Genomic DNA, 134,327 nt, shown 5'->3' on the forward strand with positions numbered 1-134,327 from the left:
GGCAGCATCAACTTGTTTATGGATTTGAGCTGTAACAAATCTCACTTCTACATCATTTTCCCATATATTACACAGAGTTGATTCAAATCAATACCTGAAGGAGGGACAAAACCCAAGGAGATGCTGAAGGGAACTGATCACACCCCTCATTATCCACATCAGTGTGAATCCACTTCCTGACAAAATGCACTCTCCATCACTGCTCCCATTAATCACTTTACTTTCACATGAGATAGCAATCCCAGATCTTCAAGCCTTCTCCTCATGAACCATCCAAAGGCAGGATTTCCCCTTTGAACAAATTCCAGTGCCAGATTTTATTTTCTGGTGCCTGGTTTCCTCTTGCTACTCCACACACAGAGGATTTTCTGCTTCTCCCCCCAAAACTGAGGCTTCCGTGCCCTGCCCTAGAGCCAGGGTTTCCACAGAAGGAAATCATTCAGCAGGCAGAGGAGAAGAAAGTCTTCAAATAGCAGGAAAGAATAAAAACTTAATCCAGGGATTACAGTATAAAATTAGGAAAACAGCATAACAAACTTCAGATAACATTTGTGGGACTGTGGAATACCTCCAAGGTGCAAATCTAACTCTCTGAGAGCTAAAAAAATGAACACAGAAAAACCAAATCACCTGTTTAAAACAAAATCAGGGCAACAAATAAATTTACATTAATTAACAGCACCTTTCCACCACATTTCTGCATGTTTTCATCCTGTTATTTTAAAAAGGTACCAAAGTAGAAGAGATGCACTTAAATCCATTTCAATACAAGCAGAGCAAGTTTCAGGATGCTCTGAGAGCCTTTAAAAAAATCTTGAAACCAGACATGTGTCATTACAACCACTGTGGTTTCTGTCACAGTAGCCACCACTGCTGCTGATTGGAACAGAGATTGTGGGGAAAGGGAATTATGGTTTCCAGTGAAGTCAGTGGGAATCTCCCAATCAGATAATTCTTAATTGGAAACCACCAGTTTTTAACAGAAACTTTTTTAAGGAGTTTCTTAGGGTTGGCATGGGGTTTTCAGTCAGTCAGAGCAGAAAGAGGCAGAAATGAAGCAAAGAACATTTTGGCATCTGGAGCACTTCCAGAGCACGTGGTGAAGAGCACATCCAACATCCCTCTCCAGGATAACCTGCAGCAATGTGACCAGAAAGTTCTGCCTCAAGCACAGGCTGTTTTGGGGTGTCTTCCTTCTGCTTCCAAGTTTAAAAAAAAACCAGAAAAAATACAACAGAAAACTTTTAAACACTTGCCATGACACCAAACTTTTTCCCTCTTTCCATCTGTTATGATTTTTTTTAAAATCTCCCATGCAAATGGTCCTCCAGCCTCCCCTGAATGAATCAGAAACCTCACTAATTAAAGAATACAGCCTAAATAAAAAGAGAACATACTTTGGGTCTACATTATGAACACTTCAAGTCATTTTCCACCAAAGATGTACATATGTTTACTCAAATAACCCATGATATTCATGAGTGGACTTTTAAAACACAGAGGCAAAAGCATTATTCCTGAAAGGATTGCTTTGTAATGTAGGATCTATGATAAGGTCCAAAGGAAGATTTTCTGGACATGTTCCATCGCTTCATGTTCAGGAAACCATTTTGTATGACACAAAGGATTAGGAAAAATAAGCTGCATGACATTTATTTTGTAATTTTAACATTAATATCTGTAGAAACATTTTATTGTCAGTACAAAAGTTAACAGATTTTAATACTTATTTTACCCAATTAAAAATTATTTAAAAAAAAACCAAAACCAAAACAAACACACCACCACATTAAACAGTGAAATTTGCATTCATATTCCATGGCCATATCAAAGTGAATGTTCTGAAAGTAAAAATACAAGATTCTGTAAAAAAGATGCAAACAACAGTGATATTCTAGCAGAGGCCAGTGCTACACCTACTGTTATGGAATGGTTCAGAAGGAAATACTGGAGTCAGCATGAATTAATCCCCTAAAAAGATGCTGATATTCCTATGGCAAGCTGTCATTATAAACAACTTCTCTCTTTTTAACTTAAGTTACAATAGAGGGATAAAGGCAAAAGATCCAGGCCAAAAGGTCTGGAACCTATTATGCAACAGAGGCAAGAGAATTGTGGATAATTTGATGCATGTGCAACTCAGGGTAGAAGCTCAGCTCCTTTTAGAGCAGTCTGTTCTGCTGTGGTTATAGATCAATTCATGTCTCTCCTAACTTTAAGAACCTTCTTCAAAATGTCCTTTATTTTCTTTCTTTTTTTTGGGGGGGGAGTGGAACGACTCTGCTTTTTGGACCTTAAAGGAAAAATACTTTCTTGTTAAAGGATTTGGTTGTGATAAGAATAATCATCTGACATTGCAGTTTTTAAACACAAATAAATCAAAAGTTTAATTTCCCCAAATTAGTTATATACTGTAAATATTTCTTTTCTTAAAGATCTGAAAACTAGTAAAGTCTGAGCAATATATCTACTAGTCCTCTGTGCTGCCTGCATAGAAATGCCATTTAAATTACAAAAACACAACAACCCTATAAACGATTAACTGTTTTGTACATTACCAATTAGTTAATAAATTAATGATATACCATTTTCCCTGAAAGCAAAGTATTTTCCACCTTTGGATGGTGAAAATTAAGAAATTCTGTGTAAGAACAGCATTTAGCAAATAGCTGTTAAAAAAGAGACTAATTTGCTAAGTGGATTGGGACATCCATTTTTTAAATCAATACAAAAAATAATTCATTGTAAATATATATAATATATATTTATACATATTTTTGAATATATTTACATACATCCAGCACCTATATACTGCATTTGTGCTCTGTAAGTGTGTGCCAACATATATTTTCTCCAAATATTACAAAATAAACAAGAAAGGCAGACCCACAGTTTGCCTCAAGTCCGACTGGTCCATTGTACAAACAAAGTCTGTTGCAGCTCACAGGAAGCCAGAAAATTGATAGCAATGGGTATCTCGACACAGCTCATAAACATTCTTCTTTCTTGGGAACATCTGAAAGCCGCAAGTGATGAGAATCTTTATGTAGGTTCCGACCGCTTTCCTCCAAATTATTTTTTTTTTTCCTTTTTTCTTCTCTCTCTCTCTTTTTTTTTTTTTTCTGCTGCATTTCCTATGTACAAGCAGAAACGTGAAGGTCCTGGAGGAAAGCTTTAGCTTTGCACACGGTAGGTAGCTTTGATGTCCTCGCCTCTTTGCTCCTCCTTTCATGTTTTCACGCTCCCGTTCATGTGCTGGTACTTGGGGAGACAAGGTTCGTAAGGCATCGGGTCGGGCGAGAACACCGAGTCGTCCCCCGAGGAACACGAGCTCCTCGTGTCGGGGTAGCTGGGGGAATACTGTTCCAGAGGCCCACTGAGGTCCAGATACTCCTGTGGCAAGAGGAATGAAAGCAGTTTTTAGCCGGCGAAGAGAGCTGACAATAAAATGTCACCACCGCGCGGGTTTTGGGAGGGAGCGGTTTGGGAATGACGCTCGCTCGCTGTGAATCAGCTGCCTTCAAAACTGCCTCGTTGCCTAAATACCTCATAAAACAAGGAGCTCGGCTAGGGGAAGAAAAAACAAGCCAATAACACGGTATTTTCTGAAGCCCAACATCACCAGCATTAGCTGTGTCAGTGGGAATAAACATGGCAACCACATCAAAAGAGGGCTTTTCACTCGCAATGATAAAAACGAAATTTCATCCTAAATAGAACCATTTTTCTTTAGCACATGGTAGTGATTTGGAGAGGGAAAGACGCTTCCAACTCTGTATGCCTTTGGTCACTTTGAATCTCTGTTTTATATTCTGTGATATTAAATTTGTGTTTCAACATGCAGTGGCATACGTGCAAAAAAGATCTGAAGGAAAAACAAAATCAAATTCACACGATTTGGGTTTTTGACACCACATATTTGTGTCTTGTGTGTCCCAGAGTAGCCATGACCAAAGCAGTCATTAAAAAAGGAAATATCATCTGCTGAATCCAAGTTTTGGGTTAAGGCTCTTTTGCTAGAAACAACAGTTTTGGCAAGAGAATAAAGTTATTTTTCCCCTTGAAATGTTCCTTCTCTTTCAACTTCTAAAGGCAGCTGCATTCATTTAAATGCAATCTCTTCATTTGCTAAACCACAAGTCATGATCGTACTGACGAGTTGAGTCTTCCACCTCAGTCAGTATTTTATGCTGCTGTGCTTAGGTTTGGGGTAATTTAGTCCTTTGGCTAACATTCCTTTTTTTAAGTCAGAGGTTCAGTCATTACCATCTTAGAGTTTAAAAATGGTCACCATTTTAAAAGGAGGGTGTGGTATGTTTTAAAATGCTGGAAAATTTAATAGGGACCAAAAGGAGGGAGTTTGGATCTATTGATTACTGACTATGTGGCTGCCCAGGCTCTTGAAAAATCCACGAGGGCAATCTTGTTACATACTTGTGGATTAGAAAATCAGCCCTATGTGAGCAGAAATAATCAGACATTTTCTAAATAGACAGAAGAAGAAAAGATCCCAGTCTTTGAAGAACCAGGGCTTTCCCAGGGGCTATCAGACATGGCTCATCATATCAGAAGACTCGATGTAACTCAGACATGAATTCAGTATTGAAGGTAGGGTCCTTATCCAGTGCCAATAGCCAGAGTCACACCAAGGGACACAAGAACCAGCACCAGGTTGGTTTTTGGTGCTGACAAAGCACCACAGCCACCAGGCTGACTCCTGGTGACTTCTGCTCACTTGGGTCACAGAAACATGGGAATGAGACCCTTTTGGGGAAAAAAACCCAGCAATAAAACACATTAAAAACCCAACAAGCAAAGATTCAACATGGAAAAGAGTGTTACTATTTAAGCAGAAATCATTACTTGCACAAAAGCAGAAGAAATTATTGGCTGCCCCAGCAAAATGAGTTGTTGGGCAAACCAGATTGAGCCAGGGCTACTCTGGGGGGCAAGGGAGAGTGGGGAGAGGATAAGCAGTGAGCCTGGAGGACCTGCACTTCAGGAAGACCATGCAGTTTACACAGAATCAGAGATCTGCAAAGCTGTGGAGGAAAGTGGGACACTTTGGAGCTCTCAGGAGACACCGAGATGACGACAAGCGCTCGGGAACATGAAACGCGCTGCGAAGACAAGTGGAACGATTTGCTTTCTATGTCCAGGGTAAATAGGACAAAAGCAATATCTGATGTTGAAAGATTAGAGATTAGGAAAACAAAGCAACAGGCTGTCCAGAGGCGATGCCGAAATACAGCAGTGGAGATCTGTGAGGACAAGTTACATAAACATCTGTCAGGAATGACAAACGTATAGTGGGCCCTGCCATAGGCCCATCAGATGGACTGGATGTGTTCCTAAGCTTTTTCCAGACGTTTTTTCCTATGATTCTAGTCTAAAGTAATTTACATAACCCTAAAGGCCTTTTCAGGTTAACTTTGAGATCATTCCAGGTCTGTGAGCAGTACGGGGTTGGGAAGGCTCGATGGTTAAACGCACGCAAGAAAGAAAGCAATATCCTTTCCCAGGCTTGGAATTGCAGCCCAGAACCTCCCTCTTGAATTTGCAAACACGAATCCAGTCCAAGCCACCCAGCACTCTGCAGTGGCAGCCAGCCCACCTCCAACTGGTCTTGTGAAATCATGTATGAATTAGGCAGGAAAAGATGCAGGGAGTAACGGATGAGGTGAAAATGGTAACAGGACACAGGGCTACATCCATGGCTCCAGAGAGAGAGCATATTCCTTCATATCTCACCCTGAAGGTGACACTTTTTAGAGAAAGCCTTAAAAACAGAACCCAGATAAATTCACAGCTGCTACTGAAGCCAAAGAATCTTTTTCGACCAGATCTGGGCAAATGATCATAAAAAATGCCACCTCTTTATTCAGGTTCTCCTGTCATCTCCATTGTGAAAAGGCTTTCCCAAAGCTGCTCCACAATCCATTTTTTATTTCTCAAACAATTAAAAAAAATTAGAACATAATAATGTTGAGGAGCCACATAGAGTGATTCAAATCATCTTTTCTACAAAGGAGCAATAACAAATACCAAAATCTTGTTTTGAAATGGTCAAATCCAGTTGTTGCAACTTTCCGGTGTAACTGCTTTGTTCTTTTTTTGCTCACATTAAGTATTTCATTTCTCAGAAATAATAGGAGTTTGTAGAATATTTCTGGGACACCAAGTATTGTCTCTCAAAAGAAATTTCCACCAAAAGAATCAACATTTCCATCACTTGTGACTTTCCTCAAAGGTGCACGTGGTTCAGCGATAAGAGGACCGATTCCTGTGTGAATACCCTAATCAGTGTGTTCCTTGCTAAAACTAATAATATCTCAGACCTCTGAAAGAAAGCTCTTCAAACAAAGCCTTCCTGCGTTCACACAGCCCAACCTGCAGCAGTGCTAGGCAGGACCTTTGGATAATTGGATGGCTGTTTGCACATCCCCCGTGGGTCCTCATTCCCTCCACAGAGAGCTGTTGCAGTGAACCTAATTCACTCTCAGACACATCATCTGAAATCTGCCACTGACGGTTTCTCCTCTCCTGACCTACATAGCAAGGCTGGGAATCAAAGTGAGCCAGCGAATGAGAGCCACCAGGAACTCCACACCCCTCCCTGACGTGCAGTTCCTGCTGAAACACAAACACTGCCCCTCAACCTGCCACGTGCCCGTCCCTCAACACCAAAACCATCCAGAGGTGCAGTGAGAAACAAACAAAAACTCCTCAAAGATGTGTTTCTTTTGAGTTACATAATCCCAGGCATAATGGCAGGAGAGCCAGGATTTCATAGGATACATAGCTTAGCTGCGTGTAACCTCAGAGGACAATGACAAACAGAATAAGGAGTGAACCTGGGCAGGATTTCATAATTGAATAAATTCCATCTGTCCCCTGAACCATTTTTCCTGATCAGCAGCTTGTGGGGGGGGGAGACACTTTACCCACCTCATTAGTTGTGAGAGTGAGGATCCGATCCAAGTCCTCCACCAACTGTTTGAAAGTGGGTCTGTGAGAAGGCACAGCATGCCAGCAATCTCTCATCATCATATAGCTGGAAGAAACACACATTTGCCTGGCTTAATTAAAATCACACATCCTCCTCACAAACCTTTCCATGCACAGTCAGGGCTGCCCTTCACAAGGAAAGCAGCGAGCACACACGGCTCTGCTCAATGGAACACTGAAAATCCCCAAATCTGGACAACACCCCCTGTCTCAGAGGGGCTTCCTACTCCTGTCTCTCCCTTGCTCAGTGTCTAAATTACCTTTTTGTGGGCCCAATTCTGTGGCCCAGCAACTTCAAAAGTATTGAATTACAATATTTTTAACATGTCAGGGATTGCAGTCTTTGTGAAGAAATTAAAATGCAAAAAAAATTAAATATAGTTAAGGTCTGTATTGGAATACCTGAAATCACGCTCCCCACACCACCAGGAGATAATGCTGTGCTAAAACAGGACTTCCCAGATGTATTTTGTTATGCATAAAAGCAGCCTGATGTACCTCACCTTTGATTAGTGGTGTGTGCAACATTTATGAATTTCCACGTTGGTAACATTAAAATCAAACAAATATGGGCGTAAAAACACTGACAGAGACTGGCTTGCAGATGATTTCTTCTTTCTGCAATAGGATCACAGCAGGGTGTGCAAAGAAGCATCCTGTGCCAAACATTCCCTGAAACCCTTCCCATACCTTTCCCTTACACATCTATACCCTCACAAACATCCTGAATTTTAGAGTCCAGCAGTTCTGGAAGTGTTTGATTCTTCCGGGGGTGGCACTAAACACATGAACTCAGCACAGCTGTGCCCCTCAGCCCTGGCACAGCAAAATCAATGTCCTTACAGCTCGTTGGTGCAGTTGGCAGGTTTGTCCATCCGGTGCCCCTCTTTAAGCAGCTTAAAAAGTTCCTCCACGGGGATTCCTGGGTAGGGTGACCCTCCTAAGGTGAAGATCTCCCACATTAACACACCAAATGACCAACTGCAAATCAAAGGGAAAACTGCATTAATACACCTGCCTGGAAACAGAGAATCCCATCCCTCCTAGAGGTGTTTAAGCCAGGTCCGCCTGCCCAGAGCAGGACAGGGATCTGGGAAGTGCATCAGAGGGAAGGACAGCATTTGGGATGGGGACTGACCCCAGCATGTTCCCAAATCCCCTCTTCTCCTCTGTCTGGTGTGCTCTGAGCACTGCCCAGCACTGCATCTTCACAGCTTAATGACTTATAGAGCCCTCCCAGCCCAGCTGGGGTGCAATTATGTGGCAGGATATTTTGGAAAAAGCAGACTGCTCAAAACAAAAATATTTTGCGTCACCCTGCCTTTCTTTTGTTTTGTTTTTTTTCTCTCTTTTGTTGCTAACTTCTGCTAGGAAATGAAGTGGGATAATTTTTAAGCCAGCTTTCCTGCCTCATCCTGCCTGGCTGGCAAGCTGGGGCTCTGTGGCAGGCAGCTCTGCCAGGTGAGCACCAGCACAGAGCCTGCACTGGCTCCCCAGCTCCTCTGCAGCTCCCCCAGCTCTGTATTTTAGTAAACTGTTTGCACAAACTTACAATAATATTATCTTTAGCCATCTTCAAAGCCACCACGGGGCCAAGAGTCTCCAAGGCCCAGCACTGAAATCCTCGTGTTCCCTGGCTGCTGAGGAGCTCAGGCTGACTCTCAGTCCCCAGCCAGTGAAGTGGTTTACTCCACGTTCACTTAAATATTTTGCCAAGATGTTATTTTAAAACATAGTTTGATCCACCCTTAACCTGTGTATATAGTTTCCTTTGTAAATGATGTGGAGATTGCAGGAAACGCCTCAGCAAATGATTTTCTTAAAGAGAGAGAGAAGCTTGGAAACTGCTCCAGGTTAAAGAAAGAAGAGATACTTCTTATTTTCTCCATCCTGCCTTTTTCCTTTTTAACCCTGCACTGACTTGCATAACCTTTTGCTCCTCTGCTGGGAAGCATCCAGCCCTTTACAGTTAATAGTTTTTCTTGGAGAAATAAAAAACAGAATCTTCATCTGTATTGCATAAGAAATAAATGTCTACTTCAAGCACATAGAACTGTAATAGGAAGCAGAATAAACCCTGAGCAGTTGCATCAGCCAGTGGCTCTGTGCACACATTAAAAGAGTTTTGAACTGTCAGAGTCCAGTGATTTCCTATTACATGTGAAGTACTGCTGGGAAGCAACTCCACTTCTGAAAATCAGAGAAAACTTTTCCAGCGTACCCAGCCTACGTTTTACTGCACCGAATCTCAGCACAGATTTTTATAAGAAGTTTTCAGGAACTTTCTCCTTTTTTTTTTTTTTTTGTCGTTCTTTTCTCTCTCTCCTTTTATTTTTTTAAACCTGAAGGAAGTCCAGAGCATGTCAAAAGGCAAGCAAATTAGATAGACTCTTTGTAGCTGCACATCCGTAAATAAGTTCAAGGGGGGAAACTTCCGCAGTGACAGAAGGAGGTTAGCATTTTCCACCTTTCATGTGCTTTGAAGCTGGGCAGATTAGTAACAGAGCACTGGTTAGCAGTCTACCATAAAATCCTCACTTTCTAAGGGCAAGTCCTGTTCCATCTATTAATATGTGAAACAGAATGAAAAGTCTTAAAGGTAAAGGACAACAGCAAAATATACATGAAATATCCCAAATTTTAACAAACTCAAAGCAAAACAAGCCTCCCTTCCCATGCCCAAAACCCCAGTGAGATCAGGCCACTTACACATCACTTTGATGTGTGTAAACTCTGTCAAACAGAGCTTCTGGAGCCATCCACTTTACTGGAAGCCGTCCCTGTGAGTTTGGAGAGGAAGAGGAATTAAAATGGCAGCAATTGGCAGGATGATTTCTCTAAGAGCTGTCTGCTAAAGCAACCAGCACATAATTTACCTTGAGCATTTTCAGTGAGAGAACACTAAGATGGGCTAAAGTACAGAGACTGTTATAAAAATGGATACAAGCATTGAACATAAAATTAAAAGCAATTAAGAGTTCCCAACGATTTTCCAGAGTGCTTGCTAGGAGAATGGTAGGATAAGTAGATCAAAATCAATAGTATCATTCTGCAATGGCTCTTTAAAGATAAAAACCCCCACAATTATTAAACTTCTGAAAAACAAGCCTGCCTGCAAAAATAAATTGATTACTAAATCCAAGACTTTTGTTTTCCTGTCCCAAAGCTCACAGTCAGAGCTGCCTGTTGCTTTGCACTGAGCCTGAAATGAAGAAGGTTCAATCCCCTCTAATGCTGCTGTACATGGTGGTTCTGGCTTTTGGAAGAAGGCAGATGTTAAATTAAAATGCCACTAATCACTTAGTGATTTTCATAAATAAGCCACTTAACATGATTGTTAATACGAAGCCATATTTATACAAATAAAATCTGTGGAACTCAATGAGTTCTGCAGAGTTCCCATCACATCCCAAGTGCAGCTCAGCAGGACCTTAAGAGATCCCCTGAGGAGGTGTCAGGAGCTCAAACCAGGTATCACTGCTACATCCCAAATGTTTTATCTTCCTGATTTGGTACAGGCTAAGCAGCAAAACAGTGACAGTGTGGGGAGTAAAATAAATTTTCTCTATCTCTAGCCCCACTTTGAGATCACCATCACAATCTGCAACAAGCTAAGTACAGGCACGGGCTGAAGGCTGAATGTGACATCACCACAAGTAAACAGGATTTTTATTGTGATTGTTGCTGGCATTGTTTGTATTGCAAGATCCTAGGCTGGGTGCTAAACCAGCTGGGATCAGCAGGAATATTTCCAATTATTACGACTGACTGGAGTCAGGGACACAATAAAAAAAAAAAGTTATTGTATTTCAGCATTTCTAATCCTCCAATATGCAGCCTCTTTGCTTATCTTTTTAACCAACTGTCCCTGTAAGAGGAGACAGAAATGCTCATGTCCTTGATCCCTGCTTTTTTGTCTGGGATGAAAAGTGAGTCTGCTGTACAAGGAGCCCATTAACTTTACAACCATAGTTCTGAAATGAATCACTGAAAGAAACACTTGTTTCCACAGATTAGAAAACCATCCACTTACATTAGTAGTCTTTTTATAATAATCTATATTGTTGATGTCTCTGGCTAAACCAAAGTCTGCAATTTTCATGACATTGTTTTCCGTTACCAAAACATTTCTTGCGGCCAAGTCTCGATGGATGCACTGGAAACAAAAAAGAAGAAAAAAACAGCCCACTGAAATAAACTGCAGCAAAAGTGGAAGAGTTTCAACACCACAACTAAATCTCCTTTATAGATTTTAACCTAAATGACCAGGTGGGAAATCCACACATTCACTACAAGCCTGTGAAATATGATTTTTCTTAATTATTGCAATCCATACCCTCAGCTGCTGTTTCCATGGCCCTAAGAAGTGTCTTAGAAAAGTCCTGATCCTGCTTAAATCTTATATTTTTGCTAAGGTTAAAAGCTGTGTGGCGACCCAGGTTGTGCCAAGCATTTGGTGATGCACTCTCCTTTACATGTGCCCAGGTACAGGTATAGCAGTTTCATCAGAAATAATGTTAATGAACATTTTTATTGTGTGGCTTCTCTTAAATTATATTGTCTCACCAGAGATAAAAGCTGGCATCCAGTCTGAATCAGTGCAACTGTTTTTAATAGTAAAGATATTAATATAATTGTGAGCAGGATGCCTAGGGTGTGTTTAATTATTTCGACCACAAGATTATAAAAACGCAATTATGAAAAGGAAAATTAAAAAAAACCCAAAACAATCAGGGTTTGACTGTTTGTTTTTAAGACAATTCTGTACTGAAACGAAACCTATTATATCCTGGGAGATGTTCCCTTCATGTCAGCATCATCCTGGCACTGAGGGGACTCTGTGATTGCTCTGGGTACTATTCCTGTGTTCAAGTAGCTTTATTAGGGTTGATACTAAGTGGCAGTGAGGGCATGGTAAGAAACACTGCACTTTGAATCCCAGCAGGATATTTTATTTATTTTCAACTTTAATATATTTTTTCCCCTCCTCAGTTTTGGATAACTCTTGACATTGTATGTTTAATTTCAGTATGTGCATAGACACACTACAAAAAGCAATATAACAACCAGCATTTTCTCTTGCTCTTTTCTTGCCCCAGCAAACTGCTGAGACCTCTCATCCCACATGGGTAAAATGAAGTCTCTGCTCCTCACTGGGTTAGCCATGGGGAACTGCCAGGAAAAACCTGCTCCAGCAATGCCTTCAGGAGCACAGGACCAGCCAAGAGTGCACGATTTCAGCATCCCATCAGTCCTCTAACTCTGCATCAGCAATGCTGTGGTGGCAGAAACAACATGGGCCAAGCTTCCCACTTTTAAAATCATCCATCCAACCTTGGAAATGGGATACTGGTTCTAAGTACAACTGCCTGTAAGGCAAAAACTTCTTGTGAGGCAATGGGTAGGTGAACAAACATCACCTTCACCATTTTCTTTATTGAAGTCTCAGTGAGCCCCTTTATTGGGCTGAAATAACAAGAATCCTGCCCTTCTCACAGCGCAGGCATGATGGCCATACCATGAGAAGAGCAGCTCTCTTATTATTCCAGCTCAGAAAATGGATCCCTAAGGGGAGAGGAAGGGGTGAAATACAAACAGAAGTGGTGGGATACCTGGAGCACAGGAATGCACAGCTCTGCTCTCCCTCTGCCTTGGGCAATGCCTCTCCATCTGCCCAGCTCAGCACAGCACCAACCAAGTGCTTTTGCAAACAGAAAAGGCTGCACTGGCTCTTGGGAGTGTCCTACAGCAGCACTTGAGAGCTCCTCAGGAGGACACTTGCTCTCAAGAATGGCTGATGAAAAGATTTATGTTTTCCTTTCATATCAGCTCTGCTTTCTTGGGCCTGGCTCGCTGCCAGGCAGGAGCTGCAATAATTTCCAAGAGAGATATCCTGAGGTGTGTCACCTAATCAATACCCCTGCTTTACTGCATTAGAAGAGCTGTGCCTTGCTGTCACGCACATCACCCTGCTGAGCTAAGATTTACTGTTTCAAAACAAAAAGAATAAAAGCAAAATTAAACCTGGATTCCCTCTCTTCCCCAACCTCTACAAGGGCAGAAAAAACAATAACAAAATCATGACTCCACACAACAGGAATGGAGGGTTACACTCAGCCCTGGTCTTTGGTTAAAAACAGCTCCATACTTGGGAGTGGACATGACTGGAAATCTGGATAAATCCCACTAACCACCCCACACCCTGCAGGAAGTACTTATCATTTCTATCTGCTGCTCTGGTTTAGCCTTTGGGTCCAAACATCACCCTGGCTATCCAGGATGGCTCGTCCACTAAGCCACAGCATGTTTACAGAGTTAGTTATACAGGGCTATTTAAGGTTTTATAACTATGATTTAATCAAAATGCTGGTTAAAAAGAAATGCTTGAAGACAAGCTTTAGAAATAAGTATCTGGGGACAGGGATAAATAAATTCTTTCAACCAGCTCACTTTCCTGAAACACCAGTTTACAGTAAAGTGTATAATTCAAGTGACTAATACCCTTCACTTATTTTTGCCTCTTCTGCCCACTCTTTTTGCCCTGCTGACTTGGATCTTCTCAGCCCTGCCTGTTGTTATTCTGTACAGCCACCGAAATTATCTGTTTTACACCACAATGTGAAAGGATTTGGTTGGTTTGACTGGAAAGAGGAGGCAAACAGAGGCTGCTGCTCATGGGTGGAGTGATGTGAGTTGTGTAACCAAGTGACCACCTGTGCTCCTACACTCAAACTGCAGATACATGCACAGTATTTACTTTAAATGATCCACTCTGGGCCTCATTTCAGCAATACTGCTAAACAAAGATGAAAAACCTTTTAAGTTCATGAATTTTCCCACTGATCTGCTGGTCTGTGGGTTACACAACCTCCCTGAGGCAGCTCCTCCTCCCCAGCAAACTCCTGAACGCGAATGAGACAAGGAGAAAATCAAACCGAGATAAAAGCTCTGTGTTTGCTGATTTTCCACCTACTTTTTGGGAAGCCAGGTACTCCATGCCTCGTGCCAGCTGGTAGGTGCAGGACACCAGGTCCTTGAATGTCATCTGCTCCTCGGGCACCCTGTTGATGTCGAAGGAGTACTCCATGCCGGGCGGGCGGCGCGCTCGCAGGTACTCCCGCAGGTTCCCCTTGGAGGCATATTCCACTATCACGTACAGAGGACCTTGGCAAGAAAAGAACCGTGGCAAAAGCAGGGTCAGGTACCAGGGTAAAGTGTTTTTTTATGTAAAAAAAGCTTTCAGTGCACTATGATTACTTAAATGAATCAATGAAATGGGAAAATGGCGAGCATCGCCTTAAAAAATAGGAATAAAAGGTTTGGATATGGGGAAGTGATTGCTCAAAGCTCCACAGCAGGAGTGGCAAAGCCACAATTAATGCCTTAAAGTCCCTAAACCCTGCCCCAGTGCCTGTTCCTTTCAGACCTCGCCATGTACGGAAAAACAAATATTTTCAATCACAAAATAACCTGAGATCTCTAACAAAGGGAAAGCGCGTCTTAATTTTTTTTAATTCCCAGAGCATTATGCCATTCTGCATCACTTTATGTAGAGTAATTAGCTTTTCCAGGAGTGAAAGTACTCATTTCAAATTTGTGGGGTGCAAGTTCTCCTAAAGCAGGGCTAACAATTCAGAACAGCAGACTTGGGTAAAGGCCCCGCAAAAGGTCATTTGTTCCTTACAGCAAGGGATTAGAGAGTTTTCATATGATACAGGACCCTTTCTCATATTAAGGCTGCAACTATAATGAGAAACAGAAGTTAAAATATTGCTGTTAAGCTAAAGAAATACCTAAAAATCCTATCACGGCATGACTGCTTCCTTAAAACCTCTTGAAAAATTATGATTAATGAGACTTTCACAGACCTGTTGGAAAGTCCTGGTTTACTTTTTCTTTTCTCTACTCACCATCCTGGGTACAGGCTCCAAGAAGATTGATGATATTTTTATGCTTCCCAATCATTTTCATCATCTCCATCTCTGACACCAGGTCAGACAGGTCTTTTTCTGTGGCATCATCTGCAGAAGACACAGGTTCAGTTCATAAATTTTAGTGTGCCAGCCTCAGCTTCAGTGAGGCTCATCTGCTGGTGTAAAATAAGTGTGGCTCAAAATGCAAAATATGGGATTTGTTTTCCAGTTTACACTGCACATCATATATTATGGCCAAAAAATAATCTCAGCCTCTTTGGTGGACTCTTAAGTGTTATTATGTAAAGTGGCAGCACAGCAAGATCAGAGATAAAAAAGCACAGCAAGACCAGACATAAAAAAGCTGTCCTTAGCTATCAAACCTCCAATAACACTGCCTTTCCTGAAAACTACCCTTACAATTAAATTCAAAATAAATTGGTACCAAATTGAATGGGCTCAGATCTACACAAGGATAGCCTGTGACATGAAATAAACTGAAAGCAGAGAGACCCACACGATGCTAATACATCTCCTGGCTCCCAAATAGTCAGTGCTCAAGATAAACAGGCTGTCAAGGGTGCAGATTTACACCCCAGACCGCTGAAGGCTGAGGTCAGCTATGTGCTCTTTGACCCACCCCGCAACGATGACAGAGTTCAGATGCCACAGAAGAAAATTCTCTGGCTGAGAGCCGCCACACTGCCCGTTCTGATCCCTAATCACCCAATTTTCTTACCTTTCAACATCTTCACTGCCACGGTCACTGCTTCTTTTGGCCTGTCTTTGTCAATCCCCACCGCCTCGGCCATGACCACTTGGCCAAAGCAACCTTCTCCCAAGGGCTTGCCCAGCGTCAGCCTGGAGGTGCAAACAGCAGATTAACACACAGCATCTGCTGCAGGGGTGCAGCCAGTGAAATTCCAGGGCTAAATATAAAAACCTTTCAACTAAAAACCTTTCAGCAACTTGCTGCAGCGCGAGGGAGGGGTTTATCATATGGAAGCAATAAGGGCTGGGGGCGCGTCGGTTTCCGCGCGCGCCGGGGTGTGTTTGCTTAGGGGTGGTGGAGTGAGCAGCTCAGAAAGGCACAGCAGTCACTAAACCCAGATTTTGAGAGAGCTTTTTGAGCTCTCCTCAAGGCTGCACTTGATGGCTCGTGAGGAGATGCAGTGTGGAGCGGCAGAGCTTTGAAAGAGCACCAGAGCATGGCTGGAGTTGGGGAGCAGCTAGCAGCAGGCCAGCGTCTCCTGTCACTGTGTCAGCGCTGCTCATCTCTGTGTCCACACTGACTGCAAGGAGGTGGGAGTCAAGTTTCAGCCACAGAGGGTCCAGCACAGTGGCTCTTTCTTGGCTGCAGGCTCTTTGCAGCCATAAAAGTCTTGGCTGAGGGGACCAGAAGGTGCCTCCCGCCTGCAGAGCCCAGGCTCTGCTCAGAGAGGGGAGGCAGAGACTGGGAAAAACAAACTCGGTTGTGATCACAGCACCAACACCAAACCCTCCTAAAAGGAGCAGTCACTAAGTGGGCTGTGCAGAATGCATTTTGTGGAGCATATTCCTGGTTGCAAAACCTGCTTAGATCTAACAGACAGACATAGGGATGTCGATCTCAGCTCCATGAGGAGAAAGAGATGAAATAAAAAAGAAACTTGAAAGCCTATGGGCAAAATCTTTTTGATTCCAGCCTGAGTGCTTAAGGGCTAGTGCCTTAACTTGCAGAGAATACCTTGTGACACCCAGCAGCAGTGCTGTGGCAGGAATCAGGGAGGATGCTCAGTGAGTGTGATGCTGATAACGTTATCCAACATAGAGGCCAGATTCAAGCATTTTTGTAAACAAATTCTCAAGGACTTGACTTTCCATGGTCAACAGGAGGATTTCACAGACATCACAGATGTAGGGATTCAGTCTTAAAAGCCTGGACACCTGTCTTCCACGATGAAGCACAGGGAGAGGCTGTCATGCCATCACCAGGGATGTTAGATGAGGGATAAGTGATTTGAAACCCTGCTTATCTGCTCGGGCAGGGGACAGAAGTGAGGTGGCTCCTCCTGAGGGCAGCCAGCTCACTCTGTCACATGGGCTCTGGCTTCGTGAGAATGCCTCGAGCTGTTTTGGGCTGGTTTCTAAAGCAAATGCAAGTTTTAAAAAGGTGCAAAGACTGAAGGGCAGCATATGCTATGCTGAGGTCACCCTGCCTTTTCTCCAGAGCTAAAACTGAATTTAGGGTCTTGGCAGAGAACAAACATTTGCATTGGAAATTGGTTAATTTATGTGCTATTGCCCTGCTAGGACCAAAGTTACAAACCCCTCATTGTGTGCCTGCTGCCCCCCAGCCTAATAAACTGCCTCTAAATAGCCTCCTTTCATTGCAAATCTGCTCCCCCTACATTTGCGCTCAGCACTGGGTTTAAATGTTTAGCAACTCTAAAATTTTCCGCATTTGGTGGATCCCCCCAGGGCAGGGGCTGACAGGAGCACATATACAGACCCCCACTGTTGACCAGAGTGCTGCAGGTGGCAATTACAGCCTTTTGCTCTTGTTTTCAGCTAAACCAATCAAATGATTTCCAGAAGAGTTATCAGAAAGCTCAAAATTACAGTTTGTCTATTCAAAAGTTACAGCCCTGAACTTCCAGAGAGAACTGTCCATGATAAAAGGTGTTGTTTTCTCAAAAGACCCTAAAGACTTCTTAAAGCTAGCACTAATTCTGACAAATAATCATGTTCATAAAGGTTCTACCTTTGTTAACATTATCTCTCTTCTGCATGTTTTTTTCTTATATTGAGCAATATGGTTAAAGTTTTAATTAATTATGCAAAAGCTCATTTTGTATGTTAGTCAACAGACTTTGAAGAAAATATTATGCAGCCACGTGAATTTGAATATATCAAAATTCAGCATGCTCTGCTTGAAACCCATCACTTTTAAGCCTCAGAAATTGCACATGCACCCAATGTGCAAAATGTTCCCCTACGTTAAAAATAATCATCTCTATTAATACATGTCAATACAAACTCAACACCAAATCCTACCCAGAGATATGACAGAAAGAAAAGATTGTACAATAGTATCATTTAGACTTTCTCTATCTCATACATGTTGTATTACCTGTTTTTTTAAATATTAGCCAATTAAGTAGTCAACTAAGAAACATGGGGAAATCACCATTGCCTTTCAACAGCGCTTGCATGCGGATATTTTTCCCAGTCTGGATCACACCAAATTTTCCTAACTTATTTCCTAACAGAGGAGCTACATTTCAGCAGAGCATCTCAAAACCTGCAATAAATCTGAAAACATAATCGGGGCTGCAGGCAGAAGAAATTCCATTTCTATTTAACCAAACTGATCTCAGACAATTGAATTGAATCTTCAGAGCAGCTTCAGGTAACTGAGATTTTCCTTCAAACCAGAAGAACCCTGGCAGGCATGAGGAGCGATGCTTCCCCCTTGCCACGTGTTTGGGGTTACTCAGACACACAGGGGAAGCAATCCACGTACTTATCCCTCGGGAACTCCCACTTTGGGTCTTCTGGCAGCTCATACTCCGAGACTCCAGCCAGCATGGGGGCATCAGCAGTGGAGGAGAGGCGGGTGGTGATCCTCACCAGGGGCGTGTTGGAGTTCATGGAGGAGCTCGAGTCGGCCGACACCTGTGGTTGCAATGCAAGATGCAACAAGGGGGAAAAAAAAGATGGAGATGTAATCTTGGCCCAAAAGCTGAAAAACACCAGCACCTGACACCAAGCCAGCTCAGAACCCTGGTGTTAGGAAGTGGCTGAATCTAAAGTCTTGGTTCTAGTGCTCTGTTCTCACATTTAGCCTCCTCTGTATGCACAATACTGGCTCTAATGGCTGCCAATGCTGTCAGTCTGTCCCCTAAATCAAAAACCACATAAGTTTTAAATTTATTCCCTCAGAAGGCATTTTTGCTTATCATATTAATTTTTTTTAAAATAAACTGGCAGTATTCACATTACTTCCCTCAGATATCCAAGTGGGCTGCTTATACCATGAGCAGAGGTGACCAATAAGTTCTCTTTTTCCACTCCTAGTTGTCCATGTCACCACATCTTTTCCCAAATCAGCACACCCATGTGGGGCTCCATCTCTTCTCCCAAGGAAAAGCAACAGCACAAGAGTAAATGGCCTCCAGGGAAGGTTTGGATTGGATGTTAGGAACAGCTCCTTCAATGGATGGACTGTCAGGCTGCCCAGGGCAGTGGTGGAGTCACCAACCTCAGAGGGATTTGAAATATGAGCAGATGTGGCACGTGGGACATGGTTTAGTGGTGGTCTTGGCAGGGTTAACATTTGGACTCAAGGATCTTAAAGGTCTTTTCCAGCCTATATGATTCTACTACTTTGTACTTTCCAAGTACTCAATACTGAAAGCATCAAAAAGTAATCACAACACTTCAGTTTTCAATTAACTACATTCTTACTCTACAGGAAATGTGGGGAAGAGGTCCTAAAAATAACTCAGTTTTGAACCTCTGGAGTGTGATTTCTCATCAGCTCCAATATCATCCTTAGAGTACCAAAGGTACTTATTGATAAATATTCTGAAAAAAGAGGCTGCTGCTCCATCCATGCAATTTGTTTTGTTGTGAATCATCTGTAAGGCTGTTTCCTCAAGCCTGCAAGCAGCAGCCTGACATCTGCTGCCCTCAGAGCTTCAAGTGAATACTAACACAAAATAGAAATGCTTGTATTATCAGTCTTCCCCTCCTGAGAGTGAATCCTCCTTCTCTCTCCACGCCACGATCGCGTCTTGGCCAAGCCCAAATCCAACAGCCAGGCTGGGACGAAGGAGTCACAAAGCCATCACTGGCACCCATCCTCACACCACAGAGCAGCAGGTTCTTCTCTTGGACCCAGCTGGAAGCCTGGAGCACCAGAGCACCCACACCTTTATCACCTGGATGAGGATCAGCTTTGCCACCAGGTTTGCTTATGTAAAATGTCACCAGGTTGCAGCTTTGTTCCACAAAATTAGATTTAAAAAGGGCATCTTTCTAAAACCAGAGGTTAAGAGTAGAAAGAGGTTTCATAAGGAAGAAAATGTTAAGGGTTGCTATCAAAAAATGAATGTTGGTAAGCAGATTTGCAGCTGACAGACCTTTCCTGATATCAGAAACAGCTCCTGGACACAAGATGAGGCCATGGAAAGAGAGAGTGAAACTGCACAAACACAAGGCCACCATTCAAAAAAGAAAGGTGACTGCTTCGGCCCCACTCATCCCACCATCATGAATGTTAATAATATTTACTTTCAGCAAATACAAGTACCTGGCACATTCCTCTAGGAAAATAAACCCACTGACCACTTGGGACACAAACAGAAAAGCAGTATTAAGGCAGACTATGGAGCTGTAAATAAATCAGTGAGTGAATATTGAATGGAGTCCTGAGAGAGAGAGATGCTGCCATGCCCAGCCTGCAGAGTGGAACTCACCTGCTGCACCAGGCAGCAGGACAACCAGGACTGGAATCTGAACTGCCTTTCCCCCCCCCCCCCCCCCCCCCTTCTCATTTTCATTATTTCACAACAGTTTGAAAATCATGCTTCAAGAAATGAACCAGCTCAGCACCAAGAAATGTGCAAAATGTGCAAATCTCCAGTGTGGCAGCTCCTCTGCCCCCAACCCTCCTTTCCTGAATTCCACTTTTCTGCTATTTCTGGCCTCCATTTTTCTACCTCTCACCACAAACCTATCAATACTCTCTGACCACTTCCTCCATATTTCCAAAATCTACTTACTCTTCTCCAGTCATTCTACCAAGATCTTTATTCAAGTCTTGATTCTTATATCCTTTACTAATTAACATTCCTTTTTCTTCTGCACCTGTCTTTGCCATTACAGCCATTGTTTTCAAGGGACAGAAGCAAAGCTACAAAATTTAGATACTTTAGGTATCAAAAATGGTCCAGAGTTCTGGATTCTGGGATCTTCGTTTTTTGGGGTTTTCTTTGGGTTTGTTTGGGGGTTTTTGTTGTGTTTTTTTTTTTTGGTTGGTTGGTTGGTTTTTGTTTTCATTTTTTGGGTTTTGTTTTTGTTGTTCTTTTTCTTTTTTTATGAATACTACCATTGTACTAGACACTGTCTGGATCTCTTCCAGAGTTTCACTTTTTCACTACTTTTCACACTCACCATTCAGCAGCTTTAGCCTGGTTAAAGCCTATAAATACAAACTTGCAATAAACTGAAATACTCCAGTGATGCATTTTAAACACAGAGCTTAAACAGCAATAATGTATAGAAAAGAGCAGATTAAAGGCTCTGCCAGTTTCCCTTTTAACACTACCCCACGTGTTTACCTCACAGCAGAACTGTGTGATGGGCCAGAGATACTGGAGGTAACCAAAGTGCATTAATGATGAGAAATCCAGAGGAACTGCTCCACGCCTGGGAGAAGACAAATGCACTGCACTCCTAGGGAATATTCTCCTGATTGATTAACTGGAGCAGTACAGGGAGTTACAGCAGCTCAAGGGCTATAAAAATCTGCTCCAGAAAAGATGAAGCCAACCCAGCCTGGCCTGTGGTTGGGGGAGATTTTCTGGTTTGAAATGGCCTCTCACCTTTCCTGCAATAAGAAAGAATTAACCTTTGATCTCCTCCCTTGAGCATTTTTTTTTTCACTGCCTCAGAGCACACTATAAAAGACTGAGGAAAACCCTACCTATTCCAAGGTCAGGAGACATGGTCAGCTTTAATCTACATTTAAGTGGCAGCTTTCTATATTTTTCTTTTTTTTTGTATTTTTCTTTTTTCCAGCTTGCCACGTGCAGCTCTGCTCTCCAACCCCTCACCATGCAGGTTCACCTGTCACAGGTGAATTAAACATTGTGGGGGCCCACTCGGTGTGCTGACACCCTGTTTTAGGTGATGACACTGCTCTAGGGAGGTGTTTCATTCCTAAATTAAAGAAAGAAAGGTGAAAGTCAGCTTGAGTTGGGCAGAGCACTGGAAGAACCATTGTGGTAGATGTTAACCTCAACAGGAAGGCAGAGCTCCACCAGAAAATATTCCTTTGTGCTTTTAGCAGGCCAGGAGTGAGAACAGCACCAGCCTCAGGCAGACCTTCAGCTCCAAATCTGCACTGGAGAAGGAGAAAAGCCCAATGCACTCAAACCTCACCAACAATGCCTGATTATATCCCAATTTTCACTACATCCTCCTCCCCTGACCAACACACTGTGCCTTAATCAGCTCTCAGTTAACGCTCTACAAGCATTTCTAAGCAGCAGAGCATTTAAAACAAACAAATCTTTGCTGGAATCTCTGAATGCCATGTGGCAAAATCAGCTGCAGAGCAGTGTGTAATTGTCTGTAATTGATTATGAAGGGTGTTTTCCTGCACTGATAATTCATACCATGTCCTGGAGCCTAGATCTGTCAGTTCTGGCACTCATGCTGGGACATTTTAGCAGGCATGCAGTGATTTCCTATAACTGTCAGCCTTTTTGAAGGCTCTGCGGTAAAAGTTTATTTGAAATCATACGCATATTTGTGTATTATAATTAGTAAATAATGCTGTTAGCTGCTGGTAGGAGCAGCACATCTGAGTGACCAGATGCAGGAAAATACAAGGTTAAATGCACTACACAAAATTGGGTAATCCTAATGTTAAGTACTGACATTTAAAACACATGCACCACCCCTCCATGAAAAGCACTCATTTGGAAACACTTACACACAAAATAATATCCAGTAAGTACCACTAGAAGAACTGGTAGTTTCCATAAAAAATCCAAGCATAAAGAAAAAAATAAGATAAATATTTAAGGTAATTTCAATTCAACAATATCTTACTGACAGTTGTGTATTAATCTTTGCACTTCACAGTCTATTCCTCTAAAAAATTATTATTTTATTGCTCAATATTACATGAAATACTACATTACTTTCCTTTTTCCTGATCACTTTTCTTTTTTTTTACATTTCTGCTGCCATCATCATTTTGAATTATTGAAGTACACCATTTTGAACTATTCTGCTGGGTGAGCTCAAGCCTTGCTTTAAATTGATCAGTCTTTGTTCATCACAAATACACCCATTATATCTTTATGAAGGATTAGACTCCACAACAACAACAGGCATAAATTAATAGAGTGTATTTTAAATAAAAAGCATAAAAAAGATCACTGCTTCCTGTTTAAGACACGTGCATGTTGAGGGGGTCCAAATTTGACAGATTGGCTGTGACAGCCCTAACAAAAACCTTTAGTGATGACAAACATTTGTACTTGACTTTGAGCAAGTCACAAGAGATGGGATTGTCTTTTTGTCTGCTTCAATTATACTTTATCTGTTAAAACAAAGGTTCTACAAAATGGATGCACATCCTATTGAAGGCTAATCTGTATTCTTTTGGTTCAGTGGCCCTGCCACTTAAAGCCTGTCCTGCAAATCAGCTTGTGAGGCTCAATCCCAAAAATCCTTCATCCCCTTCCTCTCAAGCTGGTACCTCCATGCAGGTAATATTTAACTGCTTTGAGGAAAAGAGGAGCTGCCTGCCGGATTTACCTGGAAAAACCTGAAAATTGAGTACCAGATCCTGGTGAGGATGAGGATTGCAGGGGACGGGAGCTGATAATTCCTGACTTCATGCGAATAGAACTGAATTTTGGCAGGGAAAAAACGCCTGCATGTGGGGAATGATAAAATCCTGTGGTAGCTCAGGCTAAACAGAGCAGGAGGAGCCAAACCAAACCATATGTTACTCAGCAAGACTCTTCTCCTGCTCAGACAAGATGGCATCAGAGCCGCGCAAACGTCTCTCTGTGAACCAGGATTATTTTCCAGCCCAGATCCTCAGGGACCCTGACCCAGCAGCACAAGAGCTTTGAAAACAATATCAAGAATTTCCCAATCTGTGGCCTCATTTCTCTGGAATTCCAACAAATCCCTGGATCCAGCCCCATTCACAAGCCTACCTGCCACGAGCATCTCACTCCTTCTCATCCTCCCACCTCATCCTTCACACACAGCACAAAGGGAAACCTTCTCTGATCCACAGATAAATAAAGGTTTAGTGGCAAAACCCCACCAAGTTTAAATACAGTCCTCTGAAATACAAATAAACTGGAACAAAGTGAGCTTGGTGGCACAATAAAATGGGGTTGAATGATCCAGAAACACACACCCTTTAAATAAAACATCTGGATTATTTTTCAATTCTTCGCTTGTGACAACAGCCCTGAAACCCAAAACCAGATTTAAAAGACGCAGAAACTGAAGAGCTGCTGCAGCCTCAGCACCAAGGAGAAATTAGGGAATATTCACAAGCAAATCTTCAGGGACTGCTTGTCTGATCCTGCCTTTGCAAACTGACCAGTGAAATCATCAAACCACAAATACAGATTGCACACAATGCTTACAGTAGTTACATTTTCCTCCATGCAGACACAAAAGCACAGAGACCTTCAATGAGCAACTGCTGCTAACAAAACAGTACCAGGAACAATTGGGAGCAGTGGGATTTTTGCTTAGGGGTTGAAACAGCATTTGCACTTTCAAATATAAATATTTTTTTTAAAGTATTCCCAGTTTTAAAAGCAAAATGCCATTTCGGCTAAAAAAAAGCAAAAACACTGAAATAAACTGATAAACCCCAACGTGACAAACATGCTGTAAGACAGTTTCTTTCCCCTGTGAAAACAATAGCTTTGGAGAAGGTCCACATTGCATCATTTAAGGATAAATAGCTAAACTGAGGGCAGTGGTTGGCACTGCTGTCACATGAAATGAAATAACACTCTGCTCCCCGAGGAACCATTTCCAGCTGACACAACTGAGCTCACACCAAACCCTAGGTATTTTTTATACCATCAACTTGTCTCTGAGTCATTAGGCTTTTATATTCAGGCAGAAATCTAATAAATGTCTCCTATCTAAGCAGTTGATGTGTATCTCCCTCTCTCTCTGGCTAAGCACACATCATCTGAAAGGGCTCCTTTGTCCAGAAATCTACACAGATCTTTCTAGCCAAGAGATGTGTGAATATTGAGCTGAGGGCTTCTCATCACTCTTTCTGACACATTCAGAGTGAAAAGTCCCTCTTTGTCCCAGTGATACTCAAGCAAATGAGTAAAATCATAAAATTTAAAAAAAAAAAAAAAAAAAAAGGGAAAAAACCCAACCCGAAGTGGCAAACAAAGTCAGAAAAAAAAAGAATTAACATTTTTTGCTCATAAGACAAACCAAATGTCTTTCAGACTGGAGAACATTCTGGTGCCCCACCTCAGGATTCTGTAAAATACCGAATTCAGAGGATGGTAGCTAAAGCCTTCCACTCCCTGGTATTTTTAACCACGGAAATTCAGACACCATGAAACAAGGGTCCAGAAAAATGTAATGCTGTTCAGAATCTCCCACTCTGTGGGCTCATGCACCTCATTTCAAACACTTACCCACACCGAAGAGCTCTTTTTAAGGTACATGTATTACTCTGACAGTGACAATATTCTGGACAGTCTGCAGAAATCCTGCACCACTTCCTCATGGTGCAGATGGACACAAAGTGAATCCTCACACCCCAATGCCCTGGCCACAGCCTGGATCCAGCCCCCTCAGAGTTATTTTGGCTGCTGAGGTGAACCCCAGCCTCAGATTCCAACATCCCCCATTGTGCAGGGCTGAAACCTGGGGGTGCAGAGCTCTGGCCTCAAGACCTATTGCAAGAAAATCAAAATCTATTAAACTCCAGCTCCTAAAAACTCCTAAAAACCACAAATCCTTCAGGAGAGGACAGTGTGGGGGAATGGAGGCTGTTTTGGCAGGTGGTGGCCTGTGATAAAGCCAAAGTCCTGTTACTTGTTCAACTGGTGTGTTGCTCGTGGCATCAACCTCTCCAGAATTGTTCATTGCCAGCCACAAACAATTGTAAAATGTATTACATGTGATGCTGTTGTGTGCATTTTAAATCTGGCACTTGCTTTTGTTTTTTGCTCAAAAGCATCATTATCTTAATCAAGCTGTCCAAGATCTGATATAGTATCTCCCCTATTTTTACTTTATTACAGTCTTTTTCTATTTTGAGGTGTTTTCTGGATGCCTAGCTGTAAAATTCCCTCCCTCCAGTCTTCAAAAGTCTTCCTGAGAAATACCTCTCTGTATCTGGTACCTAGTTACCACAATAATAATCACCTTAGAAACATCATAAATATACAATTAAATAGGATTCTGTTCCAAAGCCCATTAAGGCAGTAACATTTTTTCCATTGACAAGCTGTGGGATCAGGCCCCAAAATACTTGAAATACATTTTTTTTTCCCCTCATCTCCAGACTGCTAATACAGAACATATTTCAGTTTTTACATTTCTCCTACCCTGATTTCCTTGAGACACCCATTGTTATGCTAAGACCTCTTCTCCATCCCACCCGCCATCCGCTATAATTTATTAACTCCCTTCTTCTCTTCCCTTTCCTCAGCAGGAGGGATGTGCTGGCTCAGTTGTTGGGGTAAAAAATAAGTTTTTTGTAACTCTTTATCTACTTTCTGTTACCTGTCTGCGCAGGGGGATTCTCTTTGTGAGCTTGTGCACGGCGGGCTGGCTGCTGAAGTCGGGCTTCTTGGTGGTGTTCTTCATGCGGCACATGATCACTGTCAGCACCATGCAGGCTATCAGGAACACCCCTATGCAGTAAATTGCTATTTCCAGGTAGTCTGGAGAGGTTGGGTATTCCTTTTCTTTCTCAGGAGCTGGATGGGAAGGTTTTGGGAGGGAACAATCAGGCCACAGGGTTAGAGAACAGTGCAGTGTTTGGCACAGCGCTTGGAGCAAAGTAATGGTAAAATATAAAATATAATAACCAATTCTTGTGTGGTATTCAGAGCACTGGATGTTTAGGCCATCTTGTAATCTGAGAGTAATTTTCTTCTCCAGATTATTGCTTTGATTTTTATCTGAGAGTAATTCTTTTTTCCAGATCACAGCTTTGATTTTTCAGTTTGCACTGAGTGTGAGCTTGTGCATCTATGTATGCATAGACAAACATACACATGTGTCTACCTAGGTAGGTACGTAGGTATACATTGAAATATTGCCTTAATCATATCCTTATCATATGAGTAATATCCTTAATCATGTGAATAATGATTAAGGATAATTTTAGAGAGAAGCAAAAACTGTTCAAATTAGGCTCAGATTCATTTTGTTACTTGAGTCAAAATGTGTAAGTACAGCAATTCGTGTGAACCACACAAAAGCACATCCAAAGATAAAACTGTGAATTAGCTAGCCTGAATGAAAAGTGTCTAAATTTTAAAATAAATATTTGGGCTTGAGCCTGCTTGAGTCTGCCTGTTTATTCAAAATTTGTAGTACGATCTCAAAATACAGAGGGAAGGGAGGATGAATCAGTCCCCCATCACCTATAAACTCAGCTTAGGGGTTTCAAAAGGGTTTCAAGGAGCTGGCTGTCCAGCTGCTCAACCAGCTGTGCTTTATGCTGGGTGCCCAACTCCCCTGAGGTCCTTTGAGGAGCCCAGTGCTGGATTAAAAAGCATAATTGAAGTGAAAAACGAATTGGCAGCGACACGTTAATTAACGAGCCCTCTTGTGCGAGGACTGCGCTCTTTCAAGTAACCTCACCAGTGGTTACCGGCCTATGAGATTAGATTTGGGAGGGAGTGGTTCTCCAGAGCTGTTACTCTGATTGAAACCATTTTGAAGCTATCTTCAAGACAGTTATATGTGCAAACAGTGTCCCTAATCCCTTATCTGGGATTCAACCCCCGGATAAACAGCATTCCACAGCCATCAGCGGTCACTCCGCAAGCAATGCACGTTTCATGCTGAAATTTTCTTGTGCCTTTCCAGGCTTAGAAAAATACTTTTTTCAAGAAAATTGGTTTAAAAAAAATGCTGTTTAAGCACTTGCAAAATGCAAACACTGCCAGCAGAAGCAAGCTCTACACAAGCACTGCTCTGCCTGCTTGGTGACACCTCACAGGCTCGGGGTTCAGTTCAGAGTGAGATGGAATAAAGCTGCCTTGTTCAATATATTTCAATAAAAGGTAAGAAATTATCTGCAGACAGTGGGAATGTTTAACTCCCACACTGTGAGGCTCAGCAACACACACATGCAGGTTTTGTACCTCTTCCTTAGGATTAACAATTAATAAATGTTAAGCACAAGATGACCCAGCAAACCTCAGGTGGTTCATGTTTTTTTCCAAAGGAACTCCTGAGGCAGCTGCCAACAGTTATAAATGAGAAAATTTGACTAATGTCAAAACCAACTACAGTTACATCTTCTAACAGCTGATAATAATTTTCAGGCAATAAAGCACATTGATGTTTGTTTCTTCTAAGGACAGAAACATCATCAACCCCAGAACAGCAAGACATGCTTTGCAGTAAAAGCAAATGACTACTTGTTTCCTTAGAGCATGCAATGTTTAAAGATGCACGGAGCCGATTCCCAAGATATGGAAGGCACTGCTTCTGTACATGATCCTCTGGCACTGAAATTGGAATTTCCATGAGAGATTTGCATGATAGGTAAAAGTGAATTGAAGTACACTGAACAGCTCAGGCATTTTAATGAGCCAGTACATAACCATGGCCAAATTAGTTCCAAACTTTGTAACGAACTGAATTTCATCTTCTTGACAAAGTTTACAATGATTTACAGGCTGATTATCAGTTGTCTCATTGAAGTGCTAAGGAAATGCAGCTCCTTAGCATTTCTGATGATGTAAAAACATTTCAATTAAGTGCAATAGCCACACATCCCACACCATTTTTTGTTGTTGTTGCTGTTTGATTTTTGGAGTTGCAAACTTGTGACAGAACAACTCACTGGCTTGAGACAACTGTGCTTAAAAAAACCAAAATCATTGTAAAAGTCCTTTTTTTTTTTTTTTTTGAAGACAGAAGCCGTGCTAATTCTGCAGCAATCAACAAAGGGGAGGGGGGAAAAAAAAGAGGAAAAACCACAGAAAGAGAGCAGTGTATACCTGGCAGAACTGTCAACCATGCAGTGTGAAAGGATATCCCAATAGAATTACCCGCCAAGCATGTATACTCCCCAGCATCCTCAAAAGTTACATTCCGTATATAGAGAACCTCAATCTCTTTGTCCGTGGTGTTAACACCGGCAGCCTAAAAAAAAAACAAGAGGGAAGCAAGAGAAAAAGCTAGACACTGAGAGAATTTTTGTGGATAGGGAGGTGGAGCCACGGGGCTTTGCACTTGGTAAAGGCAGAGGTGCAGAGATGCAAAGCTCCTTCCCCATCCACAATCCCTCATCCAAAAGGCGTTTACCAACAGGTCCCAGCTCACCTCAGAAAGTAATCAACACCCTTCACCAGACCTAAACTCACCACCTAAACATGCATGCAATCAAAAGACATGGAAAAATTCACCCACAAATCTTTTTTTTTTTTCTCCTTCTTCTTTTATGACAAGAGAAAGTTGAAAGAAAAACAAAGAGAAAAAAAAGTAGGACAGAATGTGGGATCCTTCACGTGTAGAGACCTGTTTCAGAGGAAAGAATTTACCATAAAAGCATACTCTAAAATGATAAAAAAGGGGTGAATTCTGCTCCAAAAGACAACTTAGTAGCTGTCTTAGATTGTATGATCCTTGCATCACCCACTGCACTGCAGTTTTGAGTAGTAACTACTACTGTACATTGTGAAGAGTTGCTAAATCTCATTTAAATCTCATATCTGGAAATATTTGATGGTTTGCCTAGAAGCACAGTGGAAAGTATCCCAATCCTTGCTCAAAAATCAGAGATCTTGTTCAGTTGTGGCTCTCACAGATAGGACAGAAAATACTTCAAAGGTTTGAGAAGTATTTTCTCAGGAGATGAAAATAAAACATATTTTTCTACATCTTAAAGATTGAGAGGAGAAAAAACTCTGCACATTTTGTGGTTTTTACTGGTCATCTTCCAGACTTGTTGCTTGACATTGTACACCAATCCAAGTAGCAGTGATTATCCAAACTCATACAAATGGAGTAAATCTTAGGTCTGGAACTTCCCAGCTGCCCCAAGATGGGCACGTCAGGGCATCAACATCAAGATCTCAGTGATGGAGGATTAGAGAAATTAATGTTTGATACTTTTGATCTCTGTTCCGTTCAAAAATGTTACTTTGAAATACACAATCAGGGAATAAATACCTTTTTATTGGACAATTTGGAGGTAAAATTAGTTGTGGGCTGCAGTCACACAGTTAGCTGTCTTTATTGTTACTCACCCAGTTAGTAATGGGTGAGTAAGACCTGAAAAACCCTCCCACCTGCACAGTCACAGTGACTAAACTGACCTGACTTGTGCTCCAGGGGGTTTTTATGTGAACAGGTCACACACATACACACCTATGTGTATATATAAATACACACTGCTAGGCTGTAATTACATTATTCAAGAGAGTACCCTCTGTGTGAACTGCAGAGTATGCAGAATTAGCAACAGAACTGTCCAACACACACACAGACACAAAGACACCAAAGAGAGAATAAAGATCAACAAACAGAAACCAAAGCAGTGCTTCTGGTACAGAGAATATTGTGGGAATTTTTCCATGGCTGCTGGTGCAACACCAGCTGCATCACCAAAGGAGGATTACACATATACCACCAAGGCCAGAGAGTATCCTACAAGCTGCCTGCAGTCTCCCAAAGCACCATTCTTTCCAGCTTGCTTTAAAAAACGTTGTTACCTTGTACACTTGGCAGAACAGAGAGCCAGGCAGACTGGTTGGCCTCCCCTATATAATTGGAGACCTTACAAATATATTCTCCAGCGTCCGCCTCTGTCACATTGTACAGTGTCAGCACTTCAGCATTGGAACTATTTATCCCCGAGTGCTAGAACAGACCAATAACACAGGAGAACAAGGTCACTGCTGCCCAGAATGGACACCAATCTGTCTATGGTCCCACCACCAACACGTCACCAGAATATCAGCCTCTAAACATTGAAGGGTTTGGGAGTTTTGTTATTGTTGTGGGGTTTTTTTTTTCCTTTTGGTTGTTGTTGTTTGGTTTTCGTACATCCGCAGCTTCACGCGAAGAGTTAGAGAACAGCAGCATGGGGGGAAAAGGAATCCACCTGGGCAGGTACTGCATGGGACAAGCAGGTACAGAGCCTGTCTGAGTTTTGGCAATGCCACCCAGCTTGGAAAGCTTCATTTTCCCTGGTCAGGCTTGCTCCAAACTGGCAGGAATGACAGTACCAATACACTGCTCCAAACCAGACATCTCTGCAGGCTCAGCATCCACACAGCCCAGTCCTCCAGCAAGCTTTTGGCTGCAGCTGCCATGTTTCTTTGAAATCAAGAGGCTGAAGAAACATGAAAGAAATGGAGTAGATTGTCCCAGGTATGTTTTGGATGCTTTCTACCCATACAAAAATGTCAATGATGTTCTTTAGAAGGATTTTCATTTTTTTTCTGAGCAATTCATGCCTGAAACATTCAGATACAAAGGACTTTTCATGGAAGTAAATAAGAGCAAAACAGTGTCTATAAGCTGCACAGTTAGCATTCAGACAAGCAAATGTTTATCTAACTCATCATTTCACTTCTAACATAAACATCTCCACTTTCAAAAGAAGCTCAGAACTCAAAATCCTTGGATTTACACCACGCTCTAAAGAAGGCACCACCGCTGCCGGCATCTGCAAAGCCTCACCTTTAAAACCTGGAGATAAGGGAGCCCATCTGGCCCGTATTTACTGCCGTTCTTCTCCACGTGCTTTATCCACTGGATGTGGGGCTGGGCATCGCTGTAGACCTTGCAGACAAACTCCACATCCCCGCCGACCACGGCGGAGGCGTTGGCGGGGAGCCCCGCCTGCAGGATGGGCCGGTGCGGGGAGCGCTCTGCTCCGGCAGGCAACGGAGGAGAAACAGAGAGAAATAAAGATGCATAAATAAGCAAGGCTGCCAAGAAAACTGTAAGTGAACCCCAGCCAAAAAAGCCCTGTAAGCCTGTTGGCTGACTCCTCCGAAGTAACGCCGCGGCCAAAGCGTGTAACAAAACCTGCAGTTCAAAGGAGATGGCTTGAGCGCTACACTTGTAATTTAAAGAATAGCCATTTGTGGGGAGGGGGGGAAAACGACCCTGCTTAAACACTCTGCTCGTTTTCCATGGTTTAACTCAGCCCCAATTAGGTAAAATATCTCCTTTTGGGTTTTTTTTAAGCTACCGTAATTAAGTTACCTCTGAGTTCTAAAATGTCTTGACTTGGCTAGACCTCCACACATTAAGAAGAAATATTGTTGATTAATTTTGATACATTAATTGATTATTGATTAAGAAGAAATATTATTGATTAATCTTGGATAATTCTTGGTTTAAAACGTGTTAAAATAAACCAAAAGGAATTTCTCAAAAGTAACAGAAGCCTCAGCGTGCAGGATGCACAAATGAGGCAGCTCAGCTTCCTAAAATGCTCTAAATCAGTGCCACCACCACCACTGCTCTCTGCTTCACCCAGACACAGCAGCAGAAACACTGCTTCATTCTTGTTCTCATGAAAACACAGGCAAATACAGAGTTCTCTGGAAAACTGAAGTATTAATGTATTTAATGTGAGCCAATTCAGCTTCTAATCTATGCCCATGCATAAGCATTTCTCACACATTTTCAGTCAACCTTGGGGAGCAGCTGAGGGAATTGGGGTTGTTTGGCTTGGAGAAAAGGAGGTTCAGGAGGGACCTTCTCACTCTCTACAACTCCCTGACAGGAGGTTTTAGCCAGGTGGGAGTCAGGCTCTTCTCACAGGTGACAGGTGACAGGTGACGGGACGAGAGGAAATGGCCTCAGGTAGTGCCAAAGGAGGTTTGGATTTGATATCAGGGAGAATTTCCTCACCAAAAGGGTTGCCCAGCTTTGGAACTGCCCAAGGAGGGCATCTAAAAGTCATGTATGTGTGTAGATGTGACACCTGGGGATGTGGTTTAGTGGTGGCCTTGGCAGTGCTGGGTTAATGGCTGGACCCAATGATTTCAGAAGGCTTTTCCAACCTAAACAATTCTGTGAATCAGAAGTTAAATGCTCACTGGCCATCCCCAGCCTCAGCTCCCCGTTCTCCCCTGCTCCAGGAATTCTTTCAAAGACAAGTAAAAAACAGCAGACCTAAATATTTATTTTTAGAGGCTATATACTGTAAAAGCTCTGACATTACAAGCCAAATCAGCTGAATTTCAAACCAAGCGTTCCTTCTTAAACATACTTGTCTCCAATAAATTGTTTCACAAGCAAACATTGTGAGTATAATAGCAAATAATGATGCCATTGAACAATGGGATCTTTTATACACTCCAATATATTTGGCATGCAGCAAACATCTACTGGGAATTTATTCACTGAGGCTATGCTGGCAGCACACTACAAAGCAGCAGTCTTATTTTACTTGTGGCAAAAGTGCATTTGCAATGCAGTTACTAAATTATTCCATGGCTATGTGTGTCATTTTCGAAGATCTAGGAACAGTTTCATATTTTTTAATTTGTAAATTGCTGTAGAACATATAAATTATTATTTTACGGTTCTGGAGAGAACTTTTAGTTTCTCACCTTATACTAAATAAGCTCTAATTCCATCTCCCTCATTCCTTCATTTGGGTACAAAACCAAGCAAGCAAAAATCTCTCTTTAATAGAAACCTTACACCATCTTCCAAAACTTATTACAGCTGCCTTCAGTATAAAATGAAACCTTAGAGAATGTTATTTAAAATGTTTTTTAGAAGTCAGTAGGCCTCATGTTTCATTTCTCCACATCAGGGTTTGATTTCCTTTGTGACCTTATTCTCTGCCCTTTAACAAACCAGAGAACGAGGCCTGAAACATCTTGGAAAAGTTCCTACTATGCCAGCATCCACACACGAGATGTGTTTAGTTTATCCTGATAGCCATCAATGATTTAATCTTTTATTGATGACCGTCAAGCATTTCCTCTACCAAAAAAGAAGAGGCAAAGCAAAGGACTAAAAGCAGAGCTCTCACACTCTGTGCCCCCAATTGCATTTGAAAAAATTAAAGTGTGTGCATACAGAAGGGTATATATGTATGGCCATTTGTGAGATTTCTTCTCTAAGGGTAAATGTGTTAAAATGAACTTTTGTTGCCCTCCCCTACATGGATTATTGTTCACCAACTCCTCCACTTCAGCAGAGGGGAGCAGTCCTGTGCCCAACAGGCAAACAGCACAGGAGAACAAATCCATCACCATGCAAATCCAGCAGGGCTTCATGGCAAACCTGGGTCCAAAGAGCCCACAAAATACACTCAGGATTGGGGAAAACAGCTACAAAGAAACTTCCACTAACTACCAATGACCAAGTTTAATTTTGTACAGCACCTTCTCCTGGAAATATTCATTTCAGGATGTTACCCAAAACATCCTGAAGTTATCCTACCTCTCTGCAAACCCACACACATCTCAGGACTCTGCCCAGCACAGGTACTGTCAAAGCCATATTCATAAATCTCACATCACTATTCAGCATTTAAAATACAAGCTGCACATTTGTAAGCAGATATCATCACTCAAACAGCTAGCTGCACTAATATTAGATGGAAACAGTGTGTTCCTTTTTACTGAGCACCAGCAAAGGAGCCAAAGTTGCCTTTAAAAAAATCTTTAAGGCTGGTGAAAGCGATATTATCATTGCTGAATAATTATAATCAGGATCATCACTGAAACATTGTGACTATATACATCTCTAATTATTTAAACAATATTTTCATACAAAACAAGCTGGCAACGAATCTCATAGCTCTGGAGCCTGATTTCACTATTCCTCTTGTTCATTAATATTGAAGAAACATCTGGAGAAATAAATATATGCTGCCTGAACACTGACATTTCAGTGTTACAGTGTCACTGATGACACAATTTGTTATAAAATCAAGTCAAAAACATATGCTGTAATTCAGAAAATCACCCCCAATGTGTTTCATGCTGGTTCCCACTATAAAAGATAGACACCAGCTTGCAGTTTACATACAAAATCAACATCATCCCCATCTGAGGAATTAGTTATCTACAAAACACAGAGTCAAAATGATGGCTCACATGTGATATATCAGATTCAAGGCCACAAGCACCTAAATTTTACACCACCATAAAAGTGCCCAGGGCTTGAGCATTTCTGCTCACTTATCTGTAGGCAAACAGAGTCGCTATCTGAAGGGATGACTGACAAAAAGACCTCGCCCAAAAGGCTTAGAGGAAGCTGTCATTTAGCCTGTTAATGTTAAAACTTCAAAATACCTCCCTCCAAGAGATAAAACTACAAAGAATGCAGGAAAGCTGGAAAATTCCAAGTTCCAAAAACAAAAGCCAGCACAATGGAAGGAGCTCCCCAGGAAGTTCCAAGCACTGCAGGACTTCTAGAGATGGTGGGAGCCTGTCCTGCTACTGGAAATGACTGTTGGAGCTCACACACTTCACAAGGAACCCTGAGAACTGGATCTTTAAGGAATTTAAGCCCTGAACAGAGGATGTCTAAAAAAGGGACTCATCTCTTCCCCATCTTGGCTTTATTTGCATCTATTATTTTGCTGGGCAGGGTAAAGGAGAGAGAAGAGAGGAGAAGAGAGGAGAAGAGAGGAGAAGAGAGGAGAAGGCAGGAGAAGGCAGGAGAAGGCAGGAGAAGGCAGGAGAAGGCAGGAGAAGGCAGGAGAAGGCAGGAGAAGGCAGGAGAAGGCAGGAGAAGGCAGGAGAAGGCAGGAGAAGGCAGGAGAAGAGAGGAGAAGAGAGGAGAAGAGAGGAGAAGGGATGCAACCATAGGAAGTGAAGATGCTGGGGTGTGGAGGTGGGTGACAGGGCCCAAACCCACACTCTCAGAGCCAAGGGAGGCCAGCAGACACGAGCCCATCCAGCCCTGCACCCTGGAGCAGGATGGAGCAGCCATGGCAAGGGAGGCTCTCGCCAAGCACGCAGCACAGGGGAGACTCAGGGCAGGAATTGCTGCTGCCAGAGGCCACTGGGGAGGGATTGTGGCTGAGAGAGTGGCACTGCTGCCACCAGAGAGCCTCGGCAGGCACAGCAGACAATAACCCCGGAAGGGGGGAGCTCCAGGCCTGGGCCAGGCCAAGTCTCCTTAGCAACCTGGCTGTGCCAGGGGCTGAGAAGAGCTCTGGCAATTGTCTCTCCAAGGCTCCTTGTCACCCCAGCACAGACAGTTCAGGACCTTTCAGGGGAGCTAAAAGCCAGAGCCAAGGCCCATTGAAGTCAGGGGGAAAACTCACAGGGAACTCAATGGGCTTTGCATAAGGCATCCGATTCATTGAAAAAAAAAAGAAAATGAAAACTACTCTTATTTTCTGCTTTCCAATGTGCTTGTTTCCTCTCCTTGCAAATGTGTGATTCAAGTGTGGGCTAGAAAAATAAAAGCTTAATAGCAAATGCAAGACCAAGCATGAGTTCTGGGGACAATGGAGAGATCCTCAATTAAGGGGGGAAGGGAGGGAGAAAAAGATTACCTAATTTTTAGCTAGACACATTTATCAGAGCCTCCAATCACAGTTTTGAAATGTTACTGACTTCTAAGGACTCATCTTGATGGTTGCCACTGAGCAGCTACAGAGGGATCCCTCAAATGAAGCCTCTGGATCAACAGGCCCTGGTAGAGGTTCTGTGCATTCAGTCATCACTGAATGAGAAATGAAGTAGTTCCAGCTGTCACTGCAAACACAGAGCTGCCATACCCTCTTCCTGCCCTGGTCAGCACAGCACCCCCAGCTCTAGTTGCTTATTTTGCCTGACTCCAAGCTTGGGAAACATTCAGCAGCAGCCTGGACCCTGTGAAAACACTATCCACTCCCAGGCACCTTCCCTCAGAAGCTGCAACATCTGCTGCTTTGGAAGATGCCAATTATGCTGTAAATTATGGGTCTGAAAAGCATCTTCCAGCATTTCAGGCCAGACTGTAATCACAGCCTCTTGCATTGGCTTTGGCTTCACAGTGTAAACTTGCAAGATTGAGTTGCAAGCCTTAAAAAAATTAACCACAGCCTTTTCTTTGCAGGCTTGGACTGAAACATTCCTCCCTCTGTGTTTCATCTTCACCAAGGAGCAGGACTTTCCCATCATTTTCCACTGAAGTGGAAAATCTCTGGGACACCCAGAGCCCTCTCCAGCAGTGCCACCCATCTCTGGGCACTAGTGACCATTTCATTCACAGTCTGAGGGAACAATACTCTCCATCTGTGCAAACCACTCTTTGTGCTCCCTTTCTGACATCCCTGTGGGGACTGAACATACAGGTACTGTTACTGCTGGCTCTGATGCTGCTTTTGGTGCTGTGGGTACCTGCTACAGGATTGAAGCATTTACTAAAGCCAAAAGGCCAGCCACAGGATATCAGTGCCTGATCAGCATCTATTTGGGGTAAATATCCACCATGAGAAGAAAGATAAGATTATTAAACCCTTACAGGTTAGTGATCAATGAGTTTCAGGTTTCTATCCTGTTCTAGCTAAATGCAAACGAATGAGTTTGCAAGGGGAAACACAAGATCACCACCCTTCATGAAAGATCCCACCTACACTAACTGCAAATCCATTCACAAGCACTCAGAGGCTGGATTAATCATTCTCTGAATCAGACAGCCTTTCTGAGGGGAGTTCCAGGAGCAACTCCAGAATGAGGAATTGCAACTTGGGTTTCTCCACAAATCCAGCATTATCTGAATTCATACACTGGACCCCGTTTGGAACCACACTTGCACTCCAACCCCGAGGTGGAGACCTGTAGGATGCCAGCCCCCACAGGAATCTCCTCTCTCCTCCCTCAAGGCAGCTCTCTGCCCATGGGCCAAGCCAAGCCTCTGCTTCCTCTCCCCAGCACAAAGCCATTGCTTAGGGGATCCTGTGCTCTCTGAAATCCTGGAAGCTGAACATTCCTAACTCCAGTTTGCTCCATGGGATGGAGGAGGAAGGCTGAGTGCTGGCTGCTCTTTCAGAAGATCAGGAAGAGCCAAGCAGGTGTGGCAGAGCACCTCTGCTCATTAATGTCACACACCAGGCATCCATGGGCCAGGAGCTGAGCAGGCTCCACCAGCTGCACATCACTTTGGGTTCCTCTCTGCACAAATGAGGCACTGTGTGCTGTTTACAGCCAGTTCAGAAGTGCTGCTCAGCTGTCATGTTCCCCTTAAACAGACACACAGACAAACCCCTCCAATCATCACCTCCTGGGTGATTCACACATGCCAAGGTAGAGCCCACAGCAAGTTCGGGATGATGCTCTCCTCCTAAACGCTGCAAAATCACAAGATGCTTGAAGGCTGGAAGGATTAACATCACTGACATGAAACAGTAAGAGATAAAGTCCATCCCTGGCAAGAACACTTGATAAAGAACAGGAGCCTCTCAGGCAGACCTGCAGAAGAGCTCATGGATCAGACAGCACTACCAGTACCCATGGTATCACACCTTACAAATTTTGGCATCTTCTAACCAGTAGGCATTAGCCAACAAATGGCTCATGCTGCTCCATGTTCCAGTACAGCAGGAGTGTCCATGTGCAGCATTTCCTACCGGCCCAACACTACCGGAAGAAATCATTTTGGTGGGCAAAGCTCAAAGGGGCATTGCTACAGCTGGAGATCCAGTGAAGCTGGCACAGGAACCTGGGGCCAACCTCCATCACCATTACCTAAGCTCCCTTTGTCCTTTAATTTAGAAGCCCTTTACACAAATTTGAGGCACTTCTTGCTGCTGTTGTGTCTCTCACCCAGCTCTGCTCCGGTTTTTGGGCAGTACCAGCAGTCAGCAGGGAGTGAGACAGCAGGGAACCAGACTCCACATATCCCTGCTGTCACTGAATACTTTCACAAGAAGTTAAACATATGAACATTTTTAAAAGAATTTTAATGCTAAAGATTAAAGTTCTGTCATATATTTCAAAGCAGAGCCCATAGCAAACCCTCTGTCACTCCACCCAACCTCCTTGAGACACTCAAGCCCTTCTACTCACCAAGGGCAGCCAAGTTAAAGGCAGTGCCTTTTAAAAATCTTTACAGAAGTTAAGCAGGTGTGTTCGAACTCTTTGTCCTTGGCTTCACCACCTTCACCTCTAATTTTAAGTAATGGCACTGCTTCCCAAGCAGGCAAAGCTCCCACTGATGTTACCCATCTGTCTCCTTGGATAGCTCTACAGCAGGGCTTCAGCTCTCTGTCCTAGCTGCATTTTAGCTAAAAAAAATCCATCTCTGCACACCTTTACACCTCTTCCTCACAGGGGAAGAGACAGCAAGCAAGACTGACCTATTTGGCTTGATACAAAGCCCACTGATGTCAATGAAAACAGTATCGAAAAAAATATTAAAAATTAGAATCAGAACTAGTTAAAAGTTCTTTCTAGTTAAAGTTATTTCAAATCACACATATATCTGAGGGTTAATAGAGACAGGGACATCCAGCAAGCCTGAGGCTACGGCAGGAAACATGAATGCTCTTGTTTTAAAACATTAAATTATCAACAGGGTTTTAAGACCAGTTTGTCCTTAAAAGCAAGGCCCTATTGTCAGGCTGACAGCGTGGGCTTCATCAGGAGCAGAAAAAGTCATAGCAGCAAGAGTTGTACAACACTAATCTTGGAGCTCCCTTGCAGTGTCCCTCACACAGTGCATGCATAAGCAAATGCTTCATACATGTCTGAACAAAGGGTGGAGAGGCCTCATTTTAGTGTGAAAAAATTATGGCAAGCAGAACAATGAGAGGCTACAATTTTCATTGATATTCTTTTCAGGGTACCCTAAAAGAAAAAGGCTACAAGAGAATATGAAAAACAGCTTGTGACTTCTCACAGACAAGTGGTAAAATTTTATTGTTCTGGCTGTTCCCAGAGACTGCGTTAATTTTTACACCCAGAGATATCATCCTTTGTGCTGTGCACAGCTCCCAGCACTCAGCTGCTGTGTAATAACCAGAGACAATGCTGGGTCCAGCATCACTGGAATGGGCTCTCCAGCAGGCTCTGCCAAAGGTTTACTGCATGCCTGGCACACAGCATCCCTCCCACAGGGATGATGTCCTCTCCCAGCTGCAGTGGCTTCAGCTCACCAGTGCACCCAGGGATGCCACAAAGCACACAGGGGGAGTTATTATTTCTGCTGGTATTGTGACCCAGCTACAGATTTCTCATCTGCCAAATTCCCTTGCCTGAAAACAGCTCTCTGCCTTTAAAGTAAAATGGAAAAGATTATGTAAAGCTTTTAAAAGCACTCCTGACATTTCTACCCTTCTCTCCCCCCTTTTCTTACACAGCACACTCGCTCTATTGAGCAATGCAGGTGTGAAATTATTGGAAGCACTGTGGAATTCACCCTTGCCCAGCTCCCTGCCAGACACAGCCAACCAGCAGCTGACTGTGCAGGTCTCAGGGCAGGAAAGAAGCTCCAGCAGCCAGAATTTCAGTGCTGGACAGTCCTGGCTCAGCCTCATGATATATCTGTGTCAGCCCCCACTGAGTCCTTTGGGCTTCCCTTCCCTGGTGGTGAAGTTTGGAGACATCCCTCCATCAGCACCACATTCCCTTCTGCAACACACAATCCACTTCAGGTGCTGAAGCCTGCTCATGGGAAGACCCTGGCTATACAAATTTGTCATTTTATTTCCAGTACTTTGGGTAAATCCAAGTAAATTTCACAAGATGCAGCAACGTTTATAGGCTGGCTATGCTTGGACACAAACTTGGTGCTCCAGAACTGCAAAGTTAATTTATAAACTTTCCACAGCTCTTCTCCTGGTCCTGGCTGGGGTAGGTAATTTTCTTCCTAGCACTGGTACAGTGCCCTGTCTGGATTAAAGATGAGAATAATGTTGAGAACACAGTGATGGTTTGGTGGTGGCTGAGCAGCTCTCACACTCTGTCAGCTCCTCCTGCCCTGCCGGGGGGATAACTGAGGGCAAAAGGAGCTGGGGAGGGGACACAGCCAGGAGAGCTGACCAAAGAGATACTCCAGACCAAATACTCAGTGTATAAACAGTGGGAAAAGCTGGCCAGGAGCCACTCAGGAACTGGCTGAGCACCGATCAGTCAGTGGTGAGCAATTGTTTTTCATTTGCTTCACCTGACTTTCCCAAGTTTTATCTCTCTCTCTTTTCCTTATTTTCTTTTTCATTATTACCCTTATATTTAGACCATTAAACTGTTCTTATCTCAACCCATGAGTCCTCAGTTCTGCCCTTCTCTCCCCCATCCCATGGTGAGGAGTAAGCAAGAGTCATGTGGGCGCTTGGTTGCCTGTTGGGGATAATCCACACCATTCCTGCAGCCCTATTTTCCTGCCTTTCAGCAAAAATGGACAAGTTCCTAGGAAGCAATGACAGGAGCACCACCAACAGCCCCTGGCTGAGCAGCAGGTGCCAGAGTTGCTTTCTGAGAAAATGTCACTGAAAAGCAGTTGGGGCAGTAAAACCCATTCACTGGGATATTCACTCAAATATAGAGATAGGTATGCTCATAAATACCCTAGGTGCACAAATATCAAAGGAAAGCAACTGCGGGAATGAAATAATATTGCTTGGTAATGCACATAATCCAACTCAATAGCAGAAACAGTGCTGCAGCTAGAAACACTAAGGGATGCATGGAGATTCACTTATAAATTCAGAATGCAAAACAATTGATGCTTTGATCACCTTATTTGTGATGGTGATTAAAAACCTCCTAAAAGGATATGCAATTTTAGACTTTTATAAGCATCTTGTAAAAATTATAAATTGCTTTATTCCAAGTAATATACTGTCATGTTGGGTTCTTCCTTTTGCTAAAGTTCTGACAGCATCAGTGTTTCACTTTCGTGAAAAGTCAACAATTTCAACATATTCATGCTACCTTTCAAAGAGCAATCTGAAAAAAATAAACTCAGTATCTTAAATTTACAGAGCAGCTCAATATTCAAATGTGTTTACCAAGCTCTGATTTTTAATGTGCTTTTTTAAGTTTAAATGGAACAACAGCTGTGGAAGCTGCGCCACAGGAACAGTAGCAATCCAAAAATGACATAATGGCTTAAAACCCTCAAAAACTGTAAATCACAGCCACCTCTGGATGTCAGGTCACACAGAGTGGTCTGCAGAGCAGAGAGGGGAGAGGAGACCAACACTAACATTCGAAGTGCATCCTTTTTCTTCATTAGACACAGAATTTTACAGTTTACTGCTTTATTTGTGCTTTTCCGCTGCCAGATTCCTCTCACCTTTCTCACCTTGGTAACAGCCCTTAACTTTGTTTTTCTCCTGGATTGTAAACCTTGCGTTTGTCTTCAATATGTCATCACCCAACCTGTATCACAATTCATGTACAATTTTTCTATACTTTTAATAATTTGTTTAGCTTGGGTTTTTTTCTGTATTTTTAATACATAGCTTTACCAATTTACTGCCAATTACACTTCCATTTTTTCACTAATAAAGCTGTGAGAAAAGCCTGGCTCAGGTCAGAAAGCCCCTCCTGTTAGGCACAGATATGGCTTTTGACACGTGCCAAGTGCACATTAACAAGGCAACGGTCCTGTGTTTGCATCTTCAGACAACTCCTGCAAATTCCTACTTGCACTTCCACAAGTAGGATACAACACAAATTAGAAGGCATGATTAAAAATTATAATAACAGAGCTGAAACAATATCCTGTTCATCACTCATCAAAAGAAAGAGAAATAACTGCCTTGGGGCTGTAATAAGACAGAAAGTGGGACAGGGAGACCAGTCCTCCCCAGCAGACTCTGCAGGAAGCATTCCAAACATGACAAATTCACTGTTCACCCAGCAGATGAAGTAATGACACCAGTATTTGTCCATAAAGTGCAATTTAGCCAGACTACTCCAATGAAATCAGAAGCTTTAATGCTATAAAACTACAGGGTTGGAATATTTTTACCTTATTAAGGAAGTGGAGGGGGGGGAACCCATAAGCTTCCATTTTGCCTGAGCTGAACCATCACAGTGTGGGCTTTGTTTTCGGGAGCGAACCGCGCAGCCCCCAGCGCTGAACAATTTGCGTAATTCCTCCCGAGATGCACACACCTTGCCAGAAGCCTGGTGCCAGGTGTAAAGTCCACACTCTGGGCTTATCAGCACATTAAATGAAAGCATCTTCCCTCTCAGCCTTAACCAGACACCCGAGGGCAGGCATCAGCCTGGATTCCTTCGCGCTTTCTGGCCCTGCCTCGTCTTGCCCCGCGCCGCGAGCGCCGGGGCGAAGACATCAAGCCAAAGCTTGTCCTTGTAAAGAGCCAGTCAACAACTACAGCAACATCTGCCAGAAATGCAAGTTTAGGCTTGGTTCTAATACCTGCCCTTAACTCCTGCCAGACATTAATGATGCAACACCCAAGGCATGTTATTGAGTTGGTGTCAGTTCCTTTTTTCGTATGTAACCCGAACCCTAAAAACAATTCTTTGGAAATTAAGGGGAGGACTGCGCTGGAGTGAAACTAATTCTGAACTTTATTTCAACAAGCCTCAGCAAAAGGCAAACAGCAATCCATATGTTTCTGTGAATTTGGGAATGACAAAATGGAAACATATCTTTAAAAAAAAAAAGTGCTCATGCCATGTTCGCAGCTAGAGACTGGGAGAGCACATGAAAGTCCAAAAATAAAACTTGACTAGAAGCAAAAGCAGAAGTTTTTCCTTCTGTCTAAATGAAGGGAAACATAAACAGTGAAGAACCAATAGCAAAATGTCTATTCTGTTTTAGCAAGATTTTTAATGGCATGCTGTAAAACAACAAGAACAAAATTTATCCTATAGCAAATAGGGTATCTTATAATATCCTAAAATTTATCCCCTAAAACCACCAAGAGTTCAGAATAACTGTTTTTCTGCACAGTAAAATCACTCATACATGAGATTTCTTAGGCACAAGCTTTAAACTGAGAGTCATTTAAAATGCTTTCTGGGTGAGAAGTTACTCTCACACTGGTTTTATATGAAAATATGAATTACTGTTAAGGGACAGCTGCATGGTGCTCTGCCACCCCTGGAGCTCACTCCTCAGCAAAGAGAGCCAAAGGCATGGCTATTAGGCAAATTAGGAACTGTTTAAAGTACTGCTAACCTGGCTGAAAAGGGGCTTCTTTTGGGAAAAATATATTTGCAAAATATATTTTTATATATATTCATTTTTATAGCAAACAGCAGGGTCATCATATATTCTTTGTAGAGGTGTTGTGCTATAGCAGCTGCTTATAAATCTCAGTAAATGAGGTAATGTGGCAAACTTCACCTGAAAGCAAACCATCTTTTTTCTCCCAGGATGACAACATTAAATAGGGCAGAAATGGCTACCTGGAGCAGGACTGCTCAAAGAGTAACCTTCTTTTTCTTCTGCCGTTAAAACCCAAATTCAATTAGCTCCTCCATGCTCAAACAGAACTGCTGCTGCTGAAATTGTACTCCAGCAATAATTGCCATCCAAGAGTGATCTAATTATATACAAGTCTCAGTGGCTGCATTCCCACGTTGCTTCCTGCAACCCGGATTCACTACAATGCAACTCATAAGTGAAAACCACATCGTTTTCAGCCCTTCTCCCTCAAGGTTGCACGACTTTATAAATGTGTACTGAGAATGGAGTTAGTCTATTAGTAAGCTTGCCATAAAAACCCAAGTTTCTACCTACTGTTAAATACAAAGGAGGAGAAAAGGCACTTCAGCTGCATGTAAAAAACCAGCTAATGGGCTGAGCTATACAAGGGAAAGAAAGTTCTTTTAATTAAGGTACTGGATTAGGATTCAAAGACCAGCTTTACTTCTTGGCTCTGTCACCAGCTTCCTGTGTGACCCAGGGCAAGAAATTTCATCACTCCTCAGCTTGGGTTTTCATCTCTAAAATGGACAGTGACATTTCCCTCTCCTGGCCTTGCTGTATTTCTGTTGTAAGCAATTCCCCTGTGCTGGCATGTTGCCCTGGACAATAAGCATCCAATATTAATTGAAGCCTCTGTGCACTACTCTAATAAAAAGCTAAAATTGACTGGTCTCCCTTTCACAGCATCCTGGTGGAGTTTTGTATCACCACCATTTGCCACTACTGCAAACACATCTGAGTCCCTGAGCAAAGCCCTGCTTCAATCCCCACTTGGAAATGGAGAAGGGAGGAAAAGGCCATTGACTGGGGTATCCCAAACATTCAAAGAGTAACTTTGTCCAGCACAGAACATCCTGGCCAACTGGAATGGGCCATTCCCTGCTAACACAGTCACTGTGCACAAGTATCCTGTGCAGCAGAGAGGCTGCCAATGGCTTACTGCCTTTTTTTTTTCTCCTGTATTTTCTACTCTCACTGTAAAAGAAAAAAAAAAATCAGTGCAAGGGTTTTGCCAGGTCTGTAAATTTGAACAAGACCATCTGAGCTGACTCTTAAGAGTTCTTGCAAGTAATTACAAGGTAAAAATGAGAATACTTCACACCTACATTCTGACTGAAAACTTCTCAGCCTTGCTGGCTCCAGGCTTTTAATTGTCAAAAGAGTTCAAGGTTTGGAAAGTTATTGGCATATTCCTAACTAGCATTGTGTCACTATTTGGCACGATTTTTGCTGGGATACCTCCCAACTCTGTGACATAATCAGAGGGTTCTCTACATTACACCATATAGTCAGATGCTCATGTTAGTGTAATATGTTACCATGTTTAATACCATTTGCTATTACTTACACTTAATCAGCTCTGGAACCAGTTAAACCATATAGGAAAAGTAATTTCAGAGGCTTTCAACTGACAGTTTTCTACACAGAACTTGACCTAAAATTACGACCTGAAGTTCGTAAGATGCGGTCTACGCAGGCAATTGCCTCTAAACAAACATTCATAACTCTCCACAACCCTGTGGGAACAGCAAATCCATAGGAAAACAGAAAAAGGGAACTGAAAATTCATAGGAAAACAGAAAAAAAAAAAAAAAAAGGGCATAAAGGTAACTCTGTAGAACTGTCTCAACTAGAAAAACTGTCAGAGTTTCCCCTTCTGGCCAGCCTTAATTTACTGCTTCAGCAATTTTATGCTCCACAATTACTGCAAAGCTCCAGCCACAGAAGAATGGCTGAGCACTCCAACATCAACCCACCTTTAGGTTAAAATCCCAATCTATTGAGAGATTCACACTAAACTCACCCCAATGTGCACATTCCCATGCACAGGTTTTCAAACAGACTCACAACTATACCCTCGAACTCATCAAATGAAATTTTTTTTAAAAATGGTGAAATTACTAAGTATGCAGGACTCCCAAACTCAGGCTGTGACTTGCAAAAATTATTTTTGGACTTCTAGTTTCATTTATTACAGGACACAAGCAGGGTCCTCCGTGCCATCAGCTGGGTACCCACCACCCCAAACCTCTCATCACTTTTGAAAACCCCATTATTTACTTTCCTGCCTCTCTATAGGAAAGGACTAGACATTTAAATAAATGACATAATCCTTACTACCATTCCATTCATTCATGCAGGTCGCTATAATTTACTGCCAGGAAAAATAAACTTCTGCAAAATATTCCTCAATGCAAGACATTCAAAAGGCTCAAAGCAGGAGAGGAGGTGAGAGGGCTTCTAACAAATATTTGCTCAAGTGACTGCATCATCCATGAACACATTTGCTAGGGGAAAAAAAAAAAACGGGTGAAGAAATTTATGGTCAACATGAAACACGCCAGGCTGGGACAGGAAAACGAAGAGGGGGTAGAGAAGGGGAATTTTTAACCAGTTTCATCTCAGCAAGGAAAGGTTTTTAGAGCCTGGCAAGCCCCTGCAGGGTGAGGTGGCCAGCAGAGGACCACACCATGCAGAACTCAGTCACAGCAGCTGACACCCACCCCGGCAGCCGTTGCTGCTGCGCCCTCCATAAATTCTGTTTAAACAAGTGTTCAAACAAAAATGGCTTTGCCAGCTCACCTCAACCATACCCAGAGCTCACCCTGTGACCAAATACGGCCATGGCCATGGAAATCCTCACTGCTTTCAGTGCTGGCTGCCCAAACTCGAGTATAGGTGAGCTGGATGGTTCATGGGCTCTGAAGGATGAGGGCTGATGGTGGGGCTGTGGTCTGAGGGCATCCTCATCCCAAAGTCATCTTTCTACTCCTCTGCTCCACAAAGACTAGCTCTCTTTGGCATTTTCACAGGGAATGTTTCCCTTTTGTGCCATCCAAGAAGCTGGCACCTGTTTTCTCTTGGATTTGGGTGTTTATGCATATTTAGGTGGTCTCAGACAGAAACAAGACACCAAAGACCATCTAAAACAATGCACAAGTGATATATTTTTACTCATGTAAAACCAGTCAACAACTAGGGAAATTAACATTTTGTCAGCATTTAAGCCCTATAAGCCCTTACAGTAAGGTATAACACCTACAGTAAGATATTCCACAAAGAATCTATGGAGTTGGGCTGTCACCAGCAAAATAGCATACAATAATCAAATTAATTTTTGCTTTCAGTAGTGATTGATCAAAAGTCCTACTGACAGAGGTTGTAATGCTCAGATCACCTCACAAAGGTGGAGAGAGCAAAGCCCATTCAAGACACACTTCAGAAACCATGGCTCAGATCCCTAAAGGGCCTATAAGAAAAGCCACACTGGTTATTTTGGACAGCAATGCCTTCAAAGTCAATAAAATTGCTCACGCCCATCAAGGCTAATCAGCAAGACTAGTGGTGAACAGAAATTATTTCTGAGATTTCAAGCTCTAATTTAGCTAACCACTTAAATAAATATCTGTAAGCCTTATTAAAGTCAACAGGATTTAGGTATTAATAAGGTAATATTATTAAGCCTGTGTTTAATAGTCCTGTGTAATCACAGCTTTGCTGCTACTTAAAAATTCATACAGCTGTTTAGAATTTGTCCTCAGGTAAAACACTTCTGAATTTTTATCATCTGTGTTTTGGGGACTGCTCAGAGCCCACCCAACAAGCTCCAGTCAGATTTCAGATTTTAGACTGCTGTGAATGCAAACTGCCTTTCCTGAAGCTCCAGATCTGCTCAAGCTGCAAAGTCAATATCTGGCTTTTCATTTAAAAAAAAAATCATTTCAGTTATAATACTATAATAACAGGACTCTAAAGGATTGCTTGACAGCTTTCATAACTGCAGTTATTAAAGTCTGTGTTAGTACAATTGTACAAGTAATAATTAAATTGTAATACTAATGATTAAAGTTGCATCAGCATGTATTATTTGGTCGTCATGGCAAACTTGTGGGTGGATGTTGCACATGGATATTACACTTTTTGCCAAGGCAGAGGTAGATTAATCCTACAGGCACGAGTGAGACAGATGAATGTATAAAGTTATGCAGCAATTGGCCGTGCAGTGAAATCTTATCTTTGGAGCGCTGTGAAATCATCTCCAAAATAAACGCGGAACGCATCAGCTCAGTTCCAAATGGTTTCATAGAGAAAGTCATTGGTGAAAAGCAGTGTCCAGCCCACGGGAGCTGCACTTACCAACCACGTCCAGGTGGTAGGTGTGGTTGATGGAGCCGTACTGGTTCTCCACTATGCACGTGTAGTTCCCTTTGTCCGACGGCACCACGCTCTCCATGATGAGGCTCCAGTGCTGGTTACGGACCTGGGGGATGCAAACAGACACGCTGGGATCTTCTCAAGCAGAGTTTTACCCTCTCCCCTTCCAAAGGGAACTGTTCCCTGGATAATCATCCTTGTGTAATCCACAGCAGGAAGCCTCTTCTGCACTTGTCTGACAGTTCTGGATGCTGAAGTGATTTATGCTTGATCCAGGACAGCATGGCTGCAGAGTGAAAGCTTTCACATCCTCTGCTGTAAATCTACCTGGCCCCTGCTCCAAGCACTGCAGATGTCAGTGCACACTCAGTCCTCCCAGGCTGAGCAGGATGGCACCAATTAGCAGTGAGACAACTGGGCTTTACCTTTCAATCCACTCCAAAGTGAATGCACACCCTCAGGGTATTCCCCATCTGTCTCCAGACAGACACCTGGTAATAAATACCCATCAGCAAGACAGGATGGACATGATCTCCTAAACATTTAAGTCTTCATCCTTCCTAAAAGCTCAGTGACACAGCTCACATTTTAGAGATACTGAGGGGTGATGTTTGAGATTCCTGCCCCAGACTTCCTGCTGCTCTGGGGTACCCCAAGAAAGAAATGAATCCTAGAATCATGCTGCTTCATGAAAAATGCCTGAAAAAAATCCTCATGGAAACAGAGCATAAGGATACACATTTATCTCACAGAATGCCTCTCAAGACAGAATTTATTGAAGGTACTGATTCTGTTCCCATTTGAACTCCAAAGGAGCACTGGCTTTGGTCTCACAGAAAATAGGATCAAGCCCAGTACTGGAAGGATACAGAGCCATCCTTTACATACATTTATTTCCTGCATCAGAATTTGGCTCCCAAAATGACCTTTTGCTGGCTATGGACTAATTCCTTGTTTTAGCATTACATTTTTGACAAAGTGCTCAGAAAGCTTAACATTCTCTGGAGCTGCAATGTACAATTCTTCAACTGCAAAGTACATATTTCAGCAAATGGAATAAAACACAATCTGCTACAGTCATTTTAATCAGCCAAATGGAAAGCAGTAATTCAGTGTTGTACACCAGAAAAATTTATGGACCATTCAGTGATGCTTCCAGTAACCATACATTCTTAAAACACCATTACAACTATAGCTATGAAATCCTGCATCGTGCCTGACTGTTTTGCAGGTCCTTATCCAGCAGAAAAAGCTGCACAGGGCCACATCCCAGTGCCAAGAGCACTTGCTGGAGGTAAAAATGCCTTCAGTTCAAAGCTTGGAAGAGAAGTTCTCTCTATAGGCAGTTCCTGGCTTTCCTAGCTCCCCCAGCTAGTAATTATCTCAATAACTGGATAAGTCTCTTATTGCTCAGTTGTGGACTAATAATATTAGCTAATGACTGGCCATGTGGGCTTTGAAAAGCAAAGAAAGTGTGGGCAAGACTCCAGCAGGAGAAGGTGCTAAGCTAACATCAGAGAAATGTGTGACAGAGACTCAAAATCTCCAGCCCAAACTGAAGGCTTCTCTCCTCAGCCCCTCGTGTTGTTGGTCAAACAGTTATAGTGGTTTCATCAAAATGATATCTTGATTTTTCTCCACGCTGTGAAGAGCTAAGGGATAAGTTTATAGGACTAGAAAGAGTTTATCAGTGTTATTTTAACATCTCGTTGTTCTGCTAAGCAATTCTAAAAGTCAAAGTTTGGGTCAGGAAGAGCTGCTGTCATAAACTGTTGGTAAATAACAAATACTACAGCTACATATTTTGAGTATTAAATACTTCTTTGTGATTTATTTTGAAGGACACTTGGTCAAAGTGGCCTGAACTTTCTGCCATTACAAGTTAAAACACACTTCTCGGAATCAGAGCAAGAGTTTTTAACCAATGTGTCTGTAAAACAGGAAGAACAGATCACAGTTCCACTAAAGTTAAAACAAATAAAAATTGCAAACAAGCTGCAGGTAATTAATTTGACAGGAAAACACAAGGAATTGTTTATGTTCAATAAGAAAACATAACTTACAGCCACAAGTGGATATACTGGATGGGAATATTAAAAAGTATTTGTGCAATTTCCCTTCTTGTAACTGCGTGGACAGAGATAGTATCTTTATAACAAAACAACAGCTTAAGCCACTTTGGGTTAAGCTAAACAACTTCTGCAGAGGTCCAAAGCAGTTATGACACATTGTCAGACAACTGGATTTATGGCAGGGATCTGGATCCAACGAGAGTGTTGGCTTGGTGCTTTGAGGCTACAAGTGCAGCATTGCAAAGCCCAGGAAAATCCCCCTTTGCCAGGGATGAGCAGCCTCTTGTCTCACTGAAGAGTTCCAAATTCAACATTTCATTCTCAGACATGCAACAGGGCAGCCACATCCCTGCACCCACACAGCTTGCAACACGGGCTTTGGTAATGTGGGTTTTTATGGAAATGCCACATCCCTTAGTCCAGGTGTTTTCCTGACTAGTTATGGACACTTCCAGCACTTTACTGGGGGGGAATATTCTCCATCAAAGTTTGGAGGGACAGTTACAACCATCTCTCCAAAAGATTCCATTTTTAAACTGTATTATCAGTACCAAATGCATACAAACTGCACTCTTAAGTTATAGCTTGGAGGTGGGAAACAAACTGGAATCAAAATGCCAAGGAATATTGGTCAGAGAACTGGGAAAGGGCAAGGAATTTTTCATGTAAACTTTTTGCTTTTGGAGTATCCCATAAAGAACAGTGGATAGTTCTGTTCAGTGTTGAAATGTGTGTCTTCACCGGAGAGATAATGTCATGAAAAGTTGTCAGCTAAAAATGGATCAATTTTAAACTAATCTCAAGGGAAAGAAGGATTAGAATTGAAAATACAACTCTCCACAAAAGCAGCACAGTTCAGACTGTGAGAGGTACTGCTCAGACTAGGAGAACAAGCACAGAACACCCCTGGCAAAGGCCATAGGCTTCTGCAGTTGTTCCTGTAATGATAAATGTTCTTACTCTGTATTTACCTGGCTGAATTTAAATGTGTTTAAGACAAATGCAGTGATGAAGCTTATCCAAATGCATAGGTGCAAACACACACGTGTTAATGCTTAAACAGTACCAGCTGATAGAAGTGCATTTGCTTTCTGGGTGGTGTACAGGAAAGAAAAGGCTCCTGTGGTCTCAGAGAGGATTTAGATTATCACCTCAAAGAAAATATAAAATGCCTCTAAAGGCACAAACAAGAGTTATCATCACTTCAAAAAATCAGAGTATAACGTATTTAGATATTCAATAACTGATCCTGTTCTCTTTATTTTAAGGAGGTTGGGTATATCTTGAAAGATCAATTTTGAAATTCACCACCCAGAATTAGTCAGAGTGCAGGAATTCCGCCCTGGAAGCTATCTTGGCCAGAACATACACCCTCCTGCTGGCCTGCCCGAGTGCAAATTGACTCAAGACATTCCCCAGTCCCAGGGACAAAGTGCTACAGGCCACTATCTGATTCTGATAAAAACAATACACCATGGGATTTCTCAGCTCTTAGCAGGAAAGAGGTGGCTGAGGCATTACTGGGAAGCCTCACATTTTCTTTCCTTTCTCTTTGTCCCTTAAGTCTTCAAGGGATGACTGTCTCCTGCCAGATATGGCCAGGTTTGGATCCAGTTTTCTATCCTAAATATTGTGAATATCTCCAGCAAAAATGCCTTACAGAGTGCAACACCCAGATTCAAGACAAGCTAATGTGCAAGATTTAGCATGAGCTGCTGTGACACCTGGTTAAACACAGACCAACTCTGATAGACTCAGTCCTTCCTGAGGACTCCTTCATTAAAAGTTCATTGGCATAGAGATGTCAGGAAAATACAATTCTCTCTATTCTAGTATAATTTCGCATGAGCCCACAGTGACTTTGTCCTGCCCCTCAAACAGGATGAGGACACAGCTCAAAAAAAAAACCTGGAGTCCCTTCACTGGGAACAAGCTTCCATCTTCAAACATGATTATTCAAAGTGACAGAATATAGAATGGATTTGGTTGATTTGACAATGGTAAGTAAATCCTACAAGATAATTTAAAATGTAATGTCTTTATGAGCAGCAAGAAAAGTCTGAAATCCTCAGCTGTGTGACCTCTTTTTTCCTTTGGACTAAATAGATAGAAGAAGTTATGATTTAGAATTAGAGGTACAGACTTCACAGGTATCCAGCTGGCTTTAGGAACAGGCATCTGTGGTTCCTTCCCAGAGTACATATATATCTGGGTAATTGCATACATTTAATACATGTGACCAAAAGCTTAATTTGTGCCACTTAATGGGCACAACTCTAAATGATTTCACCCAGCTCCCTAACACAGACCAGCAGTGCCAGCACAGAGCCCCACACGAGCTGATTTACCCCACCAAAGATCCCCCTCCCAAAGCAGACACCAGGTATCTCCATCCTGCCTCTCCAGACACACATTTTCCTTCATGGCCTTCAAGAGTGATATCTTCATTTCCCCTCCATCAGATGCAAAGTGTTCAAAATAACAGCCTGGTTACTACCAGAACAGTTACTATTATTTTCCAAGACAGGATTAGTTTGGTTGGGGATTTTTTTTTCCTTAATTGGTGCTTTTTTTGTTTTTAAAAAAGCACTGAGAAGGGCAAAAATCACTGAATGGGAGCCAATTCGTTAACACTCCACAGCGTTATGAAAGGCAGAAGGTGTTGCCAGGTGTACACTCATAAGCAACAGAAATTTATGGTGTAAGCAAACATAGATGGAAAAGTCTACTTAGATAATTAGTGCTCATGCAGGGAGACTTTCTGGGCTCTGCTCTCTGCTAACACAAATGTTGGAAAAATTGACACTTTCTACAGTAAATCCAGCTAGAGAGGAAAGGAGACTGAGGTTTGTCCTCCTCTGCACTGGAAAACAGATTTTGTGCACTGGCAGGGCCTGAATCAACAGCTCACAAAGCAATGGCTCAACCAAGGCAGCTCCCCAAAAACACTGCAACCATGGGGGCAAGGCAGTGGTGCAGGATGCGGGGCAGCCTCAGGACTCAGAACTGAGCTCTATTTAGCAAAGACAATTAATTTGTGTCTGACAACGACAATTCAATTGTGTCTAACAACCATTGCAAGCTGCTCGGAGCAGCTCAGCACAAGCTCCAGGATGGGAATTCCAACCCTGACACAAGAGAACTGCCTTAGAAACTTCCCCTCTTGGGGGAGGAACTGCTGAGGTGTTGGGGACATGAGGAAACTGCTGAGAGAAGACCCAGACAGGAGGTGAAGGGGAGTGAGAAATGGCCATGCTTGAGCAGCAATTTGCCACCAAAGTCACGCATTGCCGGCTCCTTGGAGGAGAGGGATCAGATGACCGAATCCTGACTTCTGACCTGACCCAGGCAGATACCACAAGGTTAAAGGTCTGTGCACTAACACACAGAGCAAGCTGGCCTCCCTAAAACTCTCTCTTAATCAGTAACCACCAACTCAGAATAAGACATCTAATCTGAAGCTATTTAAAATTCAAACAAACCCTTCCAAGTAATTGCTGTTACTTTCCCCTCAAATTCTTCTTCCCATTTCAGTTTCACAGGCCATAAACTCTATAGAAAATAATAACTTTTGACTTCCAAGGCTTCCTTTATTAAACTGCCTTACACTCACCAAAGCGGATGGCCATGTTTTTAACAATGCAGCCAAAAATGAATAGAGAAAAACAGTCTTAATCTGCTTTGCTAAGTCAGTCTTTAGTTTTCCAAATACGTCTCTATAAATAATCCTTAGCTGCACTGCTAGGCTAGAAGCTTAAATTTCAGAAAAAAATAAATAATTAGTGCTCAGTAAGCGCCAAAGAAACCACCCACCCTTCCCCAGAAGAAAACAACCACCTCTTTTTACTTCCACGTTTGATCCAAAGCCATTAAAATATTTTCTGTTAACTTCAGCAAGTTTTTTGGTAGGTTTTTGAGCTTTTTTGAGAGGGAGGAGGGCTGGATTTGGGTTGTTTGGTTGGGGTTTTTTTTAAACAGCTTTGGTCAAGAAGAGAAACCACAAAACGCCGTGGTGAGCCCTTACCTTGTAGCCGCCAATGCGATGCTCCTGCTTGAACTCCTTCCCATTCTTCAGCCAGCGCATGGTGGGCGTCGGGTTGCCCATGGCAGGGCAGCGGAACTTGACGGTGTTGGCGGCCGGCACGGCGTGGAGCCTCTTCTCCATCTTGTCCGTGTGTGTCCAGTAGGGCGCCCCTGTTCCAAAGGGACACGTCCAGAAACATCAGCACTGGGAACCGAGCTCCCCCTCCAGCCCCTCACAGAGCCGCAGGAACCCGCCGTCAGCACGGTTTGGAAAGAGCACAGAGTGGAGATCGGCTGCTGCAAGTGCCAGCCAGGGTTTTGCAAACGGCTCAGTCTGCTGCTCTGGGTGTTTAATTTGTGACAAAATTCCAATAATTAAGCAGACAACTTTTGTTTTGCGTACGTCAAGTAAGACACGGGCACCGGGTTTTCATCAGACACTTTGGATCTCAAGCTGAGTTACTGCAATGGTTCAAATTCAGAATTTTTGGCCTTCAGCTGTGAAGCCAGAGAGACCAAGACAGAAAATGGCTGGAGGCATCAGCCCTTTTCCCTTCTGTGAGAAGGGGGATAAAAACACCCACCAGTCTGACAGCAGCGAAAGGCTGCAGTGTGTGATGCCAAGGTGAACTGTGCATAGAAACCACAGAAATGTATTTACAAATGGAACATACTTCTGAAATCTTAACCCAAGCAGAGGAAACCAAACGAGTAAATGTGGATCACCAAAAGACATTTATCATTTTGGAGGGGTTTCCCACACTAATGAGCCTCCTGAAGTCCAAAGGGTCAGTGACATCCAAACCATGGCATAAAGTGAGGGTGCCTCTCTCTCAACACACATTTTGGAGGTGATCATTTTCCCAGACCCTGACATGGCTCTCCTGGCTCTCCCTCACCCCTTGCCATGTCCTGGCCCAGCCTGTGCCCACATGAACATCATGAGAAGCACATTTGTCATGTACCAGCAGAGGAAACACAGCAGAACAAAATTTACTGCTGCCCATATGTTTTTACCTTCACAGAAGTAAACTTGGACACACAGACCCAAAGACAAAGTTATCCCATGCTCTGGGTCCTTGCACAGCTTCATCTACATTTCTTAACGACTTCATGGCATTGCTTCAGTCATCTCACCAAAACAGTTGTTTTTTTCTAAGTTAAAGATTCAAGATCTATTTAATAGTAGGAAACATTAATTTCTTTTACAATGGAGGTTTCCTGAAGCAAATCAGATTAGCGTGGAATTTTTAGGACTAGAGGGGTCCAGAAAAATAACTCCATTTCTCTCAGCCCTGTTTCATTTCCTTCATTAGCAGGCCAACACTCCACTATAAATAAATTCTTCCGTTCCTCAAATATTTATAGCAGTTCTTACAATCAGTGCAAACTCAGAAATCCTGCTACCCCCCCTCTCTAAATAAAAATACAGCTGGACAGAAAATACAGGAATAAATCCTTTAACAAAGTCTCTCTCAGTATAAAGAAAACATTCTAAAAGCAAGTCCTATAATGATGCTATGAACGATAAGTGTTTGGGTTTTTATTTTGCCCGAAGTGGCAATTAGTGTTAAAATTAATGAAGTAGAAAAGCAAAGCAAATTTATGCATGTAATCAAAATAGAAAATCAAGTAACTATTGAAAATTTAAACTGCAACACTAAGAAATTGTTACACAGACTAAAGTGAATTAGAGATGCAAGGAAAATCACTGTTAACATTATTTGCTAAAAGCAGGATCACATTAAAACAACAGAAGACTTTAAACAAAGCCAAGCAGAGGAATTAACTGCTACACGCAAATTGCATGACAAGTACACCAGGCAAAGGCAGAATTACATGCTGGTACTGAGGGATTCAAAAGCTGTTTTCCCTGGACTCCTCAAAAGTCTCCCACTGCTGGGCCCTACTTGCAGCTCCCCCAAAGTCAAAGCAAACTGGGGCAGGTCAGAGACAACCAACCATCCAAACCGGTTGTATCAGCACCTCAGCCAGAGCAGAGGGCTGGCTTAGCCCCAGGTGGGTACTGCCAACCCAGCAAGGGCCACTCCTCTCCTGCCCATCCTCTGGTTTTCTTGAAAATAACTATCCTTTCCATCAACAACCTGCTCCTGAAAATGCCCCAATACAACAAATGGACAGAGGGAAATCTCTTGACAGAGATGGGTGCAAAAAAGAGGCCGGGCAGATGCAGGCTGGAATGAAGAGAAGCAGCTCCATTTTGTGGAACACCCCAGCATGGGAGAAAGGCCTGTTTGGAAAGCTTCTCCTCACACAACCCTCAGCATAACCTGCAATGCTCCTAAATTACAGGTCAGCTTGGAGAAAAACATGCAGACATCACATATGGAAAGCACCATCTGAAAATGCTTCAAGACATCCTACGTTTGGCAGCTCCTCAGCATGTTCAAGAGGAAAAGGCAGCAACAGCACAAACCATCACACTTACCCTCAAATTGTGCTTTCATTCAGTGATTGATCTGATCAACACACAGCTTTCTTCTTTATAGATTAAATCATCATAACCTAAAACAACTTTTAGTGCTTCTATTTGTCTTGAGAGGAAAAACACTGAGCTTCACTGAAACTGATAATGAACAGTTAATGAGTACCAGGTGCTGACTTCTCTCACAGGCCACGTCCATCACATCCCATCACTGCCACCAGCACAGGTGATGTAGGTGCCACCACTGCTAAAAGTTCACAGTGACCACAGGGCAGACTCCAGCATGAAGCAGCAAGGAGCAGCAGGGGAACGGGTGGGAATTCCTGATTGCTCAGAGTTCTCATTAGTGAGGAAAATATCCTGCTGACCCACACTGCACACACATTACATCTAATCAGCCAAATCTCCTGCATGTGAAATTGAAATTAGGAAGCCCAGGGGACCACTTCACTTCAGGACTCTTCAGTTTTTATTTGGACTTCTCTAATACAAAGAAACACAAAAGTAGTCAACTCCAAGCCTGCCTGACAAGCTCCTCAAGCAGGCAATAGAGCGCCATAAGTGACCACATCAAACCCCTCCAAGGTTTGCAGTACTATTGTATTTGACCTTTAATTAAAAAACACTTCTAGGCAACATCCAATTTTTGCTGCTCCCCTGAGTGGGTTTCCACTCTACAGGATTTGATGAATTTGAACCTTGTTTCATCCTTTCTGAAACTCTTCAAGGCATGAAAGGAACAGCATGTGGATTACATTTAGATACTTTTTGTTCTTGGTGCCAATTTACCATTGCTTGGCCCAGAAGAAATTGTTTAAAGGGCGATAAGAAAAAAAAAAAAAAAGTCATAAAGCCTCCAGTTGCCTGACCAGAATTCAAGGCAGAGCAGCAGCATCTTCAGGGCTACCCAGAGGTCTACAGAATAAATTAGTTGGTGGGCTTGCTTGCAACCACCACGACAGCTGCTGCCTTGCCAGTATCAGGCCAGGAGTATAGAAACCCCTCAAATTAGGGCTACCTCTCAAAATCTCAACAAGGACAAGGCAGTAAGCGCCAGCAATGTCTTTTCCATTGCTGCCAGAATGATGATCAGCACTTAAGCTTGTAAAAGCAAGTCCTTGGAGATGACCCTCCAAGAACCAAGCTAAGGTCCATCTTTAGGGTAACAAAGGGGAAATCTCGAGTTGCCAACAAAGGCATTTTGTGGAGAAAGGGGACTGTTTTGCAGTGGAACCAATCCCGCACCTTCCCCACGAGCACTAATCCCTTCAACAAAAGCTGGAAGTAATAAAAAGCCATTCAGGATGCAGTCTGGAACAAATCTACCACAGTGTTTTTTCAGACAGTTAAAGTATCTGTCAAGCTGAAGGGACAGCAAACACAGAGTGAGATCTGCTCTGCGTGCCTCTCACTGAAAAATACACACAGGGCCAGTGGTCAAATGCACATGGTACACACCAGTGCCCTCCTCTCCCAAGGAGGAGCTGCTCCTCACATCTACAGAGTCACCTACAGCCTCCACTGACTCCAAGAGCAATTGTATTTTCTGGGCTGCCTTGAAAATTGCACTAGATTTCCTCAACAGCCTCTCCACCTGCATTCAGAAACCGTGGCCTCTGAAATATGTATCTGCAACAGAGGCAAAGAAAATAAAACAGCTTAAAAGAATACTTAGCAGGGCAAATAAAACAGCTCTAAAAGGTTTGTTTTAGTTTTAAGTATGCAGGAATGAGAATGCCAAGGTTCAGCTTCCTGTTGAAGGCACTACAGCCATTTCCTGCCTCATCTCATCATAATTAACATGCCAAGACAGCTGGACTTTATCAGAATTGTTTCATCAAAAAGCAACAACCTTTGAAGACTATGGCCTTTTGTTTCCATCAGTAAAGGCATAACCAGGCCAATTTCCATTGCTTATCCTTAATGATCACGGCTATAATTTGTATGTAAATTATCAGTTAAATCATTTGAGATCTGCAAAGCTCAAACCATGATTGAGGAAACACTTAAAGGACTTCTGTAGAAGAGCAGCAGCCAGGGACCATTGTGAGGTCGTGGACTTTGCCAGGCTCAGCATCTCACAGGCGGGGAAGGTGAAGGGCATTTGGCCATTGTGTGCACTGCCTGCCCCACAGCACACCCAGCTCCTGGTTCACTCCTCCACCTGCCCTGTAACACAGTACCTTCAGTCACATGTGGCCTCCTGGATGTGATAGAAAACTTGGAAGAGGAAAAGAAGGATTACAAAGCACACCATACCAAGTCCCACCCGACTTCCACACATGGTTTGCCAAATCTCAACCCTCTTTCAGCAGCCCTGTATTAATCCAAGGGAGTTGCTGTGATGCAGCTTTTCACTGAGCACAGAATGCTTGGAGGGACGCGGTGCCACGACCCTTCAGTCATTGTCCTGCTTCCAGCTCAGAGCCTGGGAGGCTGTGCTGCTCCGCCAGCAGACAGTGGGCACCTCTTAAAGAGCAATCCAACAAGGAGTTGTTTCTGGAACGTTCTGCTCAGGCCCAAATCTTTCCTTTTGCAGTTTCCTCCCTTCCATCCCCACGGCATCCGCGATGTTTGAACGTTCCCGCCTGAGAGGCATCTTTCACTGAGAGCAGGGAAAGTGTGCTGGCCCCTGCTGCAGCACACAGCCCTGTCCCAGCAGATGGACACTGTCAAGGGCCTTTCACTAGCTCCCCAATCAAGATTGATTAACAGTAGCTTAAAATGATAGCTCGTTTTACAAGAACGTCATTAGCGCAACCGCTGGGCACTGCTCCCTGTGGCTGGAAGGGCAGGAATCCTTCTGAGGCCATAACAGAGCACAGCTGCCTTGAGAGCAGGTCCTTCACTTCTCCCAAAAGCCATTTATGCTCACAAGGGATCACCAAAGCCATCACTGCAGATCAGAAGCACAATTGTCACCGAAAACGTCACAAGCCCTTTTCTGACCAATACCAGTAAAGCTTTAAGGAACAGCAAACATCAGAAGTGCTTCCTAACAGGAATTTCTAACCATGGGTCCATCTCAGGGCAGAGCTAACACTGCCTGGATTGGTGAGTTTTGCCTAGACAACTTGTTTTAAAAGCAGTGTCCCTTTTCCAAGCTCTCCAATTCTCTTTGTCACTGCATTCCTCTGTCAGGGCAGCCTCCAGCTGCCTGATCTCAGCCCTTTCCAGAGGCACCTGTGCATCAGCCCAGGGTTAATCACACTAACAGATGGCAGAGGCCAAACAGGCAGCTAGGAACTTATATCACTTTAAATAGCATCTAATGTTTCACAGCTCCAGGCTGGGGGCAGCCGCACACAAAAGGCACAAACCACTGGGGCAGCCCAAATCAGGCTGTGCTTCCTCACCTGGACACTGCTCCAAGCTGCAGCTCCTGACCAGGCTGAGCAGCAAATACACCCCCTGCCCACTGTGGGTGCTGCTCACTGACACCTCCCCCAAAGGATTTCTGTGCTCTCTCTGTTATTGAATTTACCAGGCACCAGTGACAGAAAACCACCAGTCATCGAGGGGGTTTTGCACAGTGCGTCAGGAGCCAATGTGAATTTTACATATTTTTTTTTTCCTCTTAGAGAGTGCTCTATTTAGAGCTTATTAATAGCTTTATGAATTCTCTAAAGGGACGGAGTTTAACGCATTCAGATAGGTCTAAGATTCTTTTAGCCCATTTTCATCACACATAAGTAGCATAAAATGTGGGTTTAGCATTGAATCGCCTTCTTTGCAACAAACCTTAAGGTCCTTTGCAGACAAAAGAACCTCATTGTCTCCAAATTCATCTTCCCTGGTGAGATTTCTGCTGAGATTAGGGTTTAAAGATTTTCCTCATTACATCTTAATTTTTTTAAAAGTTTTCATATCACCTTTTAACAAAATGAGCTGGATCTTTGTTTCTTCTGTTGAATTTCTGCTCAGGTTCAGGAAAAGTTAGTTCATCTGTCAGAGTCTAAACCAGACAAAGACCAAACTTCGATTCAGAAAGAAAGGAAACTGCAGAAATGCCAGGAAGAAGGAAAAAAAGAAAGTACAGACCAGAAAAGCACGTTCAAAAGAATATTAGTTTATTTTTATTTTTCTTTTCCAAGTTATGAGCTACGAGAAACAGAAAACAGAGGAGGACAAGATACAAAGATATTTGACAGTACATGCAATTAACAACCAAGAAGCTCTGAAGACAGGAGTGCAAGAGATGGGACAAAATTTTCCATGTGGATCTTGCTAGTGACTTCTGGCAGTGACTTCTGTTACTTACTCATCTGGTTGCTGTCATTCACAAAGTCCTCGGACCCATCATTGTCATCTTCATCATCCCCAGAGGAAAGAGCATCTGCACATTAAAAACAACCAAGTCTTTAAACCAGCCTATTTTTTTTTTCACAGAAAAATAAATTGATAAGCTACATCTTAGACTGTATATTAAGAAGAACAAGTGTTTATGTTAGTTGTGCAGAAGCTAGAGAAAAGAAAATCCAGCCACAAAATCTGCCATTTCCATGTAAAATTGTAACAAAATTAGCTAATAGTCCTGAAGTGCTACAGAGTTTCCCAAGGGAGTTTGCTAATTGCAAAAATCTCTTTCTGCTTAATATTTTAACTTCTGTTACAGAAATGCAGTTGAACACAATTGAGCATCTCCAGAACAACTTGAAGGATGTCGAACACACTCTCTAAACTTGAAGGATGTAGAACACACATTTTCCTCTTTTGAGGCATGGGGAAAAACCTGTATTCATTCTACTGGCTTTATCATCATCATCATAGCAACTCTGTCTAATTTAATCCTGTCAGAGTAGCATAAAACAGATAGCTCTACAGCAACTGTTAATCTCTGTAGAGCCCATGGAGCAAAAGGGAGCAGATACAAACTGAGTCCATTTTAGGGTCAGGACAAGGAGAAAAATCCCCAAAAATCTGGGGATAAAATTTAAAATTTGGGGATAAAATTTACAGCTACAGAACTCAACTCACTGTGCCCTAGTGGACCGTTTCATATTAGCTCATAAAGTGTCTTAACATCCCATCTTACAGCTTCTGCATGCAAAAACCTGTGTTTGACTCACTCACCTGTAACATTTACAATGAAGTACAGAGTATCACTGTCTAGGGTCCTAACAGCAGTGCAAGCATAGAGGCCCGAATCTCTGGCTGTGGCATCCTTAATTTGTAAGTACTCCCCAATAATCACTGTCCTATTGTCGGGCCCCAAAGGGAGCCCATCCTTAGTCCAACTGATCATGACGGCGTCTCGCAATTGACAGCGCAACTCAAGCGTCTCTCCTGGAAGTGCTGAGTAAACATCTGGCTGAGAGATTTGGTATTTGGTTGGCGGCTCTGCGAAGGTGGAAGGAAAGGAGGAAAAAGTAGAAGGAAGAGAAGGGAAAGGAGAGAATTTCCAACACAGGTCAGTCAAGGCCCTTTTCATCCACAGAAATCAAGTTATGTTAAATTTTAAAAAAAAAGTTTCATCCAGATTAGCCCAGTGTTCTGTGTTGTTAAACTGAACCACATGCAGGTTATTTTCAAGAAGTTCACCAAAAGTGAAGCTCAGGCACTTTTGATCAGTGTCTTGGCATGTCCCTTGTCCCCAGCACCACACCAACATATGACACTTCTCATCGGTCACAGAGAGCAGGGGACAATGAGGGTTGCAGAACCTGGAGGCTTCAAAGGACTTGTAGGAGAAGGAGGGGTCAAAAGGCAAATCCATTTTCTGTCTTAGCATTTGGGTCCACAATTCCAATGAATAATTATCTTTCCCCACCCGATTTTATTATAAGTTGCTTTTCAATTTTTAAAACCTGGGAAGTGCTGTTTTGAAAGAAAAGGATGTCCAAAACCCCCTTCACTCACTAAGCTAATAACCATGAGTTCCTATACACAGTACACATGATGCCTTTTATTTTTCTCCCTGTGCCCATCACAAAGTCTCTACATTTCCCTTCTGCACTACCAGCACTTCTCTCTCCATGGCAGTAACTTTTCCCTTTAAATTCTTTTCTGCTTCATTACTTATTTCACAACCTGTCCCAAGTGAACACAGCAGAAACCCAGGAGCACAGGCAAAGCTTTCAGAGTCGCAGTACGCGCAGAAGTTCCGAGCGCAATGGCTCATCCGTCAGCTCCCTCTGGTAACAAGAAGAATGTCAAACCACAGTCTTTTTCCAAAAAAACATCCTTGGAAAACTACATCTGCCTATAGTTACTTGGGCTTCATCCCTGCCTTGCAGGGCCAGCTCTCAGCAGGGGGAAAGGAGCAGCAGCCCCGGGCACTGCACACTGTCTCCACAGTGCAGTGGGAAGGCTCAGCACACCTACCACGAGAGCTCAGGCTGTCCCACAGACAGGCACTGCTTCTGGAACTGGTGTGTCCCTACCACCACACTATCCCTGTCCCAAGGGCCTCGCCAAGGGAGGCAGGAATGGTAAATAATGAAAAGAAGCACAGAGGCATCTTCTGTTTGCTCATGGGGAGGGTCAGAGTGCACAGACAGCTGCTCCCCGCGCACCCCGGACACGTCCTGCCCTGCACAGGCACAACCTGTGTGCCCAGGAATCAATTAAACACCTCTCTGGCTGCTTGGGACTCTCAGGGAGCACTGAAAGGTGGCTCTTCAATGTCCACAATTCCTTCTAAGAATGCCAAAACCCTGAAATCAGTGTTCCTCCTCCTTGGATTGTCATTTTTTGTACCACACTTTCAACAGGGCAGCCTGAAACAAGCACTACATCCAAGCAGGGCTGGAGATGGGAGCTTGGAAATACTGAAGTTCTGTCAGTAGTTGAGTTTTCTGCAGCCCTGAAAGGAACAGAGAGTTGGACTTGATGGTCCCCATGAGTCTCTTCTAACTTGAAACATGATTCCATGAGCACCAGAAGGGTCCAGCACGGTGGGGGACTTTAGGTATCAGGTTCTACTGAAGGACTTGGAGACTCAATTTTCCTCCCACTCATCCTGCAATTCTGTCATCACAGGAATGTGCCCTATCAAAGCTTCTCCTGCCTTTTTCATTAGGGCAAACATGTTTTCCCAAAGAACAGTTTTCACACACAAACACACACATCAGGGTGGCACATGAAACCCATCCCAACACAACCAGTTACAGAGACTGTAAAGCTTCTTGGATTTAGATTTTATAATGAGGTCTCTAAACTTTCCATCATGCCGAGTTCCATCTCAAGAGTCTAGGACAGGCTCCAATACAGATTTATACCTCTTATAAACTAATTCAGTCTTGCTGATATAATCACGAACCCACAGGTCTGCAATGCAGGTGTTTCACTGAGTGCTACATTATGCTCTTAGAAACAGAATTTCCAGAAGAGGCATGGGCTCCTTTCTACATATATTTCATCATAGTAATGAGTGTGTTAGAGTCTGCTTGAGAATTTTTTTTAATTAGATTTTACTGTCAAATAAAAAAGGTACCTGATGCCAGTTACCTAATTTACTTTGAAGCTAGTAAGAATTCTTTGTAATGCTCTACCTGCAAAAAAATTTCTTGTACAAAGTTGAGACTGTGCCAGCAATGTACTGGACTCTAAAAATGTCTGTTTAAACTTCTTTAAAAGCCACCTTGGGTGATGATACCTCAAACCTCCTTTAAGTGCATTAGAGCCTTCTGCTGAACAGTGCCAGGAAACTCACAGGATGAGCCCACACACAATTAAAAGGAAATGAAAATGAAAATAAATTTTTAACATCACATCCCTGATTTCATCTCTTTTTAAACCACTAACTCCAAATTTGCACTGAGTCTTTCAACACAAGTCCAAATCCAAACTTAAGAACAGTAATTAGTTTCAAAACTACAATTTAAAAAAATTCCTTTTACAAAGAAAATCACTGGTACACTAAAGGAAAAACAAGTTTCAAACGGGTATTAGCATTTGGTATATATTATCCTCCTCCATTTCTTTCTCTTTAGAGTATCAGGGAAGATGCAGCAAAGTGTTGTCATGATATAATGAAGTCATGTTTGGAAACTGTGAGTTATTTCAGGTAAGCCTTTGTGTTGCCAAACTAGAATGTAGCAGCACTTAAGACTGTCACTTTTTATAATGTTTGCCTATAAACTTTTTTTCCAGTGTGGGTTTGAAATGGTGCCCAAAAGCAAACAGAGAACAGGTGGGATTCCGAGGCATGAATCCACCCAACAGCTTCACTGCGAAACTCAACCAGTTCAAACTGTTCAGAAATTCAGCACATAAACAACCTATGCTGCAAGTTAACTCTCCCTGGGACACTACACAAGGATTTTTTTGCTGCTCTGAAATTTAGGGACAAATTTTGAGCTCATGTCCATGCTGTACCATCAAACCAGCGGCTCCCCTGTGGCTGACAGCAGGGTTCTGTCCCTGCTCCACAGGGAAGGTTTGATAACCTGCTATCACATCCAGCTCCTCCAGCCCTCTTGGAAGCTCAGCCATCACCACAGGGCTGTGAACCAGCCCTTTGCTGGGTTTGTCAGGTTAGATATGAAGAAGTTTCTACAATGAGGGTGGCACTGGCACAAGTTGCCCAGAGAGGTGGTAGATGCTCCATCCATGGAAACATTTCAGGCCAGGCTGCTCTGGCTGAAGATGTCCCAGCTCACTGCAGGGAGCTCCAAACCACCTAGGGAGGCACAGGATTCCTTTTTAAGCAAATCCTGTAACTGTGGCATTGGTTCCTCCTGCAGAGGTGCACTACGTGACGTGAATTACACCTGTCACCCCTTAGAACACCAAACAAGTAACATGCAGAATGACTCTGTGTGTTCTCAAAACACTGCAGGACAGGGGACACTGCTTCTGCTATTTTCTGCTCTCAGCCACATCCTTATTGATAACAGTGGTGCACACAATGTATTTAAACTTTATAGGTGGAGCTGTTGAACAATACCGCCGTGGAAAACCAAGCTGCTGTTAAATAAACAGCTGTGAACTTTTTCTCTGCCTGCTCATACAGCCTCACAGCATGGTTTAAGCCATCCAGCCACCAAGTGGGGTAAAGACTGTTTGCATAAAAGCCGTGACCACAATAGAGGACTGGGGACACTCTGACTGCTCTATTTCAGATGATTAAGATATGCAATTGTATTCCAAATCACGTTTCTGTTCCAAATTCGGTCACTGAGAGGTTTATACTTCCTTAGGTTTAAAATTTATTATTATCATAATTATTAGTCTCCATTTACTAAAAAGTTAACAAAGAGCTGCTTATCTTAAGTCTCAAGTCATTTAGTTACTTAGTTACAGAGCCAAATAATGAAACGATCAGCTAATAGCTAACCCCAGCAAAGATTCTCACACAACTCTCCAGAACACAAAAGCCTCAGACCCCATCAAGCCACTTTCACTTCAAAAGGCTTTAGTAAATAACTAAACACTCACCACAGTGTGCCCAGAAGGGTCAACAGACATGACCTGTCAAGAATCCAAGAGGTTCATTGCAAAATTGAATGTCCCAACAGGGAACACCAGGCTGCCAACCACCACTGCTGCTGCATCTCCTGCCCCTCCTCATGGTTCTCCTGCCATTGAGGGAAGTCCAGCAAGACCACACTGGATGAACAACATGCAATGGGGATGTCAAATAGGTCTCATGACTTTGCAAGCCAAGCCCGAGGCTTTAGGAGGCTGCAGGAGGCAGCCCAGGTATCACCAGTCAGGTGTGCAGCCTTCCCTCCCACCTCCCAGAGACAAGGTGATGTGATTATCCCTTAATTTAAACTGGCAGACCATTATCAAGAGGATCTCCATGCCCTCTTCTGACAATGGATGATAAAATCAGCCTGCAAAAGACACAGCCACCAGTTTAAGAATGCAGAGAGTCATTCCTGGCCATGGTGACCACCTCCCATTAGCCAACAGCAAAACAAAGGCTCCTCAGACAAAGGGGCACAAAACAGTGTTTGCAATTCATCCATCAGCTGCTCCAAAGGCACTGCATTCCTGCTGTCCCATTTGTACTGCCACTATCAGCCAGCTGCCAGCTCTGCCCAGCTCTGCCTCTGCCAGGCACCATCAGGAAGTCTCTGTTCTGATAAAACACTTTCCAAATTGCTACAGTTCCTCCCATAATTTTAAAACACTAACAATTCATTGTTTTTTTAAATCCCTTGTCCCTGAACAAGACTCCAAAGACCAAGAATCATTTCCCCCCATCTAATGTATAAAATCATTAGTTGCTCTAATCTGATTTAAAAGATCTGGGCCTTGTAGAAAAGCTTCAACACAAAACTTGAAAGAGCTATCCATGATAGTTACAAACATAAATATGTAGCAGATTCTACATCTTTACTTGTTCCTTTAACAGAAACTCCTGGGCTGCTCTATTTGACAGAATTTCACAAAACAAAGGGCCAGATTCTCCAAAATAACTTTTTCCTGGCATGTTCATTAGTATTGTCATCCTTATAGAATAAGGACATAATCATCTGATGGTAAAGAAATGAAACCAGGCCAAAAAAATAAAAAATTACGTAAGGAACAGGAATAATCCTCTTGCCCTGGAAATGAACATTTGCAAAAAAAAGTTGCCACATCATACATGGCTGGTGCTCCAGCAAGTGTTGAGCTTCCAGCCACACTGACCTGGACCATGTCAACTCCTAGTGAGTGCTACATATACTAAAACCATCTAAAAAAAAGTGAATCTCCTCCAATTGCAATAACTTGCCAATGTCATCATGGGTAAGGGAAAATATTACACTGCACTATATCTTGTTTTCCTAAGCTTTGAAGGCTTAGAAAAACAAAAAATTCTGGTGAGCAACAAAGCGTTTTGCCACTTGTGGACTCCGTGGACAAGAAAAAATCTCTGCTAAAACCAGAAATTATCCCCATGTGATTATATCCCATCTGTCTTGGGTCAGCAGGGAACAATCCCCAGGCAGCATCTGGCTCTGGCTGCAGCCACCCAAATCTCATCACAGCCAGCAGAGGAGGGCAATGGGACCAAACCTCGCGAGGACTTTGGTTGACACAGGGTGAGGGACATGAAAAGTTTCATCAGGGCTTTGACCAAGCCAAGCAGTTGGGTGGATGTGTCTCACCCACCCCCTGGTTAAGGAAAGATTCATTCCCAAAGAAAAATAAATTATACTTGTCTAGGCTTCGTGAAGAGATGAAAAATTCCTACAGCTCGTAGCCTGCTTGCTCCTACCTGTCTTTATAGCCGTGGCTGTTGGTTACGGCTGCACAAGCTGCGTCAAAATCGCCGAGTATCACATGCTCCTGGGCTTGGCCCCGTGCTCTGTGCTGCTGGAAGCCAGGCCAGGGAAGACTCAGAGCATGCCAAGTTCAAAGTAAACAGCAGAGAGACCAGCGAGGCCACCTCCTGCTGCTGGGAACTGCCCTGCCACTTCTTCCTGTTCGTCCCATTGCGCACGGGCTGCTCCTTGCGGGACGAAGGGCTCTGCACACAGCAGCACCACAGCAAAGCACCAGGATGGCTTCTGCACCAAGACTTGGCAACCATGGAGGGAAAGAGCACCCCCAACCTCGAGAAGCCACAGCAAACCCCCTAAAATTACTGTGCTGCCTTCTGTAATTTCATCCATTTGATGAGAAACTAAAGGCCATCTTCAGGATGTGAATGCTTGGTTCCAGCATTCACCAAATCTTGACCATCTTGCACCAGGATGGCTTCTGCACAGACTTGGCAACCAAGGAGGGAAAGAGCACACCCAACCTTGAGAAGCCACACCAAACCCCCTAAAATTACTGTGCTGCCTTCTGTAATTTCATCCGTTTGATGAGAAACTAAAGGCCATCTTCAGGATGTGAATGCTTGGTTCCAGCATTCACCAAATCTTGACCATTTTTGTTCAAGTCATAAACTCCACCATCGGCTTTAAGTAACAGAGTGGGAGTCTCTCTGCTAAGTGAACTGAGAAGTACAACAAACCTAAGACACATGTAACACAATCTCAAAAATAATTAACTGCTCTTCAAACTCATTACAGAAGAGTCTTCTCATGTAATCTATTATACAATACAAAGGGGAAATGAATCACGTTTTGCCAGAACCTCAAATGAAAAGCTGAAAAAAAAAAATTAATCTTCTCTTTCTAAAAAAGCAGAATTTGAAACTAGGAACATTTTCTTATTGTTTCTTCTTTCAGCAAGAGCAGAATTTCAAATCTCCCTGACTGAACTCTGCACGTAACCGAGTGGCAGAGCAATTAAACCAGCTCCTGTTGTTCAACCCAACCTTAAAGTGTGCTTGGGAAAGGCTCCATAATAAGATCTACAGCCTTGGGAAAGCGTACCAGCACGTATATTTGGTTGCAAAAGGTTTTTCTTGGGCTTAGTATTTTCTTCCATCTATTCCAATCTGTAGCACTTTTTCAGATTCTTTATTTGCATTTCAAGAGCAACATAAAACCTGAACAGAACGTAGCATAGATCCAAACATAAAAACAGAACCTTCTTCTTCTAGGTTTGCCAAAGTCCACGCTCAAGACTATTACTGCTCAATGTGCAAAAGAAATAAATTACAACTGGGAGGTTAAAAATTGCACAATTCAATGTTGCAGTGTTAGTTCTGGATGCAGAGAACATCTATTCAGATTCCCTACAAGCAAGTCAGCAGTTGTTTCTTTTGTACACGGTCCCATTTTTACTTGACTATACAAATCCTCTTAATTTTAGCAGCTCGTCTGGAAGTCTCATCTTGCCTGTTCCCCCGAAATCCATCTCCCCCCACTTCCTAAAGCAGGATTTGAAAATAGGCACTGGAAACAATATCCCCAAAACATCCTCTCAGCATTTTTGAGAGTCCCATCCACAACACACTGGGGTATAAACCACGGGATATTCTCCAAACACTTCAAAGCCTCAAGGCATTCCAGGCTCCCTTTCAACCCAGAGCAATATTTAGGCAAGAGGCATCACAGCTTGTTTAATTCCAGCTCCACACAGAGGACAGTCTCCAGTGGGGACAAAGAAAGAGCAGCACAAGCCCTGAAGTGAGAAGCCAGGCTGGCTACCTGCCCTTCCAGGTGGCACACAAAGCTTCACCCCTGAAATTCCAGACACCTCCATCACTCCTGATGGCACCACTGGCTCCTGGGCACTTTGCCATATTAATGGAAGAGTGTTCAGACCTTCTGAATAGCCAGGAGAGCTATTACTGAGCTGAGGTTCACTGCAGATTTATTGGAGAGTCTCCATGTTAATCCTGCACGGCTGAAATACCTGTGCTACCCTGCTGAGTAAACAATATCAGGGAAATCTGGGTACTTCAATACTGTAGTATCTCAACAGCACTGATTTTCATAAATAAACAATGTTTAACAGAACCATGCTCAAGAATTACTCCAAATTTGAACTGGGTGTGAAAAATTATTTTCAAGAACTGTCAGGTGGCATTCAGGATTAGATGTCATGTTACTTTCCTTGAAACAAATTAAATATTGCAACACTGAGCAAAGCACTTTCCAAACTTGCAAAGCCAGTCTCCCAGAGCAGGTTCTGCTGCTGCCCAGCAGCAGGTCCTGCCAGCAGCTCACCTCTCCACACAGCCCATCCTAAAGGAAGCCTAGCATGACTTTTTCTACCCCACAACTTTTTATTACAGTTTAAAAACTAAGTTGTTGCGTGGTGTTCTGATCAATTTCTGTCTGTCCAACCACACTGGAACCTCCTACAGCCTTGTTCTCTGGTGGGTGCAGCCCACCAAGGCATCCCCAGCCACAGCATCCCACTCCAACCCCACCCAGAATCAGACACAAATCCCCTGGGAGAAAGCCTGAGATGTCACCAAACTCTTTTCCTACCTTTTCCTTCCACATAACAAAACTCTATTCAAAATAGAACAGCTAAGAGGGAAAAAAAAAAATCAAGTACAACCAAACTATGATTTTCTTGTTCTCAACCAGCCTCTCATGCTCATTTTTCTCCCTTCCCGTCCTCCAACACATTTCCCTTTCCAGTAAACCCTCACAAATGCAAGCCATTTCTTTGGTACAGAGGAATTTTCCCCTCTTCCCAGTTGTTGTGGCTTTGCTTGACAGGGTCAGTGTCCCAAACTGATGAGCCAGTTCTTTTGTGGGGGAGGAAAAGCAATAATTACACACAACCTGCAACGTGTGAGGAGGGGAATGAAAGTAGGTCAGGTCTCAACTCCTCAGCTTCACTGGGGTTCACCAAATGCTTTCACTTACAGTCACTTTAAAAATACAATTAAAATAATAATAGCACAGCAAGTGAACAAAGCAGCACTGTAGAATTCAGCTTTCTGTCCCTTTCTTTGATATGGATAATTGCATTTGTGTGGTGACAAGAGGCACAAAAACCTGAACCAGCAGAAAATGATGCCCACACAACACGTCCCAGTATCAGGTACTCTGATATTCAGAAGTCCAGGAAAAACAAAACCATAAAAAAGGGTTCTTTGGAAAAAAAACCACCAAAGAAACCACCAGTGATAATTAAGAGATGGGAAAGGACAATCTGGAGACATACATAATCAGTTTACGAATTATAAGATGGTTTTGAAAGTTTAAAAAAAAAAATCCACATTAAAAAAAATTCCACTGCTCTTACAGAATCTTGTTTTGCAACTGTCCTGGTTGGGAAGCACAGTCCCCAAGGAACAAATGCCAAGGCAGTTCTGCTGACGCTCCCAGCCCCGACTGAAACCCGAAGGGCCAAACTTCCAGAACAGCTCTGGCACTCCCAGCGCACGTTTCGTAATTATAACAGGAGCTGTTGGCTGCTGAACTCCTGCAAATCTGGTCCTTATTTAAGATCTGACTCTCACAAAGCCGCTCCAGAGTTGCTCAGTTGCTCCAACTTCTCTTTCAATCAGCCTAAAAGTCAGTTTAGTCGCGGGTACTGCAAGACGGCGGCCACGATTTGGGGAGCGTGCTGTGCCAAATCTCCCCAAAAAAAACCCACTGCAAACACACCCTGCAGTGTGCTGAACCCCAACCCAAAGGCCTCAGCTCCAAATCAGTCCCCAAATTGCTCAGAGGATGATTTTACACTGGGAGGCTCCGTGCCAAACCAAATACTGCCCTGTTTCCCACCACCAACACACAAATCAGTGTCCTCTGCAGAAGGTGCTCCCACTTGTCCAGCTGGGATTCATGGTCCCTTTTCAGCCTGAATTTTGCACTTCTTTAATTACACTGAAATAAATTTTCTCCCCTAGTCAAACCAGGTGTGCTATTACACACAGACAAGACACAACTTGCTGAAGTGGGTGATGGTTCTTTTAAAAACACAAGAGTAAAACTGCTCAGGAGCGCTGCTTTGAAGAAAGTCTCTTTTACTCTAAAGCTTCAATTTTTAAGAGTCGCACAATGTTAAAAACTTGAAAATCTGACACTTCCAATACAGAACTTTTCTCTATAAATGACATAAAAAAGACATAGCTCAGTATTTTTCTAGCATTCCCATCCGATCCAAAACTAAATACTCATTTTAAGAAAACACTAATCTCTGAATGTTTTTGTTTAAAGTCATTTAAAGATCATTTCTAGTGAAGCTGGGAAGCTGGATATAGAAATAAGCTCATTAAGGACTACGCTATGGTTATTATTAAAACATCACAATAGTCCATCTTCTCATGCATACACAACCTTGCATAACTGGAGATGTCAGCATTTTCATTGTAAATTCTGCTTTCAGAGGTTTCAAACTTGCCTGTAAAAAAGCTGCTATGGCCTGAAATTTGTTGCTATTTCACTGCCAAGGAAGAACTATTTTAATATTAGGAAACTATGCATTCATTGGAGTCGGCCACTGGTTTGGGGTTTTATCTATACAAGTGGGTTAAAAAAAAAGAAGAAAAAGATTAAAAAACCTCACAACTCAGCATCTTTGAAAGTCTTCTGGCTCAAAAAAAAAATCCCAAAAAACCAAACCCTCACTAAAGGAATCAAATTCCCAAAAGTTAATAACTATTATACTCCTTCAAAAAGCTTCAGCTGTATGGCAGATAAGCCTAAAACATGCAATTATTTCTGCTACTTTGCAAAAGAGTAGCCACACTGAGAGACTACCAACTCCCAGTGTCTCATCAACACTGACTGTAAATAACAACCCTACCCATGTCCAATTAGTTTGAAGCTCAAGACCATGCCCCTGCTAAAGGGCTGCAGATTTTAAACACAGAATGGACACATTAAGACTGATTTAATCTGGCTGCTTGTACAATTCCCCAGAATCTCAGCTAGCAAATCCTGTCCTGGGCCAAATAACTTACTGAACCAGATCCCTGAAAGGGCAGCCAGCCCTCACCCGAAGCTGTGGGGATGTCACATTCCTCCATAATGGGCTTTAATAATTGCCCCTCCATGAAATAAAATTAAAAGGAAAAGAAATTAAAAAGATAAAGCCGACTCTGATTTAACTAATAGGTTTGAATTCTTAATTTAACTCGCAGATATCAAAGCCGCTGTTCACGTTTGAAAAAGAAAAAGCCAAAATAAAACAGCCCAAAGGGAACCCTGGGTGAACCATTTGCTTTCTTTTTTTCCTACCAAACCAGAAGCAGCATTCTGGTGCTCTGTCCCAGGAAAATGATGGATGTGCAGGGTCCCCCCAGCCCTGTGACCTCTCAGAAGGGTGGCGCTGGCTGGGGATGACCCATGGGGACACCAGGTTGGGGAGTGGGACAGGGGACATCCCACCACCACAGCATCCCTCCTCCACACACTGGAGACCTCACAAAATCCCACATCCTGACCCAGGCAGGGCACAGCAGCTACAGAAGGATCTCCAAGTGGACAGTGCTGACCACAGGTGACATTAATCTTTAAGCACTGCCAACATTTCCACAAAAATGAAGGTACGTTGCAAATATGACTCAACATTTTTGCAGAAAGGAAGGTGCTGTGCTGAACATACCTATTTTTGGATGTTGTTTAGTGTGAGCAAGTGGTTATGACTGAGTAAATCCCATAGAAAAACCCATTATTCACTTCCACCATAAGCACACATCACCCCTTAAAGGGGATCTCTCCCCTTCCCTGCTGCTCCTGGGAACCTCCCAAATTTAGGATCATTCTGAACTACTGTGTTTTCCACAGGACACAGAAATAGGCTGTCCCTTGTGGAAAGCTCAAATTAATCCTTTGAAATTTGACCTAAATTAAAAGAATTGAAACGCGTCGTCACCACACCGGGCAGGGGCTCCGAGTGGGTGCTCCAAGGACGGTGTCAAGGCATTGCAGGAGGGTAAGAGACCAAATTAGCTCCCCAGCAGGGTGATAACACACAGCCTGGGCAAGGGGAGGTCAAGGGAGAGCTCACTATTTATCAAATATCTGTCTAAACTAATTATTCAGTTCACAAAGTAAGCCTTGAGCCCGTGTGTGCGGTCAGAGCCCTTGTGAAACGCTGGCTATCATCAAAGGCCTGGGCACACACAGGCTCAGAGAATGCTGCCTTTGTGCACACTGGGGGAGGCTTGTTTCTAAATGTTTAAAAGCAGGAAAAGTCCCTCTGCTCCCCTAGGACGAAAACATGTATGCAAACAGTTGGTGTGAGATATAATCTGAGAGCTGACAGTCCCCACAGAAGTCCTACAGGTCCTGTTTCTGCTCACACAGCTCAAGAGCCCCGGGTTTGGCCATCACTGCTCGGGAACAAAGCACCACAGCTGAGATCCACCACGCTCAGGATCCCACAGTGCCAGCACCAACATCACCACTCACGATGGATCAAGATGCCATTTTCAGTGTAAACACTTTCATGCAGACCAGAGTGATACCCCATGGTCGCAGAGGGAGATTTACTTACTCAAGAGTGACTGAGAAGAGCCAAAAAGCACAACACCCCCTTAATGCATGACATCTTGCACATATCCACCAGCTGACTACCCTGTTAGATAAATCCTGCTTGAACTAAAGCACATGCTTCAGTACTTTTTATACATAGCCATACACTCTAAAGAAAATTATTTCAAATGATCCTGAAGGTGCACGTAGATGAGAGAAGGTATTTTCTCTGTTACACCCAGAGGAACAAATCTCAATTCCTGTTGATGTTGTCTACAGCACTTCCAATAGTCTGAGTCACTACGACAATAAACAATAACAATCCAAGCACCTTGTATTAAAAATAAATAAATAAAAGCAGACAATTCAGGGCATGTCTGTGAAGGAAGAGTCAGGAGCAGATCAGCAAATGTCACAAAGGTCACGGCCCTGCCGACCTCCTCAGCTGGCATGAAATGTCATAGCTCTAATGACTGCAGTCAGCACCCCCACTGAAAATTTGCATTATTGCAGCACCTGACCCCCCAAATTAGCTGTGTCCAAAACAGCATTTACTAAATTAAAAAAGAAGTCTGCTCTTTCTTTGAAGAGATCTTTTGAAGGGTTTTTTTGGTTTGGGCTTGGAGAGCTTGTGGGTGGCAGTGACAGAACCCAGAGAAGGTGACTGTGTAAAAACTTGGTTGTGTTTTAGTTTGTTTTTTCTTATCAAAGGGTTTCATGAAATACATAAAGGAGGTTTTATTTCCCAAATCTCAGATATAAATCCCACACAATTCCCTGTATTCTGCAGCATAAAAGCTCTTATTATGCTATTAACTTAGAAGCGTTTTCTGATTTTTTTTCTTGTTTCTGGTAATGATTTGGGTTCTCACATCTAAAATTGTTTCACATCAGTACCATTCCTGCCCAGGAAAGAAGTTTTAAATCTTTTCTAACAATTTACTCTTTGATAAAACCCAGATTCCACCCCCAACATATTTAGTGTGTAAGAGACAAACTCAAACAGTGCTTTCCAAAATAAAAAAAGCTATTCTTTCCCTGAAAAGTTACAAAATTACCAGTCACCATCCAAAAAATATTACTTTTCTTCCTGTAAAACACTTCACCAGTCTTCAAATACATTATTTCTGACTTAACCCCAAAAACTAGGGGACCTTACTACAAAGCTAGTCTGAAACCAGAATTATTCATGATTTTGTCATTCTCCTGAAAAGCCAAAAAGGCACCAGATGTTCAATTAACAAATCATACAGTAAGTGGCAACAAGAGTTGGGCTTTTTTTCTTTTTTAAATCTCGGGTTACCTTCTAAAGAGAGGAAAAAAAAAGGCATTTTTGCTATCAACCATCTCTGTGGCTGACAGATGACAATATTGCTGTACTTTGAGAATTTTTTTCAGGAACGTTTGCTAGGGCAGAGGGCTCATCATCTCTAAATAGCTCATCCCCTGCCATCAATAAAAATGTACTTGGAGTGGATTCTAAAAATGTGTTAGCTAGTGACGTCTATTTTTAGAGGCAGTGGATAGAAACAAATAAGTTTTGCATGAAGAATTATTAAATAAAAACCAAGCTGCGTCCACGGACATGAGTAGTAGAATGTGTAAAGGCCAAACTCTCTGCAGCAAGCTTGCCAGCTCAGAAATGCTCTGTGGACTATTAGATCATCTTGACAGCTGAGTTATTGGAACTGTGATCACTCCTCCAAAAGACAGATACAACCTTATGAAAGAAGCCTCACTTCCTCCCCCAGATGCTCAGAGAGCAGGAATGATCCAGCACAACACAGCAAAATCATTCTTCAACACAATCAGCCCACAACAATAAAAAAACAGCCCCTCCTAAGCTCTCCAGAGAAGAAAACCACTTTGCAAAGCTTGAGGAACAGACAAACCAAGAACATACCAACAAGTGCAGGCTAAAAATAGGAGATTTTTTCAAAACACCTCTTTCAACGTGAAGGTCTAGAATGGCCTTTGCTCTCACAGCAATAAACTCCAGCCCTTCTATTGAGATCTCAACATTCACACCTCCAGAACTGGTGATCCAGACACTGCACCACCGATTGTGCTGGACAGTAACAGCACCAGGGAAGTTTGTCCCGAGTGCAAACACCAACAAAGCTGCAATACCGTTTTTGCAGAGTGCCTGCAAAACTAAACATTCACAAATGAAAACTACCAAGATTCATTTTTCTCTGGACTCCTCAGGTTAAGACAATCCCAAAGAGCAGAGCAGCCACTCATCCGCTTCGTTCCTTGAGACAGCAACACACAACAGCACCAAAGTGCCACGGACTGGTTTCCTTAAAGACCCATTCCTGAAAACTTTCATCTGTGCACTTTGATTATACAACGTGATGACAGTCCCAAGTGAAATCACTGACACCACTGGCTTGCACAAGAATAAACAAACTCACGCTTGTACAAACACAGCCCGGGCGAGAGCAGGGAAAGTCAGAAACCGTAACTCTCCAGGGCTGCTCTGTTCCTTGCCTTAGATTTACCAGAGCACATGAAAAGATCTTGACTTCTATTTCAGATGTCCAAGAATTTAAAATTAAGTTCTTTTAAGGAATGAAGCATTCGAGAGTGATTTACCTTCGGGTTCCACCGTGGTGTCTTCAACAACTAAATTAAATGAAGGTCGAGCCAGGGAAAGTCCAGCCATGGTGACCACCACCAGGCAGATAAGGCAACCCGAATCCCAGCTGACCATCTTTTTAGAGTAAATTCCTGGTCCATTTCCATATCTCCATGTGGACTTTAATCCCATCTGAGCACCTCTAGAGAAGCATGGAGAGAAAGCTGTGCCTTCGGCCAGGGTAATGCCTCCTCCCTTGGAACGACGGCTGCTGCTGCGGGGAGGAGAGAGATTGAACGCTGTCAGCAAAAACATCTCCAAACACAAACCAAAAACCTTCATAAAGCCTCAAACGGAGCTGAAGTGAGAGGGAGGGGAGCAGGAGGATGGGAAAAATAGTTTTCCAGCTTCAAGAATATGTGAAAAGTGAGTGACTTTTCATCTTCTGTTAGCAGTTTCCATCATCACCTGAGGCGTAACCAAGTCCTCCTTGTTTTCACAAAATCACTTCTCAGCACATATTGAGAGCTATTTTACTGACAGAAAAACATACAGGTTTTCAAAAATGAGAGGCACCCACATGTGCAGGCACATAACCTGTAATGCTACAAAATTACCACAATTATACAAATTATATTCTTGTTATTGTTTGAAGGTTTATGTAAGTTTGCCTTGTTTTTCATTCCTTCACCTAGGCAGTTCTGCAGCCAGATGAATTTGCAGGAATTCAGTAATTTTCCACAAGGAAAACAGTTGAAAAAATATACTGCTTAGACTTGGAAAAATCTGTAAGACTATTTCAACTCAGGACTTCCAGCTCCCCAATGGAGGTACCTTCTACTGACTCAGTTTAGTGTCCTTTGGAAGCCCCTGAGTCCTGGGCAGGTGAAAGGCTCAAGTCTTTGCAGTGATATTGGTTTGCTACGCTGCATTACAGGCAATTAAACCTGGATAAAATATGGTATAGATTGCTATTTCATAGGAGACCTGCCCAGCACCACTTTCCATCCATACCTGCCAAGCCATGTGCACAAAACTTTCTTTGCTCAGTCTCTCAATGATGCTTATTGAGATAGACTTTTTTTTTCCCCCACCTCCGAAAAATATATCTTATTCATAATAAAATTAATTTAAATGGATGGGTTTAAGTGGTAATCCAGCCATGGTCTGACAGAGAAGTGGCACCAAAGGAACTGGCACTCCCTTCAGGGGACCCTGTTGCCTCCACACTGAGATGATGCCAGGTGAGGGTCAGAAGAGCATCCTCCTCACAGGGTGATTAAACAGCTCAAGCAGAAAATTAGACCTGATTTTCCGCTTCAGAAATAAAAGTAAAACCTCAGTAAATGGATAAAACAAGTAACTGCAGCAATTGTTCTAATCTGGTCAATGATTCATCTTAGATGTGATGAAACTCAACTGAAATTTGGAGAGCGCTTGTCTGGAAGGGGAAAAAATAACACAAAACCTCTTTTTCCCTCCTGCCCTCAACACTTGAAAATTAAAAAAAAAAAAAAAAAAAAAAAAAAAAAAAGTAAGGGAGTGTGGAGATAAATAAACCTTCTCCAAATTCCTTGTCATCGGGATTTGGTGTGATACCTCAACAAGCTGAAACAGGGACACAGATTCTCCTTTTATAAAGCCAACCATTTAAAGAGCTGATTCTGATTTTTATTAGCCTTGTGCTAGCTGCAACAAAGTTCACAAACGCTGTTGAGGCATCTTTTATCTTGGGTACTATACTCAGTAACTTCTGGAGTCAGTAGAAACAGGTTTTGGATGGCATAAAGAAGTCACCTGAGGAAAACAATACAAGGTGAATCCCTACTACTTCAGGACAAGCTTTTCCCAACTCGGCTGGTATCACCTCAAAGCCCTGTCCCTCCTGTAAAGATTTGAGCCTGGCTCCAGCACCCCAGACCACAAGCTAGCAACTGCCATTAAATTTCCAGTGAAAACACCACCAGACCACTGCACAAACATTTGCCAAGAGCTTGCCCAGCCCTTCTCTAAATAAGCACAGAGCAGGTGTAGAGCTGAAGAGAGCTCTGTCTTTGGGACCAGTCTGTGTGTGGAGCAGGATGGAGCAAACCCCCCTGGATGCCACCACCCAGCTCCACTGCCCTGCAGCTCAGTTTATCCAGCTGTAAAGTGGGTAGAAACCCCTCATTAACAGCCTGGCTGTAATGCTGATTTAATTTCCATAAATCATCCTATAAACTCCGATTAAGGTCTATGTTGATAAATGCAAAATCCCATCATGGTTTTGCAGAAAGAAAACATACCAGAAGGCCAGTGTGTATTTCAGACTCCAAGAGCATTAATTCCGCTGACATTCCTTCAGTTTCAGATTTTCAGGCTACACTAAACCCCACTGAAAGCACATTTGTGGTTCCTATCCTCATCCTAAAGCCTGAAGTGGAGCACAAGGCTCCTTGGCCCCGCGTCTCCTCACCTGAAGACTTTTGTTGCCTCCTGCACCTCAACATCTGCCGGCAGAAAGAAGGGATTCTTCACCCACAGGGCAGCAGCAAAGCCAAAATCCCGGCTTGTGAAGGTGCAACAACGCAAAAATCAGAGCTCTGCACCCATCCATGGAGCCAAAGCACTCTAGCACCAGGACAGCAAACAGGCTTCAATTTCAAGGGTTGCCCTCTCCCAAAAGAAGTGGAGTCCAGCGAAGATGAAACGAAAGCAAATTCTTTTCGTAGTTTAATTGCCAGAGTTGCCGGGGGACGAGTCCCTGGAAAGACCTCCTGTGCTGGATAATTATGTACCTCTATCTCAATGTTTGGAACACAGCCCCAGCATGCTTTTTGGCCTCCACAATTCTGGCTTCCTGACTACAATACCATAATCCCTCCTGGAGTCTCAGACTCAGTGAAAGCCACACGTAGTGTTTATTTTTCCCCTTGAAAGGGAACTCTGTCTCTCTTCTCAGCCTACACTTTGGGGAGGAGTTGTCAGCCCCCAATGATTGATGGCTCTCCTTGCCACTCGCTCATCAAGTCAATTTTCACCTCGTCACATACCTGCCCAAATTTTCTTTGCCAAACTGACAAGCATGGGAAAGCAGACTGGTTTGGGAGCCCAACCAAATTCCTCCAAGCTGTACTTCAGTTTAAACACACTCGCACACACAAACAAGTAGTACTTGTTCAGCAGTGGCATTAATTAAATTCAATGCTCAGTGTTCTTTTTAATCTACTTGCATTGTTGTTTATAAGATGTTTATCACTCCCCAGGGACAGTACGATTTGTAGAGTATGTTAACCAAATCAATACATTGCTCACTGTATAACTTTTCAGCATCTTTCTCAATTAGGCGGGGAAGAGCAAAATGTGAGTGAAATATGGACCTTCCCTCCACAAAGAAACCTCAAGCGCTCTAAAAGCCCAGTATCTTCATCAGAAAAATCCACGTAGATGAAGCTTTGAAGCTAACAGCTTCATGAACACGATTCCACTGACAGAGGAATTGTATATGGACAGAAAATGCAGAAATATACAACCGTCTATAAAAACATATATACACATATATATCTAACAAGACTCTTCAGCAGAGTTCAATCTCCAAGCAAATCTGAGCATCACAGCTATTAAACATTAATTCTGAAGGACTAATGGGAACCGGCTGGCAGCTTCAGTACTTTTTCATTGTTTGAACTTCTTTCATTTGCTTTCCAGGACTATCCTGTTTTTCTCAAGTCTTTTGCCACCAAGAGATCGGGGAGGGGGGAAAAAAAATCTGCATTTTAATTGACATTCCAGAGAGCGGGAGAAGTCCAGAGGCTGCTGATTGCTGTCTATTCAGCCCAAACAGGCTTTTCAGATGAAAATGAGAAAAGGCTAGTGGAAGATTTACAGGGATTTGGTACAAAGGAGACAATAAAGTTTTAAATGTTGATAGCGTTTCACACCGAACGCATAATGGGTCCCGGTTTGAAGGGGCCGTTTTGCATTTAAATATATATTTCATTGATTTCTCTCCCCCCCTTATCTTAGACGGGGCGCAGCACGGCGGGGCAGCACGGGGCTCCGAGCCGGGGCTGCTGCTCCGGAGCCGAGCTCCCCTTCCTCAGCCCGGGCTGCCTGTCCTGCTGTCACCGTCCCCAAAGACACCCGCGGGGATGCGGGGAAGGCAGGGGAACAGCGCTGCTGCTCGGGCTTCCCCCGCACCGCAGCGGCCACAGTGACCACAACCCGACCCGCAGCTCCTGCAGAGCGGAGCCCCGCACCGAGGGATCCCCGAGCCCCGCACCGGGGGATCCCCGAGCCCGCACCGGCACATCCCGCCCCGAGCCCCGCACCGGGGGATCCCCGAGCCCCGCAGCGGCACATCCCGCCCCGAGCCCGCACTGGCACATCCCGCTCCGAGCCCCGCAGCGAGGGATCCCCGAGCCCGCACCGGCACATCCCGCTCCGAGCCCCGCAGCGGCACATCCCGCTCCGAGCCCCGCACCGGGGGATCCCCGAGCCCCGCGGAGTCGACAGCGCGGCGGGACCCCCAGCCCAGCCCAGCCCTGCCCGGGGCCGCCCCTTCCCCGGCCCGCCCGCTGCCTTTACCTGCGGCGAGAGCGCCGGGCGGGCTCCGCTGCGCGGCGGCTCCCGGGCTGGGGCGCGGTGCCGAGCGGCGGCTCCCGGGACGGGGCGAAAGTGCCGGCACTGCGGCCGCGCTCACTGCGCGGGCGGCCCCGGCTGGCGAGCCCGCAGCGGCGCAGCGCCGCGCATCCCCCGCGGGACGCGCCCGGGGCAGGCAGGAGGGCGGCGAGGCGAGGCAGGAGCCGGCCCGGCGCCCCGTCCCGTGCCGTGCCCTGGCTCGGCCGCAGCGGCTACCGCCTCAGAGGGGCGAGCCCGCCGTGCCCGGCGCCAGCTGCCTCCTCCCCCGCGCGGGCATCGCCGAGCAGCGCGCCGCGGGTCCCGCTCCGCTCCATCCAGCCGCCCGCCCCGAGCCGCCGCAGCTTTGTCACGCCGACGGCCCCCTCGGGTGGGAGGTGGGTTTTCTCTCCCCCCTTTCCCCGTCTCGGCGCACTCCTCCGGCTCCTTCCTCCTCCCCCGGTCACTCCCCCCGCTGCAACCCGAGCCGTTTCCTGGACGGCGCTGCCGGGCTCTGCCAATCGCCGCCGAGCCCCTTCCCCCGCCCGGCCCTCGGGGGTGCGGAGCCGGCAGCGCCCACCCCGCCCCAGGGTCGCGGATGCCCCCGCGGCGCGGAGCCGGAGCGCTCGGCGGCACCGGAGAGGGGCGGGAGGGGAGCGGGACCCCAGCTCCGGGCGCTGCCTCTGCCTGCCCGGGGAGCGGGACAGCTCATCCCGCGGGGCTGCCGGGGAGGAACCCCGAGCAGCTCCCGGACGGGCGCTCCGCTGAAAGATTTCCAGCGGGTTGGAAAGGAGAGGAAAGGAAAGTGGGGAGCGCGGAAAGCGCCCCCGCTGAGGGTGAGCCCCGGCTGCGGCACCGGCACCCCGGCGCTGGGCAGCATCTGCATCCTCACACGAAAATGGTACCAGCTCTAAAGCGGTCCTCGAAATCTCTCCTGAAGTGTTTCTGGCTCAGAAGCCATGGTTGGCCTGTGGCCAGTTCCATCTAGAGAGGGTGGTCGGATAACACCCGCTCCAAAAGTCACCTTCATGAGCTGCTCAGTCCAAAGCTTGATTGCAGCTGCGCCGTGAATTGGTCTGACAGTGCACGTTTAATACCTGTGTGGTGCCCAAATGGGAAAAGTTGTCGAAAAGTTATGCAAACATCATTTGTTTGGACACACAGATTTAAAACTGCATAATATGGGTATTCAGAATTCAATATAGCTTAGCCTGATCCTTGCTTAATAAAACATTTGCCTCAGATACCATCAACTAAAAGGTTTTGAATATGGAGTCTGTGTAATGCTTGCTTGTGTAGAGTCAGCTTGACAACAAAATCAATAAGTGGTGGTTGCCTCAAATTTAATCAGTGTTGATCAATTTAATGTTACCTTATTTAAGCTCTACTGTACATTTTATATGGTGTGTGCAGTATTGATCAAGGGGATTTTCAAGGACTGAGGCCACACGTCATAGTGTAAGACTATTTACACACACCTAGACACCAAAAACTTGAAAAGAAGTTTTCTGTAGAGTATGTACTTACCTCCCAGCATGTATTTTCCCACCACTACTGCAGTCTTTATGAGGGATGGCAGACAAATCTGTAATTGATTGGAAACACAGGTTTAGTTTTTTGTTTTTGTGGAGGGTTTTTTGTTGTTCCTAAAGCAACAGACATCTGAATGTTCTAATTGAGAAGCTGAGATGTCACAGTCAAGATCCAATTTTCCCAGCACCGGGCATGTCCATCGCCCATTGAAAACATTGTTAACACATTCTCACATAAATTATTGTCTGGCACAGGAAGCTGCAATACCTTTCCCCATTCATCGATATCTTTGCATGCTCTGAAAGAAAAGGAAGCATTCCACTAAAAATGACAAATCAGAACACCTATTTCCAAGGTCTGGAAGCACTTGTCAGAATTTATTCTTTTGGAGGATGAAAAGATAGCAGTCTATCAATAGCAGCCTTTTCTCTTAAATGAGCCACATTCTCCTAAAGTGGCCCACAACAGCCCAGCTCCTCAATCTGAGAAAAGCAGAAGCATGTTTGGAATTAAAGGGGTGGGGGGGGAGATCAATTCTGTCATCATATTTAGGCTTCAAGAGATCTCAGTGGGCCCAGGGAGCCTTTCATAGCAGTTAGGCTGCTGAATGAGAGCATAATCTCTTTACAGTTTTTTCCTCCTCCTCTCAAAGTGGCTGGGATCCTTTCTGTGAGCCCTCCTGCACGTGAATGGTGTGGCTAATAAGCCTATTAATGAGGTTCCACAGCAGAGTGTGAATAGGTAAATAAGCCCCAATCTGTTGAGGTTCAGGAGCAAGGGCAGTAAAGCCATCATGAACTAAAGGTGACAGTTTGAGCTGAAATAGGAACAACAGCTCCAGGTTTCAAGCGAAAGAATAGACAGACAAGGCACACATTCAGGCTCCTTCTACCCCCTACCGAGTCCTATTTTCTCTCCCATTCTTCCTCCTTTATAAAATGTCTTGAGTAGTCACCCATTTTTTCAAAAGCTCTTGAGACGTCCTTTTTCATCCTGGCAATGATACATCAATAGGGAGGAAGGAAAATGAGGACACCAATGCTCCTTTGCCCCGCAAGTTTCAAAAGCAGGAACAGCGCTGTGTGCCCTCGCATATGGAAGCGGGGGAGGAGAAAGAAAGTTAAATTGAATCTTTCAGCCCTGCCAGCTCTTTGTGGCTGCTGTCAGCCCAGCTCCGGTCCTCCCTCCGCACGCAGGCAGGGATGCAGTTAATGTTCAACAGGGGCAGGGTCCGAGCCCGGCTCCAGCTGCAGCGAGGGCACAGCTGGGCTCGGCCAAAATCCCCAGCAGAGGGGAGGAGATGGATTCGTGCTGCCCAGCATCTCTGTTACCTGCTGGGTACGGTGAAGATGCGCTCCTGGGCTGGACCAGCAGAGCCCAGCTCACCCACCAAAGCCCGGCTGGAAGGGATGAAGGCAGAAGGTTCAGCAGGTGACGAACAGCTCGAGAGACGGGGTGAGATGGGCAAGCAGCCCCTCCGAGTAATGTGGGAAAAGTCACCTCGGAAAAAAGCGCAGCACAGAGCTGCTGAGCGCTCTCAGTTCTGCTCCTCGCGGACTCTCTGACATTTCTTTCAAGTGTGGAGACATCAGGGCAGCCAGGGGACCCGGCTCTTCCATGGAATTGCAGCGAGGAAGCGGCCCCGGCTCCTGGCACGGTGCAGACAGATGGCAGGGGAGGCCGTGGGTACCCCGGGGAAGGAAGTTCTGCAGCACTGATCTGTTCTCCAGGTGCGGGACCCGCTAACATGCCGCAGCTCCATCTGATGAAAGCAGGAATAAAATACAAGAAGTTAAATTAGGGAAAAAATGAAAGAAAATGAAAGCCCATACATTCAAGTCTTAGAGGTCTAAGGGGAGAAACTCCCTAGATCCAAATTCAACCTCACACATCACTGAGGGTTTTCTCCATGAAAGAAAATGGGAATCAACAATTCTTCCCTGTTATTCCAACTGTCCCATCCAAAAATTTCGCCTCCCCATGCTAAATATGATTAAATGCTTGTCTAAGATTTCTTTTTATTTTTTAATTTTTTTTTTCTTTGAAGTTCTTCCAAAGCTAAGTGTCTAAACCCAACCTTTGGCAGCTAAAATATTTACCTGGTTTCCAAAGTGTTTATCGTTCTCTTTCCAGGCATCTTCAAATTCGTTTTTAGGGTACCAAGGAGCAAATCATAGGAACCCACTTCTGAAAATATTTTTTTTTCAGAGACAGGCAAAGTTACTCTATAGATTTTTCAGTGTCTTTAGGAAAAGTAATTTCATACAAAAGCAACCCCATTCTAAAATAAAAGCTACTGCTAAACGAGAGGCTTCCACGAGTAGTTGTCATCAGGTATTACTTCAAGAGGCTGCTAAACTGAAAAATTGAGATAACAATTAATTATTTTAATGCAAATAGATCCAATAGTTATCCATGAAAGTGTGAACAGGTGGGCTACCAAGTTCTTTTGCTGGAAAATGTGTATGGGAAGGGGGAGCTGCAGTTCCTGGCCCAACAAAGGATAGTTTTACTGGGTGTTTATCAAACAAGGAAACCTCATTTTTGGTTAAGCTAGAGAAGGGGGCAAATTAAGTGCTTTTGTCTATCAATTTTTGATCTTCCTCGACATTATGAACAGCTGAATATTCTAGAAAATACTTCTTCAGGCAGTAAGGCTAAGTAGTTGAGAAAAAAAAATCTTATTTTGACTGCTGCTTTGTCAATGTCTTGTAATGGCATTTGAGTATCAACACTCCCCTTGGATTGTTATGCCTTGTAGCCATGTAACCTTTCTGCTGCTCCTCTCATTTTGTGCGTCTTAAGGAAAATATTCCAAACAAATATTTGTTGTTTTCATTGCAGTGTTGCAAGATATATTTAAACAGGAAATATGATGTGTTTTGAGCAGGGTATTACACTGGGATCCTGGACATTCAATGATTTCTGCCCTTCTCCATTGGCTTTCCTGGGAAAGGCACTTAATTTGTCTGTGTCCAAGCTCTCCAGCTATGAAATGAGAATAATAGATGCTTCCTGTCTCCCACCCTTTATCCAGTTCATCTATTTAGATGGTAAGCTCCTCATCTCTGACCATGTTTTTATGCATGGCTTAGAACAATAGGGCACTGATCTCAGCTGGAACCTCCAGGCGCTTCCATAATGCAAATATTGAATACTAACTAATCAAAATAAAAGAAAATCCTCCATTTATTATGTATTCCCTCATAAAGAATTTGTCACACACTGTCCTGGTAGAGCACCCCTGACTCTTGGGGAGCAGTATAATTTCTAAACAGTGGAAAGCAGCATCCATTGGAGAAGATCTTTTAGCAGTGATCTCCTTTAAAGCAGACTGCAGAGAAACCCTGTGAAGAAACTTCTGAGCGCCGAGCAGGGCACAGCAAAACAGAGCCAGACTTGTAAAAACGAGAAGACAAAGGCTGCAAAGAAAATTTCTCGCTCTGTTACAGAACTTGGGTATATTTTGCTTGTTGGCCCAAGCACTTCTCATTTCTGTTTCCAGCTGATCAATACTGGTTTGCTTTATTGGAGCCCTGTGTCTCGCTGGACCCGCTGTGGCTGTGGCAGCTTCCCCTGCAGTGTTACATCAGATCAGATTCCTCTCTGGTGACACCGCAGGGTTCAGCAGAGGTGCTCCAACTTCCAGGCACAGCCTGGGAGCGGGAGGTGTGAAGTCAGCCTCACACCAGGGCTCGTGTTACAGCTCAAACCCTGGAAGGAGCAGCAAACTGGAAGGCAGGAACCCACAGTGTGGGCACTCTATTCTTCCTGGGCAGGACCCAGCTGTCCCATAGCACCAAATCCCAGCAGATCCCTCCTGCTTCCCAAATCCTCTGCTGCAGTGCCAAGCTCTGCGTTTCCAGTTCTCTCTCCCACAGGCCCAGGTGCAGACACAAGCAGGCACAGTCACTCTGTAGCAGTTAAAAATGTAAAATAAAAGTAATTCTCCTACTTCCCACCTTGGGTAATAAAGCACTAAATGCCTACAACTATTTCCCTGCCTCATTCTTCTTAACCCTCAAACATCTTTCAAATCAGCATTCTCCAGGCAGTTAATATTCTTTCTCCTCTCCCCATCCTTTGCACATAATTTCCCTTCCCTATCTCCTACCATAGTTTTCACAGGAATTTGCTTCTTCCTTTCTGTGTCTCTCTCAGTGAAAGTCATGCCTTTTATCAGCTCCAGTCCCCACTGGATGGCCTCCTCCTCCTATTTGCCAGGTGATTGTGGTACCCACAATTTCTCTGGATTGCCTTGGAAAGCAGCCAGTGATCTGCCCAAGAAAGTCTCCACATAAACAGAGATGCATCGAGGTTTAACAGCCCTCATTTGTTAACTCTGTAACCATGTTCACAAGCTGCAGTCCCCAAAAATGGGATGGCAAGGTGATGGTCAGGTAGATAAAGTCCAAAGACAATTTGATTCAAGAATGGAGAGTTTCTTAAAGCAAAGTCACAGAAAGGTTTCCCACACTCAGACCCAAAGTGTCCTTTTCCCTGCTCCCACAGACCCAGAAACACCCTTTTCTCCTTCATTCTTCTCTGTTTTAAATAAAGGGTTGCAGGGAAGCTTGCTTTGCATGAAATCCAGACTTGCATTACTGAATATTCATATGCATATGAATGAATATTCATATATGTATAAACACACAGCCATATTTCAGGGCTTGAAGAGAAGGCCTGCTTTTGATTTAGATAGCCAAGCTGAGGTCAGATTCCATTTCTTAAAGGACAGCAAAGGTCGTGTTGGTGACTGCTGGATGAGAAAAACCCAAAACCCCTCATGCTGCTCTCCTGATGCCAACTGAGCAGAGATCCTGCTGGAGACTCCCAGGGCTGCTGAGCTCAGTGGGTCAGGAAATGTTTTGCACTGTGGGTACAAGTAAAGAGGCCAGAAACTTGATTACAGGGGAGACTTAGTTAAATATTCACTGGGATTCATTATGTGAAAACCACTAGAAAGGAACAAGTTTCTACAGGAAGGGTAGGGCTGTTTTATTCTTGCTTCTGCTGTGAAATGCTCCTGGTGGCTGCCGAGCCCAGCTGCTGTCCTCTAGTGGGAGGAATACAGCAGGTCCGTGAGGATGTGCAGCAATGCTTTTGCTGGTTTTTAATCCTGGTGCTCCTTTAATTTCCCAAGGAGACCCTTTTAGACCTGTCCCACAGGTGTCCCCCATGGGGGTTTCATGACAAATAGCCTCTCCCTACCTCCCCCAGCTGGATGGGTCACAAAATTTTGCAGGTCCTTTGAAAAGGATCATGATGTTGGTTGGTGACAAATGATAAATCTCAAAAATCTCTTCTAAGAAAAAGATTTTACACAGGGCTCCAAATTTTTACTGGAATATTCATCCTCCTTACCTGCAAATTAGAGCAGCAGCACATCTGAAAGCAACAAATTCAATTTTGGCCACAAAGGACAAGAAAAGGGTAGTAAGGAGTGAGGAACTGGAGAAACACTGATCCCAGATTTATAGAAAGCATTAGCTCTAAAAAGAGTTTTTCATGGCATGCAAAGGGTGAAATCCTGTGTTGGCCAGCAATGTAGCTCTGCCTTAAAAACATACAAGGCAATTTCTCTCCTGTAAATTTTATTCCCTGAAGCCTTACATTCAGCAATCTACTTTCTGAGGGAAAAAAAAAAAAAAAAAAAAAAAAAGAAAGAAAATATAGGCATCAGCAGTCCCGCCCTGCTCCACATGTAGCAACAAGCTCGTGGTTAATTCTAGAAAACAGAGAAACTGAAACATTTTAAACAGAAACTGCTGTGATCACCAGAGTACAACCAAGGGGGGTGGGGGGAGGAACAAGCAGTGAAAAATTGAGCTAAAAGCAAAGGAGCTGCATTTGTAATAGTATTCAACAGGAAAAACATCATTTATAGATAAGAAATAATGCAGTTTTAACCCTGTCTCTGCAAACAAACAGGCAGGAGCAACTACAAGCAATGGGTCTCTTTCCATGCCACAGGGGTGCCCAGGGGTCAAGAGAAGGGACAAAAGGGAAAAGAAGCTGAAGGAGGAAAGGAAGGGGCTCATATGGTGCTCCCCCTAAAACTGTCCTGGAGCCAGGATGTGATGGGGAAATACAAAGTTTCTTTGGGGAATACAAGGTTTCTTTTCTTTCTTCATTCCTGCCTTGAATACCCCGGGTTCTGTTGGTTTAAGGGGTAAGGAGGAGATCGGGAGTGTTTTCCAGAGGCATGTGAAAAATGGGGTTAACCCCCACTTTCCTCGGGGAGCAACTGGTAAAAGATCCCAGAGGAAAATCATGCTATGATCCCATGTGCTTAGAGACAGCCAGCTGCTTTGTGCTCCAGGAAAATCTCTCTGGTCATTGGATATGTTAAATGCTGGGTTTGGTACTGAGACTTCCTTTTCTTGGATGCTGAGAAGATCACCAAACTGGCCCAGCAGAAAAAAAACCTCCTAATGCCCTTGCATCCAAAACTCTGGCAAATTTGCCACCCATTTGGAGCTCTTCTGTTAACAGAGAGAATGGTGGGAGAAGGGAATAAATTCTAACATTCCCTATTAGAATCATGGAATGGTTTGAGTTGAAAGAACGTTTAAAGGTCAGCTAGTCCAACTTCCCTTGCCATGGGCACCTTCCACTGTCCCAGGCTGCTCCAAACCCTGTCCAGCCTGGCCTTGGACACTTCAGGGATGGGGCAGCCACAGCTTCTGTGAGTGCTGGGTCATGTCCAGTTTTCCTCCCCCTTTCCACAGAGCTCCAGCTGCAGAATGGGATAAGCCTGATGCTGGAGGAGAGGCAGGAGCCTCCAGGCACTGCAGACCCCACTCCTGGGGGGCTGTGCTGCCTCTCCCTGTGGGATCTGTGGGCTGGGAGCTGAATCTCATCACCAGAGCAGTGAGGAGAAGCAGTGCACAGCTGTTTGCATGATACATGTCTTGGGAATAAATAAACCTCATCTCCAGCACTGCTGCTTTCTAAACATCTATAGAGACGTGCATTCACTCCAAACATTCAGAAAATAAACAGAAAGGGAGCTGCTCAGTAAACCCTCCTCCAGCCAAAACACAGCCCTGCAAAAGTGTCATCTCTCAACAGAATCCAAAATCTCATCAGACCCTGAAATTTGTATTTTTAAGAAATCCTGTCTCCATTTTCTGATGCAGAGACACCTCAGAGGCTCTAGGCTTAGGTTTCCTAAGCCTGATGAATGTTTTTCCACAAATACTGGGAGGCAGAAGGAGGTAAAGAATAGTTAAATGCAGCACAATTGAAAATTAGCTCAAAATGCCTCAAGCTGCAATTCAGATGGATTACAAGATAACCTCAGTAGTTTCAAGAATGTAACAAGAACAGCCCTAAATCGACATAAATACTTGCTCAACCATTTTCATCTCAGGATTAATGTCAGATTTTTTTTTTTTTTTTTGCTTTTCTCTTGTGGCATTAAAACCATTCTCCAGCTTTTATTTTTTGGCAAAGCATTTGTAGTTACTGGGAAAGGGAGATGAGAATGGTGATGAGCAGGGGCAGTGGGGTCTGTACCTCCTCTGGAGAGTGGGAATGGAGCTGGGCAGGTGAGGCCTGGTGCTGGTGGGTGCACCTGGGGCATTTGCTGGGGTTTGGAGGGCAGAGAGGCAGATGCCTCCTGCCAACCTTCTTTGTTTTTACCCGCTGGGTTTTGTCACAAGGCAGCTGTGACCATTTTCACTGCTTTCTTGAAGGTTTTTGTTTAAGTCCTGGTGAGCCATGCCCACGCTACATTCCCACTCAGCAGCACTGACAGCCCCAGAAGCCCTTTATTCTGGGGTAACTTCTGGAGATTTCTTTATACTCAGAGAAAAAAAATCCCCAGACAGCCACCTGTGGCCTCTGGGATAAATTTGTGCTTTATGGTCGCCCGCAAGCTGGCCTGGAGACACACCCTTGCTTGCTGGAGTACCGATAAGCTTCCAAGGACTTCAAAGGGATTGCTGAAGCAGACTGCAGTGGATTCCTGCAGAAATGTAATGCACAGCATGTGTCTGAGGGGATGGAGAAGAGCTGGGGTGGTTTAGATTAGATAGCACTGTTTGGCTTTCAAGGGACTTGAGGAAGTGAAAGACACGTAATTGTCTTTTAGAGTGTAATATTTGACTTCAGTTCACCCCACATTGCAGAAGAGCCTGTAGATAAGCAGCAGAAATTATTTCCTTGTGAGGACTGGGTACCACTTCCATATGACAAATCTCCCTTTGAGCAGTTTTCCATCCAGGATGTCATTGTGCTGGGGTAAGGCTCAGTTATATACCTGTCCAGTCCTAGAAATTTATAATTGAATTTATTACTGCTACAGAGCACCCCAGGGCCACATCTTCTTTTATTCTTTCTAGAATTACAGAGTCCTAAAATATTTGGGTTGGAAGGGACATTAAAAATAATTTCATTCCACTAGACCAGGTTGCTCCAACCCCAACCAACCTGGCCTTTAACACTTTCAGGGATGGGGCAGCTTCTCTGGGCTACCTCTGCCAGTGTTTCACACACTCATTGTAAAAAAAATTCCTTATATCAACCTTTTTTTAGTTTGAAACCACCCTCCCCTTGTCTGATCACAACCAGCCCTGCTAAAAAGCTCATCCCCACTCATTCTGGGCCATTGCTCATTGCCTCATCTACTGCAAGTTTTCTGATGGTTTTTATTCATTGTTTGGTTCCAGCTCTGCTCTGTGAATACACATGGACAGGATTTTACATATTTGTCAGGAGATTGTAGTCTGCTCTCAATGTTTTTTCTTTCTATTTAAAGTCAATAATATCTTTCAAGAGTTAAACAGTAGGATGAGTTTCTTCCCCTGAAGGAAGGTACACCCAAATAACCAATAGCCAACCTTTACTCAGCTCCTCCTTAGGTGAATATTCCCTATTTGATATCAAGATTTATTTTCCTTGAAGAAATGTGCCAGACCGTGCCAACAATGTGAAAAATCACTGTGAATTTGTCAGCAGGAACATTTGCTCTGGAGTGAATATGAGGTTGAAGAGCAGAGCCAGAGTCAAGGCTGGGACTGAAGATTAACTGTTTGTTCCATTAAATAATTTACTGGCCAAACACAAAGCAGTGTAAAGTGTGTGTGTTTCAGGCCAAGACAGAAACATCTGCCCAGCAAAATTTACCTGCATGTAGTCCTCAATTGCAGGTTTTGAAATTCCTTGTATAAATCTCATCTCCTCGCCTATCCAAAGGGTTTTATTCCCACTCTCCTGGTGAGCTACAATCTCCAAATGCCACCCTGTGCATCTCTGCTGATGAAAGCCACAAAAGCAGAAGAAAATAAGAACTTTCACAGCTGCCAGCTCCCAACCCACCAGAGATTTTCAGGTCTGTGCCTCACCACCAGTAAAGAGAACCTCTGTTAGAAAGATTTTTCTGTCTATTTTCAGTAAACATAGGGAGATAAACATATGCAGTTTTCCCCAAAACACTCTCCAGCAAAGTACTGGTTTTGCTTCAAAAAGTAAAATTCTTGCTGGTAAATAAATTTGTTTCTCCAAAGTTAGCAACTTTCTAAATGAAAGCATGAATTTTTCTGTTAATTTCAATAACTACTGGGCAGTAAGGTTGAAAAAGCAATAATTTGTGAAGCTGTGTTGTACACAATGAAGAATAATTTAGCAAAAGGATGAATCCTGGCTTTAGCATGCTGACAAATGAAAGAATAATTTTCCAGTATTTTATCTCTTGGACATTGCCTGCTTTTCACATGAGGTAAATTGGTATTTCAGTTCTCCTCTAACCCTGCTTTGCTCACAGGTTAAAAAATAACAACATTTATTAGGATGAGCTCCTAAAGCACAAGAGAGGGAGTCTGGCTGATGTCATTTTGGGGACATGGTCTGAGGGTTCATCAAACCCACTGACTGAATAAATCTAAGTGTAAAATCATGGCCAATACTGGAGTCACTACATCTATGTCCCCAAAAAACACTTCTTGTTTACCTACTAATTCCAGAGTATTAAGAGAAGACTCATTATTCACAGACAACATAATTAAGTTTGGCATTCCCTGTAGACATTCATTCACCACTATCACAGAGACAGAGAAAAGTCAAGTAGGCCTCACATACAAGCCTTTATCTTAATTTTCCTTCAAGGTCCTTGTACAGAAAGAGCTGAAATGAGCACGAGGGCTCATCTAGATCATGAGCACTGGATTAATTTAGTTGATTTATACAGTGCTGGATGAATTTGTAGGGTGCTCTTGGGTTGGAGGGGTGGTTTCTATGGGATTGTATCAAAGGTCCTCTTCTTGTTTGCCTTTTTTTCCCCTTCTAATCACAAGCCTATTGTTGACTGTTCAGCACTGCTGTGGTGACAGCCTTGGCAACTCCTGCCAGCCCAGGTATTTGAAACTTCTCCATGTCCATACCCTCCCCAGCTCATCTGCAAAGGGTCAGGAGCCACTTGGGCAGGTAGCAGTGGTTTGGATGCCACTGCAGTTCAGCCACAGCTCCTCCACAAGAGGCCAGGGGGAGAAATCCTGCTCCAGCCAGGGAGGTCTGTGCCCTGCCCACCATAGGGGCTTTTGTAAAATTCCCCTCTATGCTAAGGAAAGCGAAGAAAAATATACTTAGCAACTCCAAAAGTCACTACCACCACTGTATTTTGCATTCCTTAAATATCTAAGCACACAAGGATTGTTTTTGCAGGAAAATGAGTAGAAAGAGGGCTGCTGTGCAGTTCATTGCTTGGCCTGGGGTATTTCCTGGTGAATTATCCCTTAGCACTGGTGTTCCATCAGGCAAGCAGTAACCCATTCCCCAGGACAAGAAAAGAGATCAGGAGGCTTTCTAAAGGTGAGACAATTCCCTTTAAGCCAAGTCATATTTAATGTCAGGGAGAAGTTATTGGAGGAATAGATACAGAAGTAAAAGCACATCACAGAAAAATTCAGAAAATGCCATTTGTTCTCACTTTTCCCCCACTTCTTGATGCAGGAAAGATTGTGTTAAGACTTAAAGCATGATGGTAAGCAATGCTTTAGTACAGTATTTAAAACATTTTATTTCACCCAAGTGGAGACTTGCAGCATCTTGTCTGAACTCCTGCATTGCCTGGGTCAGGCACTTGCTACCAGAACCTCCAGCATTAAGACCATAACTTCTGGTTGAACCAGATTGTTTAGAAAAAAAAAAAAATAACCCCATCTTAATTTAAGTTTTCAAAGAGAGAATTCGTCATATCCCTAGGCAAATTGTTTCAGATATTAAATTCTCCAGTGGCCAAGAATGCACACCTTATTACTGGTCTGAATTCTTCAGCTTCAGCTTTCAGCCACAAAACCTCATTATAATTTTGCTTCATTAAAGAGCCCTTTCCCCACACCAGAACCCCTTGGCACTAATGGTTTGTCACACAGAGAAGCATGGGGTGATGCACATACTGTCAGGAAGAGACTGCATGCAATAGCCAGTAAACTGCAAATTTGCTACATTTACAGGAATTTCCTGAGTAATCTAAATCAATGCCAGTTATCCAGTCTTTTATTTAGGCCAGTTAAACTTTTGGAAAAAAAGAAAGCATGGTCAGTTGTGCTTTCAGCCTGCACCGACAGCAGGGACAGCACTGCATCAAACATCATTAAAATGAGATATTTATGGAAAGGTTTAGGTATCAATATTTTTCACCCAGAGGATGGTTGAGCACTGGAACAGGAGCAGTGGTGAGAGCACCAAGCCTGACAGAGCTCAGAAAGTGTTTGGACAATACTCTTGGGCACCGGATGGGATAGCTGGGATGTCCTGCACAGGGCCAGGAGCTGGATTTGATGGTCCTGATGGATCCCTTCCAACTCAGCACACTCTGTGACTCCATGAAATGACAATACCAACACAAACCTGGAGCACCATGGCTGTGCTGTCCCCACAACCCCAAAGTACAAAAAGCCCTGGGCTGGGGAGTCACAAACCAGCAGGAGCACGCACTGCCAGTGGGCCGCTCCTGTGCCTGTCTGCACCTCACAGCTCAGGGAATTTCTGTTGTGCTTGGCACGGGAGATTTGAAGGCAAACAATGCAGCACCTGATTGTTATTTTCCACTGGCCTTTGGGAGGCTGCAGAAGGAGCAGCGGGGTGAGGCCCAGCCGTGCCGGGAGCGCCGCCATGGCTCTGGCGTGTTGCAGCTTGACGGCTCCGGCGCGTGGGCCCTGCTCCTCCTCATGGGCTGGCTGGCAGCTCCAAGCCATGCCAGAGCACAAAGTTAACTCCATGGCTGCCTCCTGGAGCACCACACGGGCTGGAAGGATGATCTGCACCACAATGGTGCTGCTGCCTTGCTCCTTCCTCTGGTGAGGGCCCTCAGCGGGCTGTGGTGCGCTGATGGTCGCTTTGCTGGGTGAAGGAGGACACAGGTGAAAGAGCAAAGCCCCTGAGAACATCATGGGCTCTGGTGTTCCACATGGTGTTTGTTCCACGTGAACGTGTTTGGAGGCGATGGTTTCTGCTGTGGTCAGTGGTGGTGGCATTGCAGCTGCCATCGGCGTTCCCAGAGGAACCTCTGCTGCAAAGCAGGGCAGCCTCCTCGGTGCTGAGGCCACATCTTCAAGGAATTAAACTGCACTGGCAAACAGCAGCTGTGTGACAACACACCCAATCTATATCTTCACGGATGGCTCAGTCAATGAGGCACTGGGGACTCTTGGTGACAAACATCCCATTACCTATGATTCTTATAAATCCAGCATTTTTGTAGAAGGCACAATTCATTTTTTCACTCAACTTCTTATTATTAAGATGTGTTTTGGCTCAGAGACAACCCCAGCTTCAAGAGTCCTGCTGGTTTTGGGTTTTTTTTTTTTTTTTTCCACAAAGGCATGTAATGACAAGACAAGAAGGAATGGCTTCAAATTGACAGAGGGCAGGTTTAGATGAGATATTAGGAAGAAATTATTTACTGTGAGGTTGGTGAAACCCTGGCACAGGGTGCCCAGAGAAGCTGTGGCTGCCCCATCCCTGTGAGTTCCAGACCAAGCTGGACAGGGCTTGGAGTAACCTGGGGCAGTGGAAATGTCCCTTCCCAGGGCAGAAGGTAGAATGGGATGAGCTTTAAGGTCCCTTCCAACCCAAACCATTCTGTGATTCTATTACAAGTACCTTTTAAAGAAATGTGCTTTTTGGTCTTCACCCAGCTTTTGAGCAGAGCAAGGGGCAGAGCCCAGCATTTCCAGCAGAAAGCCAGAAGGGAATTCTTAGAGAAACTGGAAGTGTCATCTCAAACTGACAGGACATCAAGATAGAGAGAGTGGAACAGGAGAGTTCCCAGACACTGATTGTTGGGTTATTAGATAATTAGCTTAATAGTAATATTAGATCAATATTAGACATTTTCATTAATATTCTTGGCACAGAAAATAGGAGCATGTTGAATTTTAATGATAGCATAAGACTAGCAAGGACTGTCAAACACAGGAAGATGAGAATGTCTGTTCAGGGAGAATGGGATCAGATCAGACAAGAATAAAAAGAAAGACTGAATTCACTGGTGCAATGAATGGAGTTGTGCTGCTCAGGATTAACAGTGACAGTTATGCCAAACTTTACCAGCTGGCAATGACAAGAAAATGTAGAACACATGGAAGTTCGAAAGTTTTGAGCTATTGAGAGAGATTCTGGAGTAAATTTCTAGATACTAGTGAGGGTAAAGTCCTTCCTAACCCTAGGCTGACAGTTAATAATACAAGGTTATGATGAGCTGATGATGGGGTTCAGCATCTCAGGTATGAGCAGGAACTTCAAATTGAAGCTGCTTATGTCTGCTCTACAAATCAGTGAGTGCTTTGCTAATTAAACCCTTTTTGTGATTACTATCTCCACTTCCATTTACATTTTTTAGGGTCACCACTATAATCAAGCTGAACACCATGTCTCCAAATATACATTTCTTTACAAAATATTCATTCAGAAATGTTCAAAGCAGGCCTGGCTCCAGACTGAGGCCTTTTCTTACCTGACAGCAGAGATCTTGCTCACCCTCAGCAAGTGACTGAGGAAACATTTGTCTACAAACAGGTAATTTGGGGTGATGATAGCCTTTGTGTATACAAAACACTGCTGCATTAAACACATCACACACTTCACAGGGAAAAGGCAAAGTACATCAGGTCAGCAGCTTCTGAAGTTTCTGCAGCACAGCTGGATGAAAGTAAAAGCCACCCTTAACAAGGGGGGTGATACTGGGCCAACCAAAGAACACCAAGAGTAGAGCTGGGGTGTAGGTAAAGACAGGAATATGCTCAATTCTAAGCAATTTGCACTCAGTACATGAAGGCTCTATTTCTCCTCTGAGCAGTAAGATGTTTCCAGCAAAACCTGGGTTAGAAATAGAGATATTTGCAATGCTTTTATTACCATTATAGTTCATCCAAGATGATGTGTCTGGTTTGAAAGTCGCAAAAAAACATATTCTTGTTAAAAATGCTGCCAAGAGGCTAAATGAAAACAGCCCACTGCTGAATCCCATGTTTGCAGCATTACCAGTGGGTTTTTTCAAGGGTGTTTATATAGACAAAGTTTCATTTAACAAGGCAAAAGCCGGAGCTCTCACATACTCCATTATTTCTCTGCAGGTCCTTCTCACCAGGGTTAAGTCTTTACACTACTTCCAAGCAAAGCAGCCAAGAAAAAGAAGAAACAAACGCTACTACTACTGAGCACAGAGGCCTCCTTTGCAAGAAATGTGATTTATGGAATGAAGTTCCTGGCATGTCTGCCGCCGGCTGTCACAACGTGTGCCTAAAATCCAGGGCTGAAATATGATCCCTGCTCCTTCCAAGATGCATTGTGGCTTCTAGCAAGTTCTTCTGGAAGCACAGGCAGCTCTTTGCTCAGGAGCTGGGCTCCTCCTGTGTGTTGTCTCTCCGAGAGCTCTTTGGGGGTGAGGACCCTCCTAATTCACTATGAAGCTGGTGTTGGCGAGCCCTGCTTTGCTGAAAGTTCTGGAAACTGTTCCATGTAGTTTGGAGAACCAATGCACTTGGAGAGACACAGAGCAAAGCTCATCCTGGTATCCAGAAGAGGGTCTGTGTTTGTCCTGGCTTTAGCTCTCCACATTTGTACATCAGAGTTCTGTGAACTGAGCCATGGTGGAGACCTCTTTCCTCATGGTCACAAAATGGCAAGGAAGCAACAGCAGCTTGGGAGCTCTCTGGCCTTTGCTGGCCCTGTTCAAGTTGAAGGTATTTTTATTCTCTTTCTTTGGGCTTTCCTTTTCTTCTACATGAAGGAAATGCCTTTTCACCATTAAGCCTTTCCTCATCTGTGTTTCAAACCCAGAAAATATTTTACCTCTAGCAAATTTTACCCCCTCATCATTTTTCTGCTGTCTTCAAAGCCAGTGAGACAGCGGCATTTTTACCACCATGATCTGCCTCCACTTGCAGCAAGAGAAACCCCACTACTGTAAGACTCTTTTTTGCCAGCCTTTTCCCAGCCCTTGCTCAGGTGATCCCATGGGACACATTCTTCTCTAGGACTGGAACTGCTGAGAGTGGAGGTCACCAGCTCCTGCTGGACTTCATTAGTGAAAACACACTGTGGTTTTGGATAAAACCCGTGATTTTGGATAAAACCCAGCGTATCAGTTACACAGAGGAGTTACTGATGTTCGTTATCTGCTGATGAACAGGTATTTTTTTAAGAGTGGGAGCAAACAAACCCACAAAACTTTCTGCAAAACAAAGGAGCCAACAGAACGAGTCAAACCAAGCCTGCCTGACCGTTGACTCTGTGCTTGCTCCAGCAGGTTCTGGCTCTGGCCCCACTCGAGCCACAGAGTTTTGAAATCCATGCGTTTCTTCGTTCTCATCTTTCAGCTTTGCAGTAGACATTTTTTCCCCCCACAAACGTCTCTGAGGCCGTGTGGGATGTGGTCCAGCTCCCATTAAGGTCAGTGGGAGTGCTGCCACTGCTTCCCTGTGGGTCTCAGCCCTATCCCATTGTATTACATTTCTAACTGCAATTGGATACAGATTACTTCAATTTTGTTCCTCTCCTAGTGCCCACAATGGGCAAAGTATTTTCCAAACAGAAAAGGTCCCACTGCATGTCCCTAAATCTCTAGAGGTACTGGAAAAATTCTTCTAATTAAATACATTTGACATGCGAGATCATAACTGTTCTCTAATAATTTCTTTTAAAGACTTCTCTCTCATGGAGTTTTTCTTAACTCCACAATAGCAGGGATTAAATCCTGATTCTGCTGAAGTTCATGGGAGTTTTTCCTATTAGCTTTGTTGGAACCATATTGTCTTGCTTCATCTCCATCTTTAACACTACTGTGCCACTACTGAAAATGTTCTGACAGGAACCATCACAGAAATGTCTGGTTCGGGTGACTGGGTTAATAATTAGAAAAAAAAGAAAAAAAAATCAAATTTCCCCCAGAGAACAAAACAATAAATAGTAGGATGTTAGTTACACTGTCTGATGTGAAGTGTTAAGGAAAACATTGACTACCAGGTGCCAACCTTGACCTTTATAGGAAGATTTGGAGATAGAAAGTTTAAAGACCTCATGGATATCCCAAAGTAGGGATTTCATTAAGGAAACACAAATTTACAGAGTTTGTGAATGAAGAACTCACTCTCTTCTTCATACAAGCTGACCAGGGGACAGTTTGGAACTATTTGGGACTCAGTCTAGTTAGGAAGATTCAAGTGATATCTGCCAGCAACCAGGAAAAAAACTGACAGTGACTAATTTGGGGAAAGGTATGTATTTGTTGTTATTCTGCATGCATTGCAGTGCCACAGATGAATCTCCTCACACAGCAGTGCTGCTTTGTCACCAGTCAGCTCCTCCTCATCTGGAGTTTTTACAGACTGACAGAGCCTGCTCTGCTTGCAAGGGCTGACCCTAAAATCAGGTTGTGATTGATGGCAGGTCCCCGCTGCCAGAGCGGCCTCTCCAAGTCACCAACGGCGCGCTGGCCTCAAGTTTACACACAGGCTCACTCAGTGTTTACTGAGGTCAAGCAGGCTGCATGCAAGCTGTATTTACCAGAAAAATATCCATGTTTGGGTGGCATGAACCCAAAGGAGGAACTCTGAAACCGCTTCCTGCTGCTGCTGCTGGAAAAGGGCAGAGCCTGGATGCCTCCTGCTCGGACACATCTTGTGGGAAGGAGCCCTAGCAGGGTTCCAGCAGAGCCAGCATGAAGGTGTGTGGGAGAGGCTGCTTCTGCACACTGATTTCTGGTCACACTCACTGCCATTTATATCATCCTTTAGGCTAATTAATTGCTGTGGCAAAAGGAGAAAAAAAAAAAGGTTTGGGCATACTTAGAGAGACAAAAAATGCCATTAATTAAAAGAGATGCCTGGAGCTTGCTCAGCAATATCTAAAGGGATGAACATCACTGGGGGATCAGTCTCTGCTCCCAAGTAACAAACAACAGGACAAGAAGAAATGGCCTCGAGTTGTGCCAGAGGAGTTTAGATATCAGGAAAAGTTTCTTATCTAAAGGATGGTCAAGCATTGGCACAGGCTGCCCAGGGCAGTGGTGGAGTCATCATCCCTGGAAGATTTAAACATCTGGATGTGGCATTTGGGGACATGAGTTAGTGGTGGCCTTGGCCATGCTCAGGCTCGCTGGAGGCTTTTCCCAATCTTAATGATGCTTTCATTCTGGGATTATCTGATGATCACATTGATGGCAAGCCATCAGCCAAATCAGACATCTCCAGGGAATCCAAGAGCTAGAAACACACTTTGTCTATTTCTTTAACATTTTTAAGCTTGGAGAACAGTACTTTGAACACCCAGAGTGGTTTTATCTGTAGCTCTCAGGACAAATGCCATTGTTCTTGACCTGAAAAGCAAACCTGGAACCTGAACTCAGCAGAGTTTTTATTGTACATAGTTATTGAGCACATGTGTAAGCCCCATTGAAACTAATAACCTCAAAGATATACTCAATTTATTTGTTCAACATGGATCAGATCAGGGATGTACTTGAAATATTTCCAGAGTTCGAGGAATGAGCTAAAAATCACAGATCTGTCTTCTATTCTCACGACTAACACACTCATTAAGGAAATTCTTCACTTTTTCTGTGTCATCTTTTATAATGAAGGCTCAACAGCTTTGGATAAAATTCCTCTCCTGTTTAAGGGCATGTAATCCTCAGCATGGGCAATATAAACAGGTTCAGCCACATAAAACAAATATGGATTTTGCTGGTACTTTTTCCATATCTAAGAAAGCCTACACTAGTTTTTGTTTTGTTTTTGTTTTTTTTTTTCTTTAAAATATCAAAAACATTTGGCTGCATAAGCAGCCAAGAGTGGTTATATACTTTGTAAGTATATTAAAAGTCAGAATAGTTGCTCATGAACATACTGAATGGATTTTACTTGTTTCTCATAATGGAGCCCAGGCTGGCATTGCTTTAGACATTTTAGTGCAGAAGAAATGTCAAGCATGCACTCATCCCCTGACTGAAGTTCAAATCAAACAAACCAGGCTAGACAAGCTAATAACAAGCTTTGTTCACTCCAGAATGGCAGCCATGGAAATATGCCTCATTTTATATATTATTACATGCACAAGCTGAAGAGGACACTGAAAAAGCAAGCAGCATTGTTTTTATTCTTTAAATGACCAGTTCCAAGCTACTTATCTAACCAAGAATAATAATTTTAAAAAAAATGTTGTACTTTCAACATGGATATCTTCATAATTCAGTTTTCCCTCTCATAACTTATGATTCATGTATGTAGACTTTTTTTACTACTAGAACCTGGGAACATGTATGGAAACCAATATAACCAAATCTTGAAAGTCAATTAGAGCCACTTTTGGGGGGTTAATTTATAAAGGCAATATGACATGCCTTGTTTGCAGCTCTAGTGTCAAAATAAAGAGCAAGAACAATTTATAGCTTGCTTCTTATATAAAAATTAACATTTAAACTTGAATTATTTTACAGCTATATTTAAGAGATGGGAGAACACTGAGAATGCTGTTGCTCAGTCTTCAGGGGTGATTTTGAATTTCCCTTTCCAGGACGCAAAAGCCCCTTTTCAGCTGGTGTCTGACAGCTTTGCAGGGTTCCTGACTGAAGATGGGAGGAAGGCACATTCCCCTCCATGTACATCCCTCTGCTGCACAGGCAATAAACTGGAAGCAGCCTCTGGAGATGCCTCCAGAACTGCTCTCTCAAAACCAGCAACCCAGTGCCTTGAAGAAGTCCATACACGAACCTCTTTCCTTCTAAATTCCTACACCTACATTCCAAATATTTACCCTAGCAAACATTGCCCAGCCTATGGATTCCAGCTGCAATCAGCATCCTGCCTCCCTCTGCCTGGATGGTTTGGAGGCCTTTCCAAAGGCCCCCGGATGCCCAAAGCATCAGACCTGCTTTCCTCCACAACAGCTTCTTATCACAGCAGCACAAAAGGTCACAGCAACAAGCCTGCAGCCTCTCTCAGCAAAGGGAATAAACGTGCAAACAAAGCCATTAGCAGTTTCCAAAATAAACCCCTTTTCTCAGTCACCAGGAGCACAGAGTGCCACATACGCACTGCACAGAAATGCCTGCTCACGTGGCAGCTGAGCAGCTGTGGGGAGCTGGGAGCCAAAGCAAAGCTCTCCCTCTGACCGCAGAAATGCCGCCCTAATTAATTATTTTGATTCTCTGTGCTTAAAAGCATTAAAGATAAGCACAGGGAGATCAAGAGGAGGGCTTTCACCTGCCAGCCCACTTTGTTGCCCTCTCCAGTTAATACCCATGTACAACAGGTGCCACTTTAAAAAAAATGGAAAAATTTAAATAGCTGTCCTGGAGGACATACACAGAAATTACCAGGGAACCATCTGTGCCACAAAACTTTCAGCAGAGACACAGCAGCCAGACAAAAAGAGAATCAACAGCAATAAAAGCAAATATTCCGAGGTAAGAAATGGCAAAAATGTTTGGGTCAGCACTAATAAAGGTTTTTCCAGGTTATTATTTTCCTTATCAGCCTGGCAGGGACAATTTACCCCTCTTACACTCCCCCAGTGTTCCAGGGCAGGGGACCCTCTCTCCCCTCTGGCATCCCTGTGGAACTCACTCCTGCTGCCCAGGAATGTCTCATTTATCTGTCCTCTGTCCCAAAGTTTGTTTTCCTGCTGCTATGGTTCTCCCGTTGCTGGAATAAACACGAGCTGGAGTCTCCTGCATGACTCAGGCTCCATTTGCTTTGGTGGGAACTCCTTGGCACATCTGGGACACTCAAACCAGGTCCTCCAAACCAATCTTCTCAAACCTGGCCTCAAAATCTCCCATAGATTTTGCAGCATGAAACCAAACCTCACCATCCTCATTGTCTCCCACTTAATCTCTTACCTTCAGATTACAGGGCTCGTGAAGCAGAAAACATCTCTTCTGGTTAAAAAAAGCTTCTGCTATCTTCTGGTCAGAAGCAAACAAATAAAGCCATATAAGGCTCAGTTTGAAACGAGCATTCAAACAGCTGAGGAGGAATTAAATAATTGATAGTGGCAGGTATTAATGGGGCAAACAAATTTAGAGAGGCTGCAATTATACCCAGGTTGTAGTTGTTTGAAATGTTAACTGTTTGATGAGACTTAACACCTAGCTAATGAGCTTTTAAAAGTAATTCCCACATGCAGCCACCTTCCTTTGCTCACAGAAGGGAAGCGGGGTGTCTGGCAATTGCCACGGCCATCAATCCAGGACTAGCAGCTAATCCTGTTTTATTACCATCATTAGCCAAATACACGGAGCATCCACAGAGCAGCTGCCTGCTCTTTCTCTCTTCCTCTCCCTGCTCTGCAGTGTCTGCATCCTCACACACAGGATAATGTTGTCAGTCCACCGAGGCTGCTTTCTCCAGGTGCTGCTTTCCTCCCTGTTATCCATCCCACAGGAAAGGTGTTGAGGTTCCACAGCTGGGTGTCTGCCTCCTGCTCCTGCACACACACCTCCTCCACCTGGAGCTCCAGGAGGGGCTTCCCCACAGCTTATTCAGCTCTGAAAACTGAAATGCTTTTCCTGAAATGCCTGGATGTAGCAACTCTTCCCCAAAAACTGTTTATCCAGCAACTCCGAAGGCTGGGCTCACTCAGCCATCCTCACTACTGCCCTTACACTTTGCCCTCCCACAAGTTCTCTGTGATTCCATTAAACTTGCACTAAAAGGGTCTAAAATCAAAAAGTGCTTATAAAAAAAATTCTTACAAAGTTTAAAATACAAAAGACTAACAGAACCAAGAAGAGAGCATGTACAGAGTCTACACTCAGGGGGAGTCTGTGGGGATTTGCAACACCTGAGAGGTGAAAATGTGCAAAGATCTAGGCCAGGAAGCAAAACTAGGGAGAGTAATCCATGAACATTCAGTTTAGGTTATTTCAGGGGGAAGTGAGGTGAATAAATTAAAACCATCCTTAGAGCCTTACACGAAATAGTTTGCAGGTTTTATTTATTCAACTTCTGCAGGTCCTTGGACTTTTTTTTTTCCAAAAGGCATTTGTGCCTTCATTAAAAAGGTGGCTAAAGAATATTCTTTGGTACTGGAGTTATGCTACCTGCATGGCAAGGAGCAGGCAGGCTTCCTTCCAGCCTGCAGCAAGAAACAAAGACCCAGCTTGCACCTGCATCTCATGCCAAAGAAAGTAAACAAATGCACTGTGAGTTATGGGACCTTCATTCTCTCAGCTGCCTTTGCTTGTTTGCTTGCCCAGCTCCATTTCTTCATGGCAATGGGCCATTTAAAGAAAAAAAATCTTTATCTGCTATTTACACTCAGATTTTGGTTTTACAAAGTATGTCTTGGAGAACACAAACCAGCACCTTCAAGGCCAGGTGCCTACTGCTGGGTTTCTCATTGTGTGCTGTGCAGAGCTATCCAATTCCTCAGAGTGTAAATCTTCATCAGACCATTTTTTATACAGGTGTGAGTTACCTTTCCTCCATTCTGCATGCTTTAGGCCAGGCATTCAGTTTTTGATACTTTCAAAGCCTGCCCAAGATGAGTCACCCTGAAAATTTCTGGGTGTATTGATCCCAGTTAACTGCCCAGGGATTAATGCACCCAGAAATTTTCTGGCTGTATTGATCTCAGTTAACTGCCCAGGGATTAATGCACCCAGAAATTTTCTGGCTGTATTGTGCTGGTGCTGGTGTGGCAGGAATCCCACCATCCTGGGGCTGTCTGATAACCAGGAATATCAGTAGATGAAAGGAGCAGAGTGGTCTTCCACCAGACTGCAGGGGACAGAAAAAGGGAGCAGAAAATGCCATAAAATAACATTACCACCATCATATTCTAACATGGCTGGCTAAAAGCACTTTTTCCTTCATTCTGCAGCCAGCACATCAAGTGACAGAACCAATAATGTTATCATGTGCCAGCCTGCACAAGCCAAGCCTTGCTAATCTCTCCTCACTGATTCTCTCTGCACAGTCCCAAAGGGCTGAATTGTCCCTTTGTCACCTCAGGCACAGTCACCAGCCCTGGTACAGCCCCACTCCCCCTCTCCAGAGCCCCCATTGTCCCTGGTTGTTTACTGTGGGTGCCTTTGCTGTGGGACAGCTGGTGGCTTGTGGCACTGGGCATTGTCCTGCTGCCCAGCAGGGCACCAAACAAAGCTCAGCAGTGTCTGTGTGCACCAGCAGCTCGATGGGGAGGGACAAGAGAAAGGAGATTGCTGAAGCCGTGGTTTATCTTGCATTTCCTTCATGATATCATAACCTTGGAGAGGAAGGAGCTGTGTCAGGGTAAGAAATTCAGCTGCCTGCATCCTGCACTCCCTCAGCCACAAGAGATAAAGGGATGCTCAGCCAGCCAGCAGTGCTGGGCTCTGTGTGCAATATATATTTTATATATTCTCATATCACACAGTGTAATGCAGTGATCCCAGGCCAAAACCCTAATTCAAAACAACCAGAAGGTGGGGGGCTCAAATTAAAACAGAGTGGTGGGAAGAGTTTTCAGACACTCAGCAGTGGCCTTGGTGCTGGTTGAACCCCAGTTTCCCCATGAGGGTCTGTGATAAGGGACCAAGCACTTTGGCAATGTCCTACCAAGCTTTCCTGCTTAGTGGAAAAGTTTTCTGCAGTGTTTATTCTCCACTATGTAGAGAGGAGGAGACCAAGGGGCAAGGAGAGCCAGAGTATTTGGGGTTGTCAGGAATGGGAGAAAGAAAAAACAAATTAATAAACTGCTTTACTTTTAGTTGTGTGAGACAAATTTACAGACAGAAAGCCACAGGCACAGCCCTGAGAAGCAGCAAAACAAAACTTCCCATTACCAGAGCAGGACAAAGATAATATTAGGCAGAAAGGAAGAAACTGATAGATGAAAAGGTTGAAGAACTAGGTAATCTCATCAGTAAGGCAAATCCATACCTTGAGTTAACTGCATTTATGCAGTCTGTAGCAGTTTGTAATTATGTTTTGTAATTGTTTTATTCCTGACAGGTGGCATGACTGAAAAGCACGTAAGAGTGGCTGAGTCAGATCCATCCCACATCCCACAGGAGCAGCAGTGGATTCCTGGTCCTCCCAGCTCCTACCAACTGCCTGGAAGCTTTCTCAGCAGCTTTTTTCACCTGAGTCATTGCATTTCACAACAAGTGATGATGAATCCAGCCTTCATTCATTTTCTTAGTTAATTTGAAAAAATAATCTCTATTTCTGCCTTTTGCAATATCCTGTGGAAGTGAGTCCCACCAGTAATTTTGTGGTAGACAAAAATATTTTTTTCCTTTACTTGCCTCATGTGCTGCTTGATCTTTGTACTACTTATGTTTGTTTTTATTGTAACAGTCAATAACTGTGCTCTAATTGCATTTGCCTTATGGGCCTGATCAGGTTTTCCTCTCTCCTCCAGATCAGTAGGAGGACTGTTCAGCAAACAGCTTTGGAAAGAGGATATTTCCTCAAGGAGCAGGCAGCAAGGAAGAAGGCAGAAAAAAGAGACATTAAGAGCAACATAACGGAAAGAGCAAGACTCTGGGAATTGAAAAGGTGTGAGGCACGGCTTGGGGTTGAGTGATTGATGGGAGGTCTTAAAGCAAAGCCCAGAATGTGATGAGTTTCATTTTCATAAAAAACACTGCAGTCATTATGTGTGGCCAGGAGGCTGCACAGCACTAAATATTGCTGATGTTTAAGAGCTTCTTTTTAAGAGTTCAAGCCCTTAAAATATCACATGTGGGCAGCAGCAAGCAGTTATTTGTGGTGAGTGGTTACCAATGGACAGAGAGCCCAGCTCCTTGCAACTTTATTTTCTTCCTTTGTACTGTTCTTCCCCAAAATGTGCCAAACAAAACACGTCCTCCCTAACAGACCCGCTATTATTTTATGGTCTCACCATGCTGGGTTAGAAATTGCAGTGTCATGAAAACATCCTTTAAATAAATAATAAAACAGGATATTCCTAAGACAGGGTCCTGCATCTTGAAGGAGCCTGCACAGCCTCACAAAACCCCCACCACAGCCACTGCTGGGAGAGGTAACAGCCCTCAGCAACGTTGCTCAGTGGCTCAGGCCAGCAAATGTGGAATAAATATTACATGGTGTTTAACAAGGCATTTTCCAACCTAAATGATTCTGTGAAATACAAATTCCTCTCCCTTTCCAAGCTCTGCTTTCATCTGCAATAAAGAGCTTTTCCCTGTGAACACCCCAGCACCCCATGAGAACACACCATGTGCCTTCTGCACCATGGTTTGCTTATCACCCTGGGTGTGCTTTTGTAGAAGGAAAATTTCTGCCCCACAGGTTTTACAATCTGAATTGCAACAAGGCAAGGTAATGAAAGCAAAAGGATGGAAAGAAGAAAATGAATCTCAAGACATAGAAATACAAATGTGATCATGTCAAATGTACACATGATGCAGGTTCCAGAGGGAAGGGGAAGATGGAGAGGAGAACCAAGATGGAGTCATGATAAGAGATTTACAGAGTTTTTCCAGGAGAGGAAAAAGACTTTGTCTGATACATTCAAATGAGTCAAGAAATAAAAATAAAAAAGCAAGCTCAATGCCCAGTTATATATATTTTAAAAAAATCTAAATTTTTAGACTGGACACAGGATTAATCATGATCTAGACTGAGAACTGGTGCTGAGAGCACAGCCCCAGAGCAAAATCCATCTCCCCTCTTGTGCCTGACTGTAAGTGATGCTTTCCTGGCTTGGCTGGAAGCCTGGGGTTGGCTTCTCTGGGGAAGTCTCCAGCCCCCAGCCATGCAGAGATGTGCAGAGATTTCATTTATTTCTTAATAAAATAAGACAGCACCTGTGAGAGTCACGTACTTCAAAGTAAGTCCAATCCTTTTGCTCCATTGCACTTTGTCCTGTGAGTTGAATCCATCATTCTGTGACTGAAGTAGGTCTGACATGATGGGATCCAGCAGTAAACACAAACATCAGTGATTTCTTCAAGGAGTATCCCAGCAAAAATATACCTTCTCCTTCCATACTTATTACATACACTTAGGAAAGAAATGAAAAAAAAACCCACCATATTTCTTTTTTCATTTACTTCCCTGACTTTTCCTTCGAGATGTGAAGTGACATTTCAGGTAAGGCAGGAGCACCATTTCCCCCATCATTATGCAGAGAACAGGGGCTGCAGTTTTAAAATTTATTTGTTTCTTTACCAGTGACAACAAGAGCAAGCAGAGCATGCCATAAAGCTCCTCCATGTCTTCTTCCAAATTCTGCTGCAGCACAAATGCCAGTAAAAACAACAATTTTCTGCTGGGCTGTGTGGAGCAATATTCCCCTGGAAGCAGTGTTGAGGCTCTGGCTGCCCACAGGCACAGCCCCAAGCCATGGATGCTGCATACGAAATTCTCCTGAAGTTTGATTTTGGAAAATAAAATTAATATATTTTAAAGAATCCTCACTAAATGAAGTCTCATTTTTGGAATTGTGTGGGTTTAGGAGTTTTGTATGATGATAATAACAACAATAATAGTAATAATTTCATTTGGAGCAGCGTATCAGAGCAGTTAATTTAGGAAAGCAGCCTGTGATAAATGGGAAAGCTCCAGGGAGCACTTAGAGACCCCAAAGGAATGACCAGGAGATAAGGAGCACGGGAATCTGCTCACCCAGGATGAGTGCAGAGGACCCAAAGCCTTTTAATGCTCTGCCCATATTCAGCGGTGGGAAAAGCTGAACACATCCAGACCTTTAATTACCTAACTGTTCTCTTGGATTAGGCAGAGGTGGCGTTGGTGCTGCAGCAGATGGGATCTGCAGATCCCAGCTCACATCTGATTACAGGCTCAAATCTGTGGGTGCAAAATTAAAGGCTGAATTCCAACCAACTTTTAAAAGTTGCCTTTCAAGTGGTGAAACGAGAGCCTCCACCCATTCCCCAGCTGCCTGTGATTTATCTGGGCTGAAAGCTTGCCCAGCATCATTGGCAGGTAAAGAGGCCCTCAAGCCTGGTATTCGGGGCTAGAGAGAGTTAAGGGTACTTTTCCATGTAAAGTGGGTTTGGGAAAGGAATGCCTTGAATTTTGATGATATTGGCCTGGTTCTCAGCTCCAGGGCGGTAATGCAAAGCAGCACTACTGCATTCCACTTGCTGTGCTGAGGAGCAAGGATTAACCACAAGTGAGCAGTGAAGGCCAGTGATTAAACAGCAGGGCTGCCCTCCCTGTCCCTCCCCAGCGAGGATGAACAATGATGCAGCAAATAACAGGAAGGTTGCAACAGTCAGGCAGAAGCTGAAACATTTAAAAAAAATTATGAAGTCACTTTTTCTTCCTAGCTTGGGAGACTCAGAAAAAAAACTGTTTCCTTCACATTGGATGAGCTGTGCAGGGTCATGTCCATAGCAGGTATTTTCAGTGCTGAACTCCTGGTAACCAGCCTTTCCAAAATGGGGCCAGGACAACACCCACCTATCCTAATCCTAATTCTGACCTCCTTGCAGTGGGGAGCAGAAATCAGGATGGCTTTGGACAACATCCTGGGAAGGCTGGGCAAGGCTGAAGGTTGGCAGAGGAGACTCAGCTTCTGGGCAGAAAGCTGTGAGGAGCTTTGCTCAGTGCTGTGCAGAGCTCAGTCTTTCCATTCACAGGGCCAGGCCTGAATGCAGAGCCCAAATCCTCTCTCACTCTACAGAGAGCCACATGCTTGTTTTCTTGGGAGGGGAGAGCACCAGAGGCTCTGGAATGGCAGCGGTTCCTTAGCTCAGATATTGTCTCATGGCAGGGCTGGAGGAAGGTAGAAGCTCTCTCTAACCAACTCCAAGGCCACATCCAGGTTTTAAAACATAAGTGAGACCTAGAGGGAAGCCTGCCCCAGTCCCACATAATATTCTTGTGACTCTCAGCAGCTCTGCTGCTCCTCTCCCCTCCTCAGCTGGCACTCACCAGTGCTGTCAGCTTGTTCACCATGTCAGGGGAAACCAAACTAGATCAAACTATTCATTCTGCCACAAGGAGAGGAAACATCTCCCATCCCTTTGCCAGCAGCCAGCCATGCAGCTCAGCCAGACTTCTCCCACCCGCAGCCTCCCGTGCAGCAAATCCAGCTCTGCCTCAGCCCTGTAATTCCATGGGAATGGGGCTGCTCCCTGTGTGCTCTCGCAAGGAGTTTGGGAGCACCTGGCAGAGTGCCTGCAGCCATGTAGGGGACACGGTCCTCTGCAAGGCCTGCTCCATTGCTGAGGACTGTTTGAGATGCTGCTGAAAATCCCAAGGCAGTATTTGGCTCCACAGACTGGAAATAGAGCAATGAAATGTGGGTGCCATAGACCCAGCACAGTCGGGAAATGCCTGATGTTTGGGGAGCAAAGGACTGACCCAGTCACTGCCCTCCCTGTGGAGAGACTCATCTGCTCACTCCATAAATGCTTTCCAACCCTCTGACAGCACCAATGAAGCCCTCAGGTACTCAGAGAACCAGAGTGGTTTGTACTGGGAGGGAAATGAAAGTTCCCACACAGTTCCAGACCCCTGCCATGGGCAGTCACTTTTGTCTCCAAGTGACAAACACCAGCAGACGAGACTTTTCCCTTTTCTCTTTCTCCTTTTAACATCACCACTTTAGACAAAGGTCTTTTGGGAACTAGCTTCTTTTTAGAATTTAACCCTGATGACTCTTCAATCCTCAGGAGCTTAAGATAGTCCCTGGAAAGCCTCACCCTCAAATCCTGCATTTTGATAACATTATTCTCTTATATCAATGCTCCTTCAGTTTTCTAGGTAGACTCCTGCCAGCAGGCTGGGAGTGCATCATCAGAGCTGGAGAGGAGAAGGCGATGACTGAGGCTGTGGGGAGAGAACCACGAACCACGTCAGGACAGGAATCAGGAATCAGGAGGAGGAGTGGTCCCTCTGAGTCACTGCTTCCCCTGGCAGGATGGATTTATCCCAATACAGGCCCCAAAGACAACACTGCAGCCTGTCCTCCTTCTGTGCCCAAGTCCTGTGCCACATCCATCACCTTTGCTTGTAGCCCAAAGGGAAGGAGGTGTCCTGGTGGCCACACTGGGGTGGCACTGGGCTGGCCCATGGCTGATGATTTCACTGGCCATATCCTCGATAGCCATTATGATTTGGATGACAATTCTCATTTCAAATCCTAATTTTAATTACATTTAATGACAGGCTTCTTTTCCCTCCCTGGTTACTCACGGTGAACCAAAGAGCCAAATTTCAAAATTAACTCTGGTTTCCAAATTGCCTTTCACACTTGCTGTTAATACCATTAGTACTTCACATTATTCCCATAGATACATGACCAGGCAAACATACACAGTCCCTGCCCTGCAGAAATTTTGGTAGAACTTGAGATGTGACAGGGAACAAGCCCTGACAGCACGGGGGCTGGAGTGAATGAGGTAATGAGGCTTCAGGCACGTGCACAGCACCGTGCTGCCTTTCTGCTGGGAGATTAAACCATTTATTTCTTTGCTGTTGTTGTCATTTATTTACTTATTAAGCTCAGAAGAATTTCTATCAGCCCTCACGGGATCTGGAACCACGGTTTTGATTCAGGTCTATTGCTTGTGTCTAAACTAAAAATGGAAAGCAGATGGTGGGTTATTGGATGGCTGCAGCAGAAGCTGACAATCTGCTCTGTCCCTGCGTCTGCAGGGGAGTGAGTGCTGCAATATGTGGAATCCATCCCTAGTTGTGTGTCACAGGTGTTGATCCAGTGTCTCTGCACAGAAAGGAAGCAGCCAGACGTATGTCCTCCAGCCAGACTGGCTCTGAAGGTTACTTACAAAGGAAAAGAAGATAAAAGGGTTCAGTTCGTGTCCATCCCAAATCTTCACCCCTCAGTGCAGCCAGAATCAAAACCTCCTCTGTCTGCAGGAAATGGAAGCTGAGGAATTTAACATTTAAAAACTCAATAAATTAGAGTATTATCAAATCCTCTGTTTTGCTGTAACTGCATTATCAACAGAGCCAAGGAGAAGGCTGGTGATAAAAGACATAGGCTGAATGAAGAAACCAGTCTTTCGAGGAGCAGCAAATAAATCAGGTTAACACCCAGGGAAGGGCAGTATTGGACAATGCTTGTGAGAGGAGGTGGATACAGCTCAGGTGTGCTTCTGCAGTGAAGGGCAAGGAGGGGCTGAGCTATGAGGTTTTTTTTTTTTTTACATGGATATGCAGTATCTCCCTAGACAGCTTAGGGAACAAAATATAGTGCCAAAATTATTTGTGAAATCATCCAGGCCACAGAAAATCAATATTTTACACTTTTGTTAAATACATGTTGTACCCACAACTCACCTTGGCAGCATTCATGCCTTGGGCTCCCTTTCAGACCAACCACTCCTTTTGAAATCTCCATATCCCAAGTTCTCCTGGTGAGAATTTCACAAGTGCTTGGGATGTGACATAAATCCCTGGGAAACCTTCCCCAACCAGGCAGGAGCATTTTCTGGGCCAAGCAGAAGCCACTGCACACTCTCAGGGTGATGCTGCCCATTTGGGCTTATTTTGCTGAAACCTTTGGAACAGGGGAAAGGAATTGTGATGCTGGTGAGGATCTGGTAAGACCAAAGTTCAGAATTCATCTCTGCTTCATTGAGACATTGCACAAGGCATTTAATTCTGCTTTTCAGATCCTCTCTGTAAAGGAGGAGTAGTGGGATTCTTCCTCCCAGATGGAGGGAGATGCAACAGCCAGGTCATCACCACATGGCAGATGCTGCACTAATGGGGACAATGATTGCTACAGAGAAGTGCTTTAAGTTGAGGTCCTTTAAAATTTTCTTACCAAATGAAGGCTGAGATACAATTAAGGCGTGAAGAAATTTAATGCAATATTTTCTAGGACTGTCTTTAGAGAGGGGTATCACAGTTTCTCACCCATTGCTCTCATCAGGGTAGAGCTTGCACCACGGATGCTGCAGACCAGCAAAAGCTGCACATCCCTGTTCTCTGCAGAGTGGAATTAAAAGACATTTCTTGCACTTCAGGAATCGTGAACTTCAGCAGGCACTCCCTGCACTCTCAGCCTGCTGAATACCTGCCAGAAAAAGAAGCCTATCATTTCTGTAACAGCATGCATCTTTTGTTTGCCACGGTATTTTACAGGGGGAGCATTGAATCTGCTTTAGTAAGAAATTAACATCTGGAGATTCTCAGTTTTGAAAGAGCAGGTGATGTGTTTGGCAAAGGACAGATCCATGACAAAGAATTTAATAAAAGAGGGAGACAGGATAGCTCATGGGACCATTACTTTAAACTTCCAACTGCAGTGTGAAATGGTGCTTACCAAGAGCAAATGGTGGAGTACTGCTCAATGTTAATATCCTCTGCACCACACCACTGTCCTCCTATTTACATATATATTAAAATGACCACCACTTCCCTGTTTGTGCTTTCTTGCTGGAAACATTCTGGGGAAACAAGATTATTAATGGAAAATTCATAAAACCAAGGAATCACACGGAAATATAGGAGGGCATTTTTAAAACGTGAATTCCTGACTCACAAGCATTCCCATTTTCTCAGGAATTCTGCTCCCAAGGGTGACCAGGGTTGGGTGTTCTCACAAATACACAATATATCCATAGATCCATTGCCTGGCAGCACACAGGAACCTGCAGGGAAGGGGGGTTTGAAAGTGTAAGATTGCTGTAATAAATAAACAGCCAGCCAATCTAGGGGTTTATCTTCCTTTATATATTCTTGCAAAAATTATTATATATTTCATTTGCCTGTGGATAACATACATGGCAACTGAAAAGTTCAGTTTTGAATTTCTGTTCTGTACTCACTCTGGACATGTAAGTACTTTGGCCTTTGTAGCCACAGATTGTCTGGGACAACCCAAGAATCAGATCAGGCTCTTCCATCCAAGGACAGACAAATCCTTGTGCATTACAATAGAAGAAAAAAAAAAAAAGTAATTTATCCACTCCTGTTGCAGCTTCTTTCTGCTTTCAAAGGTTAGACTGGAGCAAACCTTGTGTATTTAGGAGCCTTGAAAGCACCCAGGACATGCAATAAGGATTGTTTATAAACCAAATTCATCCTGGCATCTCCTACAAGTGAGAAGATTTCCTTGGTGGATGGACCCCTTTGGCTCCAGGTGCTGAAATGTGTCAAACGCACTCATTCTCACCCATCTCCCATGTGCTCTTCCAGCAGGACACTGGTCCAGCAGCCACCCTGCAAAGAAGCTGCTCACTGTCAGGGGAACCACAGCAGAATCACACTCCTGCTGTCTGAAGGACAGCTGAAAGCAGAGAAGTCAAGGTCAAGACTTTCCTTATCAAAGGAAGAGGTGAGAATGACATTTTCTCTCTCCCCTTTAACTGGTTTAAGGCTAGAACAAATGAACTTGGGCTACAAAATTGTTCCTAAGCCTTGGAGACCATCGGGAAGGAGAAGGAACATGTTCTGTCATCTGAAAAACCAAATGAAGTGAAATGCTAAAACCACAAGATTTGTTTACTACAGGAAGCACTTACATTTCCAGACCTGAGAGCAGTTTCTTCACAGCCCTGATTAAAATTACTCATCAAATCATTACACAGATTCAACTTCATTTCATACCATGAGCAATTATGCAGCTTGGGTGGAGTGGAAAATATCCAGCGTGTTATTAGTTGTGTTCAGCAGAGGCATGTGGTAAAATGTCTCCATTTTCCTGTCTCAGAGCTGTGTGCCAACGCAGACTTTTACCAAGAAAAGCAAAGGTGAGCGGGGATGAATGGGAGCTGGAAAAGCTCAGACTTTAAAACAGCAACACAGGAATGAACAGCACTGAAACAAAGAGTTTTTCAAGGACAACTTTTGCTCCTTGTTCCTCCCATAAACCCATTTCAGAACCAAACAGATAGAGAAAATAAGTTGTGTGGTGCATGATATGAATAGTTTCTTACAGAACAAACAACTCTTTCTTCACGAATTCTCTTGGATGTTAGAGAGCTGGGAGAGGGTTTAGGTGAACCCTCCTGCCCATGCCATGATGTGACAACCCCATTTGAAAGAAAAATCACGCATTTTGACTTTGATTAAGCTGTTTATGTGTCCTCCTCTAGCAAAGTCACAAGATGAGGTTCCTTACTTTTAGTGGTGCTAAAGAAAGCTTGACAGGCAGCTCATTTAGGAAAGAGAAACACAGAAAATAGATCCAGTGCAAACTCAGGCATGGCTGGGACCTGACTGTTCTGGTGCTGCTTGTTTTAGTAGCACAGCTTGGGCTAGGGCACTGTTTTTCAAGTAACTATTGAAACGAGGCACTATTTTTCTAAACCAAGTGGATTAACATTTCACCTAAGGCATAAAGGCTTATTGTCATAAATCCATCACAAAATTACAGCAATTATAAATGAGAAATGCACTTGGAGAAAATGAACTTATTTTAGGCAGGAGGGGGAATATTTACTAGGGCACCACAGCTGAAAAAACCTCATGCTGACAAAGCATGTTAAAGATTTTATGTAGAACTCTTATCATAGCCAGCTCGTGTTTGCACAGCCTTTCAGTCAAATGGGTTTCACTAAAGGATATTTGAACAAGAAAAGAACCCTTGAATCAGGCAGACACCACAGATGAAAGCCTCACAATTTTGACAAAGCTCACACACACAAGCTTAAAACAAAAGCATGAAACTCCTCCAGCTTTATAGCCAACTTTATTCCTTTCATAGCACTGGCTTTCAAATACTTTGTGAAAAAAATGTTGTCATAACAATAAAGCGTGAATAGGCAAATCCATGTATTCCCAGTTGTTGTCCCAAGCAAACAAGAAAAACATTTCACACTTCACGATTAATACAATGTCCCTTTGTCCCAACACATGAAAGACCTATTTAAAACAAATAAATAAAGAGATAGCTACATTTTCATGGAAGTCTGCAATTTTTTTTTTTAATATTCAATGTATTTTCACATTTTGTTTTACAATTGAATCCTTTCCACCAGCCCCAACCACACAATACCACCAGAAAATGCCAGAGGAGCTATAGAAGAGCAATATGTTGTGTGCTGCAGTTGCCTGTCATCAACTGAGAATATATTAAGGTAATTAAAAACCCTGCTAGGAAACCCTGGGGCCTCTGCCCTCGAGTGGTGAAGACTGGTGCCAATGCATTGACAGAATAAAACCCAGAATTTGCCCCAGGATGTCAATCTGTAAATAGTTATTGATATATGGCTTTATTGACAAACTGGTTCAGACAGGAACAGCTTCAGTCTCTTTCAGCTGGGCATTCCTGGGGTACCCACCAGCACAGCACCACCCTAAGCAGCACTTTAAAAACTAACTTGTGGCTTCAGCTGGGAGTTTGGAAGACCAAGGGTGACTGACAGTCCTGAAATCCTTCCAGCATTTCATGCTGTGACCCCCTGAAATGCCACTTTCTGTGCATGGAGTGCTGGTGGTGGTGGTGAATTCCCTGGAAAAGCTCAGCTCCTCTGCCCCAGGAAGAGCTGAAAACCCATCAGGCACAGTTTGGGGAGCTGAAGGTCCCAGTGCCAACAAGGACAGACAGAACCTGGCTGGTTGCACAGGTGTTAGGCCTTTCTTCTTTTCACAGATATTTAAATACCAGTTTTAGTGTTCAGTTAATAAATACACACTGTTCTTTTGTTGTTACTCTGCAGCTAAGCCAAACATTGGAAGGTGGATTAAAATAAAGGGATTCTGCATTTTTCTCCTACCTCTCCCTTTCTTTTGTGTCTTTGCAAAGCAAATAGTATTTTATGGAGTCACAGTGTAGCTCACCTGGGTCACAACCAGAGCAGCCAGCTCTGTGCACAGAACACAGCTCAGTGCAGGATGTGTGCATTTCTCTGAATGCTGTCTTGTTTCCTGATTTTTAACATTTTAAGTATTCAGGTTTTCTTCCTAAGCTCACCCAGAATTTTGAAATAAAGACGAGTACTGAGGAAAAAAAAACCTGCTTGATTGACTACTTATTGTTCTCATTACCTGCCCCTGTGGTCCTTACTTTTATGCTCTACTTTCATGCTTTATGCTGCCCAAAGTAGCCAAAAATTACTATTGTGAAACTACACAAGCAGGTAAAGATCAATGTTGATGAAAGCTTAGCCTGTACCAATTCTTCATTTCTCATCCATTAATTTCTTGCTCAATACAGCCATTTTCTTCCTGGAATATTACTCTTACTTTACTGTGTGGTTAATGGCACATTAAGTCTTACAAGAATCCAGACTTTTTTCCTTGCTCCAACATAAGATATAACATAATAACATAACATTTAAGATAACTTAGGACTGCCCAGAGAAGCTGCCCCATCCCTGGAGATGTCCCAGGCCAGGCTGGACAGGGCTTGGAGCATCCTGAAATAGTGGAAGGTGTCCCTGCCCATGGCAGAGGTGGAACAAGGTGACCTTTCCAACCCAAACTATCCTGTGAGTCCATGATAAGATAAAAAACTCCATGAAGCAGTAGAGCTACAGCTTTTGGGGCCATAAGACTTTATTAATATTCAACTCAGATTTCCCTCCCACCAATTCTGAACACTGCCCCACATTCCCCACAACTTTCAGCTTTCCAGAGCAGCCTTAGGAGAATGACAAATTTATGGGGAGAAAGGAGGAACTGAATTTTGAGTCTAAAACTCAGGGTCTGAGCTAGAGGGCACTGCAGGAGGCAAAGCAAGGATGAAATGGCTGTGAAAGCACAGGAGGATCCTGGTGGAGGAGTTTAGAAGCTGGAATGTGTCAGGACCCAGGACACCCCTCTGGCTGTCCTGAGCAGCCCAGACCCTGTCAGGGGGCTCAGAGACCCTGGCACAGAGCCCAAGATGCCCCTGTGGGTTTGATTATGACCCGTGGAGCAAGTTACCAACTTTAGATTAAGATCTGCAAGCCACAACAAATTAAGTGGAATGGCAGTGAATTTATCACAAGGTGAAAAAGTAGATTTTGGGGTTTTTAGAATGCGGGTTCAGGGGGGCAAGATGGAGGGGTCTGGGCATGTCCAGCCTTTCTCCTTCTTCTTCTTGGCCTCCATCTCCTGCTGTGATGTTGGCACTTTTGGATTGGTTTAGAGTAGAAGGTCACTGTCTAACATGGGTGATAGGGATTGGAAAGTAATTTTTAACATTGCATATGTAGTTTTTAGTATAAAGACATAACACCACCCCAGGGAGGCAGAGTGCCTGGAACTGCCCTGCTGGACGGACCTCGGTAGGACAGGAGAAAATTTTTTATAGACAAGAGACAATAAACAACCTTGAGACCGAGAAATGAAGAGCTCTGACTCCTTCTTCAACTGCTGGGTTGGGAAAAGAGAATTTCTAACACATCTTGGGGTCACTCTGACCAGCTGGAGACCCCGACAGAATGAGCTGGCACTTTCTGCCCTGCCTGAGTCACATCTCAGGGCTCTTCTGTCCCTCCTGTTTGAGACAGAAAGAGCAGAATTTCCCAGTTCTCTCCTCAAGGAGCTGCTTATGGGGCTGCAGGCAATTCCTCCAGCCCCACTGCCATGCCCTCCTGCCCAGGCTGAAGCCTCTATGAGTTAATTAAGCCTCAGCCAGGGGGATGTGGAGCCCTCAGAGCCCCAGCGCCCAGCCCCCAGATGGGCAGCAGTGAAAGCCCAGCGCTCAATGAAGACACTGGGAGTTCTTAAGACCTCTTTTGAAAGAGATTAAACAGAGCCACATTGGATTAGAAAGATGATGCCTGACACATTTAGTTTCCGTTACCTTTTGTGGGCCCGCTCAGCGCACAGACCTGCCCCAAACACTGCATTATAATGCAGATTTCCCCGAATCTCTCTGGGATTTCACAGAATCCCTAAAACCTTCCCAGCAGGAAACTCCATTCTTGCTCTCCCCTACACATACCCTGCGTAAGCTGTGCCTAAGGGCCATCTAGAGGATGCTGAGCTACCAGAAAGAGAAGGGGTCAGGGGTTTGTGGTGAGAAAAAGAACTTTAATCTCGGGTGCCAGAAGGTGGGAGTGAGCCAAAGCGCCTCAGCATTCCTCAGTTTTCCCTATTCCTCCATCTGCTGAAGTTTGTTGTGGAGTAAATTAGGAAAATTCCCAGGCTGGGTTGTGTGATTAGGAGAAATTATTTGTTGCCAGAGGAATCACTTCATCTAAAAGTGACAAAGAATAGATAAGACTGAGCAAAATAACCCAATAAAATACTACGATGAAGCTCCCCTCAGTGAAAATATTTCAATATACTTCTTTTCTGCAGTGCAAGGAAAAGAAGGCTCTGGTGATATTTCCAAGAGAAATATGTATTTAATAGCTCTCATGCACTTCCTTGAAGGAAACCACTCAAAAATCTGAACCCTGTCTTTCAAAAACGGGGGAAGGGGAAAGAAGTAACCACACAAACCATTTATCTCACATGTGCTGCGGAGAAGGAGCAGTTTCTGCCCTCAGCCCGCGACCACAGAGTTATTTTGAGGGAGGTCTGCTATTCAAGCCATGCTGCTCTCTTATTTTTACTGGCACCGGGGAGGCAGGAGGTTGTGTGTGGAAGGGAAAGGTTTTTGTGCCTCTGCTGGAAGTGCCAGGAGTGGAGACACGGCCGCCACGCAGGCTCCAGCCCCACTCCCACCAGCCAGGCTCACATCCAGCCCTGGCCCAAGCAGCTGATCAAACTCCATTTTCTTCAACCAATACTTGAAAATATTATAAATTTAAAGCCAACCAGCTGGCGAAATTCAAGCTTAGCCCGCAGCATCTCCACATTTTCTCCCCCAAGTCCTCCACCCAGAGGGAGTCAAAGCCTGGTGGGAGATGCTCCACAACTTTCCTGCTGAGTGAGCCAAAGCAAACAGGGAAGGGGGAGCTTTCAGAGCCCTCCCCACAAGCCTTGCGTAAGGCAAACAGAAACAGGTCTTTCTACACACCTAAAAATCTTGCTTTTCAGACTTTCTGCTATTCTTTCTTGCCCTTGATTCATTTCACGCTCCAAGTGATGCTGGCAGGCAGAAATGTTAGTTTAGCTGTCATACCCTGCAGGAAAAAATAAAAAGAAAGAGGCAGAGTGGTTCGTTTTCCTACTCAAGACGCAGAAAGCTCGCCACAGACAAAGCTTTAAAAATAAAGGAGTGGACAAAGCTTTATTCATGGATTCATATTTATTCACTGCCATTAACTGGATTCAGTGAGAAGCAGAGAAGTTCATTTTCTAGAGCAAACCCTTCAAAGCCTGGGCAAAATCTGACAGGACAAAACAATCTCAGATTTCAGTAGCTTTGTAAGGGACACTCATTGCATCTTCATTTGTTGATCCTACTCCTTTTGTGCACCTTCACATACACATTCTCTGCTCCTCCTTGGCTACTTGGCTTTAGAGGCTCTCGATCTACTGAAACCTCAAATAAAACAAACAGAATTTAGGTGTAGTCTAAGATAAACATAAATCTCTCAGAGAAGGTGGGGTTTGCATGCTGAGAAACAAAACATGCTGTGTCTCATCCTTCTTGGCTCCCTTTAATAGGATGCTAATAAAATATAAAGAGATGGGAGACAGAGAATTGAAGGTATCTCTGGTGAGCCAGAGAGAGAGCAGAAGACATCTCTTACTGCATCTCAAACCTCATGATCATGACCATTCCTGGAAGAAGATTTGGCACTGCAGTTCCTTGTACTGCCTTCCCATGCCCTCATATGTTTCATGAAGCTTCCTTGATGAAAAACCGTCATGAATTCACTTTATAATTGATACTAATATAGGTCCTGTGTAAAGATTTTCCTTTGATGTGTGTTTTTTTCTGGGTGACTGGTCTTTGTGAATAACTCTTGAGCAACGTTGCCCTCCGAATGCGGATTTTGGTTTTCAAGCTACAGTACATTGCAAATCAACCCAGTGGAATTCACAAGGGGCTTACAGGAGGTGTCAGAAGCAGAGCTATTGTATCTGGGCTGATTTATGACCATCTTTAAGGCTCCACCTTGGCTGCACTTAGCTCAGGGAAACCTGCTGTAGCAGGGAATCAGACAAAGATGGGAACAGAAACCAAAAAAAACAAGAGTTGAGACCTAACCTTGTTTGATACATTTTACTCCCCGCAAAATCAAATAACAAAATGTGCATATGTGGAGGATCCTTTTACTTGTAATTGCTTTGCAGGGTCAGCAGCACCATCTGGGACTGATAGTGAGTAAAAGCTTTTGAGGATAACAAATTTTGCACTAAGCAGACACTGCCAAAAGATACAAGAATTGGTATTTCAACCCCTCCAAGTGTTCACTGGGATGGACAAATTATCTGTATCAAAATAGCACCTGAACCATAAGTCACTTTTTCCATCAATATCCACAAGACCTTTCCAAGAGAAATCAAAACAAGCATCCACCTGTGACCTGCATGAAGGACCACTTGGCAAAGCAGAGGGTGGAGGACTCAATAAGGGGATCCTAATTCCCTGTGAAGGCCAACACCACATCTCCCCTCCTATATTTAATTGAATCAGCTTTGTTTCCCATGAGAGGCTTCACACTGACTCCTCATGGAAGGCTCCATGTTCCTGAGCCCGCACTCCAGGGCACGGTGGAGCTGTGCCAGGAGAGAGCAGCAGAGAGAGGGGGAGATGAATGATGCCTTCCTGGGACAAAGGCCAAGATTGATTCCTTACCCTGGCCAAAAGGCAGGAAGAAACCTCACTGTTACCCCAGTGGGCATGGGCACCCCTGGGGACGTGGCACTTCTGCCTCTGAGGGGACCAAACCAGGATGCCACAGTGTGCCACACAAATTCCAGCTCACTTGCTTGATCATATGATGGATGTAAGTTCTGATCAATTCACAGAGATTACTATTTTCTCTTAAAAAAATAAAATACAGCAACACCCATCTGAATCCTGATTTAATTTTCAAACCCAATCAATGAAGCAGGAGAACAAAGGGCACCTTCATGGTCTAAGTACTGGGCAAACTCTCCCAGATCAATGGTTCAAGGAAGAATTAATTCCCTTTCTCTATCTATAGCCCCACAGAAGACACCTATGGGAGCTCAAATTGGAGGGAAGGGTTGCATTATCTGTGTATTTTCAAGGGACATTTGTTACTGCCACGCTGCTCCTTTAAGGCACCATGGATGAAAGAAATACAAAGAAATCTTTAGTCCAAATGGACTTTTGAGTTCACAGAATGTGTCATATGTACATTACTATTTTAAGGCTTATTTTTTTCCTTAAATAAATTGCCCTGTGGGAAAATCTGGCTGCAAGTCAACACCACAGAAACCTAATTTTAACTCCAATGAATACAACTATTTACAAGGCCCCCTTTCTGCAAAGGAAAAGCCCTGCCACTGCTGGCAGTTTTGATGTGATATGAACACATATTTCTAAGACATTCAAATGGACTGGGCTTAACAAAATACAGTGTTTTTACTCATGCATCTTTAATGTTCAAACTGTTCTTGGCAGCTCCCAGTCAGAAGCACTGTCATTCAGAAGAAGAGAATGACAGACATTAATATGGAAACATTCAAGCTCTTAACTGAGCTGGAACAGTAATTATGCCATCCAATTTTATTTTTGAAGAGTATTGACCTTGGTCTGCATGAGCAGAAAAAGATCCAAAAGACAAAGATATAAAGAAGTGTTTAGAGGAAGAGAAATAGAGGTTTTCTGGGCCTTGCAGAGCATCAGAACCCTTGTTTGAAACTAAAAATATCATTTCAGGGGCTACCAGGGGATTCATGGCATGACACAACAGTGAATCAAGTCTTTACTACAGGAAACACCAAAGCTCTGCAAACACTGTGCTGACACATCAAGGAAACAGCCATCCAGAGGGGAATTCAGCACTGCACAACCTACACCAGGCTTCCCCTAAATATAAATAAATTATGGCAACATGTGCTGCCTACGCTGCTCCCAGATGCTGGAAGTGCAGAGACCAAGAACGAGGAGCAAGGCTGGCAGGGAAAATCTGTTCTGAAATTCCACATTCAGTGAGTGTGAAGGGGGAACAGCTTTTAGTGAAACAGCTCACAGCACTCTGAGAGATGGGGAACAGCAACAGGGAATGCTGGAGCTGAAACTCCAAATTTTCACAGCCACAGGTAGAAGGAAGGGCCATAACCCCTTGCAGACAATGAAACTGTGCTTTATTACAGCTATAAAAGAGTGCAAGTCTTTTTTCTGAGACAATAAACAGATGGTCGTCTTATGCTCAGAGGCAAATGGGATCAGGTTCTTTAGTGCAGGCATTGGATGCTGATGATATGATAAATTATGATGCATTTGCAGGAGGGTTTGGCCAGCCAGGGCTGAATCCCAGTGAAGCAGAACCTTCTGCAGCATCAGTGTCCATCACCCTCTCCTTAACAAGAGGAGGGGGGACAAGGGGCAGGGGCATCCAACATGCAGAAGTAGCAAGGAAAAAAAAAATCAAAAATCACCAAAAAGATTATTGAAATTAGACTTTGATCACCTTTATGATCTCCACTACGCTTGCCTGTTCACAGTCCAGTGAACTGTCTCAGCTCACCCCTGCAACCCAGCTCTGAATGACAGCTAGTGGGGTTTTCAGCTAGTGCCAAGAGGGGAGAAAATGCTTTCCACTAGCCAGAATTGGGCATTTGCAAACATTCTGCTCTGTCTGTGGCCCTAGTGACTGACACTCACTTATAAGCCGTGAGGATAAACCCACAAGGTAAAACAAATGGAATTTTCCCTCTGTGGGTGCATCTGCTACTGCATATGTGTGTGTGCTCACAGTGATGCAGCAGAAATCTCTGTCAGGATCTGAATTATGTTTCCAAGTTGCAGCACACATTAATTTGTCAGGATTTGGAAGCAGGCACTCGTCTTGTCTAGACTAGACTATCGTAACTCCCTGACAAATGGCATTTTTTCCAGCTGCTTAAACAGCCTCCACAAAAGTCCTGTCTCCTTGTGCTGAGAGAAACTTGAAAACACTTCTGTCTCTCCCCATTTTCTTCACCTTTAATCTTGCAGTTTACAGACAGCCACTTGAAATTGCATATGTGTACAAGAGAATCACCAGGAGCCCTAAAACTGGATATCTTTGTGCCTGCAGCACAGAAACAGCAGCATTTCCCTGGAGGACACCATTCATGCATTTAACATGATTAAGGATTTCCAGGATTGCAGCCTGAAGATGCAACTTGTTCACAGACCTGTTTTTAAACCCACACACCTAAAAGAAACTCGGGAACTGTTGCTCAGAGAGACTGTTGTGGCACAGCAAGGCTAAGAATCATAAAATCAAAGAAGAGACAGAGTCAAAACTGAGGCTTACTGACCTAAAATTTTTGGGAGCCCCAGCCATAGCACGGTGCAAGTTATCACTTTTTGGATCTACTCAGCTGTCTCTGCTCTTTGCCAGCTCCCTGGGGAGTTGGTGGCATCCTTCAGGCAAAGCATTTCCAAGGCATCCTGGGCAGGGTTTGGACGCAGGATGTGAGCAGAAGTCAATTTTCATGTCTGGAAGTCTCTCTGGAAAGGTTTCAAATCACTGCCATTTTTTTTTTCTCCAGACTGTCCTATCTAGGCAACCTCCAGGGAGTTTGAATAATTTCCTCATCATTTACTAATTCAAATGCATTCTTCACCTTGATGTGCAGCCCCAGTGAAGGCTTCTCTGAATTCCTAACTTCCTTTGAAGACATATCTCTATAATCAGCCTAAAAAGTTTCCTGACTCTTCCATGAGATGACAAACTTTTTAAATCAGCATTTCTGTCTGAGATCTCTATTGCAGCAAAGCTGGAAGGGAAAAGTCTTTGCAAACAGCCTGGGAGCTTCCCATGCTATAGGAATGCAATCATCCTTTTTTTCTTTAATAGAAAAACCATACCAGAAACAAACAAAACAGAGCTTCATGTTCTATTAGGTGTGTAAAACAAGTACAAAAGAAATACAGACAGAAAAGGGGGTGAAGAGGAAGAAACAACATAGAATTTTGAGAGTTTGAATTTTCAGGGCGGCGAGCATTTCTGCCTTTTGATGAAACAAAACAAGTTTATTTGTCTGTAAGATTGTACTCAACAATGCTACAGCAGGTTTTCACAAAAGTTTTTTCCCCCCAAAATCCCAGTTCTTAACATGGTTTCGATTTGCTTAGTTCATCAAGTAATTCTTTATTGCTGGCAAAGAGAAGATTCTGCAGGAGCTGGAGGGAAGCAGTATTTTTAGGGAATGGGCACCTGGCACCCTGCATAAAGCACCACTGAAGTTGCAGTGCTGTGCAGAGCATCGTAAAAATGTTTCTTTGGAAAGGACCTAAAACATTACCCATTTTTCTGGGGATGGAAGGGCACAAACTCTGTGTCAGAGACAGTGTATCTGCCTTTCCTGCTCCTGAAAAACACTGTGCTCCAGGACAGGAAAGATTCTGCAGACAGGCGCAGAGGAAAGGAAAGGGGAGAAAAGGAAAAAAAAAAGGGGGGGGAAAAAGGGGGGAAAAAAGGGGGGGAAAAAGGGGGGGGGGGAAAAGGGGGGGGAAAAAGGGGGGGGAAAAAGGGGGGGGAAAAAGGGGGGGGAAAAAGGGGGGGAAAAAGGGGAAAAACAGGGGAAAAACAGGGGGAAAAACAGGGGGAAAAACAGGGGGAAAAACAGGGGGAAAAAACAGGGGGGAAAAACAGGGGGGAAAAACAGGGGGGAAAAACAGGGGGGAAAAACAGGGGGGAAAAACAGGGGGGAAAAAAAAGCAGGGAAAAAAAAGCAGGGAAAAAAAAGCAGGGAAAAAAACAGGAAAAAAACAAGGAAAAAAACAAGGAAAAAAACAAGGAAAAAAAACAAGGAAAAAAAGAAAAAAAGGAAAAAAAAGGGAAAAAAGGAAAAAAAAGAAAAAAAAAGGAAAAAAGAAAAAAAGGAAAAAAGAAAAAAAGGAAAAGGAAAAAAAGGAAAAGGAAAAAAAGGAAAAGGAAAAAAAGGAAAAGGAAAAAAAGGAAAAGGAAAAAAAGGAAAAGGAAAAAAAGGAAAAGGAAAAAAGGAAAAGGAAAAGGAAAAAAGGAAAAGGAAAAAAGGAAAAGGAAAAAAAGGAAAAGGAAAAAAAGGAAAAGAAAAAAAAGGAAAAGAAAAAAAAAGGAAAAGAAAAAAAAAAAGGAAAAGAAAAAACAGGAAAAGAAAAAACAGGAAAAGAAAAAACAGGAATGATTTTAAGAAAATAGCTTTAACACCTGCTTGTCTGTGCCAGTTTCCTTTTCCCCGTCTCCCCTGGCCTGCATTTGGACACTTCCATTCTCCTCCCTTGGCACGCATCCCGAGATGGGCAGGATGGGCACGGTAATTGGGGATATCCCTCCTTTGATGTGCTGGCAATTAAACCCCCATGAACAGCGGAGAGAGGGAGGCACGGGCGTCCCTTGAGGGGGTGCGGGGCCATTGCCGTGTGAAATGCAGAGGGCGCAGCCCCAGCCCTTTGTGCGGCTCAGGAGCCCGTGGGGGGAGGATGCACAACAGGTCATGAGAAAAACCTCAGCGTGCTGCTGCTGCACATGGCAAATGCTGCGTCTGCAGGGACTCGGGACTGGCTGCACCAGGGCAGAATGTCGCAGCTGGCCGCTGGACTCGGTGCAGGGAAGGCTCAGACCCTCAATGTGAGAGTGTTCAGCCAGTTCTGTTTATTGAAGAGACCATCACTTATACAGCAAGTAATAAACCCATGAATATTCTGTAATTTACACCGTCCATTGGCCACACTACTGTCGCAGACATTTTTTCACAGAAATCCTTTCTTTCAGATTTCTGCGTCTTCTGGAAGGCAGAGGCCTCAGAAGAGAATGTAATCAATTGTTATCAGCTGCTGTGGAATGCAATAGGATGCACCTATTTTGACCTGTCATTGGTTCATGTTCCCATGTTTATAATTAAGGGCCAATCACAGGAGGAAGCCGGGGACTGAGTCCCTGGACACAACTTTGTTATAGATTCTTTCTTTCTATTCTTAGCTCAGCAAGCATCTGCAAACTTCTCTCTTTATTTCTATTTAGTATAGTTATAATGTATTATATATCATATATCAATAAATCCAGCCTTCTGATCAAGAAACAAGATTCATCGTCTCTCTCTCACCTCCAGCTACCCACTCAGGACGCTGTAATACACAACAACATCAGCTCTTCCCCATTCCTTAGGGGTTACATCTCTCTTTTCTCATGTCTCCTTCACTGTTTGTTATCATACTACAGCTAAGCCCAGAGACACGCCATCTTGCAGGTGCAAGACTTAGAATTAGCTGCAGCCTTGTACTTTTCCAATTCTTAGCTACTCTCCCAACAGGAGAAGCCCCAGCTGGAATTTGGGGCAGAACAGCTCTGCCTTGCCATCAGGGCTGATTAAACTGTTATTTCTATCCAGCAGCTCCCTGACTCCTTTGCACTCATTATTCAATCACCATTCCGACAGGTTTTGGCTTACTTTTAAAGCTGCAGTTAAGAACATACCCTGAAACAATGTGCTCAATTAACTGAAAGAACACGTTCGCTCTAAAATTCACTTTTTTTTTACATCCAGTCTTATTAACATGTCCAAGAAGAAAACAAACTACCTGGGATTCTTCCCACCTTCAAAAGCTGTAATACAAAGGATTAAGGGAGTGTTAGCAAATCCTGATGCTTTCTTAAATACCACAGAGGTTTACAGAATTAAGGAAGGTGTAAGGTCAACTTCCACATTAAAGGAATGGGAGGGAAATAGGGGAGAAATAGAGCAAGGAATATGGGTAGGGAAATGCAGAGGATTGTTAGCCAGCTTCCACAAGGTGGTCTCTAAGTGTCCATCAGAGCCCAGGGCTGCTCTCTGAATGTCCATCCAAACCCAGAGCTGCTCTTTGAGTGTTCATTGGAGCCCAGAGCTGCTCCAAGGGGGCAGTCACAGCTGCCAAACCCCTGAGGTGGCTTTAAGTCAACACCAAGCAAAGCTGCTTGTATAGAAAGAGCCAATTCACTTAGCAAGGAAAAGGAAAAAAAAAAAAGTATTTGTTCAATTCTATAAGGATTGCAGCATTTGGGCTTTTAAAGGTACATTAGCACTCTTATAGGAACAAGTGTTTACTTTTGCTGTCCACCTCATTTTCTCCATTACTGAAGATCCCCAGAGTCTTATCTAGATCCCAGTGGGTTTATACATTAACTCTCAACATTCCATTTTAAGGCAGAGTTTTAAGAAGCCTCTCCACTCCTTATATACCAAACCCAGGGCCATGAAGGAATGTGTGAAAAAACTTTGCTTCACAAAGACAACATATTCCTGCTTCCTGACCTATGAATTTGAACAAAATCCCATGTTGCATTTTGCTACAGTAAATTCTTTAAACTGTTGGGAAAAGGACCACTGTCTTTGAAGCGTTGCTTTTCCAATGCTACCCAGGTTTTTTAAGTCAAAAGCAGCCAAGTGCGACTTTCCAAAGCAAAATTTATGTTAGGACTGTCATTCAGGATCAGCACAACCTAAATTAAAATCAATGCAATCAGACTACTTGATTCATATGCTATTGCACACCAGAAATGTAACATTCAATAATTTCATGTATGTACCATGACATTCAAATAAAGCATGTCCATGAGAACAGCGTCTAGAAAAATCACTGCAAATCCCAGTATTTGGTAACCTATTATTCCCATTTCATATTTCCTTCCTTCCCTTAAATCATTTACAAGTAGTCCAATAGTCAACAAACAGGAAATTTACAGATTACAAAACCAACCTGCTATTCTGCATAACATGTTATCCATCAACCTGTTTAAAAACAGCAGGAAAATAATTCCTTATGACCTCATTTTCTATATCCAAAGTGACAGGCTCGTTGGCCTATGCCCTACAACCTACCTAAATTTTTCCTCTCAAGTATTGCCAAGGAGGTGTTCATACTTTTCCAAAAGTGAACATCTCAAGCCTCTGACTGCAAGGCTTCATGCTCTGGTTAAATAAAATTAGAAACCCAGCCTAAAAGAAATCAAACATGTCACAGACATCTAGGCATGATATTCCATTACCGAAATTACTTGGAAATGCTGCAGTTTGATGCTGTGGTTTCCTTCATTTGATTTAAAATTACCTCAAGGATGTTAATCATCTCACAGCAGTAAATCCAGAGGGTTTCCAGAAAAGCTGGAACTCTTTGTCCACGCTGATTTGGAACTCCAGGGGATTAGGAGGAAAATAGGAAGGAAAATGAAGGAGAATCATTTAAACCAGTCTTTGAAGGTCACAGTGTTTCAGAATCTGTCATTGACACATCCAGTAGGAATCAGCAGTGAGGATTCACTGGGCATGGTTCAGGCTGCTTTACCTGGATACAGGTGTGGTATTTATTGACTCACAGCATCACCTGAGGGCTACAGCTGAGCCTGCCCCCCCAGAGGGGCTCACAAGCCTCAGGTGAAGCAGAGTCCCTGCCCTTGAGGGGGGTGAAGCATTTCCCATGGCTGAGTTGGCCATAGTGGTCACAGAGTGGGCAAAATCCTCAGGTGCTGCTCCTGGTCACACTGGATGGAGCAGGACATCCCTGTGGAATGATGGAACAGGAGATCCCACAGGACTGATGGAGCAGGACATCCCATGGGGCTGATGGAGCAGGAGATTCCACTGGATTGATGGAGCAGGAGATTCCACTGGATTGATGGAACAGGAGATCCCATGGGGCTGATGGAGGAGGAGATCCCACTGGATTGATGGAGCAGGAGATTCCACTGGATTGATGGAACAGGACATCCCTGTGGATTCATGGAGCAAGACATCCCACAGGGCTGATGGAGGAGGACACCTCACAGAACTGATGGAGCTGTAGATTGATGGAGCAGGAGATCTCTCTGGATTGATGGAAGAGGACATCCCACTGGATTGATGGAGCAGGACATCCCCCTGGAAAGATGGAGCAGGACATACCATAGTGCTGATGGAGCAGGACATCCCTCTGGACTGATGGAACAGGACATCCCTGTGGATTGATGGAACAGGACATCCCTCTGGAATGATGGAGCAGGAGATCCCTGTGGATTGATGGAGCAGGAGATCCCTGTGGATTGATGGAGCAGGAGATCCCTGTGGATTGATGAAGCAGGAGATCCCTGTGGATTGATGGAGCAGGACATCCCTCTGGAATGATGGAGCAGGACATCCCTGTGGATTGATGGAGCAGGACATCCCTCTGGAATGATGGAGCAGGACATCCCACTGGAATGATGGAGCAGGACATCCCTGTGGATTGATGGAGCAGGAGATCCCATGGGGCTGATGGAGCAGGACACCCCTGTGGATTGATGGAGCAGGACACCCCTGTGGATTGATGGAGCAGGACATCCCTGTGGATTGATGGAGCAGGACATCCCTGTGGATTGATGGAGCAGGACATCCCTGTGGATTGATGGAGCAGGACATCCCTCTGGAATGATGGAGCAGGACATCCCTGTGGAATGATGGAGCAGGACATCCCTGTGGATTGATGGAGCAGGAGATCCCTGTGGACCCCAGTGCACCATAACCCCCTCCCCAGCAGCTGAGGTGCTGCAGCTCATTCCTCACACACTTTTGTCCCACACCAAAGGCAAACAATAAGATTTGCTGAAACACCTCAGTGCAGACCAGGCTGGGATGAATTGCACCGTTGCAGCAGCAGAGGTGAGCTTGTTCCCAAATCCCTGCTGACCCAGGGGAATTGGATGGTGTGCTGGAGGCCTGGCTCCCTGTGAGCCAGCCTGCATGGTCTGTGAGTGTGGGACTTCCCTGTCACATCTGTCCCACATCTGGGGCATCACAGACACACAGGGATGGCAAAGGCTCCCACTATTGCATCTCCTAAGGAAAACAAGTTTGGACTCAGCCACGTGGACTCAGACTGCCAAGGAACTGGAGTTTCCTGAGTAAAAACACTTGTGCAAGCAGTGGGAGCAAGAACTGAGTCTGACTTCACGGCTCACCAGGAGAGAAATAAAGAGGAGAAAAGGAAAGTAAAATTTCTTTCTATCTCACAAGGGAAAAGGGAAAAGAAGTGGATGATGTGCTGCTGCCAGGGTTAATGAGCTCTAGCTCATGGCATGAGGGGCAGGAGAGAAAAACCCAGAGTTAGAAGACACAGAGTGAGCTGTGGCTCCACAGGGAGTGGAGCTGCCCCATGGGAGCAAGGCCCACTGAGAAAACTGCCCAGCACAGCCAGCTCTCCAGGAGAGAATAAATAACTGAAAAAATTAAAAATAGTCACTTCCAATCCACTTCCAAGAATTGGATTGAAAGAAGTCCCTTTAAAACTCAGTTAAAGAAGTCCCTTTAAAACTCAGTTAAATCAAGTGCATCTCCTCCTTGGCTCATAAGTTCTGGGCAATGAAAACAGCGTTGTCATGTAAAATGGACTGTGTTTACATCTACATAACAGTGGTGTTTTACATACAAAACATCAAGAGAAACACAAGAAGTGAGAAAAACATATTGTCCACACTCTACCAATAGCAGGTGGCCACCTGACATTTCTGGAAATACCTCTAACTGCACCTAATGCATTAAAAAGGCCTCGAGCTTGTTGTGTTTGTGGCTGGGCCTCCCCTATAGAGGCATAAACCTCCCCAGTTTGCAGCCATTCAGCAGAAAAGAGCCACAGCACAGCTAAACTGGCTTGTGCTCATTCCCGCCGACCTCACAGGGAGAATAAATACACTGAACATCAAGAGGAGTCCAGGTATTACTCCAAGCAGGCTCTATATAATTACTAAAAATAGATGCTATGGAAAATCCCTGTGCTTGAAGGCCCTGCAGCTTTGGGCCACATTCCAGAGGCTGTCACAGCTGACAATGTGCACGTTTGTTCAGCAGCACAGGCCACACCGAGCTGATTGGGGACATTGTAATGTATGTTTTACTAATGAATTTACTGCTGGCCCTGCCAAATCGGCGAGTTTATTTGGGCACATTCCTGCAGATTGCACATCCACTTGGAGCAGAAAGGGAATTCTTCACTTCTGCGGGCGCTGTGGAATAAAGGGGATGTGTTCTCCCCGTCAAGGAGCACGTTTGGCACGCTGAACAAGGCTCTTGAAGGCTTTGAGGAGGGCCCACTGCAGCATGATCAGAGTCTCTTGCATTTTGGAATGGACTCCTTGGGGGAGAAATTTTATACAACAGAATTTTTTTTCTGTTGTATATCCTAGATGATCTCTGGGGGGAATAATAGAAAAAATCTTTTTTGCTCGCAAGAAAATGTGTTTGGAGCCCAGTGTTGTGTTGTGTCCATTAAGGAGGCAGGAAAGAGGGTTCTTCTCATGCTCCTGCTCATCACTGCCCTCCTCTTCCAGCTGTGGATAAAAGGTGATTCTGTCACTGAGGCTGCATTGGGAGCCCTGAACTGGGGCTCTCCCACCTTCATCCCTTTCCAAACACCTCTCCATCTCCTCTGATGGCTGCAGCCTGGCATTGAACAAACCAGGGAAGCTCCCATTGCTCCTCTCATCTGTGCTACAGACAGGAAAATCCAGAAGTATCTGTGTGAGCAGGGATGAGCAGAGCAGGGATCTGCATTTACAGCTCTGCTGCATTCCCTCTCAGGGCTCCCAGAGCCCAGCCAAGAGAGAAAACACAAATATGATCAGGCTGGGAGAGAAGTCAGCATTTCCAAGTGAAAACTTGTCCTGGAGGCACAGTGCAAGCAGGGGAGAAAATCTCATTTCATACAATTTGTCACTCTCCTTTGATTAAGTCTTAAGTTTTCCACGTTTTCCACCCTCTGTGCTTCTCCATCCCCGTCTCCCCTTCCACAATCCCCAGATTGTGCTTTTAAACAACAATACCCCATCTGAAAGGCTATTATGCAGATCCATGAATACATAATTCAAAAATCCAGCTACCACAACAGCCTCCCTTAACTTTTTTAACCCCGTTGTGGGCCGGGTGGCGACGCTCAGCTGCGGCAGCCCGACGGGGAAACGCGACACACGCAGGTTTTCCCACAGCCTTTCACCCCTTCCCCAGGCTAATCCCATTGAGAGCACAATCCAGCCCCAGCACAATGCAGGGATCCCCACTGAGTGCTGGGGACTGGCCACAGCTCAGCCAGCCCGTGCCAGGGGGATGGCCTGCCATGGTTTGGGGTTTGGGGGGGCAGGAAGAGACCCTGAGCTGGGATCCGAGTCTGGCTGAGGATGGCGGAGACTCTGAGTGAGTTTGGATGGAAGAAAGGTTCACTTGTGACTGCAGAAATGTCTGCTGTGAAATGAAACACCAGAAAAAAACCCTACTGAGTAAATGTCCCAGTGCTCACAGTGGTTTGTTTCTGCCCGTTGTCTTCCTCCTGCCTTTTTAGAGAACACTGAAAAGCAAGGGTTTATAATCAGCACCCTCACACCTCCAAACCAAAAGCAGTTCCCCATGCCAGGGGGATGCCCCGATGTGGTGTGGGGTTTGGGGGTTTGGGGGGCAGGAAGAGCCCCTGAGCAGGGATCCAAGTCTGGCTGAGGATGGCGGAGTTGCTGCATGAGTTTGGATGGAAGAAATGTTCACTTGTGACTGCAGAAATGTCTGCTGTGAAGTGAAACTCCAGAAAAAAACCCTATTGAGTAAATATCCCGGTGCTCACAGGGGTTTGTTTCTGCCCGTTGTCTTCCTTCTG

At 43.9% G+C, this 134,327-nt stretch overlaps 1 protein-coding gene across 2 annotated transcripts; it reads right to left on the reverse strand.

The window, feature by feature from the left end:
* Positions 1–1,627: 1,627 nt before the first annotated feature.
* FGFR2 (fibroblast growth factor receptor 2) lies at positions 1,628–81,865 on the reverse strand. 2 transcript variants are annotated; one of them, XM_058028783.1, is made up of 18 exons: positions 79,690–79,774; positions 77,252–77,508; positions 62,004–62,270; positions 61,192–61,266; positions 54,486–54,655; positions 48,372–48,495; positions 31,590–31,780; positions 28,901–29,045; positions 26,442–26,638; positions 18,427–18,578; positions 15,661–15,782; positions 14,919–15,029; positions 13,982–14,172; positions 11,042–11,164; positions 9,718–9,788; positions 7,852–7,989; positions 6,949–7,054; positions 1,628–3,393 (listed from the first exon to the last, which is right to left on the reverse strand). In XM_058028783.1, exons 2-18 carry the CDS (start codon positions 77,424–77,426, stop codon positions 3,229–3,231), a joined length of 2,523 nt encoding a protein of 840 aa, XP_057884766.1. In that variant the 5' UTR covers positions 77,427–77,508; positions 79,690–79,774; the 3' UTR covers positions 1,628–3,228. The 2 variants fall into 2 exon arrangements, with proteins under 2 accessions (XP_057884766.1, XP_057884767.1); XM_058028784.1 differs by lacking the exons at positions 61,192–61,266; positions 62,004–62,270; positions 79,690–79,774 and adding an exon at positions 81,801–81,865.
* Positions 81,866–134,327: the final 52,462 nt, after the last annotated feature.

This window comes from Melospiza georgiana, chromosome 8, assembly GCF_028018845.1.
Source record: "Melospiza georgiana isolate bMelGeo1 chromosome 8, bMelGeo1.pri, whole genome shotgun sequence".
NCBI lineage: Eukaryota > Metazoa > Chordata > Aves > Passeriformes > Passerellidae > Melospiza > Melospiza georgiana.

What these genes read in the sequence shown, in the direction of transcription:
- FGFR2 (XM_058028783.1), bottom strand. Translation starts at nt 77,426, where the DNA reads ATGGGATTAAAGTCCACATGGAGATATGGAAATGGACCAGGAATTTAC. An exon ending in CTTCATTGTAAATGTTACAG is followed by an intron (nt 61,267 to 62,003) that starts GTGAGTGAGTCA and finishes TTTAATGTGCAG; the next exon opens with ATGCTCTTTCCTCTGGGGAT. An exon ending in GGCAGTGAAGATGTTGAAAG is followed by an intron (nt 15,030 to 15,660) that starts GTAAGAAAATTG and finishes TGTCTTCTGCAG; the next exon opens with ATGATGCCACAGAAAAAGAC.